The sequence below is a fragment of the Trifolium pratense genome, linkage group LG3, assembly GCF_020283565.1.
Source record: "Trifolium pratense cultivar HEN17-A07 linkage group LG3, ARS_RC_1.1, whole genome shotgun sequence".
In the NCBI taxonomy this organism is placed as follows: domain Eukaryota; kingdom Viridiplantae; phylum Streptophyta; class Magnoliopsida; order Fabales; family Fabaceae; genus Trifolium; species Trifolium pratense.
This window is the reverse complement of record NC_060061.1, coordinates 10,467,562-10,571,245: the sequence shown is the minus strand read 5'-3', so window position 1 is coordinate 10,571,245 and position 103,684 is coordinate 10,467,562. Positions and strand designations below refer to the sequence as shown.

The following is a 103,684-nucleotide window of genomic DNA, read 5'->3' as shown; positions in this document are numbered from 1 at the left end:
GTGTGGATGGGCACCGGACCTCATCCAGTGAATAACTCATGGGAGAGGATCCAGTCCCCACCGGCATAGCATTAGTATGCATGTAATCCGCGAGAAGAGAGAAAAAGTAATATAAGAATGAAAACTGTATTTTGTCATAGTGTTGATGGCGACTTTATGTCGACTAAACATTTCTATAATGCTATTTAGTATATCTGTGGTGTATATAAAACCAAATCAGGTTCAGATTTGAGATCCTTTTTCTTCCACCAGTTTCTGAAAACAAAAGTCCTTTCTCTAAAGGGCTGGTACATTCACGGATATGTTTTGTTTGAATCATAAAATAGATTGATATTGATTGGTTGAGGAAATGAAGTGTTCTTTATTACCAAGATTAATAATAAAAAATAGATTGGTTTCTATACCAAAAAAAAAAAAAAATAGATTGGTTTGTACTGTTTCTCACCACTCCTAATATAGGTTTCATCATACTGGCCCTACACAGTTACAAGTGGGTGTCTTATTGGCTATTGCTGGACCCATATTTCTTCTTGAAGAACATACACCGTAAATTAGATTGAAGGATGGCCCTACAAATTTACAAGTGGTAGCTATTGAATTTGACTAACTAGCTCAAGTATACCAAGTATCAATTCTAATAAAGAAACTTTTACTTATGTTGTTTGTATTCAAATTAAATATAACTTAAGTTTTGTTCTTAACTTATTATCTCATGAAAAAATAATTAAGTTCCAATTGACTTACTAGAAAATGCACACCTTGGTATAACATTATGTACATACTAACATAAACTTCCCATTTCTGGATTATTTGACACTTCATGCTGATGCAATATGCAAGCCTGTGTTGGACTAGAATAAGTGATTATTTGTCTTCTAATAACCAATCCTTCAGTAATTACTATTATATCCCATGCTTGTTCCTTTCTGTGGTCCATAACAATATGAGGCACTGCTTTCAAATAATTCAATTGTAGGGGCCATAAGGATAATGGAGCCAATTATATATGACACACTTTGCTGTTTTTTTATGTCTTTTTTTTTCTGGTTTTTGTGAAGTTTACACATTCAAAACTAACCTGAAAGTTGAAGGCTGAAATTGGTACTGGAAAGAGTTTAGTAATTATGCAAGTAAGAAGTAATTTCTTAAAAACCTTAAAAAAAAAGAAGATAATTTTATCAAACAAATGACAGATAATATTTTGTTTATATATCATCGATAAATTATTTATTTTTAATATATCAATATATAATATAATATATATATCAAGATTTTTTTTTTTACATTCCAAGCTTCGTCGACAAAAGTACAAATTTACAACACTCCATTTGTAACAAAATAACTCAACACACTTCCATTGGGACACAAGAACAGCTATGGTATTAATCACAAAACAACAAATGGAATTAAAGAATTTTGAGTTACAAAGCTATATCTCTGTCAGCTTGGAACAGGTTAAGAGAAGTTTGACTTACTAACAAACAAATAAGAGAACTTAAGTGGCTTCCACTGATAAGATCTCCAATTCAGCCCACCAGAGCGGAGAAAGTCTCGGAACTGCTTGCTCGGGCGATATATTAAGCACTTCTCTCAATTTGCAAGTTATTTCCTGCATTGTTGGTCTTAACCTTGGATCAGATTGAATGCATTCTTTTATCACCTCACATATGACATCAAGTTCGTTGTCTTTAAAGGACTCGAGCGTGGGATCGATCAAACAGCCGAAATTTCGCTTATCATTCAAGTACTCAGAGGCCTAGGAAATTGAAGAATATTTATTTATTAAGACAAGAAGCATACGACAATAAATTTTAACCTAAAGTTTTAAGAAATGAGAATTCTAAAGGAGGGGTTTCGAAAAGTTTTAAGAAATTTTAACCTAAAGTTTTAAGAATATTCTAAATGAGAATTCGAAACTTACCCAGTTTACAAGGTGACCTTGTTCTTCAGAGTAAGGCAGTTTCGCAGAAATGATTTCAAGTAACAATACTCCAAAGTTATAGACATCGGTTTCAGGACCTTGTTGCGGTGGCAACTCGGATTTCTTTGAGTCGTCTCCACTTGTGCTGGATTTTGATACTCTGTTGTTGCCGAAACTGATCTCGGAAATCTGAGAAAGTGCAATAGAACGGAGATTTGTTATCTAACGTATAACATAAGATAAAAGCAAACGAAAGAGAATATAAATGTCTATACCTTAGCAGCAAAGTCGTCTGTTAATAATATAGAAACTGAACTAAGGTGGGAATGAGATACTGGTGGATTCAGATCATGGTGCATGTATTGAAGACAATAAGCTGTACCCATGATAACCCTCACCCTTGCACTCCAATCAAGATGTTCAACTTCTTTAACTGAAGAAAAAAAGACATACAAAACATGAAGTTTAATTGGCTCATATTTTCAGTTTTCAAGCTAATAACTTAAACAAAAGAATGTTACCATGTAGATGCTCGAATAAGCTTCCATTTGGAGCATACTCAAACACCATCATCCTTGTGAGTGGTTCTTCTTCGTCACAGTAACCAATAAGATTGGTAAAGTTCTTATGGTTAACACGGGATAGAGCAGCAATCTGAAAGCATATAAGGAAAATTAGCTAAAGTTAAGTTTGAAAAATGAGTGCCCTTCTATAAATTGAATAGGAACTCTCAGTGTTTTCAATTCCATTGACATAAGAAGAAGGAAGAAACCTTTCTCCTATAGGCCATTTCCATGTTCTTTGACCACTCATCGGCAGAAGTAACAATAGTAGAATCAACAGCAATCTCAACTCCACTGGACAGTGTTCCTTTATATACGGTGCACTTCTCAAAACTGTTAATGATATTGCTGAAATCTTCACAGGCTGTTTCCAACTCCGATCGATTCAACTTGGGGACCCCTACATTTCATATAAGCATAGATAATAGTTAACAGGAATTTCTAACTCGAGCGCACATCCACATGACAATAGTAGTGAAAGCAAGATCTAATAATCTTCCAAATATTAAGCAGAATAAACATAACTCAGTTATGACAAGCTTTTATTCTATATGTTTGGGGCGAAAAACATCCATCAGACAATAGCAAGTTCAAATTCACTTATTGCAGTATTACCTGTTACAAATGCTTTCTGCAACTGTCCACTTATTCCTGTCTTCCAGGGCTTTATTACTTTTGCAGCTCGTTTTCGATAGATGCAAAGTATGAGCACAATAAAAAGGACCAAGAAAACCACACCAGAGATAATGATAATATATTTCCAGAGTTTACTTGGAGCACCACTTGGAGCACCACTATCTGAATTTGGTTGACTTATTTCATTATCATGTGGTGGAGAAACAGTAGGTGGATCTAACGGTGCAGCTGACTGATTTTGTTTCTTACTGGCATCTGGCACAGCTGGGAAAGATCCACAACTTATGGTAATTGGGAGATTACTGATCTGTATAGCAGGTCCACTATAAGGTGCAGCTGCAAGGTTACTGGACTGATCAAGCAACTTACGACGTGCAGAACTGATTAGATTTGATAAATTTGGGTCAACCTCCGACTCGTCAGTACCTATATGAACAAGGTATGTTTCGAAAGTCAATTAAAAGCATATTTTTCAGATTCTCATATGCCACAAATCAATTAAGATTCTCCACTCACTAGGAAGGCCGGCACAATAAGTCTCTTCATAGCCAGAGGTAGCCTTTCCTAGCTTGAACCTTCAAAATGAGCAGACAATTTTAGCAAGTTGAATACGATGAAACAAAAAATATGTATATTATGGAGATTGAAATGGGACAAAATGTTTTCTACATACAATGGCAGTGCCATGGCATTAAAGTATCTTTTAAGTGCTCCTTTAATTGGAACAGCCAAAGAATCTACCTTGTTCAATTGCTTGAAATCTCTATACCACAAGCTGTTCACACCGTATACCAAAAGGTCAATTTTTTTGAAGCACAACCGTTCTTGTTAACCATATAAAAGATGGAACAAATTAAGAGAAGTATACAATCCCAGCGGATGATGCATAAATTTTTTTTTAAAAAAATAGTTTTATTTTCACCCTATACAGACCTCTAGCCAATAAAGAATTACACTGTTGTGGTGATGATGCATAAAATGTATGAATGAAAAACTCCATTAGAATGAAGATCGGTATCTATCAAAGAAATGCACGGGAACTTTACATATAAACAAAAATGAACTATTTTAGTTATTATGATATGAGATCTCAGACTGGTTCACAGAACATCTTAAGCCAATTAACAATGACATCATTAAGAAATCAACACTATGCTCAATGGATCATATATTCTGCATGGATATACCTAGAATAAGTAAATACAGGTACAATGGCACGTGAATGTTTAATCAAACTATGTGGTATCTATTTCACATGTAACGATGCCTGACCTAGAGGAAATAATTTACCGAAGACCACTCAAGATATATCACCGTTGGCATGAGATTAAATTTGTGAGAGTAACGGTTCATATGCTTCATTAACTCGCCCCAAGAGGAAAGGAAGCATGCAATGGAAATAATATGGTCACTCACTCGGTCAAGGAGAAAAGTGAAGATAAGCTTACCAGTGTGCAAACTTTCTATGCTTGCAGTGAGATAAACTTGGCAGAGGTGATGAATAGTTGTCAATAATTAGTGATTTAGAAGGCATGTTCCCAAGCTCTAGAGAATCACTGCCTTCAATTTTGTTGTGATGAACCAACCTAGTGAAAAATAAAACCTCATTGAAGATATGCCAAAAAATCTTGCAAAATAGATAAGCTAATATAGAGTTAACTTACAATTGTTTTAACAACAACAACCTGCCAATTTCTGATGGGATATTTCCAGTTAAGTTATTCTCCCTTAAATCCAACAACTCAAGATTTTCTAGATCTCCAAGTTCTTTGGGAATGGTGCCAGAAAAATTGTTCTTGCATAGCACACTATTTCAAAACAACAAAGGAAACATATCTGAATTAGATTTGGAATGAAATATAGATTACTAGATAGATTAACAAACAGGCTAAGGTTGTGAAGAGTCCTTACAGAGACTTTAAGTGACTAAGTTTCCCAAGACGAGGAGTTAATTCCCCTTCCAATGATAGCCCATTTAGGTCCCTACAAGAAATAACAAGACGACAGAAAATCATAAAAGCATTAAGCACAAAATATTCACCAAACTGTATTCACCTTAATCGAAATAGAAGTTTTCTTTGAACATCAAAAACTGCTAAATGTATTTGTCATCGCTAAAAAATAACAACACTATCTCAATAGAAAAAATAAAAGGAGAAAACCAAAGGAACTTACAGGATTTGCACTTTACCATCAACACAACGAACACCCCACCACTTGCAAGGGTCGGAATCATTTGGATCCCAATTTATCAGAGCCCCATGAGGATCAGAAGTTATTCTTTCTCGAAATTCCAACAAAGCAATTCCTGCAAAATTCCATTCCAATTACAACAATAGAAACAATCTCACATCAAGATACAACAAATGCATTCCATCAAATCAAAATAATTCAATTTAAACTGCAAAAATGCAAATCATGTAAATCACCTTCATCATTCAGGGCCCAGCACAATCGAATTGTCCAAAGAGAAATCAATCCAACATAAATCCTGAGCCAAAATCCAAATCGATCGCATATACATTCCATTGCAGTACGAACACAATGGTCGCTTTGGTAGATACGCAAACCGGTATCTATCTCTCTTTATAAGCCAGAAGCTATATGCATGTGTACAAATTTGTCAGGTTTATCTATACAGCAAAACCCTCCACCCTTTAGTGTATGAAAGTAACTAATCAACTAGGCAAAACTTGTATGTTACAATAGAAAGCAAAAACAATTGCAGCTGGAGGGTCCAAATCCAAAGATAACATCAGGGTCTCTCATAGCTCTATGTATCTCTTCCTTACAACTTTCCCTTCCCTCAACAAATACATAATGAAGCTCAGTACCTCCCTCTCAGATGCTTCCCAACAATGTGGTTTTAGCTGAAAAACAAACAAAGAAACACACCCACATAACCAATTAGCAAAAAAAAAATGAACTTTTTCAAAACCCAAAAAAAATATGTACAAACCTAATAACAAACCAAAACCATAAGAATGAAGGAACAAGGAATAACCCTAATAGCAAGCAAAGTTTTTTTGGGTATAATAAAAATTGAATCTTTAAAAGCAAAAAAGAGAGAAAAAGTAAAAAGGGTAAGAAAGAATAGAATTACCATACAAAGAGGAGAAAACTCAGAAAAGGGTGAAGGAAAAAGTGAGTCTTTGGTTTTGCTGAGTTGAAATTGAAATTGAAGAAATCAACAATGTGGAATGATGATGATGATGATGATGATCCAATGCAAGTGGAGGAGGAGGAGGGGGGGGATTGAATTGAGACCCTAAATGAGGAAAAAAGGCAGCAAAAATTACAAGTAATTAATGGATTTTTTTGTGTTAATTAACAAAATTAAGGATGAATAATGAATGATTAGAGCAAAGTTGATTCTTTTTTCTTGTAAAATGCTATGCTGCCTTTTTCAAGATGATCTCAGAGGAAAGTCTCTTCGATCATCTTCATCATCAGGTTTGTCTCTGTTGTTGTTTTTTCTCTTTCCCCCCTCTCTCTTTCTTTCTTAGAATGTTGGGTTGGTTTTTTTGTTGAAAATTCTCTCTCATCAATACCCGCGCAAATTTTGCGGTGTAACAAAATATGTTTTCTAAATTTTGTTATTGTATTGTAGGTCCCATTGGTTAGTACTTCCGTATAAAACGGACGCGCTTTTGTTGTTGTTGTTGTCACTGTTGTGATATTATTCTTATCTTACCCGAAATGTTTTGTTCTTTATCATCAATTTTTTTTGCAGGGAAAAGAAAAATGGTTTTCGTGCTGTCACGAATGTAGCAATGTTAGTTGTTGTTAGAGACGTTTCACATTTTAAATTCCTTACTGGAAATTGAAGTTCAACATCTCATTTTCATTCTATTGGATTGAATATATCTCATATTCATATATATGATCTTGTTTTACTGTACCAGCCTGCCTATATACTGACTTGTAAAGAGTTTTTTTTTTTACATCTTCATTTTTACATAAATATTTTTTACAACAAATTTTGATGATAATTTTAAATTGTTGGAGAGTTGTCCACGGAAACTTAGCTCAATTGGTATAAATGTCCAATAACTTAAGTTCAATACTTTATTATCTAATAGTCACCCTTAAACTCATGATGCATTAACAAGAAGTATTGTGGGTTTGTCATACAAAATACAAAAAAATAGTACTAATTAATATAAACTTCTAACAATTAAAATGTAGAAAATTGGTGAGATCAATTAACCTTTTTGAAGATAATACTAGATTAGATTATTTAACAAAATCTTCATAATAACTTATCGACCAACCAACTTTATGCACGTCTAATATAAATAATTAAACAAACTATATCAATAATATTGCTAGAAAATCTCAATGTTTGCATACATTGTAGAATAGCTAAGTTTGTTTAAGCTTTAAAACAAGGGTAAATTATACTTACTTTCCTTAAAGTTTGTTTAAGCTTTAAAACAAGGTACCGTTTGATCTAACTTTTTTCTCTTTTTTCCTTAGTAGTAAGAAGTTAGGTCAAACAACAATTTTTAAAAGCTCTACTAAGAAAAAAATCAGCTTCTATATTTTAAGAAAAATTATAATATATTATCAAACATATCTTTTAACCTTATTATAATAAAATAAAAAATAACTTTTAACCTTTTTTTATAAAAAAAATAAGATTCACCAAACAACTTTAATTTTAGATTTAAAGCTATTATTTCTAGTTTTATGATTAAAAGAGCTTCTAAACCTAAAAAAAGCTGGGTCAAACGGTACCTTAATGAATGTCTAAATGAAATGTTATACTAACTTCATCAATAAAAATAACACTTCGGACAATTTTATTAATAATAAAATATATTGCTTTAACCTATTTTTCCGCTTCCGCAAACCACTACAAGTTGCAAAAATAAATGTGAGTTCAATCACAAAGTAAAAGAGATATACAATATAACAAAAGATTATTAATCTCAACATTATTACCTTTGAAGTAATGTTGGACAAAGTAATTGTTATAAAATTTGCACTAGCTTATGTTGTCATAGCCTTGGCAAACATTGTTTAACCTCTGTCGGGCAACTTGAAAAACAACATTCCCCTTCAAGGTTACATTCAAAACAACTACAATGAGTGTTAAAACATAATATATGTTAACAAACTTATCAACCTAACAATATACCTATATAAGGCGAAAGTCACATCAACTACCAGCAATACGAGTTTCAAAGACTTTGTCATCAAGACCAATATGTGGAATCTACATATATAACAAAATATTATGAAAATAAGAAGTTTCAAAATCACTACATTTAAACAATGACAAAAGAAAAAAAAACACCTTTGGAGATTCTGACAAAAGTCTCCCCCATAAAGGCTTGGAGGATACTTCTGAAGGTGCTAAGGAGAGAAAAGAACCAGAGAAAAAAGTGGATGTAAATGGAATTGTAATGATGGGGATCAATGATATAAAGGTTCCATGCATGGAAGAGGAAATGATATAGTCACTACTTGATAGCGAAAATGGATATTAGGGAGATTAATCCGGTAATAACCTAATTCTATACCAGGAATAACAATGAACTAGAATGTCACTCGGTGATGTAGAATTCACGCAAAATAGTACAAAGTTTTGGAAGAGGGGATAAATTTGATTATAATGGATTGATTTTATTCTTACTGCTATAGTAGCTATATAAACGCAAGTTTGGCAAAAATGAACTGGAAGAGGATGCCCAAGAGGATGATGATGCTGATAAGCATGCAAAGAGCAGTATTCAAACTTTAGCTTGAATTCTTGAGAACGGGTGTGTCTTAGAAGAAGCAAGCCCATACACAGGAGTGGCTGTCCCGCCTAGACCTTTAGCGGAACGTCGAAATGATGTACACTATCTTTTGTTTTTGTTTTTTGTTTTAGATTTCTTATCCATAATAACTTAAATTGTCACACAAACTATTGTAGGTATGGCTAAGAATCGTAACCTCTAGACTTGTGGAGCTTGACAATTTAGAGGAACACGTAAGGACAATCGAACCTGCGATAGCGGTGATAGACTGGATTGAAGAAATGGATGATTTGGGTGCAGAGGTAAGTAATTTTAATTTTATTTGTTTAGTGAAAATTCAATTTAACCATATTTGTTTTAATCTGATTTTATTACATTTATTATTTATAGGATGTTATATATACCGGACCAGTTGATGCATCCGCGTTTGATGTAGCAGAAGGACATTCTGTTCTTGTCATGGGGTTTGGACCAAACTACTGGTTGGTCTGTAACTCTCATGGACGTGATTGGGGAAATGCCGAATATGCCAGTTCACTAGAGCAATGGTACATGGTAGGTTTCTCATAGATGGGGGTTGGTCACCTATAGGAATAACATATCAGGATCAAGATGGAGAGCCTTATAATGCCATATGAAAATGATATGGTTTATGGTGAAGTTGTTCGGTTTGAATGAGTTAGAGTTGCTAGCACTTATTAGTTTTTTGTTTTAAGGGTGTCACATTTATTAGTTATTATCCTATTTAGTACTACTATTTAGAAATTAGAGGCTTCGTTTTTTCTTGTGTTTTTTTATTGACTAGATTGAAAAACAGACATGTTTTATAAGTACTAGTAATCATGCATGTATCTCAAATTTATGTTGGTTGTGGATTTAATTTAACAACATTTATAATTTTTATGATTTTTGTTTTCGAATCCATTGCCAAATGATATGCAAAATTATTTTGTGACTATTCTTTTTCTTGTTTTGTTTAATGTTTGAGACAATTTATGTGAATCATGCTATTATTTTTCAGTATCGTTGTTGTTATTGTTGTGCATTGTTCATCTACTAATATGCCACTTCCCTTAGGCTACTTTACAAGATCGGTTTTCTTTTTTCAAAAAGATACTCCTCCGATTATTATTATAAACAAAAAAAAAATGTGAGTTGCAACAAATAAATGTGAGTTCAATCCCAAAGTAAAAGGCATACACAATATAGCAAAACAATTATTAATCTCAATACTATTACCTTTGAAGTAATGTTGGACAAAAGCGATGTTTATAAAATTTGCACTAGCTTATGTTGCCATGGCCTTGACAAACATTGTTTAACCCGTGTGACTGTGTCGGGCGGCCTTAAAAGCAATATTCCATTGCAAGGTTACATTCAAAACAATTAAAATGAGTGTTAAAGACATAATATATGTTAACAAACTTAGCAACCTAACAATATACCTCTATGGAGCGGAAGTAACATAAACTACCAGCAACACGAGCTTCAAAGACTTTGTCATCAAGACCAACATGTGGAATCTGCATGAATAACAAAAGATTATGAAAATAAAAAGTTTCAAAATCACTGCATTTAAACAATGACAAAAAAAAAAAAACCTTTGGAGATTCTGACAAAAGTCTTTCCCATAAAGGCTTGGAGGGTACTTCTAAAGGTGCTAAGGAGAGAAAGAACTAGAGAAAAAAGTTGATGGAAATGGAAGTGTAATAATGAGGATGGATGTAGATGTTAGAGTATAGGGTAATTAAAATAGAGAATAAAGGCTTGGAGGGTAATTAAAATACTCTGACACCCAAGTCAGTATAAACTTGAGGTGGGTGTAAACGTTAGAGTAGTGCATATATCTTATGTGGTGGTGAAAGATTGTATATATAGGTCAATAAATGTGACACTGAGTCGATGAATGAGATATTGAGTTTAGTCCGGTCTAAAACACTATCCAAACAAAACATAATATATATTGAAATTTTAATTATCATAACAAATTACATTAACTCATTAAAATAATTCATTCAAAACACATTTTAAGATAATTTGTTTAGAAAATAATATTTTTTTAAATGGCTAATGTGTTTTTTTTTTTTTTTAACTCAAAATAGGTATTCATGCATTCAAATTGAAAATACATCGATCATTACAAATTCAAGATCACTAAAAACTGAAAAAGATGAATCTACAAACGACATCATGAACGTGCCTACAAATATGACAAAATAAAAGTAACTGGAATATCCATACTCCCGGATCTACAATGTTGACGTCAAAGTCTTCATCAGATCGGTAGATATGATAATTTGAATGAACGAAACATCATACTGAAACGAAAAACCAACAAACGCCGCACAAGACGACGACAAACTTAAAAAACAAAAAATAAGAAGCAAATCTATGTAAATAACCATTTATTTTAATAAAAAGGGAGACAAAAATGGTGTTGAGGGGTGATTTCAGGCCAAAATCGGCCAAAAACCACCCCCCTAAAATGAAAGAATGATAAGAGAGAAAAGTTGAGAGAAAGGGTGGCGGCTAACCCTAATTTGTTAGAGAGGTAATAAACGGTGTTATGTTTGTTTCATTATATTAATATATTTTTCTCTTTCGTTTAGAGTTGAACTCGGGTCCTTAAATTTTTTTAACTCTTAGTTCAAACTCTTTTAAGATAGTTTATGATAGTGCGAAAGGACAAAACGAATGCATAACAAAAATGATACTTGAATTGAAATTGCTTTTTGCAAAAATAAAAAATCAAGTAAATTAAGATGGATTTTCTAGCCATTAGACTACTTAAAAAAATAAAAAATCCAAGTAAATTAGGTTGAAGGAGGTGTTGAGAAGATGAAATGGTTGACTTTGTTATGTTTTAATTCATTTTAGTCGGAGACAGACTTGTGCTATCCATGGGTTGCAAGTTGTAGCTCCTGGGGATTCGTCTTCCTTACTGGGCTGGCCTTCGTTGTCTTGCGGGCCTTTCCTTGTTTCTGTTGTGGGCTTTGTTGCTATTGGAAACATACTTATATTGTTTGCACCCCTCACATGCTTTACAAAATGATGGTTGTTCTTATACATCTATGCATTATTCACATTAGAAAAAATATATTAAAAGACGGCTTTTAGTAATATTTATACTACATAAAAATATTTTCTGATAAAATTTGCACTATAAAAAATAATCACATGTTAAAATTTATCATACCATTAATGTAAGGGTACCAATCGTTAATTGGTTCAGTGATAATTGACGCTTAACTTGGTAGGAGGACCACAATTTGATCCCTGCAACTGCAATTGAGAGAAGACTGGAACCACTAGAACTGATCCCGAACCGGATTAAACTAGTGATGGAAAAAAATACCATTAATATAAGGGTAAAATGAAATGATTTGATAAAATAATACTCTCTCTGGTCCTATATATATAGAACACATTGAGAAAAACACACATACCAAGGAGACTTATTTTTTTTTATTGAAAATTCTAAAATATTATGTGTTTTTCCAAAACTAACCTTGAGAATGTGTTTGTGTAATTAATACATAACATTGAAATATGTTGCATTTTATACAATTTAATAAGGGTATACAAGAGATTATCTATTTAATAAAGAATAAATTTAAATAGTATTTCTTATAAAAAAGACTTAAATTTTTTTTCAAAGTGTTTCTTATATATAGAAAGAGAGGGAATAATTTTTTTTATTGGACATAACTGTAAAATTTGCCACCTTTTTCATACTAATATTAATAAATAATAACAACTCATACGACTAAAATATATATTTTTTCTTCAGATTTTACTTATCTTTCTTGACTTCAAAGGGTTAATTTTTTTAATAATAATAATAATAATCTAATTCCTTTAGTCACACATTCATTCCTCGGTCAATGATGAATTTTCAAAGCACACCAACGCAACATCATTAGTAAGTCCAAAGAGAGTAAGAGATTAAACTAAAATGTTACTGGTTATTTTTATTTTTTTGAAGGAAAAATGTTACTGGTTATTATAAATTATTATGCATGATTCACTCACTCAATATACTATAATTCCTTAGTATGAATTAATTGAATATTTGATACCAAAAGCCTTCATTTGTTTATAGAAATAACCAATTAAATAATTGAGTTCAAGTGGTTAATGAACTTCATCAAAGAACAACTAGTTTGAAAGAATCCGAATTTAATTTCGGAATAGAACAATTTTTTAGACAGACTTTACATACCTTGCGACCGATCGAACTCCAAATTAATAAGACTTATTTTTTGAAAGAACCAGAAGATTAACTCAAAAAATAACGAAAGTGATAATACCATCGGAATATAATTGATATTAAACTCTTTTATGCAGGGCTTATTATGAGACATGATTCTCCTTTATGGGTCAATCAAATAATACTGAATTTTGTAGTATTTTATAGTTGTAGATCGTTTATGCATATCATAATACTATATAATGTCATATAGGTTGGGTGTCCTCATCCATGAAATAATTAAAAATACGTCTAATTCTTTGAAAGATTCGTATGCATTTTATTTTATAATAAAATGTCAACTCTAATGCATATATAAAGACAAACCAACCAATTGTTGTCACAATTCTTAATATCCATTGATAGGCTCTCACATTTTAATTTTTTTTTGGTCACGTACGTAATTTTTCTCTGCCAATTCTATACTTTAATATTCTTCGAATATCTGTCATCACACATACACACTCTCTCTGACAATTTTCACTCTGATCAAAATTTTGTATTCATATGAATATGTTCAGCACATATTATGGGAGGGGCATGTTTTCCTTGTTTGGTTTCTACTAGTCTCAGACAGTGCCACATTCCTCATTTTCATATACACCAAACTTTATTTCAAACTTGTCTCCCCCGGTTCTTATGCATATTGAACTTTGAAGCATATAATTAATTAATACTATACACTATATCCATGCATTCACATGGAGCACATGATCTATAATAGTAAGTTAGCTATAGATTAAATGATTAATATCTACCCAAAAAAAAAGTTAGCTAGATTAATTGAAATTATCGTCCAAACATATTATATGTTATTAATTTTTCGTTATAGAAAAAAAATAGAACGGATGAATTCAAGTGTGATAGTTAAATTAGTATCACATTATCTATAAATAAGTTTAATGTTGAATATGTGTGGTCCATATGATTCCGGGATTCATCGACTTTTATTTTTTAAATGGCAAATATAATTAAAATTATATATAAAAAGGAGAGGATACACTAAAGAGAGCCCACAAAAAGGAGTTCAAGAAGTATTAAGTCCTTAAAGAAAAGAAAAATACAACGAGTTCATAAATATATAGAACCCCTAAAGGCGTCTCTAGACTAGACCGAGAGTCACCAATCCTAAATCACTAGATAGCCAAAAAGAGAGAAACAAGATATCGAAAAAGTAAGGCAAAAAACAAGCTCACGTCCCACCAATACCACCGGGCCCCAGTATCACCACCACAAGACTCCAACGGTTCCCGCACAAAATACACAGGTTGGGCCTCCCACTCATAAAAAGAGCAGGGGCTAACAAATTTTTTGATCAGATACCATTTCCAAGAAAAAAGCTTCATCCTATCAACTAAATATTTAACAGATGAAAATCCCTCGGTAAAAATTAACTCATTCTAAGAATTTCAAATCAACCAAATAATAACATGTTAAATTAACAAACCACTTCTTTTTTCAGTATCCATCCCTAACAGAAATTCAAACAAACCTATTAACCCTCTGAGATCTCCCCCAACTAACATAGAATTACAATATTACTTTTGAGTTATGATGATTGATGAAAATTTAACGATTTTTGAAGATTCAACAAAAAACCTTGAGTAGGAAATGATGATATAAATGTTAATAATAATATATAGTACATATATATTGAGGACCGATAAAGACATCACGGTAATTTTAGCCACATATCATATGGTTGCGGTATTCAACAAATTTAAAGAGTTTGGTGCATCAGAAGTCAATAAAGTTGATATAAATTTCAACTCCCTCCTCTCTCTTATAGATTTCCTTTGGAAGAAAGTTCACAATTTTTCAAATGTTGTGCTAACAAATCCTCTCCTTCCCACAATAATACATTCTCTTTATAGCAATAAACTTAATTATATATAGGTCAAAAAGTGAAATCTTAGTTAATGGATCAATGATCTATTTGCTAGGTTTAGTAATGCCAATTTTATTTTGATTATAATAATAATACAAAGCTTGGACTTATGTAGGTGATCAAAAAGTGGAATCTTACTTAATGGATCAATCATCAAGCAATTGCTAGGTATATATATATTACTCTCCATTCCCTTTTAAGTGTCGTTTTTTACCACTGTGTATTGTTTACATAATCTATTTTGACTATAAATTTTTATTAATATATAAAATCAAATGTTAGCAAATAAAATATTGTTTAATTTGTCTTAACGGATATTTTCAAAATATAAAATTTAAAAAGATATTAGTGATCGAAGTTGTACATTAACATGTATGCAGTAGTCAAATGCGACCTTTAAAAAGGAACGGAGAGAGTAATATTTATTTAATTATATAATAATTCCTTTTCTTTTACTTCAAACGATTGGAAGTCCACAAAATTTGAGTCAAGATTCTAGTCATATAGCTTATGCATGAAATATAATTAAGAAAGTAAATTACACACAATTTGTCAAATAAGCAATAATTGTGAAATACAAATTTCCCATCAGTCATATTACTATTGAAAGTGCCTTAAAAAACAATACTACTATACATTGTCTTATTAATAATTAAGCACATTTCCCACCAAAATTGACTTTATAAAACTTCACATTACTTGATTATATTAAGGTCGTTCCAATCGCTAATATTATTCTACATAAATGAGACGTCATAGTTACATGCACATAGCAAAGAAGCCTGTGGAAGCATATGGCATTTAAAGAAGAAAAATAATTTATATAAGAAAGTAGCAATCGAGAGAAATTCCACATAGTGACAGAAAAACAGTGATATGGAAAATGCAAAGAAAGTCTTAGTTTAGGTGGGAACAAATTGAAACTTTGACGAAGGAACGGGGTCCATTATATATACGTGTGCATGCATAAAATCATGATATTCTTATGCTTCATTTTTTATATTTATAAATTATACTACTCTTTTAGAAAAATAAAACAAAAAATGAATTATTTTTTTTAAATAGATATTAATAATTTAAAAGAGATGAAAGAGCAGTGGCGGAGCAAGACCGAAATATTCGAATGCCCTATAAAAATATTATATTGTATCCAAAAAAATTAAATTATAATATTAATAAATACATACTTGACCATTATAAAAAATTATACTACTAGACTTAAAATACCTTAAATTGATAAATTATGCTCTGAGCGCAACATGAAATCATTAATAAATGAAAAAATAGAATATAAAACAAAACAAAGCAACGTTGAGGCAACACAAATTTAAAAGAAAGAAGAATATAAAAGTGAGGCAGAAAGAAGAGAAAAATAAGGGAGACAATACATAGAAAAGAGATGACAACATAAACAGAGAGAAACATAGAGTGCAGAGATAGAAAAATAACAGATAAATAGTTATAAAAATTTTGTTAATTAAATGAGCATAATGTATTGTTAGTTGAGTGAAAAGTTTGATTATTTTATGGTAAAGATTGCAATTCAAATCTCATATGCAAAACTATTTCTACAAATTATGGTATTTTTTGTGTTTAGAAAATGAAAAGAAAATAAAGAAACAAAATTTTGAACCCATTCTTAGAATTGAGAGTTGAACCTAACTCAATTTCGCAAGACCGGCCTGTAAGATGAGAAATGTCTCTTACTTCTGATGGGGACTTCTTAACACACACTCTCATAGCCAACACTATTAAGCTTGGTGCATGGATATAAACGGTGGATGATCCAATAGCGGGTGACCCAACGAATCTTGGAGAGGCTCTGATACCATTTTAGAATTGAAAGTTGGGTCTAACTCAACCCTACAAAATTAGCTTGTAAAGTGAAGATTACCTCTTACTTATAAACTCATGTTCAGGCTAACTCACATCCGATGGAGAACTTCTTAACACCCATAATTTGTCCGGGTGAACACCGCAAACAACTAACAGCTCATATATAACAAGTTTCACCACTTGCTCGCAGAAGTACAAAAATAACCATAGTTTCATTTCAAAACTTCCAAATGGATCACACAATTAAATGCAAGACCAAAGTCACATCCATAGTTTAACCCTAACTCCATCCCGAGGGCTCCAAAAACCGCAAATAAATCTAATAATTAATAAGGAGCATCAATTATTCCCTCCCTAACCATCTAAAAATAATATACCACACTCGAAGGTCGAGCTCACATGTGCAAAATAAAGGACGAACCGACGCCACCGAAAAACCATAAAACATATGAAGTAACCTTTCGAATAAAAAGATTTTGACGAGTATAAACAGAATGACATTAAAAGTGATCAAACTCTTTCAAACTTTAGCCAAAATTTACACATCATTGTTTGAACGGTCACCTCCAAACCTAGGAGAGTCGATTCACTACCGTGACATAACCATCCAATGCAACCTTAGCCTTTAGATTGAAAAAAAAAAGTTAAGAAACAGAATTTTAAGGGAAGTGATTATCTACACTTGTCCCTCTCCGGTGCAATATGCACTCGAGGGAATCCTTTCTCCGAACCTAGGTCGCCGGACTAACCAAGCACAACCAGTTGGTGCCATACCACGTACGACCAAACATTCTCATTGTATAAGAGAGAGTAATCTCATTTAGATAAATTTTGTACGATTGAGTCACAACTAAAACATGGACTAATGAGTCTGTCCATGTCGATGTCCATGAAAGCCATTTATTTTATAGCTCTAGCATTATAAATTCAAATTGCTGTCCCAATATTTTTATGTTAAAGTTATACAGCTAAGACAGTCCAATTTTACTATAGCCAGAAACTATTTCCCAAACAAAATATTAATTTTAGTCCCTAAATATTGTTTGACAATATATAAAAAAGAGGTCAAATAATAATAAAGAAAATCACGAGCAAGAAAAAAAGAGACAGAGACAAAGGTAGATTTTTACAACTGTCAATTAGTGAGTAAGAAAGAGAGATCTAGAGAGGAAGAGAGGGTAGGAGGAGTTGTCACATGATTTGCAACAGTACAAAAAAGGGGACAGTAACATATCTGTATCCATTATGTAGCTTTATTACAATTTAAACACAACAACTAGTATAGCCTGTCCGAATATTGTTCATTCTAATTCAATTTTCTTTTTATTTTTCTATTTTTTATTTTCTCCTTTGGAACCATAAAAGTCTTCCTATAATACATATCTTATTAAACTTATATGATGACTCTAATATTTTCTTCTTCTCATCATCAAGTGATTATTTGATATACCAAAAACACACTCCAAACCAAAACTACCTATCAAGTACTTTACATTCCCCTCTCACTCTTCTTCATCCATTCAAAACATAAGCTAGCATCATGATCAGAGAATAATTCTGTCAAGAATTAATTAATTCTTCTGTTATGTATATGAGATCAATATATATCTAGCTTTGGAAGAGATATAATAGAAGCACTTCATCATCTTGAATGGTAAGTAATTTAGTATTTAAGGGGAAACAAGAAATACAATATCCAAGTATTAATCTAGTTTCTTAGCTTTTTTTTCCTTGTTTATTGAGCAAGTCATTAATTAATTATATAACACTCATCTCTATCTTCATGGGATCTTCCCTTTCCTCCATCCCTTTTTGTGATTACTTAATTATAATCATAGATACTCTTTTCTTGTGATTATAAAGTGATTATTGGTTATCTTATGTAACTTTAGATTTCTAATTTTTTCTACAACTTGTTGAGGCACTACAAGAAAACCTTCATTATTGAATTTTTTTCTCATTTACGGATTATTCCACCAATAAGTTGGAGGAATTTGGTTGCAACTTATAGACAAATTTTGTGGCTGAAATTTCCGCCAACAAATTTATTGGCATACTATTTTCTGGCAAACCTGTTCCGCCAGTAAATTCTATGTTTTTGGCAGAATCAGACACTTCTTGAGGGATATTTTTCGCCGGTAAATAAGGTTTTTCTTGTAGTGAGGATTTCCTAATTATCAATTATATTCCTAACTTTAAAAATTTTGCTAAAGAAATTTTTTCATTGTTGAATATTATTTCCTTCAGAAGATGTGCTTTCTGCTTTGTGCAAGATATGATTTAGTGTTTTCAATATTATTTCATGTGTGTGCTTATGTAACCTTTCACTTCATCATTTACATGATACATTTTTTATGACATATGATAATTAAGATTGAAGATACCAATGTATTCTGTCACTAATTTTGTTCTTTTCCAATAAACCTATCTCACAAAAGAAATCCTATGAAAATCCTGAATATGGATAAAATTCCAAGAAAAATGACTATCTGAACTCAAAAAGTATGTTGTAGTAATTAATAACAACACCCTGGTTTTATTTGCATATCTTTTACATATCTTCCTCCATTCTTCTTACAGTTAATTCCTTTCTCCTTTTTGATTGATGATCAGTAACTTTTTTCATTAGGTAATTCAAATTCTTTAAATATGTAGATAGATCTGAATCTGACATATTTGTCAGTAATTTTATTGACAGGTTAATTCAAGATATAGAGTAGAAATGTTGGTTTGGTTACATTCTTTTTATTAAAATTCTTGTCTATTTTAACCTACTAGTACTATACACTACTATATGAATCTTTAATTACTCTCTCATTAATTAATTCTAACTGTTACTTTTATTCATTTGTTACTGTCAACTTTTTTACTATCACACAGTTCCTTTATTACCATGCCATATTCTAGCATTTTCAGTACCTATATTTTTAAAAGTTTTAAAGCTTAGTAATTGTTTTGTAGATATGCTACACTAAAGCCTTCTCTAATCACTTAATTCTTATCTTATTTTAACAACTTTCTGTACATTTTTCAATTTGTTTCAGAGGTGAAAAATATAATTTACAACAATAATATATAATTGAAGTTGAAGAGAGTAACAAGAAGTAGTATTATAGTATATGAATATGTCAGATGGATATGAGAAGAGTGAGGAACATGGTGAGGATTCTTCAATGGATTCTTCACATAAGTGTTCAGTATCATTTGATTTGAATGAAGAAGCTTGTAGTGATCAAGGTATTATTAACAATGAGGAGAATGATATTGATGAGGCATGTGAGAATGAAGACAATGGTGATGATGAAGATGATGATGATGATGAGAAAACAAAGGATGATAATGATAATGATGAAGGTACTTCAAGTTCAACAAAAAGAAGTAGTGGATCAAATGAAAGAAGAAATGGTGTAAGACAATATGTTAGATCAAAGATGCCTAGACTTAGATGGACTCCTGATCTTCATCATTCCTTTGTTCATGCTGTTGAAAGGCTTGGAGGCCAAGAGAGTAAGTATATAGCATAATATAAAGGGTTCTGCCGTTCTGGTGGAGTGTACTTCTGGTACCTCTTTTTTGTTCTGAATCTTCTTTGGTACTTTTTTTTCGTTTGTTATATTAATAAATAGCATTATTTAACGGTAAATATAATACAAAATGGACAAGGAAAGTCGAGAGTATAAAATGCGTATCAGAAGTACACACAATCAGAAACCTAACATCTATAGCATAATATATAGTAGTTGTATATTTCTTAAATGCAAAACCTATATATGCCCTAATATATATTTGTGAATTTGTTTTGGTTGAATTAAGTTGAAATTTGTGTTAATTATTAATGTTGGTGCATGCAGGAGCAACACCCAAATTGGTGCTTCAGCTAATGAATGTGAGAGGACTAAGCATTGCTCATGTTAAGAGTCACTTGCAGGTATATAAGACAAAATTTGAGGTAGATATATATGTTTCTTAAAAGGAAAAAAACAAAACTATACAACTACAATCTTATAGCCATTGATATTTTTTCTTTCACATAAAATATTAAACTAAAATAAATTGGGGGAAATAATTAAGAAACATGTATATATATTAATTTATCTGTATGTGATCCGTGTCCTCCGGAGGATAATGTTTGTAGGTTTTTTTTTTTTTTTTTTTTAATTTGAATTTTGAAATTCTCTATAATAAGTTATATAAATTATTTTATATATTCAAATAATATGTACTTAAATTAATTAATAAAAAAAATAGAACTCTTTATCTTTGAATTGATATTTTTTCTTGATGGTTTTGATGTATGAATTTCATAAATCATTGTATGGTATGTAATTTTTATTTCAGATGTACCGGAGCAAAAAACTTGACGAGGTTGGACAAGGTGAGAGAGGACTGCCCTAAATCTTTGTTAGATGTACTTTAACACATTACACAAACACAGGGAGAAACCACCATCCAACTTTAAGCAACATCACCTAAACAAACAGTTGACATGCTAGTATACACCCTTTGCAATAAAGACAATGACCAAATTAGCCATTTTCAAGAAAGCTCATTTATTTTCCAAAATAAGCCTCTTTTCATCTACTATCCTCATATCTCTTTATATCTTGTTTGATAGTAATATAAATGGAAAATACGTGATTTGACATGTGTACATAATGAAAATCTCATTCTCGAGTTTACGAGAATTTTTCTGAAAGTCTTTCATTTGCTTTTTTATGGAAGTTTTATTTTTCCGAAATTAATCCTAATTTTTTGTGTAATTCTTCTTTTGATGATCGATTCAACCTCTGATTAGAAAGATATATCCTTAGTCTATTTTATCTCTTCAACAAGTTTAGTAATGAGCATAATGACGCTATAATTATTTATTGTGTGCTCAAAAGCAAAGTGATATATTACAAGAGATTAGGGTTAGAGACTTAGGGTTACTTTATTTTAGCCAATTGTGTTGATTATGACAATTCATTCATATATATTCACTTTACACTTTGTGCAGTGCTAAGTCCAACACAAAGATCAACACATGAACTAGGTTCCATTTCTCATGTAGCCCATCAATATTCCATGGTTCCTCATCAACATTTCAAGATGGCAAATGGTGGAATTGTTCTAGAAACAAATTACAACCAAAACAGTTATAATTTCCACAGTCTCCTTCATCCCTCATCCTTATCACATTCAAAACCCATCAATTTAAGGTAAGCAACCATGCATACATTTTAATATATATATTTTTCTACCATTTTATTGCAAGAAAATTCAACAAAAAAATCATTTTTCTAACTTTCCCTAGGCACAATCAATGGTACTTAAACCATCAACCTTTGAGACCAAGCTTTGGGAGCAATGAAGTTGTCTCCTCCTCAACAGCCTTACATATGCTACAAGGAAGATCATCGGTAGCTTCGAACCAACAGCTTCAACTAATGGATACGACGGCCAATACCACACTTGCTCCAATGAGACCAAGCCAATTTCTTGAAGAGAAAAGATGGCCTCCATTAGATATCATGAACAATCATCAATATTTGAAGAAAAATTTACATGCCAATATTGTTTCTACTTTTGGCCCCACTACAACATCACTTAGACCAGCTGAAGTGAACTTTGGAAACAATACAAGATTCAGGGATCATCTATCAAACATCAATGAGCACCACAATTCTTTCAATAGTTCAAAGCTTCAATTTGATCCCCCATTTCGGATTAAGGTAACATTTACTATATACTACTATAAAATCTAAAATTTGCGACAAAAATTCTTGGTCAGACTTCACTTACCTAGCGGCCGAAATCTGAATTACCACCCCCTTCCCTAGAAACTAGAGGGTTAGAAAACCCAAAAAAAAAAATTTACAACAAAATTAGTGGTAGAAAAAACGAAATTTCTTTCAAATTTTTACGCGCTCTAAATTTTTCTTGCTAATTTAAGTTTTTTTAGTAGGTAGTTGAAGAAAATATGTATATGTTCTTTCTTTTATTCCTTTCTTAAACACTCATACATCTTTTCTCGATGCATGCAGTTGAATGAAGAAACATTGGAGAAAGAGAAAAAATGGGTACCTGATTTGCAACTGAGTTTAAGTCAAACAAATAGCAACAATGATGGCAAGAGTGATCATGGTTTTAGAGAAACCAAAGAAATCAACACAAAACTCTCACTTTCTTAGAATTCATTTATTATTATCCATGTCAATAATAATATGCAAATACAACACCCTAATTACACGATTGCATTTCCAAAAAAAAAAAAAAGGAAAAAAGTTAAAGTTACATAATACACCGATTGTTGGCTTGGCAATACTTACTTGATTAGGATGAGCTTGTTTACAATTTTCATATTTCAATAGGATTATAGGACTACGTACAAGTGGGGTGCAACCGCCTAGGTTTTAAGATTTTAGGAGGTCCAAATTTATTATTTATATTCACCTGTTTTTATAAGTGTTATATAAAATAAAATAAAATTATATGCACCACAGGAACCGGAAACGCATGGTCGCTTTGTTTGTCTTCTATTTGACTCTTTCAATCGTTTAATATTCCAATTCTTTTCTTCCTTCAAAATGCTCGAAGAAACCACTTTTTATGAATTTTCGAATAAAGATATATTTTTTTTAATATTTTGAAAAACTGTTACTATATATTTAGGTGTATTGTTAAATAAAACAAGTTATTTTTCTCAAATTTTACCTAATCTCCATAAAATATCAAGAGTGAAACTACGGATTTACCAATTCATGTTTTTTTCTTGTGTCTGAGTAAATTTGTAAAAAAAAATCCGTCAAACAATATATTAATCTTAATCCTATTGAAAGCGGTTTTGAAAAATAATCACGGCCTAAAAATAAACTCTTTATATAAAGGTCTTTTTTTTTTTCGCACTCCCGAAATTCTAATATCCCATCACAAGATAACTAACGAGTGCTAAAATATGAAAAAACACAATTAGCTACCACTACTAGAAAAATCTTAAATACCAACGGAATTTAGAGACAGAATTTGTTTCTTCTCTAATAGAGACGAAATTAGAGACGGAAAAAAGCTGTTAGAGACCAAAATTAAAATATATGTATTAGTCACGGATTTTAGAGACAGAAATTTCTGTCTCAACAAAGTTTTGTCTCTAAATCCGTCTCTAATTTATTATTTTTATAATTATAATTGAAAACAATAGTTGGAGACGAAAATTAGAGACAGATTTTTTCCGTGTCTAATAGTTTTCGTCTCTATATCCGTCTCTAATTAGTCAACTTGATATTGAAATAGTCAAACATTTGTCAGAGACAGAATTTATTCGTCTCTGAATTAATCTGTCTCTAGAATCCGTCTCTAAACGAAATAACATTGAAAATTCATCCCGCCATAAATTTCACGCCAGTTTTTTTATTGCCCGCTCAAAATTTTAAACAAAATGATTTATTTTATTTTTTTTATAATTAGACTTTTTTAATGTTATAAAACACATTTTCCTGAGTCACAATTTCCCCTTTCTCTTCACGATGACTTAACGCTCACAAACTCATTAACTCAGTCCCTTTTCTTTTTCCGCTGATCTAACTCTGTCGTTCAAACTCAATCTGCTAACTAGTCACGATTTCATTTTCTATCACACGTTATCACCACCGCCAGTCACGATTCTCACCACCTTCGATCACAATTCAGAGGTAATGCTCTTCTCTTAAGTTTTTTGATGTTTTCTTTCTCACCCATCTCTTAGATTTCTACAATATTTTGGGAGGCATTTTTAGTGGAGGGTTTACAAAACCTTGAAAATTGAGGGGAATAAAAGAGAAACTCTCGAATTCTTTTATTAAATTTCAGGGGGTTGTTTTAGAGTGCATTTGTACTTTAAGCTTTAAAAATAATAATTTTGTTTTAAAATTTTTTATAAAATTCTAAAGATAATTTCCGTTCGTTTACTATCATAAATTTTTATTTTTTATTTTTAAATGTGAAGCACCTAAGTTCCTTATTTAAAAAAAAATATATTCTAAAAAACTATTAATATTAAATTTTTATTTTAAAATTAAAAATAAGACTTTAAAAATCTATTACAAACACTATCAAAATAATAAAATAACTTTTTTTAAAAAATAAATAATTATTTTCTTAAAAAAATCTAAAACAAATTCTCTCTAATCTCTACAAATACGGAGTAAAAACTAAAAACAAATTCACCAAGCGCTCTCCAAATTTTGGTTTCCCCGCTTTTCACTTTACTTTTCCCCCTCTTTGCTTTCAATTTTTTCTTCTTTCTTTTGCAGTTACTCTTAAACTAAACCTTTTGCTCTCAGATCATTCTTTCCCAAAATTATTAAAAAAAAAAAAACCTTTCCCAATCTCTCTTCGAACCTGAAGTATATACCTCTCCTTTCAAGATCCGATCAATCCACTGCTTTGTCGAAGCTTGATTGGAACATTAACGGCAAATACAACTGATTACGCGATGGGACCATGACAACGCTGATGGTTCAGGTTTTCTCTCTTTTCTCGTTAAACAATAGATCTAGGTTTTCTGAGTTTACAGTTTTTCTATTAGTAGGCCCTTTCCTCTTAATCTCTTATACCCTAAAACATCCAGGAATGCAAGAATTGATGCCGCGTAAGCTAAGAGGAGAATAGAAAGTTCGGTAGAACACATATTTGAAGATGTTTTGGGCGTTAGGGTCAGATTTCGAACGACAACAATGGTTTTCTTCTTCCTCGACTCATCTTCCTTTATATTTCTACGATTTTCATTTGGTATTTCTCAAAATCTGTAGATTTTGTTTTTGGATTTAATATTCTTAGATCACTAGCTATCTATCAAAAGTTTAGGGATTTTTTGGTTTTACATTATGATTCTTACTGTTCTTCATGTTGTTTGCTTACTCTGCTTGTTTAAAAATTATTCAGTGTCCGTGTACTATACTCTGCTGTACTGAATAATTGTTAATAAATAGTTGGTTTCGGGTGTGTTGCTGAAATTGGGATACAGGTTAGTGAAGTTTCAACCTTGTTTTGATTGAAAAAAAAAAGCGTTTTGATATGAAAATCTAGGTGAATTAAATTTGGAATGTGGGAAGATGGTTTATTGATTATTGGATTGGTTTTGACATATGATAACCATATGCCTTGATGAGCAACATTGTTTTGATCAAGTTTCGTTAATTCATTTTCCACCGATAATATTTGATAATATTTTTTGATCTCTCATGATACCTTATGATTTTCCGTTTTACTTTGCTTGTCTCATGATACCTTATGATATCTCTCGGCAATCATACAAATAACTTCAGAAGTTGAAGGCTCTCTTATCTGAGGTGGTTGATTGTAGTGTCTATGTGACATGTTAGCTAGACCGGTACTAGATTGCAATGATTCTAATTTTGTTATTGATTTTATTATCATGTATCTACCTTGTTTGTCTAAATTAATGTTTGAGTGGTCAATGCATTGCAGATCATTAGCTGTGAAGGATGAGATATTCTGCTTGTTTGAAAGAGCTCTAGACAATTTAGGGAGCTTGAGACAACAATATGGACTTGCCAAATCTGGAAATGGCGTAGACGGAAGATCCACTGCATGTTATGATTTCCATTGCTCCTGCTTCTGGTAAAGGAACTCAATGCCACCTGATCACCAACAAAGTGACCTATATATTATTGACTATGAGTTTGAACCTGATTTAATGTTCCAGAGTTCTCTGTACTATAAATTAGATAAAGCCACCTCCACTGTTCATAACTGACAAACATAAATAAACACTATAATGATTGTCTCTGTTGTCTTTTTTAGTATTATTTGATACAGCATACCTTTGTTAACTTTAACTGATGTCATACTGAAGTTGCATTAGGCTGTCTAGTTATTATATGTATTGGAATTAATAAGATTGAACTATGAGTGAAGGGATCTGATTAGATTAATTTTCATTTAGGATTGTTATCAATTTGAATGCTAATATATGCTAGTATATGACATGTATCCTTTAGCACTGATATATATCATGTTTTGATCTTATGCTTGATACCTTATGTTTTGTGGCATTGCCTTCACTCTCTTAATAGGAACTTTGATAAGTTGTGTTCCTTTCATGTTCTAGAGATTCTATTTTTCTCATGTTGGGTTTTTACTATTGTGACTTCCATAAATAAACTATTATGCTTATTGTTTCTAAGTTTTGTTTTGAAGCTGCATGTGTAGATATCCCTTTTTATCTTTTCTTTAATTATTGGTTCGTTTTTCTTTTTCCTATTGTAAATGATGTTCCTCTTTTGACAGATTATTTGAAGGATTTATGCAAAGTGAGTGTGTGGAAGAGTGAAGCAACAGAGCAGGTATGGCCAGTAACTCTGCTTCTGGTGAACCTTGTACATGTAAGACTAGTGGAATTTGTTTGTTTGTGTCTATGACTACTTTAACTTTGTGGAAAATGTGAGTGTCAAATTTGTGTGTTTTTGTTTGCTCATTTTTATGAAGTCTGAAATCAATTTTAGTTTTAGTTTTACCTTGTAAGTGTCGTTTATCTCTCATTCTCAAGATAATGAGTTTTTTTTTATTGGTGCTTCACATGCTTAAAATCTTTGGAATGATCCTTGTATCTGTTTGCAGTGAAGAAACTGAATGTTATAGTTTTCGAGGACTAGAGTGATGCACAATTTCTTGAACTGATATCCAACATCTAATAAATTTAGCATGCCAATATTGCAAATGTAGAAAACTATATATATTGAATATTGTCATGTTCCGATATTTAATTATCTGTGCTTCTTTCTGGTCAATAATTAGTATCCCAAAACGGGTTTTATACCACAAGCGCCTAACATCTAATTGATCGATATTAGACAATGATTTGATTCTAACCTCCACATCATGTCATTTGGTAAGTATCCTATCATTTGATTATATTATTTTAATAAACCTAAACACCTTTTCAAATTTATACTCTAGACTTCCCAAAGAGTTCCATGACCAAGTGAAGGATACAGGAAGGAAAATTTGTTCCAGACCAACTTAAAAGGTATGCCATTAAAACTTGTCAGCTTCTTTCAAATTCTATATTTTTAATTCACATAATGTTAGTTAGTTCCTACACTTATATAATTTGACAACAATTGATGTAGTTAATTCATGCACATATTATGCTAATTGCTAATATTTGATTTTGAATTGGTTTCAGAGAGTTACATAAACTTTGGTAGAGCTAGAGGAAGAGCTAAGAGTTGCTTCTCTACATGATGAGAGGAGATTGATATGCATAAACTAAATTGTTTGAGAGAAACTCTCAAAGAGGTGAGGATAGCAGACAACATAGCCAACAATCTGATGATGATAGTATATACATGAAGTGGTTGGAGGCATTAACAAGAAGGGAAACATATTTGGATTAGGATCTCAAGCAGCCACTATCAAAGAATCTTTGAAATCCAGTGAAGTTTAGTTTTAGTTATTTTCCGTTATGTATTTTCGTTAAATCAATTATATGTATTTTTTTGTGTTGGACAACTTTAAGTCTGATATTATTATGTAGTGCCGTAGTAGCGCATTTGATACTTTGTAAGAATGACATACATTTTTATGTTAATTTGCAAATTTGGTGTCGATTTATTTTTTTAATATTCTCACATTCTAGAATTATATGAATTACATAGAGTAAATAAAAATTAATATTTAAAAAATTGTATAAGCATTTATAATTACTAAACAGACAAAAAATAATAATTATTAGACACGGAAAATGTGTTGTCTCTATGGAGACGGAATTCTATGTTTAGAGACCGAATTTTAGAGACATAATTATTTAAATATAGAGACGGATAATTCTGTCTCCAATAGAGACGGATTATTGTGTTTTGAATTCAATGTTTAGAGACAGATTTTTATTTGGTAGTGACGGATAAATTCCGTCTCCAATCAGAGACAGAATATAAAATCCGTCTCTGATAGTTTAGAGACGAGGAAATCAAAGACAGAATCAAATCCGTCTCTAATTCTGTCTCTAACATGTTTAGTGACAGAATATTTGCATTTTAGAGACAGATTTTGCCCGTCGGTATTTAAGATTTTTCTAGTAGTGTACTCAAGTAGTAAACTCAGGGGGCGTAAAATATAAAAAAATAGTTCGCTAATTAAGTAGCGAACTGAGTTCGCACTTTAAGTAGCGAATCTTATAAAATCTATATTTTGTCCCCTCACCCTTTCTTCATCACTATGAAAATATTTTTATAAGGTTTGAGAGTTAAAGTGCGAACATTATTTGCTACTTAAGTAACGAATTATGTTTTTTTTTCCTTCAGATTTTGCACTCATTTAACGCTCGTTGGTTATGTTGGGAGGAGGTATTTTTGGAATTTTAGAAGGCAGGACAGAAAGTCGGGGGTGGGAAAAGAAACACCCTTATACTCCCTTTCTCTCTAATTATAGGAATATTTTACAAAAAGGTTTGTCCCTAAATATAAGACCATCTACAAAATTTTAGATGTAATTTTTATTATTTTTCAAATACATCTATCAATAATTAATACCGCTAATTTGCATTGCAATATAAAAAAAAACATTAAATATAAAAGCCAAATTAGTAATAGTCCCATATAAGTTAAACAAAATTATTACCGCAACAAATTTTGTTTTTTTTATAAGCAATGTTAGTTGTTAGTATTACAATGTTATGTTAGTTTTTCTTTTACTTTGCCATGACTTGAACCCTGGACCTCCTGCTCCAACAATTTTTTTTAATACTCATATTTTTATAAGAGTTCCTATATTTTCTTTCTAAAAAAATAAAAATAAGAATTCCTATATTTAAAAGACGGAGGAGTATAAAATAAATCAATTAGGCCTCATTTTCAAATTTAGGCCCAATTCTATAATATATTTGTTGGGCCAATGGGCAACGAGAATAGAAAGAAAGAATAATATAATTCTTAAATATATTCGTTGGTAAACATAGTATAATATGGTTTTTTTTTCCTTCACGAGGTAGGTCTACTTCACTCCTTCATAATTTGGGGTACTTATTCATCATTCAATGAGAATAAATCACATAAGTAGATTTATATGTTGTATCCATAACTAATTTGTATGACTTGTTCTTATTATTAGTTGATGGATAAATATTCCCACATTATGAAGGGGTAGTTTAAAAAAAAACCTTATCTTCAAAAAAAAAATAAAAAAAGAAAGAAAGAGAGAATACAACGATGCATTACTTGTGTGGTACATATAGTTAAAATTTGGATATTATCATTGTACTTCCTCCGTTCTATAATATAAGAATTTTTTTTTTACACTTATTAAGAAAAATGAAATAGATAATTTGAAATATGATTTTTTGTGTTTTCCTTGAAATAATTTTCATATGAAGTTGTAAAAAGAATTTTTATTGGTTATTGATTATTGGAAGAAGAAGAGAGAGAGTAAATTAAATTAAATTAAATTAAATTTGCATTTAATTTTATGGGAATAAGGAAAAGTAAATCTTAAAAATAATAAAAGTTAATTTTTTTTTTTGCTTATAATTTAGGATATGAAAAAGTAATTGTTTTTGTTTATAATACGGAACGGAGGTAGTACATAATTACTTTGTATGGGGTGATAAGGGGAGATAGTGGCGAGTAAATCTGTGGTTTGAAGTTCGTTCGATTTTGGGGTATTTTTAAGGTGGAGTTCCACTTTAATTCTCAAGTAGTGATTAAGATTTTTGAATGTTTTTGAACATTAGAAGATTTTTAGAGTTGGATAAGAGGCTAAGGATTGCAATTCATATACAGAAGTAAATTCTTATGTGATGTGTTAACGAATTTGGTGTGATAGTGGTTTTACTATTATTTGCTTTTATTTAGATGGTGTTAGAGTCAATTATTTAATAGTTTCCTTCTTTCTGAATTTCGACAAAAAAATTAATTGTTATATACTGATGTAAAACTTTTTTACACATGCATTCAATTAAACCAGACTATAGTGCCACTTTTATAAGTTGGTTAATATTATATATTCGTAGGATAAGGTAAACGAGCAATAAGCTGCGTCGCTAACCCTTTGTAAGTTGGTTCCTAAAATATCTAAACAAAAAATTACATGACGTGATTTGATTGAGTATATGTGTAAGCAAATATTACACTGTGAGTATATATATATAGGGGGCTGCTAACTTAGACCCAGTTGGATCTAAGTTAGCAAGGTGCACCTTTTCAGTTGGACCAAAATACCCATTCTTTTTAATTAATTAACCAAATTACCATCAATGGACGCGGATCCAGTGTCGCGCGCGTACCGCAGTACCATGGTTACAGGCCGTTGATTTCCATCAGACAGCCAAGATCTGATCTCATCAAGACAGTCTGATCAATCAGACAGCCCAGATCATCCGAATCCATCAGATTCCAGCGCGTGCACCACACTGGATTACACCCTGGAGAGAGAAGAATCTACTTTTTAAAAGCAGGACACGTGTTGCTGTCTGATTGGCTGGGCGTGATTTTTTTCCATTTAATACTTTGAACTCAATTATTTCGTTGTAAATTAATTTTTTATTTATTTTTTTTATACCAAAATTCATAATTTTTTTTCTCTACAAATAGAGACTTGGTTCGTTTGATTTGGACACAGAAAAAAAAACCCAATTTTTCACTACCTTAATCTCATTTTTCACTACCTTACATCAACTCACTGAAACCATTATACCAGCAAAATGGTTTCAGATTACAACTCTCTGAAACCATTGTACCAGATAAATGGTTTCAGAAGCAAACACAATTAATAAATTACTCACTGAAACCATTCTACCAGTAAAATGGTTTCAGAATACAACTATGTGCAACCATTCTACAAGCTAAATGGTTTCAGAAGCTAATAACTAATAATCAACTTACTGAAACCATTCTACCAGCAAAATGGTTTCAGATTACAACTCTCTGAAACCATTGTACCAGATAAATGGTTTCAGAAGCAAACACAATTAATAAATTACTCATTGAAACCATTCTACCAGTAAAATGGTTTCAGAATACAACTATGTGCAACCATTCTACCAGTAAAATGGTTTCAGAAGCAAACATTAGTTTTTAATTACCGTTTTATCTCATTTAATTAACTAAAAATAGTTTCAGGTCTCCAAAAATTTCATAAAATATACCAAAAGTTCCAAAATATTATCTACTATTTTCCTGGTATAATGGTTTCAGTGAGTTGGTTGAGTGGTGCGTGTTAAATTACAACACACAAGTAACGTATTTAGTAGACAAAAAATGAGATTAAGGTAGTGAAAAATTGCGTTTTTTTTTTCGGTGTCCAAATCAAACGAACCAAGTATCTATTTGTAGACAAAAAAAAATTATGAATTTTGGTATAAAAATAAAAAAATAAAAAATTAATTTACAACGAAATAATTGAGTTCAAAGTATTAAATGAACAAAAATCACGCCCAGCCAACCATTGTGTGACACGTGTCCTACTTTTAAAAAGCAAATTTTTCTCTCTCCACGTTGTAATCCAGTGTGGCGCAGGCGCTGGAATCTGATGGATCAGGATGATCTGGGCTGTCTGATTGATCAGACAGTCTTGATGAGATCAGATCTTGGCTGTCTGATGGAAATCAACGGTCTGTAACCAAGGTCCTTCGATACGCGCGCGACACTGGATCTGCATCTACTAATGGGTATTTTGGTTAATTAATTAAAAAGAATGGGTATTTTGGTCCAATTGAAAAGGTGCACCTTGCTAACTTAGACCTAACTAGGGTCTAAGTTATATATATATGGGGTTTTCTAACTTAGACCCTAGTTAGGTCTAAGTTAGCAAGGTGCACCTTTTCAATTGGACCAAAATACCCATTCTTTTTAATTAATTAACCAAAATACCCATTAGTAGACGCAGATCCAGTGTCGCGCGCGTACCGAAGGACCATGGTTACAGACCGTTGATTTCCATCAGACAGCCAAGATCTGATCTCATCAAGACTGTCTGATCAATCAGACAGCCCAGATCATCCTGATCCATCAGATTCCAGCGCTTGCGCCACACTGGATTACAACGTGGAGAGAGAAAAATTTGCTTTTTAAAAGTAAGACACGTGTCACACAATGGTTGGCTGGGCGTGATTTTTGTTCATTTAATACTTTGAACTCAATTATTTCGTTGTAAATTAATTTTTTATTTTTTTATTTTTATACCAAAATTCATAATTTTTTTTTGTCTACAAATAGAGACTTGGTTCGTTTGATTTGGACACCGAAAAAAAAAACGCAATTTTTCACTACCTTAATCTCATTTTTTGTCTACTAAATACGTTACTTGTGTGTTGTAATTTAACACGCACCACTCAACCCACTCACTGAAACCATTATACCAGGAAAATAGTAGATAATATTCTGGAACTTTTGGTATATGTTATGAAATTTTTGGAGACCTGAAACTATTTTTAGTTAATTAAATGAGATAAAACGGTAATTAAAAACTAATGTTTGCTTCTGAAACCATTTTACTGGTAGAATGGTTGCACATAGTTGTATTCTGAAACCATTTTACTGGTAGAATGGTTTCAATGAGTAATTTATTAATTGTGTTTGATTCTGAAACCATTTATCTGGTACAATGGTTTCAGAGAGTTGTAATCTGAAACCATTTTGCTGGTAGAATGGTTTCAGTAAGTTGATTATTAGTTATTTGCTTCTGAAACCATTTAGCTTGTAGAATGGTTGCACATAGTTGTATTCTGAAACCATTTTACTGGTAGAATGGTTTCAGTGAGTAATTTCTTAATTGTGTTTGCTTCTGAAACCATTTATCTGGTACAATGGTTTCAGAGAGTTGTAATCTGAAACCATTTTGCTGGTAGAATGGTTTCAGTGAGTTGATGTAAGGTAGTGAAAAATGAGATTAAGGTAGTGAAAAATTGAGTTTTTTTTTCTGTGTCCAAATCAAACGAACCAAGTCTCTATTTGTAGAGAAAAAAAAATTATGAATTTTGGTATAAAAAAAAATAAATAAAAAATTAATTTACAACGAAATAATTGAGTTCAAAGTATTAAATGGAAAAAAATCACGCCCAGCCAATCAGACAGCGACACGTGTCCTGCTTTTAAAAAGTAGATTCTTCTCTCTCCAGGGTGTAATCCAGTGTGGTGCACGCGCTGGAATCTGATGGATTCGGATGACAGAGGCTGTCTGATTGATCAGACAGTCTTGATGAGATCAGATCTTGGCTGTCTGATGGAAATCAACGGCCTGTAACCATGGTACTGCGGTACGCGCGCGACACTGGATCCGCGTCCATTGATAGTAATTTGGTTAATTAATTAAAAAAAATGGGTATTTTGGTCCAACTGAAAAGGTGCACCTTGCTAACTTAGACCCAACTGGGTCTAAGTTAGCAGCCCCCTATATATATATATATATATATATTGTCAAGTAGCCTAGTGGCTTGAAAATTCACCTTAAAGGTGAATATAAGTGGAATATCCGGGGTTCGAACCCCGACTCCTGCACATATAGTACGATATCTCTACCAATTGAGCTGAGCTCACTGAGACTTAGTATATATAATTTAAATCCAAAAGAAAATCATGACATTTTTTTAAAAGAAAATAATACATCTATTTTTCATTCGTATTCTATAAAAAACAAAATACACTTATTATAAAAATAAAAATTTGTACACATGTACTATTTTTATTTTATTTTTGAATAAAAAGAAATGGTAAAGGATACGAAAAATCCTTAGCAAAAACTTCTAGCCCCAAAAGTAAAACAAAAACATAGTAACTACAAGCTCAAAGAAAAGCTAAATGATATAACAGATGTGTTATTGGAACACATTTTCTTTGACATCATACCGTATGTTTCTTTATACCACTCACAACGTATAACTCGAGGCATACAAAAAAATATTTTAAAACAAAAAGTGTATAGTTGTTGTATAATTGTTAAAAAATGGTGTTTGAATAACATTTATGATGATATAATATCCGCCGCTAACAAGGCATAAGTGGCAAAATCACACAAGAAAATCGTAAGACTATTTGATAAATTCAAATAAAAAATCAAAAGAAATTGTGTTTTGAGAATCTGATTCAACAACTACTTACCCTAGGGTTGTCCATGAAATTTTGGATGGACTAGAGTTATAAATTTGATGTTTCATTTTTTTGCCAATTATAAATTTGGTGTTCCATTTTTTTCTTTATAAGTTGTATAATTATAAATATATAATATAATATGTAAGAATAGTTAAAAATTATATCAATATTGAAAAATTTATACTAAATAGATTTCACAATCAAGATCATAAAAGTCTAATTCTATTTTAAAATTTATTTATATTAATTATATAATTTAACACACGTGCGCACGCACGCACGCGTGCATGCATATATACACACTAAACAAAAAATATATTTGTACAGGCTAAAATGTTTGAAACTAACATCATTGACTTAAAATGCTTGTTAGGACATGTTTAATTGATTCACATATATAAATTAATATTATGTTTTGAATCATAATAATGAAAAATGAGATTGAAGCAGAATAATAAGTTCTTTAAATGTTCATCATGTACTTAGCTCGTAGAATTTTAACACGAACTAAAGTGTATTTTTTTTTTTTCTAAAAAAAAAAAACGGACAAAAGTGTATGTATTTGTTTTCATTTTAGGGTTTCTTAAGCTGTCTTTTGCATTGATTAATGAAGATATATGATTTGTTGATTTGAATAATATAAAATGAAAAAGTTGAATTCGTGACAAATAATTGATTGCATAATTGTTATATATAAATAGGTGAATATCCTTCCAATATCACTTTAACTTAGAATAATTCACTTTGCCAAGCAGGGGTTAGTTTTTACCTATAAAAAATGTATTTATTGTCCAAACAATGCTAAAATAATTGACACGAGTGTGTCGTATGTACATTAATCCTTGAAAAAAATGTATCAAATAATATATATAGATTGGATTTTCTGCCCCTATTTTGTAGTGTTAAATGAAATACAATCAAAAGTAGGCAAAGATTGAAAAGAAAAGAATATAACTAAAATAAAAATCCATAACAAACAAGAAATCCATCACGATTGCTTGCTTATACCATATATGTGTTAATGTATCCTTGTAATATATTTATGAATATGATATCAAGTCAATTTTGTTACACATAAGAAAAGTGAGTTCCGAGAATACAAAAACACTATGAAAATTCTACATTTTAGTTTCACCATTGTTAATGAAAATTTAATATTCACATGAAAAAGATATTAAAAATTGAAACCAAATTGTTAAAAACAAAGCATAAAAGGCTACGAATAACACATGTTGAGTTGATTCGGTGTTATACAACAATAAATAAATAAACATTACTTAAATAAATGAAATTAACTTGTTCTTTCGTATTGTACGTATTCTTCCTCAATCAACTGCAATAAAAAAACAAACAAATATAAATGATGTTAATTAAAAACTATATATATATATATATATATATATATATATGTTATTGAATATATTACATTTACAATCTATTATCGATCACTCCTCTTAATCTAAAATATTTACCTTACAAGTAGGGTACATCTCATACTCGAATATGACCATAGCTAGACATACATTCCTCACAACATATATATTCACATGGAATATGTTTATGTGTGTATAAAATCTTGCAAACACACCACACATTCAGTTTGATCAAATTGAGAAGCGTCAGAAGCGTCGTATATTAACACTTTAAAACCTTTTCTCATTGAGCCACATAACGTGCTCTACGAGCCTGATATTCAATAACAAAAATGAATAAAAATCCTATAACAAATACTAATGCTGCAATTGCCAAAAAAATTAAATAAAAAACCGTATCCTATTTTTTCATCTAAAGAATCATCAATATCATTAGTGGCAGCGGGGTAAAAAACTTGCTCACTTGCATTTTTTTTTACGGAGACGAGAGTTATGGGTTGATGCGTGTATATAGGTATTTTTAAGAGATATTAATTTGGAAATTTTGAACATTCATACCGCTTGGAATATGAACGATCACTCGCTATGAATTTTGTTTCACAAAAGATGTATGCGGGAATTTTGAACAATCACACCGCTTGGAATCACATTGCATAGCAATGTGTGTATAGTATTATTTTTAGTACACGTGGACGTACGCATGTGCGCACGCACGCGCAAACTAAAAACCTTTCTTTTGTAACCAAAATCCCTAGCTACTTTTGTCATAACCATAGATGTGGGAATTTTGACATTATTATACTTTTCGCACCTTCACCACATCCTGATTTGTATATTTGGCCATAAGTATCATGTAAGTATAAGTATAACAATGGCTTGAATGGCTTGAATGACCTACTGTTTGATGATTTTATCCTTTTTCTGCCAACTGTTTGACGAATGGCCAAATTTTATATTTGAAAAAATGTGTTGTATATATATTATAATAATTATAATTCTTAGTAAAAAATCTCATTTATATGTTGAATTATGATGTTTTTAATGGTGCAAAATTATGAACATTAAGTTATTTTTTTAAATTATTACTAGTTCAACTCCGGTCCAGCCTTTAAACCTTGAACTGCCGAGTATAATGGTTCAATATCCAGTCCAATTTTGATTACTTTGATAAAAACTCAAATATTGTTGTTGCATTTGTTATTTTTATTTCTTGAGAATTCAATTTTAATTGTTTGTTTAAATGGTGATGATGCCATACTGGAATTTGCAAGTCTATACTTGTATAATTCTTAAAACAAGATGTGATATGTTATGGATTTTATTACTTGCAATTATCTGATAAGCTTGTTGAGATCCATCAATTATTTTATACTAACTATTAATCTGATTTTCGAACTTGGACATAAGTTTATGAAGTTGCAAGAAAAGACAGAGTAAAATGTCAAAAAGAATGTATACAAAATAAGAAACAATGAAGCAAGAATAATAGCACTTAACATTAGTCTATATGCTCTTCTAGGGATAGCTTATGAAATCTTGAATCCATTCAAGGTACCACTAGTCCAAAAGAAGCTTTCTTTGTTTTTATGATCGCCTACGCGGCTATGCTATCATGTCAAAGTTCCATCTCTATGATTTTGAATGCTGAGGTTTATATATGGTTAGTTCCTGTAAAGAAATTTAATTTTGAATGAACATTTTATATCTTTGAGACCTTACAAAAAAAAAATAAGTAAATGGATAAATGAGGTTAATTACCTGAGAACGGAATTCATGATCATGATGCAAATTTGAAGTTTTCACTATTGTTTCCCACTTGCTATAGCTGGAAGCTCTACTATAACCTAATGTTTTAGCAGAATGTGATTGTATTCCTCGACTTGAATACGCGAATGAATTCTTCAAAGATACTAAAGGCAATGCGTGACAAAGCCACGACTCAGAAGGTGACTTTGGCAATGGCGGCGAAAGAAGGTGCATAACACCTTTAGCATCCGTGTTTTCGGAACCATCATCAACTACAACAATTTGTTTGTTGTTGATCTTTGTATCTTTGTCAAATGAACTTTGGACAAGTTGCAAGGACATGGATTCTTGGTTAATTTCTTGATCAGTTATTATTCTTTCAGGCTTAATAACTGAATTTGAGCTTGGTAATTTTACTTTACTACTAGCAGTATCTATGTACAATGTTTTTTCCATTGAAAGGTTCCTTGAATTTGAACTTCTTTTGGCTCCTTGTGATTGCACCTCCTGAAAACTTTCATGTCCTTGGCTTGGGAATTTCAATTTTCTTAATTGATTATTCTCAGCCTGAGATTGAGGCTTACTTCGAAAAGAAGATACGCCAGTAGCAGTAGCTCCTGACCGACGAAATGAATCACTAGTCCATTTTTTTCTTGCCTCGTGCATATCAGCTCCAGAGCTTGATTTGCTTTTATGAATAGCATCCCAAGCCTGCAGGAAAAGTTCATGATTGTGGGAGTACATTAGTTGAAGTCATGATTAGTAAAGAAATGCCGATTTAAAAAATGAGTCAAGGCAGGACCCAGATCCCTTGCACTACAGTAAAAATACAATCCAGTTTCATGAATAATCAATCTCGGCCACAAATTTGAGATATGGCGATTTAACTGTGTGACACAGTTACAACAGAAAATCTGTTTCCTTTAAGGTAAGATACTATTGACTATTGAAGAGTGGAGTGCAATGCAAGAAACTGTTCAGAAAAGAAAAAAAGAAAACAAAAGAATGACTTAGTTTTTACCTTCTTTATGGATGGACCTGATCTATGAGAGCTAAATAGAGAACTTTTGTTAGGTTTTTCAACCTCAGAGAAAGACAACATGGGAATCTGGTTCCCCAATTTTGTCTCAGGAATTGGAGTTAATAAGCAAAATGAATTCTTAATGCATGAACTAGGAAATAATCCACAACCCTTATCTGAAATATTTGCATAATCATCAGTTTCATGGTCACTTTCTTCCTCTTCTTCTGCTTCCTCCTCTTCACAAGTGTATGGTATAATATCAGTAATATGCCTATTACTAACAATTGGTTTCTTTTCCTCACTAACCAATTTGGTGCTAGGTTGTTGTAGCAGAACAGAATGTTTTCTTGGAGCATGTTGATGTGGTTGTAAAGTCATAGCTTTTGCTGCAGGTAAAAAGCGGTTCATCATGAACTCTTGATCTTGTTTATCATCAGTAGAAGAGGTTCTACACTTGTTGCCATCCAAATTATCCAAGCCACTTACACCACTTACACAGAATGATTCTGTTGAAGACAGTGTTTCTAAGGCGTCGGAAAAATCATCCTCGTCATCATCATCATCATCCTCTTCCAAAATTTTTAACTTCTCGTCTTCTAGTCCTTTGTTCGCAATGTCCCTTAAAGAATTTGATTTACTTGAGGACCTAAACTTACTTTCAAATTTAGGTCTACCAGGCATAAGCTCCCAATTAAAAGGCACAGCAACATGTTCTATTACCTGATCTCGAGTCGTGTCTGATTTGTAGTAGCAAAGTGCTTGTGCTGAATTCTCTAGTAATATCTTTCTCTTTGATTCAGTTGAGGATGTTGGTGTACAAATAGAGCGCCTCACCGACATAAGAGGAGCATTAATGTTCAATTTCGCATCATTCATCGTTATGTTCCACAACTGAGTTTCTAGATCCTGCCCCTCCTAATAATAAACTTCAAGGTTCAAGCTAACACTGAGGCCAAAATAGATGAGTTCTATTGTATCCGGTATTTCTGAAAATTAACATGGAAGTATGTGATCATTAAATCGAGTTACAAACTTCATAATATAAGCAACATATTCTCCTTTTAGAATTCAAACCGACACTTCAAATTGAATTCATGTCTAGTGTCCAATACAGTCGGTGTCCAACCAGGCACCGACACATTGGATTACATTCAATTACTTTTATTTTTCAAGCTATTATCACCGTCGATGTGTCTCTGTCAAAAAGAAAAACAATTACAAGCCTATTTTCCTATTCTAAATGAGCCAATAAATGCATAGCAATCTAGTTATGTTGCTTCCAACCAAAAAAGGAGAAAAAAGTGACATTTGTTTGCCACTACTTATTAATGAAAACGGTTAGAACAAGTTGCTCCTTCATGAATCATGATCATCACAAAAAAAAAATTAAATAAATAATAATAATTTTTGTAATAATAATAATCATACTAATAATAGTAATAATAATAGCATACCAATTTAAGGGATAAAATAAATGAATGCTAATTAAGAAAAGACCATACCAATTTAATAACAGCATGAAACATGGGATATAGCTTCAGAAGCAGAATGTGTTTGTTTTTTTTAATTATGGAATTAGTTACATAAAACTGCACTAAGGATATGAAGTAAGAAAAGTAAATAGCAAGTGAGATAGTGTAGAGTCATCAAAATAAGTAGTAAGTAAACATCACATGGTGAGAGAGTTAAGTCCAATAAAAAGATGAAAAAGATTAAAAGGAATGTTTGGTTAGTTGCTAAACGATAGAGTGTGAGGAAGGGAATGAGTAAGAAGGAAGAAAAGCAGAGAAGTGAGATAGGGACAGAAAGCTTTAGTATATCTTCTTTTGCTTTGTGTGTGTTTTCAGATTTAACTACTACTATATGTGTCTGTGGAATATGTTGAAAGAAAACAGAATGGACAAATATTCAACTCCAAAATTTCTTCCTATATTCAATAGCCTTATTTATAGTCGGTACACCTTTTTCTCAGTGTCACTAAATATGGGTAGTTATGTTTTTAAACCGATTATATGCGCGCGTAACTGTATAGACTAATAAAGTAAAACCATAAATCCATAAGACAAAATTTAAAATTGTTGTTTGGTAGCAGTATTTTTAGAGTTGAATTTGAAGTTAAGACCTATGATGAAATATTTGAAAGAAACCCGAATTATCTCATACAAATGTTTTTGAGTGAGGTGTGAATAAAACTTAATAAGATTTTTTTTTATTAGTAGGAATCAAACTTTTTGTTAGAGTTTGAAATTCAAAAAAAAAAAAAAAAAACTTTTTGTTAGAGTTTACACTACACACCAGCCACTTGTGTAATTGTGTTAGATCCTAGTGCTTAAAAACTTTTTTGTAGTGGAAATCTTTGTTTAAGTATTTCAGTTCTCAATTTTAGTTATCGGAAATCTTTGTTTAAGTATTTCGGTTTTAAATAGCTGCTTTTAAAAATTGTTTGTAGGGATCAAGATATAAGTGTAGGGGGTGGGAGGAAAATTTTCATGGAGGTACATATTTGTTGGGCCGGTCTCTGGTTAATGACTCGAGTTGGATTACAATATATAGGAGCTCATATTCACACCTCTTATTTTTGGAAATTTCTTTTAGCGTCCTACAGGCTTTGTCTTATTTATTTTTAACAGATTTGTCCTTTATCTTCTTTCTTTTTTTTCCAAAGGGTCATTTATCTTTATAAATGTGCACAGGTTAATCATTTATATTATTTAGAAGAAGATTGAAGCAAACAAAATACACAGTGTAACAAAAAAAAAATACACAGATTCATTCAATTTTTAGGTGTACTAGAGCATCTCCAATGATGATATCACTTTGGCTATTATACATTACTAACAAGTGGTCCCTACAATGCCATTTAATATTTATGCAACTCATACATATTTTACTCCAATGATTAAACCACTTTTTGAGTATGATAGATTAATGACAAACGTTAATATTTTGACATATATGGAAGCTATTAAATTGGGTTTATATACCAAAAATAAAAATAATAATAATATTAAATTGATGATACGGTACCTTATTTAAGGTACCGATATCATCAATTTTGATACCCTCTGTGCCACGTCATGGAACTCCAATGATAAAAAAGTTAAGGTACCGTATCATTAGTCTATGAAACTCTCTTAGATACCCTTATTGGAGATGCTCTTAAAATGTACTTTGTTATAAATTAGCGAAGAATATACCCCATATATATATATATATATATATATATATATATATATATATATATATATTCCTTTTTAAGTGCCTTTTAACGTCAAATTTAACTGTTATTTTGGTATTTTAATGGTACGATTTGTCAATTATACATTTTGTCGATTACTCTTATCTTTTTTTAATAAAACTAATTAATGCTATATATTTGAAAAACTAAAGTTTGTTTTTTTTAATTTGTTTTTTTGGTCATAACATATTAATTTTTTTTTACATAATATATTAAATTTGTTGTAAAGAGAAAGTGTGTGCAAAAAAATAGGAATTTATTGACGGATTAAAACGAGGGTATAATAGGAAGATAAGGTGCAAAAATACACTTCGTTAATTTGATGTTATTATTCTAAAAAGACTCTTAAAATGCACACGATGAAAATGAGGATGAACAAGATGAATGTTCATCAGCATTTCTGATTTTATGAAATGTTTTATGTGTCTTAGTTTCAAAACTTTAATTTTATTAAAAATAAATAAGGTAAAAGATTAATTCATGTCCGTTTATAAAGATAAACGATTAACTTGTGCACGTTTATAAAGATAAATAACATGCGCGGGAAAAATAATTAAGGATTAACATGTGCATGTTTATGAAGATAAATAACTAATTTGAAGACAAAATATAAAAAACGCGTGTGTTACAAATAAATAAGATAAAAAATTCTGATCTAATTTTCCTAAAAGAAATATACAATCTGTCTCATAAGTCCTAGCTCAACTGGCAAAAATGCCGAAATTATTAGGTCGGACGTCGTGGCCCGGATTCGAACCTGAGATCTCACAAATATATGTGAGTTTAATTTCAGTGGATTACTACTTCATCTACGAGAATATATATATATGGGGAGGGATCAAATTACACCGGTGTAACATTTGAGTAATGTTATACCGCTCAATAACACTTTAACGAATACAAATTTTACAAAATTCCCCGTTGGATTGAAAGCTTATATCGTATAAATCATCTATGTTGAATTGTATAAAAATATAAAATCGTTTGATATGTTTTTGAGATAGATCAAGATTAATGGTATTCAATAAAAACGCATAAACCATTAATCTTCATCGGTCTCAATAACATATCAAACGATTTTAGATTTTTATACAATTCAACATAGATGATCTATACGATATAAGCTTTCAATCCAACGGTGGATTTTGTAAAATTTGTATTCGTTAAAGCGTTATTGAGCGGTGTAACATTACTCAAATGTTACACCGGTGTAATTTGATCCCTCCCCATATATATATATATATATGGGGAGGGATCAAATTACACCGGTGTAACATTTGAGTAATGTTACACCGCTCAATAACGCTTTAATGAATACAAATTTTACAAAATCCACCGTTGGATTGAAAGCTTATATCGTATAGATTATCCATGTTGAATTTTACAAAAATCTAAAATCGTTTGATATGTTTTTGAGATAGATCAAGATTAACGGTATTCAATAAAAACCATTAATCTTCATCAGTCTCAATAACATATCAAACGATTTTAGATTTTTGTAAAATTTAACATGAATGATCTATACAATATAAACTTTCAATCCAACGGTGGATTTTGTAAAATTTGTATTCGTTAAAGCGTTATTGACCAGTGTAACATTACTCAAATATTATACCGGTGTAATTTGATCCCTCCCCTATATATATATATATATAGACACACACGATTTTCCCGTTAAAAATTAAAATATTAATAATCCCTTCCTAACTGAGTTACCTCCCTTGAATGATAAGAACAAATATAAGCATGAAACTCGTCCGAAAAAAATTACATGTACGTAACAATAAATAAAATAAAATCGCCCAGTTAAAATATAAATCCCTGCCTAACTATGAGTCACCTACCTTGAAATCTTGAATGATAAGAACAAATATATATGCATGAAACTCGTGCGAATAAATTACATATATACTCCGGCCGATTCATAGGACCACAGTAAAAAAAAAAAAAAAAAGGACCACAGTAAAAAACAAAAATAATACACATAAAAATAATTTTTCATGTACTACGAACAATGACTACATTTAGTTTGAAAGAAAAACATGTCAATAAATTTTAATTCATTCAACTGATAAAGTTACGTTGAAGATCTTCATTCAACTGGTCATTAGGCGTAACTTGACTCTTTAACATAAAGGGTATGCTAACATGTGTGTTAGGACAGAGGTTAAAGTTTCCAAATAACTATGCATGAAATAACTTTAAAAGTTTAAATTTAAAATAATGGAAAACGTTAAACAGTGTCTCAGACACTAGTTAAGATTATTAATATGAAAATAAAAAGTTGTCATTCCCATCGTTACTTTTGTCTTTTTTTATTTATTTTTAATATGATTAACTAATATCTGAGAATCCTGTTTGGCATAACCCTAAAATAATTGATACACATTTTACTCTTCAACATTGCATGTTTCTTACATAAATGTTTTTTTTTTTAACGACAAATATATTACTTCATCCGTTCCAAATTGTAAGTCACTTTGAGAAAAAATTTTGTGCCAAATTATAAGTCATTTTACATTACCAATGAAACATTTAATGCTAGTTTTTCTATTATACCCTTAACTATTTATTACTCTCTCTTCTTTCAATTCTTTAATTTATCTTTCTTATACCATTAATGAATGACAGTTTTGTAAACTAACTCATAATTTCTCATTTCCATACAACATTAATTACATTTCTTAATTTGTGTAATTTCCCCAAATTGACTTACATTTTGGAACGGAGGGAGTAATAATTCGCTGTCTGCACAAGATGAGCATAGACCAGTAAAGAAGGAAGTACATAATAGTGGCACCGTATATATGCCGACACCAAAAATAAACAATAAAACAAAACCCCACCTAAGAGAAATCTTTTCTTATATAAATGTGACAACAATAAGGATGGTAGTAACAAAAACACTTGGGTAACTCATTTATGTAATGATGATATTCCAGATGACAAAGTTGTTTGTGTCTTTTTTCATTCTTATTTTCACCATGTGTCTCTCTTTTGCCTTGCCTAATGACCAGTTGAACAAGTTTTCTTCTTCGGATGAACAAGTGTTTCAACTCTTCCAACTGTGGCAAATTGAGCACGGTAGAGAGTATGGAACCACAAAGGAAAAAGAAAAGAGATTGGAGATATTCAAAAGTAATTTGAAGTACATCAATGAAATGAATGCAAAAAGAAAGTCACCATTGCAACATCGTTTGAGTCTCAACAAGTTTGCTGATATGAGCCCTGAGGAGTTCAGTAAAACTTACTTACAAGAGATAGAGATGCAGATACCCTCTAAATTCGACGATAGAAAGCATGAAGATAATGACAATGATACTGAAAACCTTCCGGCTTCAGTAGATTGGAGGGAAAAAGGAGCTGTTACTGATGTTAGAGACCAAGGAGACTGTCGTAAGATTTAACTCTCTCTCTGTGACATTTTATAAGCAAGTTTCATTTTTCTAGGTTCGATGTATAATTAATGTATATGGACCATGCGAATGCTTTCTCATTTTTCAGAGAGTCATTGGGCTTTCTCAGTCACTGGGGCCATTGAAGGATTAAACAAAATAGTTACTGGGAATCTTATCAACCTATCTGCACAAGAACTTGTGGACTGTGACCATGCTAGCAATGGTTGTGCTGGAGGCTATTACTTTAATGCATTTGGTTGGGTTATTAACAACGGTGGGATTGATACAGAAGCTAATTATCCTTATATAGCTAAAAATGGTACTTGCAAGGTATGATTTGCATTAATCTTTTCCTTAATAAACGCATATTCAAGCGTCTAATTAGCTTATGGAAAGTCTGTCTATTTGGATTGTCTTATTTTTGAACTTATGAAAAATAGTTTATGCAAATAAATAAGTTTTTATATTAATTCATAAGTTTTTCCCGACGAAATTTGTATCTTCGTGAGCAATTTTTTTCATAAACTATCTTAGCATACTTATGAATAATACATAAAAGCTTATTTACTTGCATAAGCTGTTTTACGATAACTCAAAAATAAGTCAATCAAAACGGACCTTATATATTCTTTTTATGAGACTAATAGGTAAGATTATTTTTTCTTGAAGGTGAATGCAAACAAGGTTGTTAGTATTGGCAACCTTTATGTTTTGGATGGAACAGAAGAAGCTTTTTTGGATCGTGTTAGTAAACAACCTGTTAGTGTGAGTTTGGATGCAACTGGTCTTCAATTTTATGCTGGTGTAAGTATTCTTTATTGATCATTATTTATTTGCCGAACCACGTATGTGGTCCTTCACTAAATATAATTGTTATTGATCGTTATTGATTCACGCAGTTTAACTTTGATGCGTGAAAACATCCGGTTAGAAATCCACTAAAAAATTTGATCCTTCTCTACCAAATTAATTAACATGTTGTAGAGATATACCTGGTTCATTACACTGTTAAAAATTACAAGTAACATCAAAACAGAGACCATGACTTATTTTTAACACGCTAACATTTCCTAAATTTAAATATAAGTCTTGTTTTCTCTAAAACAGGGAGTATATGGTGGTGAGTATTGCACAAAAGATTCAAGATTTGCAACTCTTGTTGCTTTAATTGTGGGTTATGATTCAGTGGATGGTGAAGACTATTGGATTGTTAAAAACTCATGGGGAAAAGATTGGGGAGAGAAAGGTTACTTGTATATCAAAAGAAATGTTATTGGGGAGTGGCCTTATGGGGTATGTGCAATCAATGCTGCTGGTGGTTACCCAATCACAACAGTTTTATCTTCATCAATCTAGTGGTTATAGCAAGGAATAACAATCCTTTAGAAACCTATGTGTGTGTTTCTCTAAGGCAACGCCATCTTGTAGTGCTATTATGGTCTATGGAATTGGGGCATATAATGCCCCAATTTGTACCAAGAATAATATTGGTGGACTACTTGTGTAGTGTATCATGTACATGTACTACTTCTATTGTGGCTTTAATAATATTTGTGGACTACTAAAAACATGTTTAATGTATTGGGTTTTGGCCCTCTTTTGTACCAAAAAAAGAAACGTGTTTAATGTAGTAACAACTATTAAATCACATACTGTAATATGTAGAAAAATATAAAAGAGAAAATAACAAGAGATAAGGTGAATTGTACATATAAGATTGATTATGGAGTTCAGTCCAAAATTAATGACTTACATCACTCGAAGAAACTAACTTCGCCACTATCAATCAAAGAATTCAGATCCGGTTACAAATAGAGAACCTCTTGAATTTTCCCTCTTTTAATGTTCAAGAAGAACAATAAACAAAGAATTAAGGGCTTGTTTGAATGACTTTTGAATTTAGTTTACAAATATATAAAAAAAAAAAAATGGCAAATAATAGATAAATTGAGAAAATGTGAAACTTTTCTTAAGTTTACAATTGATTTTTGTTGGGTCATCACGATGGGCAGTCTGGGGATCATCCACATTGAGCTTAAGAACAGCTTCACAAGTGAGTTGGACACCACACTTTAACCCAAAACCTTAAAATGTTAGGTTTATGTTTATGGGTCCTCTCACTTATAAAGTGTTCAACCTTCACTTTTCTAAGCAAAGTGGGACTTAACCACTCACATAAAATCACTTAACAAACTCTATTATTTGTGTTACACAAGTAACCAACATTGGTTACAATGAATTACCCTCAACAATTTTTAGGTCATGCTAACTAGTAACTAGTGCCCTCCAGTGGCGGAGCTAGAGTAAAATGTTAGGGGGGGCCGCGATGGAATTTAATTTTTTTTTTCTATGAGGAGCTAAAGATACATAAATAATTAATTTTGGTGGGTCTAAATAACATATCAAATGAAAGAGAAATTAATATAAAATAACACTTTAAGTTCACACATTTATTCAAAATCAAGAGAAACACAAGAAATTAGTTTGGAGAAATTTTTATAGAAAAAGTTAAATTCAATATAGAAATTCATAGACTATTAACATTCGAATAATGTTGTATCATTTAATAACGTATAAATTCACAGATAATCATGTAAAGGTAAAATTTTAAGCAAATCTAAAACAATTCTGTTTTGTGAAATTTTACATGAATTATCTATAGATAAATGTATGTATTGACCACTTCTTAACCGGAAAAAAAAAAAAAAACCAAATTAAAAGCTAAAACCCATATGTCAAACTTGCATCACAGCTTACAAAAAACCAAATTAAAAGCTAAAAAACGCAGCCAACAGGACTCGAACTCGCTACACCAATGTTTTAAAACCCGGACAGGTGATCGACCCGGTCAAATCATTGGGTCACTGGGTCAATGGTCGGACCGCATAACTACTAACCCGGTCAATAAAAAATATTCATATCTTCATAACTATAAAATTTAATAAAAGTTATTCTATAAAAAAATGAAAATACATATATTTAAAAGAAAAACAATAAAAAATAATTAAATTAAAATAATAGATATATGTCTTGTGTCACAAGAATAATAGATATATGTGTTTACAAAAATAAAATAGATATTTCTTTTTAGTTTTGTCTTTTTTAGCTTTCTTACCCAAAAAAAATAATATATCATATATGTGACATGAGATGGTTAGAAGAAAAAAAAATCTAACTTGTACCAATATCATAGCACATGTTTCTTAAAATCTATTAAATATATTTAATGTTTATACTTTTAAATCACATCAATTTGTGTGTCCAAATGGTAAGGAATTGGACTCTTACTCAGTGGACCTGAGTTCGACTCCTTGCTAGCACTCTTTGGCAATTTTTATTATATTTTCATTCACACACAAAACCGGTTCGGTTCATTGCGGTTTTCTCGGTTCGCTGGTTTGACCATAGATCCGGCCAGTTCATGCCGGTTTTCTCCGGTTTGTTTGCTTAACCGGTTCTGCAGGTTGATTGGCCCGTTAATCCTTCCGGTTCCCGGCCGGTCCGGTTTTTAAAACTATGCGCTACACAATTCGGTATAGTGGGCGCTGCCTTCACCACTCGGCTGCGATGAATCTTATAAAAATAGGCGCACGGTTATATATTTATACCACAGTAGTTAATAATAATATGTATATATAATATATACCTAATGAAAATTTTGGGACGGGCCGCGGCCCTCCCCAGCCCACACATAGCTCCGCCCCTGGTGTCCTCGGAACACTAGTTAAGGAAATAAAAAAGAGAATAAGTTTGAAATGAATCAATCATTTATTTAACACAATTATTTTAAAAATAAATAGGTTATTTTGAGAAAGATAAGTATATTATGTCTTTAAGTGGATTGCTTGCTTATGTAGCATAGGATTGGCTTGTAGTTGATTTGTGATTTTTAGACAGGGGGTATGATTCTTGAGAAATTTCCTTTCCGTGCTTCTTTTTAACACCTAATCCTAAGTTAGAGACAGATTTAAGTGGAAGACCGTGTATTAATTATTAAGTCAAGCTCTTTGTAGTTTAGTAGTAAGTATTTTGCATGCGATATTATTTCTCCAAAAACCTATAATGAAGAAGAGGAATGTCACAATTAGACGTTAGTGATTGACCAGGGAGTCAAGTATGCATGGAACACTTTGAAGTGGTGGAGTCGTTGCAAATTGCAATTGCTCTCTCGTGATTATTCAAACGAGTCAATTTGTTAAGAATATTGTCTTTTTAACCTTCTCTAATATTTGCTCTATGAATAATAAAAGGAAAAACCCAAAATGAGTGGCAAGAAATTCAAAGCAAAGCCACCATATTTTCTCTCTAATACCCTTAAAACACTAGTTGGTATATTATCTATTAAAAATATGTATTTTATTTATTTAATTCAGTTGTTAAGAATATTGTTCTCTAATACTCTAATATTTTCCGTCACAACTTTTAATCTCTTATTTTTTTAGTTTACAATGACACCAATGATGATTTTTTTTTTTGGTTATTCACAATGGTGATTAAACATAGGTAAAAAATTCTAAATTTGTGTGGAATATTTTCTTATAGGAAGTAAAAACATGTAGGGAGATATTTGAATCCTGATACTTCTATTTATTCATTTTTAAAAAAATAAATTTTAAAATTGATAAAAAAAAATAATAAATTTTAACCACGAGATTACTTAAAAAAATTTGATATAATTATAAGATAAAAATGTATTTAACCCAAAATAAAATAAATTAAAATACTGTGATCATTGGAGCCGCAGACAGACTAAATTCAAAGCTCAACACACTTCTCTATTTGTTCATCTTCCATTAAATTGTCTTTCCCCTTCCATATTCAATTGTCAGAAGAGAGAAATAGCAACAAGTAAGTGTCGGCCCTGTTTTTAATACTAGAACAGAGCAACCTCTGATTTTACCACTTTCTTTCTAGTTCACTAAACTAAGACACTAGTATTTCAAAATGAAACCCTTTTACATATTCTTGATTCTCCTAACCTTATTTTCTTCAGTACAATCTTCATGCAAAACTAAAGACCAAAAATTAATTTCAAAAGCTTTCAAATCTGTCTCTTGGTTCAACTCTTCCACCTTCACATGTTCAGAGTCTCATATCACCAAAATAATTCTTCCCTCCAAAAATCTAACCGGAACAATTTCATGGGGTTACCTCAAAAACATGTCAAAGTTACAAATTCTTGATCTTTCTGGAAATTCTCTACAAGGCCACGTACCAACCTGGTTTTGGTCTGGTTTTTCATCTTTATTGGAAGTGAATCTCTCAAGAAACAAATTCGGAGGAAGGATCAATAACACCTCGTTTTCAATTTCAACCATTCAAAAACTTAATCTCTCACACAACAGGTTCAGCAACATAGTTCAACTTTCTACCTTCCAAAACCTTAAAATCCTCGACCTTTCAGACAACAACCTAAGAACACTTCCTTTAGGTTTTCAAAATCTCACCAAACTACAACACCTTGATCTTTCTAGCTGCAATCTCAATGATAACATAAAACCCATTTCTTCTTTACACACACTTCATTACTTAGATTTATCAAACAACAATTTAACCGGTAATTTCCCTTCTGATTTTCCACCACTTAAAAATCTTAAATTTCTCAACATTTCAAACAACAACTTCATCTATAACAACAAGACTCCAAACCAAAATCAAAATCAAGTCATCATTCATAGAAAAAAACAAACCAAACCCAAATCAAAAAAATTGATTCTTGCAATATGTTCTGCATTATCAACACTTGTTCTGGCTATAATTTCCATTTGGGTAATCCTAATTATTCACAAAAAGATGAAACAACGTTCTAAGATGAAGAAGTGGGCAATTTCATTACCAGTTATGATGAACACGATGAACACAAAGGTAGAGAAAACAGGGCCGTTTGAATTTGAAACAGAGTCAGGTTCAACATGGGTTGCAGATGTGAAAGAACCAACATCTGCACCAGTTGTGATGTTTGAGAAGCCATTGATGAACTTCACTTTCAAGGATCTCATCATTGCCACGTCACATTTCGGGAAAGAATCGCAGTTGGCAGAAGGAAGGTGTGGCCCTGTGTATTGGGCTGTTTTACCTGGTGAACTCCACGTGGCAATTAAGGTTCTTGAACATGCGAGAGACGTTGATTATGATGACTCTGTTGCTATGTTCGTTGACTTGGCGAAGTTGAAGCATCCTAATTTGTTGACTCTCTCTGGTTACTGTATTGCAGGTATGTGTGTGTGTGTGTGGTACTGAAACTGTTTGATAAAAATGATTCAGCATTCAATGTTCTCATTAATGGCTTTCACGAGTTTTTAATTTTCTAATGTACTATTCCCTGTTCCATAACATGGTTGTGTTTTCCTGTCCAAAAAAATAACATTGTTTGTGTTGTTGTGTCATAATTTCATTTGTTATTATATTGAAAATAAAATAGAAAATGTTTAGTTGGTGGATATGGTTGTGTAGATATTTGTGTCTTTGTGTAATACTAGTCTAGGCACCGACACTCTTCAGATTAAGCGTGTTCGTGTTGGACATGTATCATTGTCCGTGTCGAACATTGATACTGGCACTTATGATTACACTAAATTATGTCATTTTTTAAAAAATTTATCGATGTTGATATGTCAGTGTCTGTGTCGTATCTGGTGTCTGTATCTGTGTCCGTAATGCATAATTTTTGTTTATTTACACTGGGTAGTGTTTATTTATTTATATTTTTAAATAACTAGGTCCGGGTCTCAAGTCTCAACTTGAATGACAACTTTGAAATCAGCATTTTGAATTCATGTTCTAATGGCTCATATGGAATCTTTGTTTGGTTTTGTTGAGGAAAGGAGCATTACATTGTTTTCTGAATTTTGAATGGAGAAAGGAGCATTACATTATACTATAGTACAAATGCACAACTATATAATGAAGGAGGAATATTTGCATGATCACAAATATTTGATCATTTTATTTGATCACTCATGTATGTTTTATAAGGAGTGATTCATAATAATGTTGTCATATAAATTTTTTTAAAATAATTTTGTTCAATTTTCAGGTAAGGAAAAGTTGGTGCTATACGAGTTTATGGCAAACGGCGATTTAGGTCGATGGCTACATGAGCTTCCAACAGGGGATACCAATGTTGAGGATTGGACTGATGACACATGGGAGTTGCAAACCGGTGTGGTGGAAGCATCCCCGAAAATGATGGGTTGGTTGACACGCCACCGTATCGCGGTGGGCATAGCGCGTGGCCTTGCATATCTCCATCATGCGAGTTCAAAACCTATTGTGCACGGACACCTTGTCACCTCCAACATTTTGCTTACTGATGATTTTGAGCCTCGAATCTCCGATTTTGGATTGCAAATCAACTCAAGTTCCAATGGCGGGACAAAGGATGATGTGTACTGCTTTGGAGTGGTGTTGATTGAGCTGCTTACCGGGAGGGTTGGCACAACTGAGACAATTATTGTTGCTAGAAAGGCAGTGAAGGAGGAACAACACGTTAGAGTGCTTGATGAGAGGTTGCTACTCGAAGGTGATTCAATGGTGAGCGAGATGGTGGAGAGCCTCATAATCGGTTTTTTGTGCACGGCTGAGTCGCCTTCCAAGAGACCCACCATGCAACAAGTTTTGGGATTACTCAAAGATATTCATCCTCATGAACCATCATTCTAAGTTGATGTCAATATATTCATGTCTTAATTTGCATTGTTTAGCTTTTATGTTTGTTTAAAAATAGTTTATGTTAATTTAGAAATTCAAAATATATTTAATTTGTCTATTTTTTTTTTTATTTTACATTTAGATATTATTAATTTAGATATTTTAAACTTAAATTAAATAAATAATTTCTTAATTTGTATAAAAAATGATAAATTATATTAACCACCAAAGTTTTGGAAATTAATTAGTGAATATATTGCAGCAATTATTATTATTTTTTCTAATGTGGGAGAAAGAAAAAGGAAATCAGAAGGACAAAACGATGGACATAATGGATGGGCAAGGCTAATACTTTTTTATATATTTTTTAGGTTAGCATATAGGGCAGAGAATCCCACTGAGGAAGGAGCTTCCATATTTTATTCGTTTTCTTTTACATGTTTTCTTCACTTTTTTTTTTCATTTTGTTTTTACCCTCTTTCTCTTTGTTTCTTTAATTTTTTGCTTTATTCTTTGTTCATTTGTTATTTTTGGTTAACTATGTCCTCTTTATATTACGTACACATAATGCATGCTCACATGTTACGTGTTAGATTGTCTTGCATTCCACTTGGAAAAAGATGTGTAGAAGAAAAGAGCTAAAATGACGAGGGAAAAAGTGAAAGATATGATTAAAAATTAAAAGAGGGACAATAAGAAAATTTATCTAACAAATTGAGTATATATATAATATAAAAACACGACAATATCATAGATGATTTATTCTCTGAGAGGTACCGTGAGAGTGCGACGTGAAAATTGGGCCATTTGAAGAAGTTTCTCGGGTGGTGAATTCATATCCTCAAGAAAGAAGTAGCTCTATATAAATACACTTATTTTACTGTGGAAATGTGGAATCCTTTTGTTTACATGAAGAAAAAAATTTGTATTTTAAAATAAAATAATTATTTTTAGAAGTTTTTATCCCAATATTTTTAGATTTTTAGAAAAATTAAAATTTTAAAAATAGAAAATCACTTCTTATCTATTACTTTGACTTTATTAGAGTCTTTTTTGTTTGAAACAACATGTATTGTGTTAATTTGGTTTTTTCTATTCATTCATCATTCTATTTAATAAAATAATTACAAAAAAAAAATATAAATGAAAGCACGAGAACTTTTTGAAAATTCTCTAAAATACACGTATTATATCTAAAAAACATTTTTGATATATTTTTTTTAAAACAACATTTTGATAACTTATTATTTAAACAAAGTTATTTTTATCATGGTATGTGTTCTTGATTTGACTTTTGGGTTGGTCAAGCCCATTGTATATCACATATGTTAGTCAATAAACAACTCTTAATGCACAACTTTACAAAATATGTCTTAATTTAATTTAAGCTCGAGATCTATCTTTATATTGATTTAGACATTTATATTCATTCAGAGAATCTAGATATTAAAGTACATGAATAACATTCTTATTTTTGGTTGGTTTAATCTTCATTCATCGGTTCCTACCGACAAACAAAGTCATTTCAGAAATCTTCTTTGAAGCTACTACATGATCAAGATGCTAACTTATCCTTTCTATTCTATAACTCCGAGTTTGATTTTAAATTTTTGTAAGGGTGAAGCTATTTCTTTTCATGATTTCACATGCTTTTTTATCATTAAGCACAAGGGACACTACTTATTTACCATTTTAATTTGCTTTAGGTGATATTCTACCTTTTCACCTAACAGAGTCTCATTTGTAATGAGTGCAAACATGTTAGTAGAGCACCCTACACAACATACACATTTCCTCCAATTCTGAACACATAAACTTATGTGGTTCGGGTTTTGGTTTTCGTCAAATCCAACCCAATCTGACCCATGTACACCCCTACATACAATCTTAGGCAAAACAAGTGTGAGATGATGTGATCGTGGCTACATGGACCGCTTTGTGTTAACTGGCACCTCATGGATACTTGGAAATATCTCTGTCATGTAGGCAAATGCAATTGTATTATTAGAAGTTGTCCATGAGCTAACTAGTAGAGGCTTTATAAATGTCATTTTCGAGACCAAATCAAGGAATGTACCGGATGAGGTTCATCATAGTGGCACTAGAGTGTCTGAATTTAGTTCTTTACTACCTCCGATCTCTAATTATAAGATACTTTTGAGATTTTTCTTTGTCCATTTTTATAAGACTCCTTTCAAATTTCCAAGGGCATTAAATATTTTTTTACCAACATATACCCCAAATTATAGTGCATCTTTTTCTACAATCTTTAATAAATACACTAAAAAAATTAACTCATTCTCTTTCAGGATAAAATTGTAAAAGCAATATCAATTATCAACAAATTTAATACCACAATCAACTTTCTTAATCTCCGTGTTTTTCTTAAAAGAGTCTTATATTTAGGGACGGAGGTAATACGTAATTGCTAAAATAAAATGTCTTTTATCATTTCATTCTAGTTTTAAGGTAAAGTTTATTAAGCGACAAGTAAATGTGGTTGTTCATACACATGTTAGAACGACTTCTTCTTGGTTTAGTTTCTATTTATTTGAATTGATACCTATTTATATTGATATTTGTTGATTAATGAAATGCGTTGAATTTGCTTTAGTTAAAAAAAATGCGACATATAAAATGAGGTGAGTTAATGGAGTTAGCCTAATCTTACAAAGCCCGAAAGTGTAATCTCAATTTAGTCTGGGTCTTATAGCACCAAGCCCAACATGTAATATCCCAGCTGATATAGGTCGCCTAGCCATTTAGTTATATTACCAAGTTTAAGCTCTCGTTTGACCCTACTTATTTTCTATATTTCTACTTCTCCTTAAAAGAAATAGAGAAGTAGAAAATTGTATTTTGCTCTATTTCTCTTTAAAATAATTAGAGAAATAAAGTAAGGAAGTAGAACATAAGGAGAAGTTTGATCAAACACAATTTTTTACTTATTTACTACTTTTAAGGAGAAGAAAAAAAGTGGAAAAAAAGTAGGGTCAAACGAGGCCTAAGTGTTTAATCTCACTATGTTATAATAACTACAATAATATAGTTATTGTTAGAGCTGTCAAAATTGGGTCGGGCTAATGGCTGGCTCATTAGTCCACACTCCACATGCATGGGTGGATCGGGCTTCAAAAAACATGGCCCAAATGCAATTGGGCCTTTTGGGGCCAAGCCCATGTAGCCCATGTGAAAATTGGGTTGGGCAGGGCTTGACCATTATAAAAAAAAAATTATGGCATTTTTGTAAAAATAATATAAATTAAAACATAAAAAATTATCATCTAATTAAAAATTTATTATAAAAAATATAGTTAATTGTGTAAGCTTAATAAAATAGGTTATATTGTTAAAAAAAAAAATTATGATTTTTTTATTTGATTTTATTTTTTTTAGGAATCAAACTAGAGTTTAATTGATATTTAGTTATGTAAAAATTATTTACACTTGCATACAATTATATCTCAATAAAATTGATAATTATGAGTAACTAATACATCAAAGTGACATAAAAAAGTATTGAATAAACAAAGAAAAAATATGAAATGGGTCGGGCTTGGCCCATTAGCCCACATGACCCATGTGGACTGGGTCGTACTCTTAAATGTGTAGCCCCAAAATAATTAGACCGGGCTAGACTGACACATATATATATATACAGTCTAGTCCACCGGGCCTGACCGGGCTGGACAGGCCCATTTGACAGCTATAGTCACTGTTTTAAATTTTTATCTCGTTATAAGATCTGGATTGATTTATTGTGCAAAAAACATGCAATATTGTATCTCAACTATTAATTAATAGAGATTAAAAGGTTCAAATTAATTACATATTAATAAAATCAACTATTTATTTTAGTAAAAAAAAAAACTATTTATAATCTTAACGTTAATTTCAGATCAAGGATTGATATAATAATTGTGTTAATGCAATTATTGCGTTAAATTCTTATCCTGTTAAATACCATGAACTAACACAAGTGAAATCAGAAGTCTAGCTAATGGATCTTCAACACTCCTCGTACATATTCTTTTTAATTTTATTTTTTTAAAGTTTTTATACATATATCATCAATAAAACAAAATGTTTTTTTTGTCATTTTTTTATCTTTTATCTATAATACACTTAATTATTTATTATTTCATTTTACATTTTTTTTCTCTTTTCAATAAATAGTTAAAAATAATTTTAATAAAACAATAACTAATACTGCTTAAAATTTGAAAATGATAATTTTTTTTCTTTAACAGACATTTAAAAAGTGATGGAGGGAATAACATTTACTAATCCTTTTACTTTTGCTTTGCGGGCTTTGATTATAAAAAGTAAGTGATTAGATGGGTAAGTTGAGTCCTGACTTGGAAATAGGTGACTTTTGCCTATGCTTTTGTTTTTGTAGGGAGCACACATCAAAATCATGTGTGTTTTAACTTTTATTTTCCACGTCCCAATTCAAAAGAGAAACAAAATTGAAAGGTCATAATACACATTCTTGGAGATCAAGTTAGTTAACTTATAGGAATTAACTAAAGTTTGATCCACATGTACCAAAACAAAAAACAAAAAAAGTTTGATCCCACAAAATAAATTATTTGAGAGGAATGAAAAAATTTAAGTTGCAACCAAAGCATTTTAGCATGGATTAGTTTTAAGGTTGGTTCAAAAAATTGAAGTTTATTTATAGGATTATTATACTACCTCCGTTCTTTTTTAAGTGTCGTTTGAGAATCGTGCGCAGATGCGTCTTTGATGCATGTGTCACATGAGTTATGACATAGGACCTCATTAAAATTGAGGTCTCAAAAAAATAATTATAACATAGTAGTATTAGTAATTGTGGGGTATAAAACAAAGGATTATGAACTTTCAAATGATGAATTGTAGAGTCCAAATATTTGAGATTATCTAATTACTACGAATTTAAAGATAGAAAGTCTTATATGCGATTAAATTCAATTTGATGAACATTAGCTAGAAATAGGGTTTAACAACAAAAAAGAAAAATCAAATCCAAATCAAAAAAATTAAATCCTTGATCAACTTTCTCTTTTTGTCTATAGGACCCATCATCAATTCATAATGAACAAAAAGTGAAAGTGTGAAACCATTTTTTTTGTGATCTTAAGATTTTGTTTATTGCACAATATATGCCAGCACTATATAATCCTCTAAATTGACTAACTAATTATTCCTTGTTGTTAATGGAATATACGTAGGAATTTTGCCTTTAGAGTAGATAACTTAGTATCACTTTCTTTCTTTTTTATGTATCTTTTGGTCCCATAAAGAAGCTTACTATATACTAGCACTTTTTATAAATCTCACTTTTCATTTATGTCATTATATTATTTGACATGGAATCGCATTATAGTTGCCGGGAGGGAGGAGATAATGTCTAAGCTTCCTTAATGTTCATTTTTTCCCCTTCTTCTTGACTTAATTTACAACTACCTCTATTCCTAATTATAAGATTTCATTGAGAAATTGCAGAGATTACGAAAGTGAGTTGTGGTATTAAATTTGTTGAAAATTGGTATTATTTTTACAATTTTATTCTTCAAAAAAGAGAATGAGTTATTGTTTTTGTAAATTATTTATTACAGATTGTAGAAAATATGCAATTTAATTAGGGATATGTTAGTAAAGAAATAATTAATGCCCTTGAAAATATGAAAAATGTCTTATAAAAAGGGATAAACAAAATGTAAAGAGGATCTTATATTTAATGACAGAGGTAGTAATTATATATCGAAACAGAGATTACTGTTTTTGCGCTACGAGGGTGTGTTTTATTTCAGAGCTTCCTCTAAATGTGCTTCCTAACATAAAAATCAATCCATATAAGAGAATATGCGTGATTATATCAAACACTTATGTCACAAATATAATATATCAAACACAATGGAAGATAATAATAGATGATAGAAACAAGGTTTTTTTGGATACAATGGAAGATATAATGATTATGATATAAGTACTAGTTAATCGTCATTTAATTTTCTCGACACCTAGTTATATGGGAGCAACCTCGATTGTAACTATTTGCTTGATCTTTGGCATTGCTTGGAGGAGGAAGATTTCCTCTTCCATTCTTCTTAAAATTTTCATATGAAATCCGTCCATCAACTTGTATGTTTTGGTTTAACATAACCATACTAAAAATAAGAAAACAAATGAATAATGTCTTCATGATGAGAGTAAAATAGTATCAACCAAAATCTATAAATGTGTTGTTTTTTCTTGAGTTGATACTATTTTACGTTCTTCTTTGTAATTTAAATTAAACTACACATCATGCAAATTTAAAGGTTCATTAGTGTCTAATTTAATTTGTATACTAATAATAAACATAAATTTGTTTCATTCCAATGATGAAAAAATAGACTTTTAATTTAATTTGTATACTAATAATAAACATAAATTTGTTTCATTCCGGTGATGAAAAAATAGAATTTTTTATGGCGGTGTTTTTTTAGAAAAAAATTGTTATAACTACTTGTTGGGATAATAATTATCGTACCTTTTCTTTTGGCATATGTAGTGTTTATCTAATTGTTATATCGTCATTGGATAAAAATGATATTTTAAATCCACCTATTTTTGGTTGAAAAATGTTGTTCTTTTTTATTGGTTAAATTGTTGAATAAGGTAGGAGTTCTTTAAACTAAAAAAATAAATTAAATTAAAGTTAATGTTTCTTGGTCTATTTTTAAAAATATTATTCATATCCCATTTTAAAATACAGTTTTATGATGTAAAATGATCTGAAACGTCAAATATAGATTAGACGACCCAAATCAGTTACAGCAGAGTGCGATAACGGTGAGAAATCTGTTTCCGGCTTGGCCACTTGGCTTAACGGTTCTTACCGTAGTAATCATGATATAGACCACACCAACATGATGGAATGGAATTATATATACTGAATTCAAAAACCATACAAATTTTGAGTGACATTGATTCAGGTGCATTTTCATGTCTAAATACTCCATAACACTATATTTAATTTTAATAATGGAAGCAGCGTAAATGCAGGCAGGCATGCAATGCAAGTGCAGAGAGTGAAAAAATTAAATAATAAAAAATGAATGAATGAATAGAGATATTACTATTTCACTGAGACTGAGCTCCAATATCAATGCTAGCTGCTTGTTTTGGTGCTGAGGTATAGAGAGAGAGACGTTGGAGATTGGTAGTACTCTGAGTCTGTTCTGTTCCTTCACACGTTGGTGCCAAGTCATAATATCACCTTTTTCTTTTCTTTATTACTAGTCCCAAACTAACTGCAGAATTTAAAAGTTTCTGCATAAGAAAATGACCCAACACTTTAAAATATAAGGACAACTACATACCAGTATATAAAAAAAAAAGGTGATATAGACTCTTTTCTTTTTCCTTTTTTTACTTCTAGAATTTGAATATAGGATGTGCTAAAGTGGGTAACATAAAAAATTGTATAAATAATTTATTTATTTATGTTTTGTATAAAAAAGGTTGAAGCCCGAAATAAAAGAAACTACAAAGTTAGACGGACATTCATAGGCATGCAAGTCCCGAAAACATCGTCAAAAAGAAGACTCTGAAACTCCCTAGGCGGAGACTCGAGAAATTGAACATTGACTTAGAGTGTAGCTGAAATTAGCCTTAACTTCAAATGTGTAATAACGTATTTTATCATCATTAATATAAGATAGTAATTTGTTTATTATCATTTGAGCAAAATATATATGAGTTGAATAAATAATAACGTTAGTAGTATATGAAACTCAAATAAATTCCTTAAAAATGTGTTTGGATGAGAGAATTTTGAGAAAATTCAATTCTTCTATCTAAATTTTTTTGTTTGGATTATTAATTTGAATAATTTTCAAAATGATAGAAATCTATGATTTGTCTGTTCATAACAAAAATCGCATCCTGTGGTATATCCTATCGTCGAAATTAAAGTGAGAAGCTTGTCCACCTTAAAAGTATAAATCAATTTCCACGCCCTCAACATTAGATATTACTTCCTCGGTTAATTTTCAGGCCCTCAACTTTTAAGTGTCGCTTTTTTGACCATGTGCATTATTCACATAATCTACTTTGACCATTTTTTTTTGGTACATGACCATGTTTCTTTTATTAATACATAAAAATAAACGTTAGCATATAATATATTGTTTAATTTGTCTTGATAAATATTTTAAAATATAAATTTTTATAATTTTTACAATAAATAATTAATGATATTAGTAGTCAAAATTGTATATGTAAAGAGATCAAGGTGAGTCAAACTTATCCTAAATACTTGATTTACTTAATATGCTTTACCCTCATTGCAAATCCAATATTCAACAAGCATCATTAATAAGCTTAGGTCAATATATGCCACTTTACAACTCAGTTCCATACCCAAAAAAAAGTAGCAAAGTTTAATGACCTGAAACCGAAGCAACGGTAATATTTGAGTTTCTGTTTTTTTGGCACTTCCTTAAGGGGTATTATTGGTATATTCAAAAGTTAACGGCACCTTTCACATTGTTTATAATACTATACTATAAACTTTATTATTTTAATATTTTCATTTCTTACTCAAAAGCACACATAAAAAGAGAAACCATAGAACTTCTAAGTTCTAACTCAATAGTTCAAGAAACCAAAACAGAACTAAGTGTTAGAGTAGTAGGTGCAATTTCTCTTGCTCAGTTTTCTCATCCCATTAATCTCTCTAAACACAATATTTCTTCAAGTAAGTAGGATTTGGAAGTTAAAAGTTAAAACAATAATAATTATAAGTTGCAAAGTGGGAAGTGATTATTATGGCAGCTATTAAGCCAGAGGAGATAAGTCATTCTCCAATGGATCAACTTCAGGGCTTAGAGTATTGTATAGATTCAAATCCATCTTGGGGTATGTATGCATGTTTAGCTTTAATCTTTTTTCTCAACTTTACTAATGTTAATGTTTTTTTTTTGCTTAATTAAGTTATCAATGTGAATGATTAATGATATATTTTGTGTTTTGAATTGTTAACAGTGGAGACAATAATTCTTGGATTTCAACATTATATTTTGGCATTAGGAACTGCAGTTATGATTCCTTCATTTCTTGTGCCTTCAATGGGTGGAAGTGATGTAAGTCATTCCTAACTTTAGTTTCTTTTAACTACTTTAGTTTAATTATTATTTTGATTTGATTGATTCATGAAACCCTTTGGTGTACTATATGCAAATCTCTACTTAGGAACCGTTTCTTGTTTTGCATTTATAATGTTTGGATCAATATATGTTTTAAAAACCAGACAGAACCGACATGTTGAACCGAGAACCGGTTGGTTTAATCATGGTTGTGCAATAGTCTGGTTGAATCAGATTGAATCGTGGTTAAATTGGTTTTAATTTTTACTTTATTACGACTTATTTATCATCCGGTTTAATAATTGGTTGAACTGATTGAACCATGGCCTCTTTGATTTAATTTCCTTTTTTTTTTTTTATAAAAAAAAAAAATTGGATTTTTGTCTTGTGTATTGGATATTGTCATATGCTAAATGAACTAGTAGGTCCCACTAAAGAGGACATTTTGGAGGTAGTGAAATGTAATTATATGAAACTTACCAAGATAGAGGATTCATATTGATATTGATATAATGTATTATTGGGTTATTGTTGCAGGATGATAAAGTAAGGGTGGTACAAACTCTACTTTTTGTTGAAGGAATTAATACACTTGTCCAGACACTGTTTGGAACCCGGTTACCAACAGTGATAGGAGGATCATATGCATTTATGGTCCCCATTGTATCCATTATTCGTGACCCTTCTTTAGCAATGATAGAGGACCCACATTTGGTTAGTACATTAATCTCTAATCTCTCCTTCAAAATATGACATTTATATATGTGCTTAACTGACTAGTGTGAGCATGTTTAAGTGTATGTTTGGTATCACGACAGTGATTATGTCAGAATCACGGTGATTCACCGTGCAGCTTCTTCAAAGTCACGATAAGTTACCGCCATGATTCTGATATACTGACCGTGATACCAAACATAGACTAAGTCACGCATATTATAATGTCATGAACAAGTTTTGAATAAATGTGGAGGGTAAAGAGTACAGTTATACAAATTATCTTGAATTTGTCTTATCCATAGATCATAGATTAGACTAATGCTTGTTCCATGTATGTATCTGCAGAGATTTCTTAGCACAATGAGAGCAGTTCAAGGTGCACTAATTGTAGCATCAAGCATACAAATTATTTTAGGATTTAGCCAAATATGGGCTATTTGTTCTAGGTAAGATTTTTTTAATGTGAAATGCATATATACTTTTGTAAATTAAAGAGTGAAGATTAAGCATATGTTTGGTATCACAGCAGGTCGGCGTGATTTTGACATACTCATCGCGATACCAAGCATAGGCTAAATCCATTGTATCAAATGTGAAATAATTGATGTACTTTTCCTTTAATGCAGATTCTTCAGCCCACTTGGAATGGTTCCAGTAATTACATTAGTTGGTTTTGGATTATTTGACAGAGGTTTCCCTCTGGTATAACATAACACTGAAACCACGTGACTAGTACTTGTATTCAGAATATATATATATATTTTTATTGGATCATATTGTTCACAACATGCTGTTTTGTTCTTTCTCAGGTGGGGACTTGTGTTGAAATTGGAATTCCCATGCTAATCTTGTTTGTAGTTTTCTCTCAGGTATAAATAAGTCAAATAAGTGGATTAGTAGAAGGTTCATGTTTAAATTAGCTTGTGGAATGTGACATTGTAAAATAGTCTTCTAATTGTTTTACATCTTTCTGTTCAATTTGTTACACATGAATATGTTTGAATTGAATCAATGAAATTTATGTATTATTGATATTTTTTATGCAGTACTTGAAAAATTTTCAGACAAGACAAGTACCGATACTAGAGCGATTTGCGCTACTCATAACAACTACAGTGATTTGGGCATATGCACATCTATTGACAGCAAGTGGAGCATACAAACACCGGCCGGATGTGACTCAACATAGTTGTAGGACAGACAGGGCTAATCTAATTTCTTCTGCTCCTTGGTTGGTACCAATAGCATTTTTTATGTTGAATATTTTGCATATTATGTATCAATGTAGCAAAAATAATTTTGACTCTTGAACATGTTGGTGCAGGATAAAGATTCCATACCCTCTTGAGTGGGGTGCTCCTACATTTGATGCTGGCCATTCGTTTGGAATGATGGCTGCTGTTTTAGTCTCATTAATCGAGGTATTTTCAAGCACGTAAAAATGGCTTAAATTAGTGATGCATTTTCTTTATCATTTGAAAAATTACACTGGCATACTTAAGTAGGACACCCACATGTGAGCACGTGTTCTATTTTCTAAACAAACACTCATAGCCTTTACTATTTTGACAGTCAACTGGAGCATTCAAAGCTGCATCACGTCTAGCGAGTGCAACGCCACCACCTGCTCATGTCCTGAGCCGCGGCATTGGTTGGCAGGGAATTGGAATCTTGCTGAATGGCCTTTTCGGAACACTGACTGGTTCGACAGTTTCTGTGTATGTGATATTCTTCTTCTCATTCATAATTTTCATTTTTTGAGGACAGAAATTGATTCTTTTAGTATCATGACAGCGAGAATGTAGGGCTTCTAGGAAGTAACCGTATCGGAAGCCGAAGAGTCATTCAAGTTTCTGCTGGCTTTATGATATTCTTCTCAATGCTAGGTGAGTGGCAAACTATAGGGTCATATGAATGTGTAAATTATAGTTTCAATATCATAGCAATTACATAGCTTCACTTTAAAATACATAATTTGCTTCTTTATTTTCAGGTAAATTTGGAGCTTTATTTGCATCAATACCATTCCCTATATTTGCTGCTATATACTGTGTTTTGTTTGGTCTTGTGGGTAAGTACAACTAAACCTTTGAATTTATATTGACTTTTCCTCTAATTCCTTAATTATGACAGTTGCTACTTATTTGCCTTTTCAGCATCTGTAGGGCTATCATTTTTGCAATTCACCAACATGAATTCAATGAGGAACCTATTTATTGTTGGTGTTTCTCTTTTCTTGGGGTTGTCTATTCCTGAATATTTCAGAGAATACACTATCAGGACACTTCATGGTCCTGCTCATACCAAAGCTGGATGGGTGAGTTTCTTGTTTTATCAGTCAACCATATGTGTACAAAAGTCTCGCGTTTGATGAAAATGTATTCATATAAGTGGAGGCGACCTCACCTTACATGCCAGTTTTGTAAAGGTTTAATTAGGTCCAATTCAAATTCTAATAATAGTGTTTCACTAGAAAAATATGGCGAGAAGTGTGAAATTTCAACATGTGTCGGTGTCATTAAGGGACCATTGTTTTAAGAATAAATATGAAGTAGATTGTGTTACTTGCAACTGAAGTTTCCTATGATGGAGCTTGATCCAACATTTTTCTTAACATACATTATTAAATAAATACTATTCATGAAAATATAATGCTATTCGTGTTGTTTTGCAGTTCAATGACTTCCTGAATACCATCTTCTATTCTTCACCAACGGTTGCATTGATAATTGCTGTATTCTTGGACAACACTCTTGACTATAAGGACAGTGCCAAAGATAGAGGAATGCCATGGTGGGCTAAGTTTAGAACATTTAAAGCAGATAGCAGGAATGAAGAGTTCTACTCCCTACCGTTCAATCTCAACCGCTTCTTCCCTCCATCATAAGAAAATTCCATAATAGAGATATAGATTTTAGAGGGAAAGAAAGCATGTATTATATGATGATGATTGGTTTGAGAGTGAATTTGGTTATTTTCATGTAATAACAGAACAAAAGGTCATTTTGTTCTTGTAGTTTAAAACATATTTATTATTTTTTCATTCGTTTGATCACTTTTAGTGGTTAGATTTAGTTTTCCAAATTCATTGTCACCCAATTGCTGCATTGGAAATGTTCAATATATGTTTAGTGAATCACCTGTTATATTTATTCCGAGGTTCATCTTGTTAGCTCTTTTAGTAAAGATCATTCTTCTTCTAAGCAAAAATTTAGTATCATTAGGCTTTTAAGTAACATTGAGTGCCATCTATGTAAGCTATAATTGAGGTTGTTTGGCCTCCCCCAAATCCGGATGGATTAAGTGTAACTCTGATGGTGTAGATAAATGTAGTCTTGGTTTTGCCATTTGTGGTAGTATCTTTAGAGACCCGAGTGATGCAACTTTCGAATGTTTTGGTCTTCTTATCGATTCTTCTTTTGATTTTTATGTTGAGCTTGACAATCTCAACTTCAAGCTTTCAAGTCTCCTTATATTGTTCCTTGCCAATTAAGAAATCGTTGGCTTCGTTGTTTAACTATTATTAAAGATTTCTGTTTTACTGTTCCATCGATCTTTCAAGTCTCCTTTTTATGGTTCAATGCTTATCCGCACACTGATTTCTTTTCAGTAAGTATAGTAAAAAAGTCATCTATTGGGAAGAAATTATTGTGGAGAAACACTGAAAAACAAAAGTATTGCTAATAGCTTCTTATATTTTGATCTTCCAACACTGAAAATGTGAGATTGAGCAAATCAAAGTCACAAACTTGGTAATCCCCTATTGGAAATGCATTTTGTTTGACTTTTTTGGTAGGCTTTCACACGGATGATATCTTTTCCTTTTTGATTTTGACAGACTAATTCACACACGGATATCTTGTTCTTATCTCACCACCTTCATTGTTTTCAATTTTCCTTTCACTTGGTGCAATTTGATCCGCAAATAACTTTCCTTTTTGAAGTGGCTTCCATTTGGTCAATAGATATTTAATAAAATATGAGTGTCATAAATTGAATTACGTGAAATAAGTGAATTTATGCAGTTGAGGCATGATTGATTGAGAAACAATGAGTAAAGAGTAGTCTGATAAAACATTGATTGTAGTGGCCCTCTCTTCCTTCTACATTTTTTTTATATTGTTTCCAATCATAACAATGGGGACATTAGTTCTTTTTGTACTGTCAGTTGAAGATTTTGACTCAAGTGTCGACATCTGTCCATCTAAGAGTTGGACTAGTCTTTCTTCGAAGTACTTTCCTCTTTTTGTAGGTGACATTTCCTTTCGGTACACATGTGGATGTGTATCGGTACACCGCTGATGTGGTTAACAAGTGGCAGACATTTAATGCATATTTTATTTCTTTATTAAATTTTCTATATTAAACACTACTTTTTAATATTTACAAATATATCCTTAACATAAATATAACAATCAATTTTGTTCCACGATATAAATCAAATCTTTCAACCAAGATTTTCACGTTTTTTAAAACAATTTTTATAACAAGATTAAAATATTTTGATATTATTGTAATATCCTATCAAATAATATGATATTAGTATTTTAACAACATATGGTATAATTTTATTTTTAAAAAAATGTAAGATTTTAACAACTTATTATTCTTATTATTATTATTGTTATTGGATCCAACTATGATTTTAATATATTTCAATATTATTAACTTTCAATTTTTGTTTTAATGTTATTGGTTATTAATACATATAATTATTAAAATGCATTTATTTATTTTTTTGCACAAAAAAATTATAATTTTTAATGTGTATATATTTTATTGTAATACTATTAATATTTAGTCATTTGTAATACTCTATATGGGCATCAAATTCGGATTAGCAGGTATATAATTGTTTTTTTGTCTCTGCAAAATTACTAAATTTAATTTTTCTTCTTCATAAATGAATATCATGTTTTTATCCCTACAAAATATTTATGCATGCAATTTTAGTCATGTTTTTAAGTTGATGTATATTAGTTATGATGATTTTGTAAATTTATATATAGAGTATTATAAAAAGTTTGTCCAAAAATAAGGAGCTCAAATTTTGATTTTTAGGTCAAATTAAATATTCTTTACTTTTATTTTGATATTTTGATTTACAAAATTCATATTTAATTCATCTCATTTTGAAAAATACTAAAGTTTTGTAAATGAACTTTTTGTATTATTTCAATTAGGTCAAGTTGAACCACTTACGCAAATAAATAAACTCTTATGTATTATTCATAAGCTTGTTAAAGTATTTATGAAAAAATAACTTATGAAGATACAATTTTTGTTAGGTAAAACTTATAAATTAATATAAAAGTTTACTTATTTGTATAAAATATTTGTTATAAGCTAAAAAATAAAAGCAAAATAAAATTTGGTCCATGAGGTATTCTTAAGTAATGGTTAGTTCAGTTAGTTGAGATTTGACCATTATTTATTTATATAAGTTATTTTTTATCTTGTTTCAAAAACAAACAAAAAAAAAAGAGTTATTTATTATAAGCTAAAAAATAAGTTAATTTAAATAGGCCCTTAAAAGATCAAAATTTTCTAAAGATTATAAATTTATTAAAAAATAAAAAGTAAAATAAAAATTGGCCCATGAGTGATTAGAAACCATGGCCATACATTAACAAAACATACATCTTACCAACAAGAAAAATGATCATCTTGTTAATCAAATATGTTTGTCTTTATATTATACTAGCGGGCCAGACAGGCGCGTTCCGCGCCTGCCTGTGTCTAACTTATGTTCAAAAAAAAATGTTTTATGATATGATGAATTTGTTAATAAAATATTTTTATTGCTAAAACAATAAGGATATTGTTGGTATTATGAAAAATCGACACAAAAAATATTTGTATTATCTTTTTATATAGTATAGATGTAGTATTAAGTTGGTAATCATTCATATATAGGCAACCCATTTGCCACTTATTCACATTTTTATGATTTGAATTTATTTTTTAAATTGATTAGTTAATGGAAGTTGTGAAACTAAGTCAAGGGTAAAATAGGTATATTGAAAAGTCCATCCCAAACTCACCTATCATTTTTATATATTGTTATAGATTAATGTTTTGTTTTATATTGTTTAAAAAAACAAAAAAACCTAATATTAAAACAGCGTCCTAACTTTATTCCCTAATGTCATTTATGTATGCGTTGTTTTGTTTGAAGCTACTCACGAGCTAGACTCATCAAGACCCAATTTGGTCTGATATGCTTGAAAGGATTAGGTACGTAGATACTCCGTGTTGATGGTAGTAGTTGCTGATGTCTTTGGTCTTTCCTGTGCTCGTGGGGCTCGACCCCATTGACTGATCATCCCTCGATCCAGCGTTCAATTAGTTCTGGGTTACTTTAACAATATTTGATTTGTCCGAGGTTGATACAAAGTTCCCACTTTGTCGGGTCTATCTCAATAATTGTATCATTTCATGATTTCAGACGGTTTAGTTTGAAAAAGTCATTATCACTTGTTGCTTGTAGTAAGGAGTAGTGGGTACGTGTGTCATTCCATGTTGACGGTTGGTTCATCGCCTTAATAGATACTAGGGACTTCTATTTTGTCTTCTAGGATTAGATAAAAGTTTGTATGCTTCATTGTTCTACGTTTATTTCCTTAGGGTAAGGCCTAGTCCCCACTTGTAATTATCTTATTTTTCTTCTTTTTAATAATAAAATGAGCTATAAGTGAAAGACAGAAAATGATAGGGGTGCCAACATTGTTGGGATATCTATTCCTACCTTGATATATAGAAGCATTTAATTTATAATAAAAAAAAGAAAAAAAAAGAAGTTCTTAGTGATTATAAATATAAAAAAACACACAAGACAAATATTTATCACTGATACATAAAAAAATTGAATAAATATTTATCATTAATAATTATAATTTATTAACAAAATCAAATACGAGACATATAATTATCAAAAATCAATAAGTTAAATTTATTAACATATTAAAATCATAGTAAAAATCAAAAAGTTCATACGAATGCACGAGTTTTTAACAAGTTAAAATATTAAAATCATATTTTTTTTTTATAGAATATTAAAACCTTAGTTAGATCCAATAATAATAATACTTGACAAAAAAAAATCATACGTTAATTTTTTTTTAAGAAAATACCATATGTTTTTAAAATACTAAAATCATCTTTTATATTATAAGCTTGTATACACAAGCAAACTCTAAACCCTAATTTGTTTTCCATGTTTTCCCTCCATTTTATCTTGCAATTTTTATTAAAAAATAATACAATTTTGTCTTGACTAGGATTCGAACCCGCAACCCTTTAGTGCAAGACAATATTTCCAACCACTATGGCAAGTATATCAATTGTGATTAAAATTATGTGCAATAATTGATAAACACCATCAATTTTAGAAGTATATCATATCAAAATTATTGTTGACTATATTATTCATCACGAAATATTTTTATATTTTTCCTGATCAATGATTTTTTTTCTACCGAATCATAAATTTAGAGAATAATTATCATGTGAGATTTGGAAAGTTATTATCACGTGTAATTTGGAAAGTTATTATCAAACTCAATTATGCTAAATTAATTTTTTTTGCAATACGACCAAACACAACCATAGTCATGTCACTAATCACATTCATTATTTTGATTTTAACATTGCAAATTTAATATTAACCGATGATCAATTGATACAATATGCACTAGCAGACCAATTGTGATTTAAATTATGTCCACAAAGTGTTAAGCTTCATCAACTTTCATAGGAAAGATTTCATACGACAATTAAGAACCATCAATTTTCATTGCACAATTTAAACAATTAAAAACCGATAATCTCTTATATTATAAGCTTGCTAACATAAGCTAACCTTAAACCAAATTTTTTTCCCTCTCATTTTCTCTTTCTTTTTATTAAAAAAATACAAATTTGTCATCAAACCTGCATCCCTTACTTACAATAAAACCTTTCAACCGCTAAAACATGTGCTTCAATTATGAAAGAATTTAGGAATCTTAATATGTTAACCCTATTTTCAAATAAATTTGAATGGCAGAATTAATCACAATTTTTATTTATTTATGGATGTCTACTTAAGTTTATGTTCTTGATTATGTCTTTAATTTTTTTTAACCTTTAATTATCATCAATTTTTTAACCTTTAGTTATCAACAATTTTTTTTTAATAAGTAAACAAAACGACGGGGTTCCAAAATTATTTAAAAAATATATAAAATATAAAATAAGCACATAAACAAATATATAATAATTAGTCCATGAAATTCCCTATACTACTCTTATTGAAAATGCTCTTAGAATTTTTGTATTTTATTTTTTATTGTTACATATTACACCTAATTAGACCCATGCACCGCATGGGTCAAAGTTCTAGTATTATAATATTATTGTAATATTACATTATTTGAATCTTGTTAAAAAAAAAGTTGATAAATCTAGGTTGAAAGATTTGATGCATACTTTGATTTATTGTGGAAGATGATTGATGATTATATTTATGTGAATGATACATTTGTAAATATTAAAAAGTAGTGTTTAATATAGAAAATTTGTGTAAAAAAAAAAGATATAGAAAACCTAATAAAGAAATAAAATTTGCAATAAATGATTGCCATTTATTAACCACCTTAGCGGTGTATCGATACACATCCACATAATATGTGTACCAAAGTGTTCACCTTATTATTATATTGTTATATGCTTGTTGTTAAATTTACCAATTTTTAGTTGATTCCGTGGTGATTGACGCTGAACTTGGTAGGGAGGACCGCTGTTCGATCTCCGCAACTGTGATCGGGAGGAGGCTTAAACCAATTGATGTCAGAACTGACTTTTTATAACCATATGAAATAAAGCAAGAGAGTCCGTCTCAAAGATGATGTCCTTGATACCCAAATCACGAGCAAGATGATTTTTGTCCATGTCAGTGTTTTCGTGTGACATGATCAAATTAAGGATTAAAATCAAAGTAATTTGAAATTATAGAGATAAAGCGAGAAGATTTTTTTATAGGGACTAAAGTTCAAATTCGCAAACTTAACGGAGACCAAAATCACCTTTTACCCTAAATTCATCGACTACTCTCTTTGGTCCTTAATATATACATCCGTAATATTTTATAAGAAAAATTGACATTTTAGGTTCATTGTAGATTTAATAATATAGATGAGATACATTAAATACACAATGAACCTAAAAAGTCAATTTTTCTTATAAAGTGTTACTTTTTTTTGGTACATGCTTATAAATTGTTACTTAGAGAAATTTTATTTTTTAAATACATTGAGTATGACATATAATATAGTCTAAATGCATTTTTTTTGGTACAATACTTATACTAAATGCATTATATTTTTATTTTTTTAAATACATTTAATATGACCTTTAATATAGATTAAATGCATTATTTTTTTTTATACAATACTAATTAAATGCATTATAATTTTATTTTTTTACATAATCATCATCACTGTTAAACCTGTCTGCATTCAGTTTCCATTCAAAAAGAAAAATATAACATCAATTTAAACCTGCATTAATTTTAGATTAATAGTCATAAATTGATCTTAATCATATTTGAGTAATTTTCTCAATTTGTTTTTGTGGTCTTATCTTGTTTTATTCAAAAGCATAGAATATAATGTAATATCTCTCTCATTAATTTCTCTGTTTATGATTCTTTCTGTATTAAAACCATAGCATTATCATGCCGTAAAAGTAAAAGGGTTTTATGGAGTAGTAGTAAAAGAATGGAATAAAGACAAACCCTCAATTTCTTATCCTTTGCTTTATACACTTCCATCAAATAATTCAAACACACTCAATCTATTTTCTCACCATTTCCCAGTTATTTTTCTCACCTAACCTTGCCACTCTTTTTCATATACATAAAAAAAAAAAAAGATTTTTATCACGCATTCTTCCAACAACATCTAGAACAAGAGGTAAAGCACATAACTTTAACGTTTTCTGCTTGGTTTCAAACATACCCAGATTGATTTTTCTTACTACAGTTTTATATTTTCAGGTAATTCCTTGTCTTTGTGGCTTATTGGAGTGATGCACCCAATTGGTGATAACCCAAATTTTTGTTTCTTGTTTTTTGATGATTTTGTAATAATATTTGAAGATTCTGTTTCAAATTATGAAATGGGTCATTGAGATTTATGGATTTTCTACCTTTCTTTTGATCACATTGTTATTTCCTTGTAAATAAGAACAAAAAAGTTTTGCAGTTAAAAAAAAAAACAACGTTTTTTTATTATGTGGGATTCATGTATTATAGGAATTTTATTTTCAGGTTTGGAAATATTGAGTGGAAGGAATTTGTTATTGGTGTTATGGATCCAGCAACAAGCAAAGGTAGTGGTGAAATGTTGGATCATGTTGATAAAAGGGTTTATGAGAATTTGAGTCATTTGGATGAAGGAGTTGCAACTGATGCAGGAGCTGGATGTAGCTTGGGTGATAGGGTTAGTGTCTGCGGTGAAGATCGGAATTCAGAAGAGACTTGCAGCAATGATCTTGGATTGAATGAGGAGTTAAAGGAGAGATCTTTAGAAGATAAGGGTCAGAATCAGAATGTTGGTGTTGATCCCCGAAAAAGCAACGATGAATTGCACGGGGTTGATCAAGGGACTAGTTATAATTCAAGTAATTCGGTTAATGGGGAAGCACTTGAGACCTGTGTTGCAATAGATTCTTCTGCTCAGGTTGAGTGTATTAATGGCGGAGATAATAGAAAATTGGAAGCTAAACCGAATGAATCGGGGCTGCACGTGTTATCGATTAAAACACCTAAAGGGGTGTCTGAAACTGATAAAAATTCATGTGTGATTGATATGAACTGTGGCAGCTGCGGAGATTTTAACGAGAATTCCGATGGTGAAATGATTTGTAGGATTTGCCATCTGGCTTCTGGGCAACCGTTAGAAGCAATGGCTGTTGGAACTCCAAATAGTGTTAATGATAATGATAAAACAGGTTTGATTATGCTTGGTTGTGCATGTAAAGATGAACTAGGCATTGCACACCGTCATTGCGCTGAGGCATGGTTCAAGATTAAAGGAAACAGGTAACTTTTTGTTGTTGCTAATATCTATTTATTTGTAGTTCTTTGATCAATATTTTCTTATTTATCTGTGCATTTGAGTTTTGCATAAATGCTTGCAATGTTGATCTTGTTCATGATGTTGCAATTATATTTTGAATTAACAATGTCATAGGGATTTGTATGGACCCTTGTTCATGATGTTTTGATTTAACGAAAAAAGTAGAAAATTAACGTCTTGACTATTGTTTCACTTTATTTCCTAAATTCATATACGAGAACAGAATTCAAGCAGTATGAATTTCTAAATTGCAGTTGTTTAAGTAGTTGGTTAATGTATGTAGCTCATTGTCGTTTAGCTTTTTACCGGCATATCTCTAGTTGGAGAACCACTATTATCATTAGCATTATGCACCGTGACATATGGAGTGTCTATGGATAGTGGACTTCAATGAGGGACAAGTTGATAAGATGAATCCAGACGTCCATTTGTTTTCGTTATGATATGAATGAATTAGATATAAACATGATTATCAATTGTATCTAACATACAATTGGATGTATTTTTCATGTTGATGTTTTCATGTTTGATGAAAAAGTGCCTTATTGTCTCCATGATTCTATGAATCTTCTGTTTGTCTGATCATCTGATAACTATGCTTATGCGAGATTTGTGGCTGAATAATCCTGAGGTTCCTTAGTTTTATGAGTATCTTTATTTACCTTTTCTGATCACACAGGTTGTGCGAAATATGCGGTGAGACAGCAAAAAATATTTCCGAAGTTACTGATAATGGATTTATGGAAGAATGGTGTGAAAGTGGATTCATCGACAATGGTAACACATCACACCGCCGCTTGGTTGGATGCTGGACCGGGCAACCATTCTGTAACTTCTTAATGGCGTGCCTGGTAATAGCTTTTGTTCTGCCATGGTTCTTTCGTGTAAAGATGTTCTAGCTACGGATGCAACAACTATTCTTCCCTGTCTATATGATGAGTACATCATTGATCGATGACACATATTTTTATTTAAAGGCGACATTGCTTAATTAACCATGTGCAAGAAAGTGAACAGGCTTGGCATTAATTCCTTATTGAATTCTTTGGATTGGAGTGGTTAATGTGTTCTGAATATAGATTGTGACATAGGTGTTGTATAAAACAATACTACTCTATAATGTGATGTGAAACAAGCATAGAGAAAGAGAATTTCTACCTTCTTTAACTTTTATTTTCTTAATTATTTTTTTGTTGACTTTTCAGCTGAAGTTCAAGGAGAATCCAATGTCATATGGTTGTTGTCATCAATGCTTATAGTTCCTTTCTTATTTTAAAAAATTGCAAATGTTCTAACCTACTCTAGTGTTAGGAAAGTTGGTTAAGGTTTTCTCTTTTTAAGCTAAAGTTGCTCAAAATTGTTATACTTGAACTTATATTAAGCTGTAAATACATGTATAATGAGTATGATGTGAGTGGATAACAAGAGGAATACAGGGTTAAAGAGATGTATTAACTAACTACAACAAAAAAACTTGGTACTTCCTTGTGACTCATAATTCAGGGTTACATGTAATGGATTAATGAATTATTGTGAGTGGATCTGTGAATAAACCTCTCTTGCTTCTTTTTTTTTTTTGGGTGAACAAAAGTAGTCAAATATAAGTTTGAATGTTGAAGTTTGATTCTTAAAGAAAATAATTATTGAACCAATTTTATTTTTTGAAGTTTAGATTATCAAATTCTCCTTTCCTGTGACTGAACACTAAAAGATTTATGCAAAAAATTTATACAAGCTGAACCTCGCATTATGGTGTAAAGATAGAAAATTTAGAATAAAATTAAACATCTTTAGACCATATATAACAAGACTATCTAACACTTTGATTAATTTTACAATAAAAATATTGCCAACAAATATCAAGCTACCGAAGACATAATAATGCCAAGCAATGAAAAGCAAACATTTTAAAACACTCAGCATTATGGATATTGATCGCAGGTGAATTGCAATCTTAGGTTCAAATTAAATCTAGATCACTTGATTTCAATTAAATGATACAAAATAAATTGACTACATGGTTGCATCATTGTCTGACTGCATAGAATTAATATCTCACATCACACATCATCTTCAACATTTTAATGGTAAAGAAAGAATCACTTTCTACAATAATTTATTGAAATCCATGTAGTTTTGTTTAGCCATCAAAACACCATGAAAAATGCCCCAATAAAGAGTAATACGTGGATTCCATAATGAGCTTTCTTAAATGATTTAGATATTTCAACTACCATAAATAACACATTATTATATACATATTACAACCGTTAACACAACATCCGTTGTAGTCTAGTTGGTCAGGATACTCGGCTCTCACCCGAGAGACCCGGGTTCAAGTCCCGGCAACGGAAATTTTTTTTGGTTGACGGTGTAAAATTATTTTACACCGTCGGTGTATAACTGCATGTTACTTTTTCTCTTTGTTTATTTATGTTTTACAGCATCATTGTTGTTGTCCCTGTCCCAGATAGTAAACGAGAGAGACCAATGTCAAGTGTGTTGAAAACCTCACCCCCTTATCACAATCCTAAAAACAACTCAAATTATACCAAATCTCATAATCACTTCAACTTCTTCAAACACCCTTCAAAAACATGTCTTCTACATTCCAAATTCAACATTTTTTGTCGCAGCAATGTAAGTGTTTCAGATTCTTTGCCCAACACCACTTACAGCATAACCCAAAACCAAAATGCTAAAATTTGCAAATTTTGTGAAATGGGTGATCTCAAAAAAGCCATGGAATTACTCACAATGTCAAAAAGACATGAACTTTGGTTGAATACTTATTGTTCCGTTTTGCAGCTTTGTGCTGAGAATAAATCATTGGAAGATGGAAAAATGGTTCATTCCATTATCACTACAAATGGGTTGCCAATTGATGAAACTTTAGGGGCAAAATTGGTTTTTATGTATGTGAATTGTGGTGATTTGGTTAAAGGGAGAAGAATATTTGATGAGATTATGAATGATAAGGTTTTTCTTTGGAATCTTTTGATGTCTGAATATGCAAAGATTGGTAATTATAGGGAAAGTGTGAGTCTTTTTAAGAAGATGCAAAAGTTAGGAATTTCTGGGGATTCTTTTACGTTTACTTGTGTTTTGAAGTGTTTTGCTGCATTGGGAAAATTGAAGGAGTGTAAAAGAGTTCATGGGTATATTTTGAAATTGGGTTTTGGTTCTAATACTGCTGTTGTTAACTCTTTAATAGCAGCTTATTTTAAATTTGGTGGAGTTGAGAGTGCACGTAATCTGTTTGATGAATTGACTGAACGAGATGTGGTTTCGTGGAATTCTATGATAAATGGATGTGTTGTGAATGGTTTTTCCGGAAATGGACTTGAGATTTTTATTCAGATGCTAGTTTTGGGGGTTAATTTGGATTTGACCACATTGGTTAGTGTTCTTGTGGCTTGTGCAAATATCGGAAACCTTTCACTTGGTAGAGCTCTTCATGGTTTTGGAGTGAAAGCTTGTTTTAGTGAGGAAGTTGTGTTTAGCAATACCTTGCTAGACATGTATTCAAAATGTGGTAATTTAAATGGTGCAACTGAAGTTTTTGTGAAGATGGGTGAAACAACTATTGTTTCTTGGACTTCAATCATTGCTGCTTATGTACGAGAAGGTTTATACGATGATGCTATTGGATTATTTGATGAAATGCAAAGAAAGGGTGTTAGGCCAGATATCTACACTGTCACAAGCATTGTTCATGCTTGTGCGTGTAGCTACTCTTTGGATAAAGGAAGGGATGTACACAGTTACATTATAAAGAATGGCATGGGATTGAATTTGCCTGTCGCTAATGCTCTGATGAACATGTATGCAAAATGTGGAAGCGTGGAAGAAGCGCGTTCAGTTTTCTCTCAAATTCCAGCTAAGGACATCGTCTCATGGAATACAATGATTGGAGGTTATTCGCAAAACTCATTTCCTAATGAAGCTCTAGAACTTTTTTTGGACATGCAAAAACGATTAAAGCCGGATGACATTACAATGGCTTGTGTCCTTCCAGCTTGTGCAGGCTTAGCCGCTCTAGACAAAGGCAGAGAGATACATGGACACATATTAAGAAGAGGGTACTTTTCAGATTTGCATGTAGCTTGTGCACTTGTTGATATGTATGCCAAATGTGGTTTACTAGTTCTAGCACAACTACTTTTTGATATGATTCCTAAAAAGGATCTGATTTCATGGACTGTTATGATAGCTGGATATGGCATGCATGGGTTTGGAAACGAGGCAATTTCAACCTTTAAAAATATGAGGATTGCAGGTATTGAGCCCGACGAGTCCTCCTTTGCCGCGATACTTAATGCTTGCAGTCATTCTGGATTACTGAACGAGGGTTGGAAATTCTTTAACTCCATGAGAAATGAATGCCGCATTGAACCAAGGTTAGAACACTATGCCTGCATGGTGGATCTTCTTGCTCGTACGGGAAATCTATCAAAGGCGTACAAGTTCATCAAGTCCATGCCAATTGAACCGGATGCTACAATTTGGGGTACCTTGCTTTCTGGGTGTAGGATCCATCATGATGTGAAACTAGCAGAAAAAGTGGCAGAACATGTTTTTGAGCTAGAGCCGGACAACACGAGGTATTATGTTGTTCTAGCAAATGTCTATGCAGAAGCAGAAAAGTGGGAAGAAGTGAAAAAGTTGCAAGAAAGGATGCGTATAAGAGGATTTAAACAGAATCCAGGTTGTAGTTGGATAGAGGTCGGAGGAAAATTTATTATCTTTGTTGCTGGGAACACGAAACACCCTCAATGGAAAAGGATAGACACGTTGCTGAGAAAATTGACAATGCAAATGAAGAATGAAGATTACTCTACTATGTTTAGGTATGCATTGATTAATGAAGATGATATGGAGAAGGAAGTGATTCAGTGTGGACACAGTGAAAAGTTAGCAATGGCTTTTGGTATATTAAATTTGCCGCCTGGGAGGACTGTTAGGGTATCGAAAAACCGAAGAGTATGTGGGGACTGTCATGAGATGGGGAAGTTCATGTCAAAGACAACCAATAGGGAAATTTTATTGAGAGACTCAAACCGGTTTCACCATTTCAAGGATGGTTTATGTTCTTGCAGAGGTTTTTGGTAAATCATTTGAAAAATTCAATATACCAAGGAAGTTCTCCATTATCAATGTACATATTTTCCAATCACATTTCTGTTGCTGGTGTAAGAGGCCTTGTAGATTAGGATATAGTAGAGTAAGACCAAAGCATGTGCAGAATCAGTGGTTTTGACTTTTGAATATACGAACCGGCGATACAAGCCATTCAATCTCAATTCAATGGTGGAGATATGTTGATTGCAACAACCACGGGGTTTGATGAATCCAGAGAATCTGGATCTTACCTTGGTATGGTATTCTTTTAGATTCTAACTTTCATTTCTGACAATGCTCCCCACTCAAAATGAGAATGATCATAGAAATGCTAGTATTTTAAAACTTAAATTTAGGAATTCCATACTGCATACTGAATTTTTCAAGTACGAGGATACTAGTTGCATTGCATGTCAGTACTGAATGCTTTAGTGTTTTGAGTTGCCCTAGGAATTTTAGATTCAAATGATTCTCCATTAGCATCTGATTCAGCTGAAACATTGCTTTTTTGAATAAAAAAAGGAATATGAACTATGTCCACAGAAAGTCACAAAAGCAGCCCTTCAAAGTCACAATTCACAGAATTACAATATTATTGATTTTACAAATAATTTTAAAAGCTGTATTTTCAATAAATGAATCATTTAGTTCCATAGTTAAAAATGCCCTTAGAGTAGTCATCAACAACATGATCATAACTTCATGGAGGGACATGTATTCATTTACTTCATAACCATCTGTTTCAAACATGCTTGGACTACACACACACTGTTCCATCCATGCATTTAGGCTTCACAGCAATAATTGCAGGTGGTATATAGAACTGTGCTGGCAATAATTGAAGGTCCCTTCCTTTAGTGTTCATATGCAATGGCTAATACACCCCACCCACCAACCCTGTTGTGTAGCTTCTCTGTTAGTATCATAGCTTATGTACCCTTAATACTGACGCTTTGGCACATGGTAATTTGCTACTATCATTATGTAATGTGCTTGCATTTTATTGATGTAGGAATCATTTGTCGTGTAAAAGCAAATATGGAAACTGCATACCAAACTATTTTAATTTAAGTTTGAATTAGAAGACATCATAACTATATAATAGAATATTGTGGATGTAAAGTCAATGTGTTGACTTTTTTTTTTGTCGTCAAGTAGCATAATGATTTGAAATTTACTTCTTAAGATGAATTAGTGGGACATCCCAGGTTCAAACTCTAACCCTGCATATAAAATACAATATTCATACCAATTGAGCTATGCACATGAGGACGTCAATGTGTTGACTTTATTAGATATGAATATGATAAAAATACGTATAGCTAAATGTTAAAATATGTTGAACTCATGATTTCAACGGCTTAGTTATTGAAATTAGTTTATCTTTTTTGTGTAAAAATAAATTTGTATTTTGTGAAGAAATAATTAATGCATTGAACAATTTAACGATTCATATTATAAAAAAAAACTGAATTCTTAACAAGCATAACCTTAACATAAACTACCTACAAGTCATTGGTTGTGATGATTGGGATTCAAAAATAAGAAATTAATGAAATAGATTGGATCAAATGAAACAAGGTATCAAACTTAAGAGACTTATACCACCCAATCAATAACTTGATGTAAGAATTTTGATCATAAGAACTTAATGTAGGATATGGAATTAGAGAGTTTCCTATAAAGAAGGAGAAGTTTAGAATAAATGCTTATAGCACAAGTTAATTACATCTTGCTGGATAGCATTACCACATCCACCACATCATTACAACATCCACCGGATCGGATTTGGATCCTCTCATGGTCTTTTGGTGCTGCTCTCTCTCTTTTTCCTCATCTGAGAGTAATGATTCATAAAGAAGGGAAAAAAATAGTGTAGAAGAAAGAGATAAAAAAATGAATGAATGGTTGAGATTGGTGCTGAACGGAAGCATGAGAGGATCCAAATCTAGATCAAACACCTTTAATTATGGTGGATTAACAAAAAGTGCTTAATTCTAAAAATAAATAAATTGTAAAGTTCCAAAGCCATTTACTCCAAAAAGAGAAGTATACAAGCCAAGCATTATGCACTTTTGTTTTATAACTCATTGCACTACACAAGCAACTGATTAAAATAGTAAAAGAAACAAGAAAAAATAATTCCAATTCATTGCATATGTTTCCCTCTCCTATTCCTATTGGGTGCTTATCATGGCCAATTCTAACATCCACAAGTGCATCATGTCTTTCATGGTGCACAAGTTCATGATATCATTATAACGAATATGAATTTTACAAAATCCACCGTTGGATCGATAGTTTATATCATATAGATCATCCATGTCAATTTTTAAAGAAATTGGAAATCATATGATATGTCATTGAGACCCATCAAGATTAACGGTTTATGCGTTTTTATTAAATACCGTTAATTTTGATGGATCTCAATGACATATCATATGATTTTCAATTTCTTTAAAATTTGATATGAATGATCTATATGATATAAACTATCAATCCAACGGTGAATTTTATAAATTTCGTATCAGTTATAATTATATCATGAACTTGTGCACCATGAAAGACATGATGCACTTGTTCATATTAGACAAAGCCGCTTTTCATATACTATCACCCAAACAAAACTAAACTAAAAATCATATTTTCATTTTGTCTTTGGCAATCACCACCATTGTATAATTAATTAAACAAGCACCAATTAAAATGATCAATTTTCCTAACCAAAATTCTATAAAGTAAAAAAACAAAAGTGTTTCTTCAACGACAGCATTTTGAACATAGGATTAGGAACACAATCAGAAAGACAATTGAAGAAAGAGCAATTGCCACCCCAAGAACAAATTTATTTGGCCCATGATGTTCTCTTTTATGGATGCTACCATCATCATCATCACCATAATCTGAATCATCATCACTACTATCATCTTCAGAAGAATCCTTAGAAGGTGGTGGAGACATTGGCATTCCATACTTATCACAAGGAGCAATCTCAAGCTTCAATTTTGAAGACAGAACAGAATGATTATAACACAAGTTACTATTCCCAACAACCTTAAATATTGTCAATCTTTTGATAAATGTCAAATTGAATGGCACAACTCCATGAAGATTATTGTTAGCAAGATTCAAGTATTTGAGATTCTTCATTTCTGAAATGAACTTTGGAATTGTCCCATTGAGCTGGTTTGAACTCAGATCCAAGTGAAACAAATCAGGTATAGCAGAAATTGAATCTGGGATAGAACCAGAAAATGAATTTGAAGCCAAGGAAAGATTTTTAAGGGAAATTAAGTTCTCTAATGAAGAGGGTATCTCACCCTTGAACCCATTTGAAGAAAGATTCAAACTTTCTAGGCTATCAAGCATGGTTATGGAAGAGGGTATGTTTCCTTTGAGATTGTTAGATGAAAAATCTATATGGGTAAGGTTGGAATGGATGAATTTTGGAAGAAAGCCAGTGAGGTTAGTATTGGAAATGGTTAAAGTTTTGAGCTTTTTCATGTGAGCAAGGATAACATAAGGACCAGAAGCTTTAATTGGGGTATTTGAGACAGTGAGATCAGTGAGATTTGCTAGGTGAGAGAGCCATACTCCTGAGATCTTATGGAGGCTGTTGATGGAAGTGAAGGAGAGGAGAGAGTATGTGAGTTGAGGAGGGAAATGAATGGGAGCAATAGGGCAGTTAAGGAAGTGAAGTGATTGGAGTGTGGAGAGGGATTTGAGGGCATTGTAGGAGAGAGAAATGGAGGTTGAGCAGTTGGAAAGGGTTAGGGAAAGAAGGTGGCGAAAGGGTTTTGATGAGTCACATTGTGTGGCATTGTGGAAGGATGGTTGGATGCAAGGGTCTTTTGATGTGGGGATGTTGAGGGATTGAAGGGCTTTGAGTTGGTTTGGGTCAAGAGTTGAAGTGGAAGGTGAAGAAGGTGATGATGTTGGTGGAAGTGGTAGAGAAACTGAGGTGATAATAGTGGGGAAGAGGGAGAAGATGAATAAGAGGAGAATGGGAAGTAATGGAGGTGGCGGTGTTGGTTTCATAGTTTGATGTTAGGTAACACTTGCACAAGCAGAACTGAGAGAAAGTGAAGGATTGAAGAGAGATAGAGAGAGTGTGGGATAAAGAGAAAGAACTAAGAAGTATGGAAGCAAAGGTTGGAAAAGTGAGAGATGTTAGAGTGTGTGCAAAGATTGGTATTGGAAAGTGTAATGGAGTGATGGGGCACATATTTAGAAGAGAGGAGAGAGAATGAGAGGAGCCTTTGCATTGCACAGTCTATGACTGACAGTTGTGACTTGGGATTGGGATTACTTCATTGCTTGCCTTTGTTTGTTCCTTTTGATCCAAGACAACTAATTTTTCAATTCATTAACTCATTTTACTGATGTTTGAAATGCTATGTAAGTAGTTTTTAAACATTCATAAAACAATTTACAGACTCAAGGAATGCTTCAATTTTTAAATAGGTCAAGGAGTATAAATACATGATTAATAGTCCAAAGCTTATATAACAATATTTCCAACCATAGTTCAATATGGCTACAAATTTCAGCAAAAAACTAATCCTTATGAGGTTAGTATATGACTTCACACAAGCAATGGATCAAATCATTACACTCTCATGTATGCATCTTCTTACATATATTTCCAAAAGCTCTTGGTAAGCATCCTTCAAGTGACTTAACAATCTATAGCAACGCAAGTTTCGGCGATGGTGTCACTGTCAACTTTCTTCACAAATGGGTCTATCTTGACCCAAATAATAGAGAAGACAGAGGCTAACAACACTGACCAGAGAATAACAATGGTAGGAGTGCGGTTTTGGCGACCCATGAGACCCTTGAGGAATGGATAGAGATGAAAAATCACCCAGAAGGCGAAGAAAACCTTCCCAAAGAGAGGTCCCCAAGACTCATATCCACCATTGAGTGCATCAGAAAATCCAGCAACAACACCAACCATGTTAATAATGATAAGGGTTGTTGGTGGAATCAAGAGAGTAGTCCACTTGATAAGATAAAGTTCGCCAAACTCAGTATCCTCGGCAGCTTTGGCAGTGACAGTGAAGTTGGTATCAACACCGGCCAACATCTTAAGAAATCCTTGGAATACAGCAAACAGATGAGCTGAACTACCTCCAATCACCCAAAACTGCTCATTACGCCACAAATCTTCAATACAAACACCACTCCAACGCAGCTCGAGCACACTTGTTACTATTATTGAGAGGAAAAGTCCAAGAAAGAGAACACTCGCAAGATTGGAAAGCTGTATCAATTTGTAAAGAACAACATGATGTAAGGCATTAGTACAATATAGATTGTTTGTTATATACTCAACTGTTTCTACAAGCATATAAGTAATTTTCTTGGTTGTGGTTTCATAATTTAACAACTTTTTCATTAATTATGTGTGTAAATTTAGGAGATTACCGTTGGTATGATAAATTTTCCTGTGAGAAGGCAAATTGCTGGCAAAGTACAATAAGCAACTAGTGGAAGGGAAGTAAAAGGGTAGACAATGGTGTTTACATAAGCCAATCTCTGCAGCCATTTGAGACGGCCTCCTCCAATTGCATACCAAAGGGGGCAATGTCTACTTAAGAAAATTTCAACTGATCCAAGCGCCCATCGAAGGACTTGGTGCAACCGATCAGACAAGTTGATAGGTGCTGACCCTTTGAATGCAGGTCTTAAGGGCATGCAGTAGATTGATCTCCATCCTCGGCACTGCATCTTGAACCCTGTTAAGATATCCTCAGTAACTGAACCATAAATCCAACCAATCTGAATACACAAGAAAATATGTTAGTTAATTAACAAAGAAACTATATATTAATTAAAAAGTGGAAGATAATGTGTCTAGCTTGAGTGAAATTTTAAGTACATTAACATTTAACATTTAAGCCAAACCTCTTTTCCCCATTCAGTCTTCTCTTCATATCCACAGCTAATTACATGAATAGCTTCCTTGATCAGCATCGAAGGATCTGCAGATTCTGGTACCCCTCCTCCATTCTCCATTAATGCAGATTCGATGAAAACAGTAGACAAGCCAAAAGTTTTTTCAAAGCTCATTTGTGAAATCAGGGTTGACCTCTCGTTCTCATCATAATCTGCAGGAAACGAAACCATAACCCTTAGAAGATTCAGCTATATGCTTCTATAAAACTGATAGGAAAAATTAACTGTGCTTACGGTCAGTCTCCCTTAGGTTATAAATGGCAGCTTCAAGTTCTGCCCTCTTTGCATCTCTAGAAATCCGCGACACATCTTTGGTCGACTTTGAGGGGCAGCAACAGCATGAAGATATTGGTAAATTGAGCATAGAAGGTGGGCTATAGCCATAAAGTGCTTGTCGATTGAAAACACATCCAGTCCCCACATACATTGGTCCTTGAATTCCATCAAGTCCTCTCATATTTACCTGAAATGCATATAATTAAAAGGCTATAAAATACAACACACACGCGCGTGCACAAAAGCAGTAAATTAATATTTATTACAATGAGACAATTTGGCATAGAAACATATGAAATGCAATGGAATTGGACTCTTGATCACAAAATACAGAAAATAAAAGTTTCTTTGACTTGAACCTAGGAAGAGCATTTCATTTTCTGCAACATACTTGTTTGATGAGATAAATTTTCTGTCACGTAAGAAAATGATGCTTTGCGAAAAACTTACATCAAAGAAAACTGTATTGCGGTTGGCATACCGATCACTACGATCAATACCATCAAATCTTTGGGGGAACTGTACATAACACACATCTCTACCAACTTCTGGATCCATGAGAAAACACATTGCTTCTCGAACAGCCTTGCTGTTGTTAACATAATGATCACAATCAAGATTGAGAATGAAGGGAGCATTTGTGAGAACTGCAGACACCCTAACCTGCATAAGTCCGTACAAACATCATGCATTATAAAATCTTAATGGTGTGGTATGAAATATTATTGAGGTATCTATACATACCAGTGCATTTTCAGCACCTGCTTTCTTGTGGTGTTGGTATCCTGGTCTTTTCTCTCTAGAAACATAAACCAGCCTAGGAAGTTCATTTCCTTCGATATCACGGGCACCAGTGTGTCCCAGGAATACCTGGAAGGAATTTTGCTCGAAAACTCAAATTTTGCTAAGAGTGAGGTAGACTATGAGAAGTGCATAAAATTAGTGTGTAAATGTGACAATAATTGAGTAATGGAACTAATTAATCAATCAATCTTGTGAACATAATTTTTTTTCCATCTGATCTAAGTTTTTGATACGAAACCACTCGATGTAATTTATACATTATTCTTTATGCCTATCATGATCAGATATTTAGAAATAATGGATATACCTGAATCATTCCAGGGTGATCACGTGAATTATTTCCCGGCCAAGGTGTTCCATCTTGCATACTCCATCCTTCTTCTGGTGTTTTCTGAGCCTTAGCTACCATAGCATTAACTCTTACTTTATACTCTTCATATTCTCTCTGTGACAGAATTGAAACGTAATCACTAATCACAAAGAGGTTGCTAAAATATATCTCAGTAAGTTACAAACGAATCGAGGAAGATTCACATGCTTACCTTCATTGCTCGACGTTCCTTCACAAAAGACGGTTGCACTTTGTCTTTCAGGTAATCAATCTTTTGTGAGAAGTAAAACTCAGGTGCTCTTGGTTCAATTGAAAACTTTTTGCAAAATGGCACCCATTGCCTTGCAAATTCAGCTGTCTCCACAAGAGATTCAAATGTAAGCATTGCTGCACCATCATCCGACACATAACAAGATACTTTATCCACTGGATAGTCAACCGCAAGGATAGAAAGCACTGTATTAGCTGTAATCAATGGCGGTTCTTTCAATGGATCGACTGTACTGACAAAGAAATCAACCGAAGCAAGTCCAGAAGGTTCACCCTCTCTTTCAAACCTGGCATGGCATAAATATCGAAGTGAACATCAGAATCCAAATATATTTTTATAGATTACCTTTCATACTTATTATACAATAAATTTTGTTTCAAGTCTTACTTAAAGCACAAGGTATAAGGATCCGAATATTTTTAAACTGTGCCTTACCTTGCAGACAGGTTCTCAATATAAGTGTATCTATTAACTGGAGACCATTTAGGGAACTGATCCAACACCCAGGAAAATGCAAACCAAATCTCACATATGATAGATGTCAACCACAAAGGAAAAGCACTTTCAACAGGATTCGTAACTCGATAATGGAAGAAAAGACCTAAGATTATTAGCCGCACGATAATCACGGTTCTGTATGGTGCGAGTTTGGATTTTACTATTGGCACGACCACTGAAAGTGGCAAAGCAGCAGCCTCCGTGGACCTGCAAAGCAGATCATGCAAATCATATAATGAATATGATTTTGTAGCTTCTCTTAATGCTAACCTAATTAAGGTCTTAAATTTTCCCAACTTTTCGAAACTACTATTTAAATAAATGGTGATATCCATTTCATGAACTCTATTTCATTTCTCAACGAACTTACCGAATTTCTTCCATCTGCTGCTCTGATGGAGCTGAAGCCTCATTGTCAGCCTTAGCCTTAGGCACAGCATCCTTTTTATTCTTGTTCTTTTTATCCTTTCCCTTCCCTTTCCAACTTTTCATTCTTTTTTTCCATGTTGAATTCCCAGATTCTTCATTTACTTGTTCTACAAGAAAAACCATATTGTCATTGTTATGATCAATGATTACATCTAAATAAATTGTACTTGTACCAAAATATATGGTCTAGACTCTAGAGTCTCTCTCATTTACCATTATCAGCTGTGGACACTGTACTGACATGTCTAGCATGAAGCCCTCCAACATCCTACAAAATTCAAGGTGATGTTTGTAATTGCTAATTCCAACAGCTTAACAATATTCCAACAAAAGGAGTAATGTTTGGTAAGAACCAACTGATAAGGACAAAAGGAGTAAAATTGAGGGAAAAAAATATAAGTTATAAGTTCAAAAGCTACTTAAAATAACTATGTCATTTTCTCAAATTATTATGTGTCTGTCTGGTGTTCAGTACTTCATAGATAGTAAAGTAAATGATTACCTCAGAGTTATGGATCTGGGAAGCCACTGTGGATGTGGATGGAGTTTCATGAACCTTAATGCCATCATCGGCATCACTATCATCATCACCATCCTTTGATTTTCCTATGAAGAAGAAAACAATGAGAGAACAAAAGGGATGTGTACGTTAGAATATCAAAACCTTACAACAAAGTCGTTGTAGTATAGTGGTAAGTATTCCCGCCTGTCACGCGGGTGACCCGGGTTCGATCCCCGGCAACGGTGTAATTTTGCTCTTTTTCGATATTTTTATTTTTTTGGTCAATTGATTCTTGATTGCGCCGTTTCGTTATTCTGTTGGGCTTTTTGTTCGGTCATATTTTAGTTTGGGCCTTATGAAGTATTCGACCCAAACAAAGAGTTAAAGGAATTTTTCTTATTTTTAATAATATTAATTAATAATGAAAATGTTAAATGCTTCAACCAAACGTGGAATGGAGAAGAGACTTCCTCACCCTAAATAGTTTTTATCAAAAAAAATGGAGAAGAGGCTTCTTTAGTTCTTTCACCCCTACAATCTTAAGGGTAAAAATTAGTGTTCTTACTTCTTAACCACAAATCTAATCCTAAAATCTTCAAAACTACTACTCTCTCAAAAATGAACTTAGATTATGTGCGGTCACTAACTACAGATCTTCGCACAATTAGGGAATTTTTTACCATCAGATCATATCTCAAGCGCAATAATTTTAATTTTTAAATTTATTCAAAATTTAATTAATCTAACGGTCACGGATTCCTTGAGTGTGTGATTGCGTGAAATAAGTGAGAAAATCATATTACTCAAAAAAATTACAAAAACCTTTTAAATGAGAGAGAATTTTTTAATTGTGATGGTGCTTTTAGAAAAAATAATTAAAAGAATGTTTATGATTAATACAATTTTTATTTTAAGAGTTTTTTTCCCGTTTAGTATCCAAATGATTAGAAATTCCGGCTTAAAGGTGAATAAGTGGCGTGTTTGGGGTTCGAACCCCGGCTCCTGCATAATATATGTGATGTCCTTACCCACTGAGCTAAACTCCTGGGAACTATTCTAAAAGTCTTTTAATAATCCGTAAAGAATTTAAAGAAATTTATCAAATTCCTCTAAAAAAATCCTCCTCTATACTCGTGATTTTGAAATTACGAGGAAGATTTTGTTTTATAAAAAAATAAATAAAAAAGTACTATAATTTCATTCATTTCTTTGTATTTTCATTTTGTCAAAGTTCTTCCCTCCCCTTCTAAACTCAAAGACTCCCCTAGTAAAAATACACAAATAACTATAACATGCTGCTTTTAGGATAGGAGCGATCTGATCTTTTCATCCAACTATTACAAAAATACGAGAATTATAGAGTTACAACCCACATAGTAAATAGACACAAATTATAAACTTCTGCTAGGAAATATAATAATAATAATAATAATAATAATAATAATAATAATAATAATAATAATAATAATAATAATAATAATAATAATAATAATGTACGTATCAAAAGATTACCTTCATTTTGTCAAAATAAAAATTACCTTCATAGGGAGTACCACACTTAAGGCAGACCTTATGTCCCTCATTAATTTCATGTTCAAAACATTCCTTACAAATTGGGTAATTACACTCATGACAAGCCACAATCATTTCCCCATTCTCACCAAGTTCTAGTTGTTCCCCACAAATGTTACAAAGGGGAGCACCAGATGGCATCATTTTTGGTTAAGTCAGTATAATATCTCTGACTTTTGATTCTCAATCTATGCTCATATATATGGCATTTTATATGAAATAGCATAAGCTCATTTTTGCAGTAGTGTGTAAAAGATGGTGGTGGGGGGTTAATTTTTTGAGGTTGAGTTGTTAGTGTCATGGTTTCAGTGTCACAAAAAGTTACCAGCTGAGAAAGACAGAGAGTTGAGAGGCAACGTCATTTTTCACAATCTATTTATATTTTATTATTTTAATTACTTTTAAAATTTTGCACAAGATAGTTACAAACACTAAAATAAAGCACAAGATTGCACAAAAATATTGTTTTTCTACTGTCATTGTCATTAAGATATGTTTCTCTCATATGATGCAAACTTGACAGAGAGAACGCAACTTCAAAACAATGCATATCGAGCAAACATTCACTTTCAACAAAATATTTATATTTAGTTTACATAACACCCTAAAAATCTGTAGTTTTCTGAGTTTAATCAAACAAAACAATGAGTATATGATAGAGGATCAAACAATTGTTCGCACAAACATCACACATTTCACCAGTAAAAGTCAGATAATTATTTGCAATATGGTAACTTGGTCCCTTAAATTAAAGAATTTCGGTCAATTAGTTAATTTACCAAAATATTTTTAAATTCATGATAAACTTGATATTACATTACCATAGTTTCATGGTGCGTCAAGACACACATAAAACCTTGAAAATTGTGCTACATTAAAACAAAACTGAATTGACTAACGTTCTTTAATTTAACCGGGTATATCTAGACTAAAACCCCATGTGCTTTTAAGTTTTTCCTGTTAGGGAGCATGATCTTCAAAGTGCAACATAAAGCGTTTTCATTGCTCTCCAGGATTACTCATATCCAGCTAGAAACTATGTTAAAGAATAGACCTTTACGGTTTTAGATGTGTCGCACACAACAAGATTGTCTGTATCAGCGGAGGTGGTACACATCCAATTGACCTGCGAAATAAAATGTATATATGATCGCATAATAGAGAAATTTGGCAGTAGCAGAACAACTGGCACCCAGAAATTCCAGTGAAAAATATGTTGCAAAACTCACCTTCTGAGGTACACCAATGTTCAAATGTAGGATATCATTGCTGCTGTCACTTGACCCGCCCTCGGTATAATTGGACCAATTCCATACCTTCACCAACTTATCGTTTCCCCCAGATATTAAGAATTTCCCTTTTTCCCCAAACAACGAAAATGTCCTGTGTTACCCATATCAGTTAGGGGACAGTGAAATTAGTCTCATGGTTACTAAATTAGAGATAAGAAACTGAACTCACAGGCTAGAAACAGCTGAAGTATGGCCACCTATAGTGTAATCAAATTGCAACCTCCTTTTTACATTATGATTTGCATCTGTATTGCTACTCGAACTACCATCTTTTAATCTTGGTCGTGTTCCTTTTCCTGTATTCGAAGAGCTTTTTGATCTTACATTACCAATTTCTGATTCAATATCAATCACATTGATAACTCCACCCGCTGCAACAGCACATATCTTTCCTAATTTATCTACCATGTCAATTTCTGGGACAGCTATTGCATGAATCAAGGAAGGATTGAAACACTGCCCAGCACCGCTATTACTCGTATTACCTGCAGTGAAGAAAGGGCAACATTAGCAAACTGGGTGGTTTTTCATTCACTTTCAATTAAATATTGTTTTCCACTCACTTATCTTTACTGTATATTACTTGTATGAGTTTTAAGTGTATGTATGCATTTGTAAGCAAAGAAAATAAAAGGCAAGCATATAAAATGTAGAATTCAGCTGTGAAAACAAAACAAGAAAAGAATCATTAATTTACATTGTATTATGAACCAGCTACAAGTTCAATTATTATCAAAGTACATGCATGTATGCCTAATGTCCAAACAAAGAAAAGAAAACATCACCATAAAAAGCACAGAATTCAACTTTGAAAACATTAATTTACATTGTATTATGAACCAGCTACTGATTCATTTTTTATCAAAGAACATGCATGTACGCCTCATGTATAAATATAACAATAAGTCCAAGTTTAATGACAACATTTTATGTTTCTTTCAAAGATATACCTGCATGTAACTTGCATACCAAGTCTCTAGTCATAAACTGACATTTTTTTGTTTCACTGGTCATATTTCCTTTAAAACAATTATCATACTTAAAAAAATTTCTTTGGCTACTTGACAAAAACAAAGGAAGGATTTAGATAATTCTAGCCATCTATTTAAGACTTAAACTAATAAAGACAGGCATTTACGAAAAAACATACCAAAATTCAGTACTTTGTATGGGCGTGCTTTGGAGAATTCCCAGAGCACGAGTGTTGAATCGAGACCTCCACTAATTACTGGGAGAAAACAAACATAGGAGTCAACTTTCTATAAATAACGAATGCAAGTTTCTAGAAGACTGGCATAAACCTAACACCAAAAAAATTGTAAAATTTAATTGTAAATAGAAACTTACGCGCATATAAATTATTTTTATTAATAATCCAACTCAATTATTAAGTCTATATGGATTTTTTGCTAAACTTAAAAATTTCCTAAATATTATTTTCTATAACTTTTAATTGTGAGTGGCTCACATCTCTTGTTTATGCATGTGCATTATACAGTTAAGCACACAAACTAGGTTCTTTCAGGTGATACAATAGCACAAATTAGATCATCTTCGTAAAATCAACATTTGCAAAAGGAATCCAAATCTACATCTGACATTTTGCTTAAATAAACTGGCTTTCAAGGTCTGTGCATAAAACACCAATACGAGGACTTATAGTAACAAGAAAATAATTTCAACCTAACTAAGGAGTTCGAGTACTTTGCTCTCTGTGTGTTCTACACTGGCACTATAGTCTGATTATCTGTCACAATGACAGAAGCAGGAGTAGTTTGTTTTGTGTATTCTACATTGGCACTATAGTCTGATTATTGTCGACAATGGCAGAAGCAATAACAAGGCCAGGAGTTATAGTCACTTGACTACAATCAATATTATATGACACATGTATTAATATATGAGTGAATCTGAGATGGCTTCTGTTTAAAAACAGAAGACCTCTATAAATCAGAGTTAGAACAATACCAACTCAGTAAGAAAGAATGTAACATCCACGTCAATTTCTTTCTTCATTTAAGTTTTTCAATGAAATTTATTACTTAACTGTGCTATAAATCACAAAGGAAACCTGCAGCAACGACAACTTACAAAAGTCTATTTCGAACATGACATTCATATTGTATTTTATTTTCATTGGAAACCATAAATTGTACTGCGAGGGGCAGGGAGAGATTCATAAGGGAAAAATAAGCAAGACATTATTTGACTACCTTCCCAAGATCTCCATGGAAGGAATTCCACGGTGCTACATATCTACAATACAAGGTTAAGGTGAAATAAATAATATTAAGATATCAAACATTAATATCTTAATATTATGTAATTATCGGCCATGTAGTGAAAAATAGCTAAAAAGTAATAAGGATACACTTGTATGACCAGTTTCGGCTCGTAATGTTTTGTAAAGGCAGTGCTGCTTTATGTCAATTATCTGTCAAAATAAATTACAATCAATAATGAAGAGAATAAAAATGCAGAGTGCAACATTAACTCAGATTTTTCTGAAATCAAAAGAAATAAGTTAATTTCAAAGTGCATACAAAACAATAAATCAAAGCACGGAGGAAAAGAAACAAAAACAGTTTCTAAATAATACACAATAAAAACAAACTGCATGCTACCATGTTTAGTGGCATGTATTGAAGTTTTTAGAATACAATGCAAGCTTATGGTTTCTAAAGAGATAACAGATTAACATTACAAGGAATCTCCACAATATAATGCACACTTATGGTTACTTTGAGAATAGATCAATAGTTCGAAATTTTAGTTAAATGTCACCATAGGCAATAACAAGAAAAAGGGCAACATAGTGCTACAAATTTATAGCCATAGTAGGGTCTAGGGAAGAGTCAGAGTCATACCCATTTTAAGTCTATTGTAGGCAATCCAACCTTGCCTACAATAGATTCCATAAATAACAAAATTTTAGATTGAGTTAATAACATTGGTCACATAGACTCTAGTACCAAATGAAGGACCGATTAATTATCTCAAAAACTTAAACTATAGCATGAGGAGCAAGCTCATGAATGGCTTTTAAAGATATATTCATATAAGCCGATAAATGTGGCATTACACAAGGTAAAGTTAGAACACACAACATGAATAAATATGAAGCATACCTTCACCTCGCCACTATCATCTGCTGCAGCAAGAAATGACGACTTTGAGTTGCATGTAACCTGCAAAATCATACTTATAATTAATATAAAAGCATATTTTTAACAAATGAAGTGAACCTCTATACAAGGATAGGATCGACTAATATGCAATAGAATACAAGTGATTAATTCAGGTATAATAAGTAATCTAGTTTAACAATTTTAATTTCCTTTACGGAACAAAAACGCACAAGACACAACCATGCTAATAGCCTCTTGATTACTCCATTGGTTGATTGCTATTGTAATCAAGCTATATAGGAGATAAAGCACGCAGCCATACATAGAATTTCTCTCAACCTCTGTTTCACCATAGTATCAAAGTGGTATCGATCTCAGACTCAATGACCTAAGTATGCAGTATGCACAACTTTGCTGCTGGTTTCCATAAAAGTTGTAACCTTAATTTGGTGTCTGCTCTCACCATGGTGTAAATTCAAATGTTGCAAACACTCCCAAAGTTCAAACACCTCACCCTCTATGTTCTCTAAACAGACCATGCCAACTCCATCATTCAACTCCTGCTTGAGCCCATCGTTCAACTCCTCTAGCATTCAGGCGGCTTTATTTGCATTGAGGAGGAGTGTTAGAAAGTTAGCACTTAGCAGTATGTTACAATATTATTATTAACAACTGGTCAACTGTAATTATGTGGATTAGCCAGTGATATTATGCTATAACTTAACCGCTGATTGCTGCTCGTAAGTTAGCTAATAATTAAATTCTAATTACTCCATTGATTAATAGCAATCAAGATATAAGTAAGTGACCAAGTCTGTAGCCAACACACAAATCTTCTCTCAGTCACTTTCAACATATGCAAATGGAAGTCCCAATATAAAGTTTGACATTAAATAAAATACAACTAATGGAAAAATTGTGCAGAGCAGAGAGATGAAATATGAAAGATTAAGCCACTGAAAAAGAAAAATTCTTTATTCGCAACACAGTCCATTAACTTGAGTCATGCTTACATTTATTAAGAGGAACTAAAAAGTGAAACAAAAAAGTGAAAAAAAAAAACTACTTCAGAGTTCAGATACACACAAATGACAACACATGATAGAACCTCTATTCATTTTTATATGCCACGAAACAGTAGGAACATTCAACAAGACAAGCAAATGCATAACAATATATTTGAATACAAGTCCTACTGTCTAGTATCTATCTACCTTGTTTATCTCCTCTTTGTTATAATTATAATTTTCCAGTGGCTCCCATTTAGCAGCGGCCTTGAAAACAGAAAATAGTATACAGAGAGAGGATCAGTATAATAATTAATTAATGATCTTTCTAAACAATGTAATGTGTGTATACATACATATATCCTTGATATGAAAATGGATAATGCAATGTGATCACAGGTGTGCACTGGTTATCGAGAGACAGGTTTCCCTTAAAACAAAATAAAAAGTACTGAATTCAAACCTCTTTGTAGCCCATAAAATGCTTACCAGTCGCACATCAAAACACTTGATTTCCTTTCCTGACGACACATAGATATTTTCTTCATTCCCTGATTCAAAGGACAAATGTTTGCAAAGGATATAAGTAAACTTGTGACACGAAATGGATGTTTCCAATTTGCATATGATACTTTGTTTTATATGTAAAATAAGATATAATCCTTCTGTATTTACCACACAACAACAAGTTTAAAGCACAGATTAATCAGTTGGCGGCAGCGAAATCGCAATGATAACAAAAAAAAACAGACCTGACTTGAAACACAAGGAAAGAATCGGCTCCTCGCTAACATCCATAGCGAGTTGTGGCTCATCATTGCATCGTAAATCAAACCAGCAAACACGACCATCCTATTTTATATATTATTTGTATAAAATCAGCATCAAACAGTTAAATTTACGAAACAACACAAACAGTAGAAGCAATAATAATAATAATAATAATATATAAGAGATGAAATGAATGGAAACAGTGTTGTTGAAGGATGAACCCTAATTAAGAGAGAGAAAGTGACCTCGCCGGAAGTGACGATGAGACGAGGGTTTTCAGATGAGGCAATGCAGCAATTAGCGCTATCTTTGTGACCTTTCAATCGTCGACCTTTCATCTTAATCTTAGGAGGCTGAAGATTAAGTGCAGGCTCAGCCACCGCCGCCGCTGATGCCATTTCTGCTTTTGTGATAGAAACCTAAATTCGCTGTGTGTATGCAATGGCAGGTTTTGGGAGGAATGGATGTTGTTGTGATGAAACCACCCAACGCCGCACTGACACCGGGCACTGGCAAACACGACTGGTCCATTTCTTATTTGCTTTTCTTCCTTTTTATTTTTACTTGTTTCTAGCAAACAAGAAACCGAAATGTTAAAAAATACCCTTTTTTTTTCTCCCATTTTTTCTTATAAATAAATAAGCTCCATTATTATACGATTAAAAATTACAAATGAAAAATATTTACAAGATTAATTTAGGAACTGATTGCCTTTGTTAAGACTTTGATTCCATGAGTTTCTAAAAAATTACGGGATTGTAGAAAGCATATTTTCATACTATGTAAACAGGGTATCCTCTGCGTGCAACAACTGCAGAGACTAATTCATCGAGTCTTGTGGTACTCAAATAGATGGCAAACTCTCCCTAAGATTGTAGAAAGCATATTTTCAGACTATGTAACGTAATTTATTTAGAAATAAGCTTTTAAATTAGACAAAATTGTGTATAAAATAGTACCATCCTCTGGAGTTTCGGCTCAAGTGTGCAGGGTCTCGGCTCAGGTGCCTTGCGCAGGTATTTCAAAATAATGCCTCTAACTTTTACCTGAATTGAAAATAAACGTTGGTTCAGTTGATAAGAAGTTAACTCATACCACGTAACTAAGAGCATGAGTTTAATTAATCTGTCGGCACTTGAGTCTTGAGACTTGTTATGGCTTTAATGAACACTCGGACCCAACTCACTTAAACTTGTTACGTAAAACAAGTATGGACTTGGCATGAATGTTTACGGTAAATTGGTTGTGTATTTGATATTTGGATATGCAGTGACCCTAACATAAAAACTGGTCGCAGGAAAAGTATACAACATAACAGCCCACCTGTAGGTTTATGTTCCATGCCTATGATGGTAGTTGGTAATGTGTGTAAATCATGGATTTGGATTAGACGCGGTAATTGTGTCGCGCATCAACTTGTCTTCGTCATCCAATCTAAAATCAACAGTGAAGATGATTTTGTGTGAATTTAATGTGCGCCGACCAATGTATGTAACTGCATATTTTCTCAGCTGCAGTGGATCCAAATATGTGGAATATGCTCTTCCACATGCTTTCTTTTGACTGATAGATACTTTGTAGATCATGTTTCATAGATCATAAACTTTTTAGATTGGTTCATAAATCATTACCCTGATATTATTAGCCTAAATTTGGCCACATATTTTATATTTACATTTCATTAGGGTAGAAGGTTAACAGGTTATGTTCTTCAGGTTTGTCCATGCTCTTTACCCCTTATGAACTTCTTTTAATTACTGGCAGGCATCTGGTGCTTCTCCTCTCTCATGGCATCTAATACTTTTATCAATTGAGCTAGCAAATGATCTGCAGCCCCTACATTCAATGCATGGAAAGCCAGAATAAAATAGCAGTCAATTCTATGAGAAACTAAAAAGAATATAGTGATGCAAATCAAGGGAAACTTTGTTAAATTTTGGATTCCATTGTCATGTTTGAGCTGCTTAACGTGGCTGACTTTCAGGAGTCATTTTTGTATGAAAACCTATTTGATTTGATTACTTTAACACAACTAATTTATATGAAACAAATACTTCAAACTCTTTAAGGATGTTGCAAATTTTTGTAGATCACCCAAAATACATCTCAGGATGAACAAGAACTTGCTTTTCCTTCGAGGGAAAATACCAGGACTTGGTGCGTGGACGGTGAACTGATAGCAGGGTGCCCCCAACGCATTTTAGAGAGGCTCTAATACCATTTTATAATTGGAAGTTGGGCTTAATTCGACTCTACAAAACCGACTTGTAAGGTAAGGATTGTCGTCACTTATAAACATATATTCAAACCACCTCGCAACGGATGTGAGACTTCTTAACAAATTTCTTAGCAAATCTTGGGATCTGTCATGAATTCCAGTGAAAAGAATGAAGCTTCACATGTTAAATAGTAGAGAAGGGCATCAAGGCCTCTCAGAACCGACATTTCTTAAATTTCTGACTATTATCAATAATCTATTAGTATTCAGATCAGGGCCTTTTGAATCTAATTTCTGCGTTTCCCTTTCGACTTTCAATTTTCATTGAATTCAATTCTTATTTTTTATAACTAAATTCATAGCAGTAACAGAAACAGTAGTTAAAGACGGTTGAAATCCATACACATGATAGCATATTAGCATGCATTTGATTAATAATTAATAATAATAATGTTACAGACTAAAATATGTCCTTGCCACAGAGACAATTAGTGATGGAGAAGTGAAAAATTGACAAAAATGTGAAGTTAAGTAAAAGTAGAGAGTACTTCATGAAGTGAACCTTAGAAATGGGATATTGCATGGGAAGCAACTGCATAAGCCCATAACTTGAGATGCTGTTTCATTGCAACATCATCATCAAATGGAGGCAACTCACTTTGCTGCTGCTTAAACTTACTTGCTACAACCATCTTAATCTTCCTCCTCATTCTCCTCTCTCTCTTCTTCTTCTTCTTCTCTGTTTCCCTCTCAAACGATGAACTCATTGCAGACTCACATTGCTGGTTGAGAAAGAATAATGGAGCATTTGGTTTCTGCAATTCAGTTTTGGGTTGGATTGAAGATGAAATCAATGGATGAGTCAAAGAAGGTACTTCTGCAGGTTCATGTGTGAAACTGGTCAAGATGTTAGTGTAGAACCAAAGAGAGTCTAGGTTCTCTGTGACCCGTGAACTATCCATGATTCTATTTGTTGAAACAAAGATGAAAAAAATGGAAAACCATATAACATAACATGTGAGTTAGTTTTATTATATATGAAAAAACAACAAGGTTGTTGTGTTGTGTAATAAGTACGGGAAGTTTTCATTCTTTTGCAGTGTCCCAATTTGGATGTTTCTTCCTCATTGTGTAAAAAATGACAAAAATGCTGCTGTGTGTGTTTTTCTTGCTCGTGGTCCAAAATGCCCTTACTTGAGAATCTGAGTTGTGTTGTGTTTGGGAAGAGAATAGCACAAAAAAGTGGTCTCATCTCATCACCAAAACTAGCGGCCGCGGCGTATATTCCTGCAACTTTTCCTCACTAACTTTTAGACTTTCATAAAACACTTTAAAATACACCAAAATTATCATACATTTTTCTAAAGTCACCCAATCGCATAATGTATAATATATAAAAATTACTATTACGAAGGAACTAATTATCAATTATGTTAAAAAAGATATGTCACAAATAAGAGGAGGATCCGTCGACTCCAGGAGTAAGTCTCTATTGACTTATTCCGCTTAATAACTCGATATCGGCATTATATTTCTTCAATCTAACCGTTGAATTCAAAGATCTCATCGAGTAGATCAACTCCACAAATTTTTATAAAAATTAAAAAAAAAATTGAAAAAGATATATTTAATTAATATTTAATTTTTTTTCCAAGTAAGATGATATGGGTAAAATTGAAAAAAAAATAAAATATGATAAGCTATAAGCTTATAATAACTATTTCAAATAGCGTTTGAAAAATAAACTATAAACTCGTTTTTAAAAATTGTTACCAAACAGAGCTTTTAGCTTATAGCTCTCGTTTGACCCAGCTTTTTTTAGAGTTTATGCAAATAGCTTATGCAATTTTTATATATTATTATAAGTTTGTCAAGGTAGTTTATGATAAAATAGCTTATAAAATTAGAATTTTAACTATTGTGAATTTATAAAATAGCACAAAACCTAATTTATATTGCTTAAACTATTTGCATAAGCTCTAAAAAAAATTGGGTCAAACGAGCCTTAAGCTAAAAGCTAGAGTAACCTGCCAAATATCTCCCTAAATTTCAAAATTCGTCAAATACCCCCAAAATTTGGAAATAGGCAAATACCCTCTGAAATTATAAAACATCAATCAAATTATCCCTGTCGTGGACTCTGACTAATAATGTCAGAGGGCAATCTGATTGACGTTTTATAATTTCACGGGGTATTTGTCTATTTTCAAATTTGCGGGGGTATTTAATGAATGGACAAAACTTACATGCATTTTCATACATGCATTTCTTACTTTTCCACTCACAAAGAGGTGGTTATTTGTGTTTTTTCATTTTGAAAAAATAAAAAAAAATATTTTTTAATAAAAAAAACTACCTCTTTATGAGAGGAAAAGTAAGAAATGCATGTATAGAATTGCATGTAAGTTTTGTCCTTAATGTTATGAAATATAAGTAATAGTAATAATATATAAGTATAGAGGAGAGAAGAAGAGAAGAGAGAAAGAATAGAGATTGTATTATTCTCATCAAGGTGTATGTTTACATGACAATACAAGTCCTATTTATAGGACAATATAATGGGCCAGTGGAATGGGCCAATGCTTAATGGACATCCACCAAATTATTCATAACACTCCCCCTTGGATGTCCATCGAGGATATGCCTCGTTAAAACCTTACTAGAGAAAACCCATTGGGAAAAAATCCTAGTGAAGGAAAAAGAGTACATCATCCTTTGTGTGTGAACTGCCTCATTAAAAACCTTACCAAGAAAAACCCAGTGGGACAAAACAATGGTTAAGGGAAAAAGAGTGCAGAACATATTTATATATCCCCCTCATAAAGACAATTATATATGAGACGAAGAAAATCAAATAATCTTATGTAGTTGTAGTAGTTGCTCAAAAGTTTTACTTGAAGCTGACTTTGTAGAAAGACATGTCTTATCTTCTTTATCATATAATCTTCTCCAAATATGTAGTTTGTGCAACATTATCTTCATATTGAATCGTTGCAAGAACCCTTTAGAAGAAAACTCACAAATTCTTGTATCTGATGAATGACACACTTCAACCAAATCACATTCTTGATTTATCTTCTATACTCCTCAACTTTCCTCGTCATTTTTTTTTCTTCATGATATTGTTATTGTTGTTTGTTTCATAGATCTCCATGAGTAATTGTACTTCTTCATGTGAACATATAGTTTGTTTGTGATCTATACCTTTACGAGGATTAAACAAATTACCTGCATATCTAAAATAACAAAATATATACTTGATGATATATTGACAATAAATAATAGGTCCATAATGTATTTGGCCCCAATTGAACTAAAATGTGGTACTTCAGGACCAATTAGTTCTTCATCATTTACTCGAACTCTAAAATATTCTTCAAATACTTATTTTGTAAGAAATGACAATATTTCAAGCTCTTAAGGAGTCTCTTGATGATATTTTTATCATCAACATAGATAGATAAAAAAATTCATTGCCAAATATTTTCTTAAAATGAACAAATTGTCATTTTCATATTTCTCACTTGGAAATATTCAACAAGAATATTATACAACATGCATATATATTGCTCGAGTATTTAAGGAGACTTATTCATGTTTATTAAGTCACCTTTCCAATAGTTTGATATATGTGTCTCACAAAAATTAAATCCTTTTGGGATTTTCATATAATTATCAAGTGAGATGATTTTCATGTAATCATCATTATTAAGTGAGCCATTCAAATACATATACTAAACTTAATCAATTATAAAGAAGTTCTGAATTCACTTCAGGTGAATATGCCTCTTGAAAATTAATGATAGACGTTTATCATTATTTTTTAATAATGAGTCAAACTTTAAATATTTGTATATTTTCTTTTCTCAAATAGTTTTGCTAAGATCTCATTTTCTAAATTCTTAGAAAATATTTGATAAGTATCGTATGTTAATTGAAATCGATATCAAATAGAATATGATCATACAAAAAAAATGGACTAGAAGATCCATTCTTTAGACGTCTAAAGTAATTACATGACTGATACTTATGAGATCATAACTTCTAATTTATATTTTGGGAACATTCAAACATGTATATTGAGATACTAATTCGCATCAAGCCAACTAGTTATTATAAGTTCTCCCCTAATTTACAATTTGAACTTTGTTTATAAACATGATTCTCATATAAGCATTTTTGGATGTGTTGTGTATGTGCAATTGCTCCAATAGAATAAATTGAGATTGATTGACCAAATTAAAAGAAAGAAAGAAATAAAAGGCATTCAATTGTTTTCAATGAGATTGATTGACCAAATTAACATATGAATGACATTTTTTTTTACGGTACATATGAATGACATATGAATGTATTAGTAGTGTACTAAATTATTGAATTCTTCTGGAATTCACACGGAATAATCTTGAGTTCTTCATGAACTACCCTTTTGAATTCTTAGGAATTCATAGAGAATAATATGAGTTCTTTAGGAACTATGCTTTTAAATTCTTCAGGAATTGACATAGAATAATGTTGAGTTCTTCAAGAACTATGCTTTTGAATTCTTCGGGAATTCATAAATTAAATCTGTAAGGCCGTAAAAACGGTGCGATTCATGCTACATGCTTTTGTGAAATTTACTTAGCAATTGAATTTTACAATTTTATCCATTGAGTTCTTCAGGAACTATATAATAAATCACTATCAATTTACAATCCTTCAAGGATGTTATGAATATTGAATTCATCTAGAATTTATTGAAGAGAAAAAGTTGTTTTATTAGTTCTTCAGGAACTATATAACACATAAAAATATTTTTGATGTGCAATCCATTAGGGATGCATGGTGATAAATGGTGATATTTCGTAAGTTCTTCAGGAACAAAATTAATTTTTTCTAAGTTCTTCGGGAACTAATATTATGAATTCTTCGGGAATTCATGTATTAAATGTCTAAGTTCTTCAGGAACTAAGAATAGGTTCTTTAGGAACCAAGATTATGAATTCTTCGGGAATTCATGTATTAACTTTCTAGGTTCTTGAGGAACCAAGATTATGAATTCTTAAATATGTTTATGTTCTTTTGGATGATCGAAGTGTCGATGTTTCACCATACAAGTGTCGGTCACGAAGCATAATGATGCTTCACTAGACTATTGTCGGTCACGAAACTCAAACAATATCAAACATCCAAGATACATATTATAAATAAATAAATAATTGATCAACATTTTATGT

The 103,684-nt window shown here is 31.8% G+C and overlaps 10 protein-coding genes, 1 long non-coding RNA gene and 2 other non-coding genes across 25 annotated transcripts; 9 read left to right on the top strand and 4 right to left on the bottom strand.

Moving 5' to 3' along the window:
* Nucleotides 1-1,357: 1,357 nt before the first annotated feature.
* LOC123914126 (protein MALE DISCOVERER 2-like) lies at nt 1,358-6,728 on the bottom strand. 8 transcript variants are annotated; one of them, XM_045965134.1, is made up of 14 exons: nt 6,224-6,691; nt 5,550-5,990; nt 5,296-5,428; nt 5,032-5,103; nt 4,785-4,928; nt 4,569-4,706; nt 3,794-3,895; nt 3,637-3,695; nt 3,100-3,546; nt 2,694-2,884; nt 2,443-2,575; nt 2,197-2,354; nt 1,922-2,110; nt 1,358-1,756 (listed from the first exon to the last, which is right to left on the bottom strand). In XM_045965134.1, exons 2-14 carry the CDS (start codon nt 5,647-5,649, stop codon nt 1,496-1,498), a joined length of 2,127 nt encoding a protein of 708 aa, XP_045821090.1. In that variant the 5' UTR covers nt 5,650-5,990; nt 6,224-6,691; the 3' UTR covers nt 1,358-1,495. The 8 variants fall into 8 exon arrangements, with proteins under 8 accessions (XP_045821090.1, XP_045821091.1, XP_045821089.1 ...); XM_045965135.1 differs by having other exon boundaries at nt 4,806-4,928; nt 6,224-6,680; XM_045965133.1 differs by having other exon boundaries at nt 6,229-6,680.
* Nucleotides 6,729-18,100: 11,372 nt separating this feature from the next.
* On the top strand, nt 18,101-23,316 carry LOC123914124 (putative two-component response regulator ARR20). The gene is made up of 7 exons (XM_045965132.1): nt 18,101-18,494; nt 19,885-20,347; nt 20,692-20,768; nt 21,179-21,215; nt 21,837-22,038; nt 22,134-22,551; nt 22,864-23,316. Exons 2-7 carry the CDS (start codon nt 19,960-19,962, stop codon nt 23,008-23,010), a joined length of 1,269 nt encoding a protein of 422 aa, XP_045821088.1. The 5' UTR covers nt 18,101-18,494; nt 19,885-19,959; the 3' UTR covers nt 23,011-23,316.
* A 1,832-nt stretch (nt 23,317-25,148) lies between these two features.
* Nucleotides 25,149-28,428, top strand: LOC123914123. 3 transcript variants are annotated; one of them, XR_006811763.1, is made up of 7 exons: nt 25,149-25,318; nt 25,425-25,533; nt 26,122-26,186; nt 26,285-26,437; nt 27,107-27,162; nt 27,776-27,845; nt 28,005-28,428. It is a non-coding gene; the product is annotated as an uncharacterized LOC123914123 (long non-coding RNA). The 3 variants fall into 3 exon arrangements; XR_006811761.1 differs by lacking the exon at nt 26,122-26,186 and having other exon boundaries at nt 25,154-25,318; XR_006811762.1 differs by lacking the exon at nt 26,122-26,186 and having other exon boundaries at nt 25,154-25,318; nt 27,107-27,201.
* Nucleotides 28,429-37,711: 9,283 nt separating this feature from the next.
* Nucleotides 37,712-40,893, bottom strand: LOC123914122. The gene is made up of 4 exons (XM_045965131.1): nt 40,545-40,893; nt 39,040-40,028; nt 38,031-38,729; nt 37,712-37,940 (listed from the first exon to the last, which is right to left on the bottom strand). Exons 2-4 carry the CDS (start codon nt 39,916-39,918, stop codon nt 37,902-37,904), a joined length of 1,617 nt encoding a protein of 538 aa, XP_045821087.1. The 5' UTR covers nt 39,919-40,028; nt 40,545-40,893; the 3' UTR covers nt 37,712-37,901.
* Nucleotides 40,894-45,166: 4,273 nt separating this feature from the next.
* LOC123914121 (ervatamin-B-like) lies at nt 45,167-47,246 on the top strand. Its single transcript, XM_045965130.1, has 4 exons — nt 45,167-45,676; nt 45,785-46,008; nt 46,348-46,482; nt 46,786-47,246. The coding sequence occupies exons 1-4, from the start codon at nt 45,208-45,210 to the stop codon at nt 47,032-47,034; spliced, it is 1,077 nt and encodes a 358-aa protein (XP_045821086.1). The 5' UTR covers nt 45,167-45,207; the 3' UTR covers nt 47,035-47,246.
* Nucleotides 47,247-50,405: 3,159 nt separating this feature from the next.
* LOC123914120 (calmodulin-binding receptor kinase CaMRLK-like) lies at nt 50,406-53,501 on the top strand. Its single transcript, XM_045965129.1, has 2 exons — nt 50,406-51,892; nt 52,715-53,501. The coding sequence occupies exons 1-2, from the start codon at nt 50,623-50,625 to the stop codon at nt 53,338-53,340; spliced, it is 1,896 nt and encodes a 631-aa protein (XP_045821085.1). The 5' UTR covers nt 50,406-50,622; the 3' UTR covers nt 53,341-53,501.
* An 8,380-nt stretch (nt 53,502-61,881) lies between these two features.
* Nucleotides 61,882-66,248, top strand: LOC123914119 (nucleobase-ascorbate transporter 2). The gene is made up of 13 exons (XM_045965128.1): nt 61,882-62,220; nt 62,347-62,444; nt 62,985-63,161; nt 63,510-63,610; nt 63,791-63,866; nt 63,974-64,033; nt 64,211-64,395; nt 64,489-64,585; nt 64,737-64,882; nt 64,959-65,050; nt 65,158-65,235; nt 65,321-65,481; nt 65,839-66,248. Exons 1-13 carry the CDS (start codon nt 62,130-62,132, stop codon nt 66,049-66,051), a joined length of 1,575 nt encoding a protein of 524 aa, XP_045821084.1. The 5' UTR covers nt 61,882-62,129; the 3' UTR covers nt 66,052-66,248.
* A 6,675-nt stretch (nt 66,249-72,923) lies between these two features.
* Nucleotides 72,924-75,451, top strand: LOC123914118. Of its 4 annotated transcripts, none has more exons than XM_045965127.1 (4): nt 72,924-73,117; nt 73,474-73,535; nt 73,620-74,247; nt 74,964-75,451. In XM_045965127.1, exons 2-4 carry the CDS (start codon nt 73,514-73,516, stop codon nt 75,181-75,183), a joined length of 870 nt encoding a protein of 289 aa, XP_045821083.1. In that variant the 5' UTR covers nt 72,924-73,117; nt 73,474-73,513; the 3' UTR covers nt 75,184-75,451. The 4 variants fall into 4 exon arrangements, with proteins under 4 accessions (XP_045821083.1, XP_045821081.1, XP_045821080.1 ...); XM_045965125.1 differs by having other exon boundaries at nt 72,924-73,200; XM_045965124.1 differs by having other exon boundaries at nt 72,926-73,117; nt 73,474-74,247.
* Nucleotides 75,452-76,565: 1,114 nt separating this feature from the next.
* TRNAE-CUC lies at nt 76,566-76,638 on the top strand. The gene has a single exon. It is a non-coding gene; the product is annotated as a tRNA-Glu (tRNA).
* Nucleotides 76,639-76,744: 106 nt separating this feature from the next.
* On the top strand, nt 76,745-79,587 carry LOC123914117 (pentatricopeptide repeat-containing protein DOT4, chloroplastic). The gene has a single exon (XM_045965122.1). The coding sequence runs from the start codon at nt 76,775-76,777 to the stop codon at nt 79,394-79,396; it is 2,622 nt and encodes an 873-aa protein (XP_045821078.1). The 5' UTR covers nt 76,745-76,774; the 3' UTR covers nt 79,397-79,587.
* A 2,420-nt stretch (nt 79,588-82,007) lies between these two features.
* On the bottom strand, nt 82,008-83,595 carry LOC123914115 (receptor-like protein 51). The gene has a single exon (XM_045965121.1). The coding sequence runs from the start codon at nt 83,441-83,443 to the stop codon at nt 82,166-82,168; it is 1,278 nt and encodes a 425-aa protein (XP_045821077.1). The 5' UTR covers nt 83,444-83,595; the 3' UTR covers nt 82,008-82,165.
* Nucleotides 83,596-83,833: 238 nt separating this feature from the next.
* LOC123914567 (cellulose synthase A catalytic subunit 8 [UDP-forming]-like) lies at nt 83,834-96,813 on the bottom strand. Its single transcript, XM_045965767.1, has 24 exons — nt 96,493-96,813; nt 96,229-96,328; nt 95,966-96,027; nt 95,684-95,743; nt 94,470-94,529; nt 93,713-93,775; nt 93,555-93,597; nt 92,492-92,569; nt 91,511-91,826; nt 91,279-91,432; nt 91,104-91,175; nt 90,016-90,196; nt 88,478-88,581; nt 88,189-88,243; nt 87,917-88,082; nt 87,484-87,753; nt 86,989-87,334; nt 86,754-86,891; nt 86,387-86,512; nt 86,093-86,305; nt 85,601-85,829; nt 85,316-85,518; nt 84,836-85,189; nt 83,834-84,671 (listed from the first exon to the last, which is right to left on the bottom strand). The coding sequence occupies exons 1-24, from the start codon at nt 96,643-96,645 to the stop codon at nt 84,084-84,086; spliced, it is 4,134 nt and encodes a 1,377-aa protein (XP_045821723.1). The 5' UTR covers nt 96,646-96,813; the 3' UTR covers nt 83,834-84,083.
* On the top strand, nt 88,651-88,722 carry TRNAD-GUC. The gene has a single exon. It is a non-coding gene; the product is annotated as a tRNA-Asp (tRNA).
* Nucleotides 96,814-103,684: the final 6,871 nt, after the last annotated feature.

What these genes read in the sequence shown, in the direction of transcription:
- LOC123914567 (XM_045965767.1), bottom strand. Translation starts at nt 96,645, where the DNA reads ATGGCATCAGCGGCGGCGGTGGCTGAGCCTGCACTTAATCTTCAGCCT. An exon ending in ATCACCCTGGAATGATTCAG is followed by an intron (nt 86,513 to 86,753) that starts GTATATCCATTA and finishes AATTCCTTCCAG; the next exon opens with GTATTCCTGGGACACACTGG. An exon ending in TAACCTAAGGGAGACTGACC is followed by an intron (nt 85,519 to 85,600) that starts GTAAGCACAGTT and finishes CGTTTCCTGCAG; the next exon opens with ATTATGATGAGAACGAGAGG.
- LOC123914121 (XM_045965130.1), top strand. Translation starts at nt 45,208, where the DNA reads ATGATGATATTCCAGATGACAAAGTTGTTTGTGTCTTTTTTCATTCTT. An exon ending in CTAAAAATGGTACTTGCAAG is followed by an intron (nt 46,009 to 46,347) that starts GTATGATTTGCA and finishes TTTTTCTTGAAG; the next exon opens with GTGAATGCAAACAAGGTTGT. An exon ending in GTCTTCAATTTTATGCTGGT is followed by an intron (nt 46,483 to 46,785) that starts GTAAGTATTCTT and finishes TCTCTAAAACAG; the next exon opens with GGAGTATATGGTGGTGAGTA.
- LOC123914126 (XM_045965134.1), bottom strand. Translation starts at nt 5,649, where the DNA reads ATGGAATGTATATGCGATCGATTTGGATTTTGGCTCAGGATTTATGTT. An exon ending in CTTAGTCACTTAAAGTCTCT is followed by an intron (nt 4,929 to 5,031) that starts GTAAGGACTCTT and finishes GTTTTGAAATAG; the next exon opens with TGTGCTATGCAAGAACAATT. An exon ending in TTATTGTGCCGGCCTTCCTA is followed by an intron (nt 3,547 to 3,636) that starts GTGAGTGGAGAA and finishes TTGTTCATATAG; the next exon opens with GTACTGACGAGTCGGAGGTT.
- LOC123914115 (XM_045965121.1), bottom strand. Translation starts at nt 83,443, where the DNA reads ATGAAACCAACACCGCCACCTCCATTACTTCCCATTCTCCTCTTATTC.
- LOC123914119 (XM_045965128.1), top strand. Translation starts at nt 62,130, where the DNA reads ATGGCAGCTATTAAGCCAGAGGAGATAAGTCATTCTCCAATGGATCAA. An exon ending in CTTCAATGGGTGGAAGTGAT is followed by an intron (nt 62,445 to 62,984) that starts GTAAGTCATTCC and finishes TTATTGTTGCAG; the next exon opens with GATGATAAAGTAAGGGTGGT. An exon ending in ATATGGGCTATTTGTTCTAG is followed by an intron (nt 63,611 to 63,790) that starts GTAAGATTTTTT and finishes CCTTTAATGCAG; the next exon opens with ATTCTTCAGCCCACTTGGAA.
- LOC123914118 (XM_045965124.1), top strand. Translation starts at nt 73,514, where the DNA reads ATGGATCCAGCAACAAGCAAAGGTAGTGGTGAAATGTTGGATCATGTT. An exon ending in TTCAAGATTAAAGGAAACAG is followed by an intron (nt 74,248 to 74,963) that starts GTAACTTTTTGT and finishes CTGATCACACAG; the next exon opens with GTTGTGCGAAATATGCGGTG.
- LOC123914122 (XM_045965131.1), bottom strand. Translation starts at nt 39,918, where the DNA reads ATGAATGATGCGAAATTGAACATTAATGCTCCTCTTATGTCGGTGAGG. An exon ending in CAGGTCCATCCATAAAGAAG is followed by an intron (nt 38,730 to 39,039) that starts GTAAAAACTAAG and finishes CTTTTCCTGCAG; the next exon opens with GCTTGGGATGCTATTCATAA. An exon ending in ATCATGAATTCCGTTCTCAG is followed by an intron (nt 37,941 to 38,030) that starts GTAATTAACCTC and finishes ATTTCTTTACAG; the next exon opens with GAACTAACCATATATAAACC.
- LOC123914120 (XM_045965129.1), top strand. Translation starts at nt 50,623, where the DNA reads ATGAAACCCTTTTACATATTCTTGATTCTCCTAACCTTATTTTCTTCA. An exon ending in CTCTGGTTACTGTATTGCAG is followed by an intron (nt 51,893 to 52,714) that starts GTATGTGTGTGT and finishes TTCAATTTTCAG; the next exon opens with GTAAGGAAAAGTTGGTGCTA.
- LOC123914117 (XM_045965122.1), top strand. Translation starts at nt 76,775, where the DNA reads ATGTCAAGTGTGTTGAAAACCTCACCCCCTTATCACAATCCTAAAAAC.
- LOC123914124 (XM_045965132.1), top strand. Translation starts at nt 19,960, where the DNA reads ATGAATATGTCAGATGGATATGAGAAGAGTGAGGAACATGGTGAGGAT. An exon ending in AAGGCTTGGAGGCCAAGAGA is followed by an intron (nt 20,348 to 20,691) that starts GTAAGTATATAG and finishes TGGTGCATGCAG; the next exon opens with GAGCAACACCCAAATTGGTG. An exon ending in ATCCCCCATTTCGGATTAAG is followed by an intron (nt 22,552 to 22,863) that starts GTAACATTTACT and finishes CGATGCATGCAG; the next exon opens with TTGAATGAAGAAACATTGGA.